Source organism: Carcharhinus amblyrhynchos, chromosome 14 (assembly GCF_965287045.1).
Source record: "Carcharhinus amblyrhynchos chromosome 14, sCarAmb.v2.hapA, whole genome shotgun sequence".
Lineage (NCBI taxonomy): Eukaryota > Metazoa > Chordata > Chondrichthyes > Carcharhiniformes > Carcharhinidae > Carcharhinus > Carcharhinus amblyrhynchos.
Window position 1 is genome coordinate 62,967,066 of NC_137337.1, and position 112,811 is coordinate 63,079,876.

At 44.2% G+C, this 112,811-nt stretch overlaps 1 protein-coding gene across 2 annotated transcripts; it reads right to left on the reverse strand.

Moving 5' to 3' along the window:
- Positions 1-1,426: 1,426 nt before the first annotated feature.
- Positions 1,427-101,292, reverse strand: ccdc135 (coiled-coil domain containing 135). Of its 2 annotated transcripts, XM_080202037.1 has the most exons (17): positions 101,196-101,292; positions 91,897-92,015; positions 83,120-83,294; positions 75,719-75,844; positions 66,870-67,064; positions 57,665-57,823; positions 55,540-55,758; positions 49,313-49,432; positions 46,181-46,253; positions 32,356-32,484; positions 28,756-28,884; positions 27,844-28,067; positions 23,320-23,535; positions 12,586-12,696; positions 8,833-9,027; positions 6,849-6,988; positions 1,427-1,876 (listed from the first exon to the last, which is right to left on the reverse strand). In XM_080202037.1, the coding sequence occupies exons 2-17, from the start codon at positions 92,007-92,009 to the stop codon at positions 1,786-1,788; spliced, it is 2,415 nt and encodes an 804-aa protein (XP_080058163.1). In that variant the 5' UTR covers positions 92,010-92,015; positions 101,196-101,292; the 3' UTR covers positions 1,427-1,785. The 2 variants fall into 2 exon arrangements, with proteins under 2 accessions (XP_080058163.1, XP_080058164.1); XM_080202038.1 differs by lacking the exon at positions 12,586-12,696.
- Positions 101,293-112,811: the final 11,519 nt, after the last annotated feature.

The following is a 112,811-nucleotide window of genomic DNA, read 5'->3' on the forward strand; positions in this document are numbered from 1 at the left end:
CCTGTCCCGGCAACTTATCTAATTTGATGCTTTTCAAAAGCTCCAACACATTCTCTTTCTTAATATCTGCATGCTCAACCTTTTTCAGTCTGCAGTCTGCACTACAACCAAGATTCTTTTCCATAGTGAATACTGAAGTAAAGTATTCATTAAGTACCTCTGTTATTTCTTCTAGTTTTTATACACCACGGTTCCTGTAACCTACTATAACTTTCCTGTCTCATTGGAACGTTGCTATGCAGAACTCCAGATAAATATTCCCTGAAAATTTGCCACATTTCTTCCGTACATTTCCCTGAGAAAACCTCTTTCCAATTTAAGCCTTCAATTTCCTGCCTGATAGCCTCATAATTCCCCTTACTCCAATTAAACACTTTTCTAACTTGTCTGATCCTATCTCTCTCCAATGCTATTGTAAATGATATAGAATTATGATCACTATCTCCAAAATGCTCTCCCACTGAGGGATCTGACACCTGACCAGGTTCATTTCCCAATATCAAATCAAGTACAGCCTCTCCTCTTGTAGGCTTATCCACATATTGTGTCAAGAAACCCTCCTGAACACACCTAACAAACTCCCTATCTAACCCTCTTACCCTAGGGAGATTCCAAACAATATTTGGGGAATTTAAATCTCCCATCACGACAACTCTGTTATTATTACACCTTTCCAGGAACTGCTTCCCAATCTGCTCCTCAACATCCCTGTTACTACTGGGTGGCCTATAGAAAACATGCAGTAAAGTTATTGACTCCTTCCTTTTCCTAACCTCCACTCATAGAGACTCCATAGACAATCCCTCCACGGCATCCATCTTTTCTGCAGCTGTGACATGATCTCTGATCAACAGTGCCACTCCTCCACCTCTTTTGCTTCCCTCCCTGTCCCTTCTCAAACATCTGAAATCGGCACTTGAAGTAACCAGTCCTGTCCCGGAGTCACCCAAGTCTCCGTAATGGCCACCGCATCACATTTTCAAGTAGTGATCCATGCTGTAAGCTCATCCACTTTATTCACAACACTCCTTGCTTTAAAATAAACACATCTCGAACCTTCGGTCTGAGCACTCCCCTTCACTATCACCTGCCTATCCTCTTTCTCACACTGTCAACAAGCTTTCTCTATTTGTGAGCTAACCTCCTCTCTCCCAGTCACTTCAATTTGATTCCCACCCTCCAACCTTTCTAGTTTAAACTCTCCCCAGTACCCTTAACAAACCTTCCCGTCTGTTGGAAGACTATTTACACAGAAAGCTGAAACCAAGTTCAACAAAACAGCAATCATTTCTGGATCCAAACAACAACAAGAAGGAAAAGAGAAATAAGTGTATTTCACAATGTCCATAACAGATGTGGGGATTTTACATGGCCATGCTGGGAACTAGGTAAAGGTGATGATGTGGCGATGCTGGTGTTGGACTGGGGTAAACACAGTAAGAAGTCTCACAACACAGGTTAAAGTCCAACAGGTTTATTGGGTAACAAAAGCCACTAGCTTTTGGAGCACTGGCTGCCCCTTCATTAGGTGAAAGGGACAGTGCTTGAAAGTGCTGCTTCTCCTCTGTGAATATTTGTAAATGACAGTTGGCATTCTTCAATTGGGCAATACGCAGACTGACAGCATTTCAAAACTTTATTACCAATTCATATAGCTAAAACATAAGCATTGTTAAATCATTCATGGGAAACCTTTTTTTGGATTTTGAACGTGGGCTTGGAGAACAGAAAAAGCATTGTTGCAAATAATTTTCCCTGGATTCTGATTTCCATTGTTCAATTTATTTAGCAGTTCTTTAATTTCTTGGCCAACCGTGGGTCCTTGCGAATCTTTTCTTCCAGGGCTAGATACTTGAGTGGTGCCGTCTCTTTGTGCCTGTAAACAAGTTGAGATGTAAATTTAGTTTAAATAATTAAACTAAATAATTTAAATAATTAAATAATTAAACTAAACTAAATAAACTGAGGGACAAAGCCAGAAAGGGGAACTGGCCAAAACAAGAACAAAACACAAATAAGACTTGATGAGTGATTAACAGGATCAATAATACAACACAGTCCCTAAGGTGCCCAATGGGCATGGAAAGCCTCGATGATGCCATGAATGTAGACATGGTAGATGGGCAGACAGTCAGTTGCACACTGTCTGGACCAGTTAATTGCAAAGTTGGCCAGGCTCAGGTCAGGTTCATGAGGAGGCCCTCTGCCTTTCCTGCTCCCTCCGCACCAGATGCCCATAGATCAGGAATGTGGGGCTGAACAACAAACAAAACTGTAACAAAAGGTTATTTAAGAAACTAAAATGGGAGTGCAGCCTAAAACACCCCATATAAACATGGTCCATGGATTCCACAAGACCACAAAAGGGGCAGATATCTTGGGAGTCTGTGAACTGGTGTAATCTACAGTTGTATGGAACTGCTCCGTGCAACACTCTCCATCCCAGGTCCCAGAAGGACCTCCAACGGGGACTTCCACCACCCGACAGCAACAAGGTGGGTCTGGGAGACATGTGAAGGTACGGAAGTGAAGGGCGTGCAGCAGCAGCAGCCCATACAGGAAACCCCTCCATGCAGTGCCAAAAGACACAGAGGGCATTTCCCTGAGGCAGCTCAGACTGTGGGGCTCCAGCCCCTGAGGGGGATGTCAGGGCTTGGGGCTAATGTGAAGTTCCATTCCAGCAGGGATACCCTCAGATGGGAGTTCACCACACAACTGCCTTGAGACCACAAGTGATGTCAGGTCTGAGCAGAACCATTTTATGTTCACAGATAGCATTGGTCACAAGCTAGATACTCGCCGCCACATGATGAGCTAACTCGTGAAATTGTCACCCAGCACCATTGCTGATCATGATCACCTCGGCAGCCACATCCCATCCCTCTGCCAGCCCCCTGAAATGGGATTGTTGGAGGAGTGGATTCCTGGGCTACAGCTCCTTGTACTACTCCAGGTGGGGGAGAGCTACGGCGGGAGGCAACAAAGTCCCAGAGTTTGAGCAGGTATGGGCAATGTCTGCAAAAAGTTATGGAGACTCCTCAAGGAGCTGCCCATCATCATTCAAGCTTTCATCTGGCAGAAGAAGTGCATCGCCAGGACACACCATTGAGGAGAGGCTCGACATAAAGGTATCGCTGCAGTGTCTGAAGACGGAAGGTTGCCAACTGGATGGGAAGGTACACCAATACCTGACAACCCTCACTAAGCGGGACACTCAGAATTTCAACAGTGACCCAATGCAGCCTATTGTCCCAGAAAAACTGAATGAGCGTTCTCTGGATGTTTGTGACAAAATATGGGAAGGGGTAAATGAGTCAAGAGCTGCAGTATTAACCTCAATACTTGAAGGTGGATGGGAACCAATTAACTTAATTCTTTAATTAATTTCATTCTTAAATCATGGGTAATTGATGAGCATAATGGCTGATCATCATGGACAGTCAGATTCAAATCCAGTCCAAACTTATTGGATAGACAACTCTAACCATTAGTGATAAGAGCCCAACATGAAATGAGTTTTGGGCAGTGTAAAGCCAATTTGCAGCAGACACAGGTCCAGTTTGTAACATGTCACAAATTAACACTAACTTGACAACCTCACATACGCATAATTGGTGTAGGAAATGCAGGTATAATGGTAACAACATGTACTTATATAATGGTTTCAATGGTTCCGCCAGGGCCACTGAGCCCCTGATCTCATTACAGCCTTAGTCTAGACATAGATAAGAAAATTAAAATCAAGAAGTGAGATGAGAGTGAGTAAGTACTCTTGATATCAAGGCAAGTTTTGACTGAGTATGGCATTAAGGAGTTCAAGCAAAACTTGAATAAATGGGTATCAGAAGGCAAACTGAAGGCCACTGGTTGGAATCATACATGACACAAAGGAAATTGGTCGTAGTTGCAGGAAGTCAATGATTCCAGTCCTAGGATGTTTCTTTTTAAATTCATTTTATGGGATGTAGGCGTCATTTATTGCCCATCCCTAGTTGCTCTTCAGAAGGTGTTAGTGATCTGTCTTCTTGAACTGTTGTGGCACTCATAAGGCTGTTAGGGATTTTGACCCAGCAACAGTGAAAGGGTATTTCCAAGTCAGGATAATGAGTCATTTGGAGGGAAACCTCCAGGTTGCAATACTCCCAGGTATCTGCTGTTCTTGTCCTTGTAGATGGTAGTGGTTTCTGGTAAGTGATTAACATCCACCCCCCCTCCAAGTTTGTGGGAGATTCAGTGCCATTGAATCTCTCTTGCTGGAGATGGTCGTTGCCTGGCACTTTAACTGGTCTGGCTAACGTGTGACTCCAGATCCACAGCATTGACTCTTAAATGCTCTCAGGATAGGCAATAAATGTTGGACCAAATGCCCATATCCCAAAATAATATGAATAGTTGAGGCCCTAACACAAATCCTTGGGGGATACTACCAGTCACATGCTGCCAATTTGTGTACCTATTATCCCTACTTTCTGTTGCCCAACTTTCAACAAATTTCCCAGCTGTCAGTAATTTGCCCTCAGTTCTGTGGATTTCAACCTTAGCTAACAGTCTGTGGGAGTTTATCAAAGGCTTTCTGGAAGTCCATATAAACAACATCTATAGACAATCCCCTGTCCACTACCTCAGTCTCACCTCACTATCTCACTATCTCACTACCTCACTACCTCACTATCTGCAGAAAATGCAGATGTATGGGACTGGGGGTGATCTAGGGAATTGGATCAGGAATTGGCTAGCGGATAGGAGACAGAGGGTGGTGGTTGATGGTAAATATTCGTCATGGAGTTCGGTTTCGAGTGGTGTGCCTCAGGGATCTGTTTTGGGGCCACTGCTGTTTGTAATTTTTATTAATGATCTGGATGAGGGTATAGTTGGGTGGATTAGTAAGTTTGCTGATGACACCAAAGTCGGAGGTGTGGTAGATAGTGATGAAGGGTGTCATAGTTTGCAGGAAGACTTAGACAGGTTGCAGAGCTGGGCCGAGAGGTGGCGGATGGAGTTTAATGCGGAGAAGTGTGAGGTAATTCACTTTGGTAGGAATAACAGATGTGTCGAGTATAGGGCTAACGGGAGGACTTTGAATAGTGTGGATGAGCAGAGGGATCTAGGTGTATGTGTACATAGATCCCTGAAAGTTGGGAGTCAAGTAGATAAGGTTGTTAAGAAGGCATACGGTGTCTTGGCGTTTATTGGTAGGGGGATTGAATTTAGGAGTCGCAGCGTCATGTTGCAACTGTACACAACTCTGGTGCGGCCGCACTTGGAGTACTGTGTGCAGTTCTGGTCCCCACATTATAGGAAGGATGTGGAGGCTTTGGAGAGGGTGCAGAGGAGGTTTACCAGGATGTTGCCTGGTATGGAGGGGAGGTCCTATGAGGAGAGGCTGAGGGATTTGGGGTTGTTTTCGCTGGAAAGAAGGCGGCTAAGAGGGGATCTTATTGAAACATATAAGATGATTAGAGGTTTAGATAGGGTGGATAGTAATAGCCTTTTTCCTCTGATGGAGAAATCTAGCACGAGGGGGCATGGCTTTAAATTAAGGGGTGGTAGTTATAGGACGGATGTCAGGGGTAGGTTCTTTACCCAGAGGGTGGTGAGGGATTGGAATGCCCTGCCTGCTGCAGTTGTAAATGCGCCTAGTTTGGGGGCGTTTAAGAGATCCGTGGATAGGTTTATGGACGAGAAGGGATTGGTTTAGGTTAGTGGGTCATTGTTTTGTAACTGGTCGGCGCAACATCGTGGGCCGAAGGGCCTGTTCTGCGCTGTAATGTTCTATGTTCTATGTTCAGTCACCTCTTCAAAAAATTCAATGAGATTTGTTAGGTATGACTTACCTATCATGAATCCATGCTGGATGTCTCTGACTAACTGAAAATTTTCGAGGCGTTCAGTTACCCTATCCTTGATTATAAACTCCAATAATTTCCCCACCACAGATGTTAGGCTAATTAATTGGTCTGTAATTCCCTGGGCATCCTCTTTAGTCTTTCTTAAAAAGCGGAAGGATGTGATCAACTTTCCAATCCAGAGGGAAGACTCCTGAATCTGGGAAACTCTGGAAGATTATAGCTCCAGCATCTACTATATGCTCTCCTACTTCCTTTAACACCCTCAGATGAAAACAGTCAGGTCCTGGGGATTTGTCGTTCTTTAATTCCATTAATTTCCTCATTATCCATGTCTCAGTTACATTAATTTTATTTAAACCCTGTCCCCAAACCACTGTTAATTTCCTTGGGACTTCCAGTAAGCTATTCTCCTTTTCTACTGAGACAAAGTAATTATTCAGCATGTCTGCCATTTTCCCATAGTCATTGACAACGTCCCCACTTAAGGTCTTTAGGGGACCGACATTGCTCCTGACCACCTGCTTTCCCTTCATGTAACTGTAATATTTCTTATTGATATTTATGTTCCTTGTAACTTTCATCTCATAATCCCTTTTGGTAGCTCTTATAAACTGCTTTGTGACCCTTTGTTGTCATTGTATCTTTCTCATTTGGCTGGATCTGTGATGTTTTTTGCATTTTTATAAGCCCCTTCTTTTAGTTTTATGCTGTCCCTTATCTCTTTTGTTGCCCAGGGCTGTTTATTCTGTGAAGTTGTGCTTTTCCTTCTCAGGGATATATCTGGTTCTATGGCTCACGGTAAAGGCTCCAGTCAAATAGATGCAAATCAGGCAGGTTTGCATGATGGCCATCTAGTGGGATGAGACTTGAATTATGTGCCAAACATGGTTAACTAGCCTCTTAACACTCACTAAGGAAATTGTGAAGAGATGTTGGTATCAGTGCAATTCTATCCCAGTAAATTAACAGCATCAGAAGAGGTGAAATGAGAATCCTTACTTGTTGAGGCGCATTTCAAAGATGTGAATGCGGAACATAGCCTCAGAGCAGTAGGCTAAGTAGGCCTGTTCATCTTCCTTGGTCATAGATATCTGGTTCTGTTGGTACCATTGCTGCTTACTCTGCAGCTCCTGGGCCTCCTGGAAAGAAAGAGCATAGCAGTTAATGGGAAGAGGAATCTAGTTAGTCTACACATTGGGTGGAATTTCCCCAAAAATAGGCAGAGTGGCCCAAGTGGGTGGGAAAGTCAGCAAAAGCAGTCACTCTGCCAGCAACTTTGGTTTTAAAAGATCAGGGCACCCTTTGATACAAGCAATTAAACAGAGAAACCACGCTGCCAAACACCCTCTTCAACATCTTTATCCTCTACACCTCTGCCCACAACAATCCCACCGCCATGGAACATCACCCCACATGGAACTCCCACAGAACCCCCACTCACGGAACACAGGCAATGAACAGCCAAAAAGTTCCTGCCAACATCTCAGGTCGTGATGACTATTTCAGCATTTCCAACGTTTCCAGTTTTTATTTCCGATCTCCTGCATCTGCAGTATTTTGCATTCGTACAGATTTTGGAGCGTTGTGGAGTACATCACAGAGATAGGAAGGAGTTGGACCATGGACGGATTTGAAAACACATATAGAACTTTAAAACTGAGCCAATTGTGAGCCAGTATAGGTCAGCGAGCACAGGGATTTGCGCAAGGGAGGGCATAGAGAGTAAAATTTTGGATGAACTCCAGCTCACAGAGGATGAAATGAGGGAGAGCAGCCAGGAGCGTCAATAGGATTGGAATAGTCAAGTCTATACTAAATGAATTTCAGCAGCAGAAGAGTTGAGGCAAGGCTGCGATTGGGCATTACAGAGGTGGGAATAGGCAGTCTGAGTGTCAGTGTGTAAATGCAATCAGAAAATCATCTCGGAGATGGATATGAGATCAAAGCTATGAAGAGACTGGATGTCAGATAAGCAGTTGGATAACATAGCAACTGTGGAGAAGTTGACAGAGATGGTGGTAAGGTAGAATTTGGCTAAATCTCTATCTTGGCCAGCTTGGGGTGAATGCCTGTGATATTAATTGGTTGGCTACACTTTTTGGCTGCAAAGTAGTGCGCTGTTTGGGAAAAAAATCAAATTAAATGAAAAAAGCCTGACACTGCTGATCTTTTGCAATAATGAGCTTTACAGTTGGTTTCAGCTCCTTTGTTGGTCATACAACATTAAAAAGTGCTAATATCAATGTAAGTCATTGTTCTAGTCACTACAAGAAGCTCTGAGGCTATTGGCATTTCTTTAACTGATTGCCAGCTTCATATGACTCTCTGTCTCCACTTACTGCCATATTTCATCAGATGCAACCTAAATGGAAGTTCAGTGGAGTTCCCTTTCACTTCCTGATCACCAGCAAAACAAAGTAAGAGAATGCCATTTGGAATCAGAGCTGCTGCAGCTTCCAAGCAGCAAGTGAAAGCCCTTGGACTATCATGATTGAAAGGGCACCACATTAGTAAGGGCGGAACGGTGGCACAGTGGTTAACACTTCTGCCTCACAGTGTCAGGAACCTGGTTCAATTCTGGCCTTGGGTCACTGTCTATGTGGAGTCTGCATGTTCTCCCTATGTCTGCATGTGTTTCCTCCAGGTGTTCCTGTTTCCTTGCACAGATTAGGTGGATCGGTCATAGTAAATTGACACTTCGTGTCCCAAGGTATGGAGATTATGGGGATTAGCTGGGTAAATATGTGGGGTTACAGGGATAGGGCCAGGGTAAGAAAGTCTGTTGGAGAGTCAATGCAGACTCGATGGGCCGAATAATCTTCTTCTGCACTATATGGATTCTATGATTCTATGAAATCAGTGCTGACTGTGTGAGAATATGCAGATGTGGGTCTGCAGACAAGCCTGACGGACCTGATGGTCTTCAAGTAAACATTATGTGGGAGAGAGTGAATAGCATTGTATGTGGAAGGATGCCCAATACCTTCTCAAAGCGACTTTGGATACGATTGGCTTGATCAATCAACCCCTTCTTCATGTCCATCAGGCAGTCATTCCTGAGTGTCATGGCTATTTTCTTTGTAATTCTTCTGGGCTGTCCAAGCCGCGCAAGGAAGGGTGCAAGGTAATCAAGCTCCTCTTCGGCACGCCGCATTCGCTGTTCCTCCTCTAACCGTTTCTGGGGAATAAAATGTTTGCATAATGTAAATGGAAGGCATAATTAGAAAAGAAGAGGTAATAGTTTCCAGCTTCACTACCTAGGCATCTCACAGTGCACAAACATGTCATTGGAGAACTCGTCCCATTTCTATTGGCACTGAAAACAATGCAATGGATTCTACCTGGGGCAGAGCATTGCCAAGGTGGTAATGTTGACAATTATCCACTGCAACTCATAACTGTGCTTAATACCAATCAATATTGTGCCCCTGGCGCCTTCTTCAATTGTGCCAGGGAAAGCGCCAAGATGTGGAGCTTGAGTGGGGATGGAGCCTGAGTGGGGGTGGGGCGATGACAAAGGGGGAAAACTAGGAGGAGCTCTGCAGGGTGGGGGTGGTAATGGGCAGGCAAGGGGGGAGCTCTGCATGGAGGATGCAAGAGAGAAAACAACACTGGGGTCTTATGTGGGGGGAGTTTTGCAGAAGGAGGTTGATAGATAGATAGGCTATACAATGGGGTTGATCAGTGGGGGTGGTGGAGATCAGTAAAGGGAGTCAGGATGTGATTGGTGGGGGAGGTTGACTTCCACAGGAAGTGATAGGCGGGGTGGGGGTGGGGGTGGGGGGGGTGGGGGGGGGGGGGGGGTGGTGGGAGACCAGCATTGCAGGGGGGCCACAGACTGGGTCGTGATGGGGGATTCATTGGGAGGGTTCCGGTGCTCTGATGCAGGTGACATGTGTTGTCATGGGGGGGTCACACTGCCACTGATGATGGGAGTGGGGATGGTGGAGATGTCTTTGCAGAAATAATTCCGCAACATTCTCTCAACAATGGGAGATTGGGGCACCTGTGCAATGGTGCTCTGAACAGTCTGCATCTGGCTTCACCAGTGAGCTTAAGCTCTGCCCCCCCTCCCCCAAAAACTGGTGAGAATAGCACTCCTGTCCAAAATAGTGACAGAGTGTCAGAAGATTGCATTTTCAAACTCGCCTAAAAAACAGATCTGGAACTTTCCCGTTTTCTTGCTCATTTGACACTTGCAATTTTTTTCATTAGATTGTGCCCACAATGTCTAGCACTGACCCATTCGGAGGGGCATAGCTAGTTGAGGCAGTGATGGCTACTGGTGCCTGTGGAACTATAGCCCACTCTTCTCACACGAGAAGAGAAAATCAAATTAGGGAGCAGCTCCTATAATACAACTCGCTCTTATAACAAACAGATGATTGGGGAAAAATTAAAATTTAAATATTTAGCAACTGTCTTCAATGGAATTGCAAATGGATAGATAAGTTAGAAGATCCATTTCATATGTAAAGCATCAGAGTGCATTGACAACATGTGAATTACAACAGAGAGTTTTAAATGTAAAACAACATGAATCAAATGGAACAAGTTTAATGTTTAATGTCCAGTACATAGAGTAAAGCAATCAGAGCACCGGTCCAAATCAACACCTGACAATTCACCCTTTCCATAAACAGTTCTGAAGGAAGTGTTAGCTGTCTATGAAGTCATGAATAAAACATGATTCCAGGATATTGGGAATGAATTGTAAATAGACTCCCAGTAGAATTCCATCACCCACTAGAAGCATCACACTCAAGGTCATGATTAAAAAGAACACTCTCCACAGAGCTACCTTCCTTCCACAGCAATTACGGTGGAGAGCTGAATCTGTAACCATAGGAACTCACTCCCCATGGAACTATGTTACATTGCATAATCACATTGCTGCCTCGCCCTGATCTTAACACTGTCGAAAAGCTCATGGAATGCTCTGTAATTTCTAGTATTCTGTTGTGCAACAATTCTCCAACTGTCACCACAACAAGGGAATATTGGACTCCATTCGAGGTATGCCATGCTTAGCTGTCAACACACCAACGGGATCATGCAACATGAATTAGGGCATCACTTTCTCAAATGTACCTGGCATCAGTGAAGTGTCACTAAGGAATCAAGACATTCCCCAGTCAGTTGTCACCAGGGCAGCCAGGTCATTGGGTCTTAATCAAGACACGCATACTCAATTGTCACCATAGTAACTGGAAATATTAGCCCATAATCAGAGCATCCCATGCTAAATTGTCACCAAAGCAACTGGAAAATTAACTATGCTAATGAGATATCCCATGCTCAGCATTTGCTAAATCATTTTTCTAATCTACGCTTATAACAGTCACCGGAGCAGTGACACTCTGATGCTTTAGTATGGATTTTAAATATTTCCTTTAGAGGACGTTGCTTATTCTAATAATTTGCACGACCCTTGTCTGCTTAAAGTCAAGGCAAAATATAGTACAGAAGTGCCCTCATTTCACACAGGACAGAATCTCTCCTTTCTGTCACACGGAGCCACATGTTGTCATAACTCACTCCTGCTTGCCTTGTTTGTAAGTATAGAGTCACTTCCACTCAACAACGTCATCCTATATTTTCTGGGCCTAAATTTCAATCCTAACTAGTTACGTAACACTTTAAAAAAGGATTCTATATGGCCCAATTTAGCTGCTTTTAAATGACCTTTTGTCACGCCAGGGAATACAGAGGATTCCCTGCATTATAAATAATACTACATTATAAATAAGAGAATATATTCCTTTCACTATAGAGATTATAGAGAAAAGATCTTAGGAAGGACAAAGATAGGAAACAAAGGCAGAATGTTAGTGGACATAAAGTCCCCCCTGCCCTGCCACTGCTCACCCCTCCCCCATTGCATTATTGACTAATAAACTGTTCAATGATCTAAAAGTCATAAAACACCCAATGAAAAGAAAATGATATATATAACAGTTACAAAGAATATCTCTTAGAGGATCTTTAATTAACTATCTTCAAACAATTTAATAGGAACAGACATTAAACTGTGCTTACATTCCCATGAATGTTTTTTTTACATGTTTACGATGTAGAGACTTGCATATAATCTTCGGATCAATGTTTTGAAACAATGAAGCTAATTGTCTCTTTAAATCTATTATTAAAAGGGAATTATTCTGGATATTTCCCTTGGCGCTTGGTCATCTGAATTGAATGTAGTATCCATGGTGAGGCCTGCCTAGGATGGCAAATCTCAGCCTGTACTGATTTGCTGTCACAGCTCAGTAATCCATTTGCTATGTTAATTTCTGCTCAGCAATGGCTACCTAAGTGGTCAATGCTGTGTCTCAAACCACTTCCAGGTTTCTTTTGGCCTTGCCCCTAGGTGGCACAATCATTCACTAATTTATGTTAACAGCTACTTGTTTAATTTGATCAAGTATGCATCCTAATTGAATCTCTTGCTCTTATAACACTGTGGCATCTGTCTTCCTCCACAATGATTTAGTTCCCTTTGACTGTCTAATTGCCTTTGCTAATTTTATTTTAGATACTGGCATTAAAAGAGAAGAATAATCTCACTTCACAGCACTACCATCCTTCAGGTCAAGAAGCATGGGATTCACTGAAACCTTTATGAGTGCTATAAATATGAGCATTTCACACTCTCAAGTTGATAGCAACACCAATATTGGGAGGTGCTTGAACTTCCTGAGCAGAAGCAGATTTGGGATAATTTGTTTACACTTACCTGCTCCTTTCTATGTTCTTTAGCCTTCTCATTTCTTTCTGTGTCGTACACGGAGATTACCAGTTCATTTGCCTTGCGTTCGTCTGCCCTGTCCTTGAGAAATGCACGTATCTTAAACATAATAATGATCACCTGTTAACTGAATGTTCTTTAACTTTAAATCCTGTCCTGTACATACACTGGGGTTGGAAAACCAAGTTCATATCCAGCATTTAATAGGTTCTCTGCAATCCTATGCCACTGTTTTTACAAATGCACTGATCTATTGCTTGCATAGAAAGATACACACTGAAGTACAGCCATAATATTTGACGCAAAATTTGTGTTTTTTGTGTCTAAATGACCCTTATTTACAGATTTTACTTTCACTGGTAAGATGTGGTTCAGTGGGAAGCATTCTCACCTCTGTGGGTTGAAGTCCTTTTTTATTGACTTCAGCACGGAATGTAGGCTGACACTCCAGTATTGTACTACTGGATGTGTTGATTTTTAGATGAGACTTTAAAGCTGAGGAGTGGGATTTTCAGGCCTCTTCTGCCAATTGGATCTTCCAGGCTCCTGTTGCAATAGGACTCTGGCCAGGACCAGAAAATCCCAACTGAGGTCTCTCAGTTTAAAGTTTATTTATTAGTGTCACAAGTAGGGTTACATTACAACTGTAATGAAGTTACTGTGAAAATCCCTTAGTTGCCACACTCCAGCGCCTGTTCAGGTACCTTGAGGGAGAATTTAGCATGGCCAATGCACGTAACCAGCATATCTTTCAGACCGTGGGAAGAAACCGGAGCACCAGAGGAAACACATGCAGACACAGGGAGAATGTGTAGACTCCACACAGACCCGGGTCCCTGGAGCTGTGAGGCAAAACTGCTAACCAGTGTGTCACCCTGCGGCCTGGTAATGCTGGTTTTTATTTGAAGGGGGCTGGAGTATAAAGAGGTGTTACTGCAACTGTACAAGGTACAAGTGAGGTCACATTTGGAATAAAGTGAACAGTTTTGGTCTCTAAAGAAAGATATATTATCATTGGAGGCAGTACAGAAGAGATTACTAGTATGATCCTGGGGATGGAGGGACTGCCATATGAGGAAAGATTGGACAGGTTGGAATTTAGAAGAATGAGAGGTGATATAAGTATAAAATTCTTAAGGGTTTGGCGGGGTAAATATTGGGAGGATGTTTCTGCTCATGGGAGAGTGTAAGACCAGAGGGCATAGTCGCAGAATAAGGGGGTGTTCACTTAAGATAAATTTGAGGAAGAATTTCTTCTCACAAAGAGTGGCGAATCTTTGGAATTCTTTACCCCAGGAAGCTATGGAGGCCGAATCCTTGAACATTTTCAAGGCTGAGATTGAAAGGTTTTTAATTAGTTGGGGAATTAGGGATGACAGAGAGAAGGCAGGAAAGCGGATTTAGCGAGTGTTAAATTAGCCATGTTCTTATTAAGTGGCACAGCAGGCTTGAAGGGCCAAATGGCCTACACCTCTTCCTATTTCTAGTGGTCTTATGATCATAAAGAATTCTATGGCACTGGTTAGGAGAACAACTGAGCTTTTCTCTGTGTCCCAGCCAATACTTATACCCCAACCAACAGCACTACAACAGACCTTGTGTTCTTCATCACACTGCTGTATGTGCACAAATTGGTTGCTATGTTTCCAGTATTGCAACAGTGATCGCACTTCAAAAAGAACTTTGGTAATCCCTGGCTAATTTGGATGAAAAATATACTATGTGAATTTCATTCACAGGCAATAATCAAACTCAATCAAGATTATGGTGGGTGATGCCATTATATCAATGATGGGTTTCATACTGGTGCAGGAAGTGTTATCAGTCTGAGATATATCATGCCTAACTTAGGTCAGAATAAGCCATTATGGCCAGAATTCTCCGGGTGTGACCCCGCCAGTAGCATACCCTCACCCACAAATTTCCCGCTGGCGCGAGGTGACATCAATGGGGATTCCCAATGACAAGGGCGGAACCAGAGAACACCGCCGCTAGCAAACAATGTGTCACTTCCTGCCAGCAGGAAACATGTGACTAGGAAGCCAGAGAATTTCACCCCATATCTTTCAAGAGATTTTCCAGCTCTCCTGCAGAAATTTCAAAAAAATTTATATAGCTCCTTTAACTTAATATACCATCCCAAGGCACTTTACTGGGCAACAATCAAACAAGATTTAATACCAGAACTTCGCAGTTGAGGGAACAGCCACCAATGGTGGAACAATGGATACGATGGAGGGTTGTCAAGTTGGGGTGGATCAGAGAAATGGGGACGGGTGAGTTAATGGAAGGATTTGAACAGAAGAATGAGAAGTTAAAATCTGAAGCAGTTTCAGACTGATAGGTCAGCAGGGGTAATGGGTGAATTAGATTTGCTGCAGTTTGGAGTATGGGAAGCAGACTTTTGAATGAGCTTAAGTTTACAAAAGGAAGAAGGCCAGACAGATGAGCATATGAACATATGAAATAGGTGCTGAAGTAAGCCATTCTGTTACTTGAGCCATTCAATAAGATCATGGCTGATTTATTTGTGTTTCAAATTTTACATTCCTTTCTACCCCAATAACCTGTTAGCCCATTGCCCAACAAGAATTTATCTACCCCTGTCTTAAGAATACACAATGAGGCAGAGAGTTCTGAGAGAAAAAAATTCTCCTAATCTCTGTTCTAAGAAGGTGGTGCTCTAATGTTAAAACAGTAAGCCCTAGTTCAGGACTCACCCATAAGAGGAAATATTCTATCCGCTGTCAATACTGTTCAGGTTTTTATATATTTCCATCAAGTCACCCACTCAATCTTCTAAACTCTAGTGGAAACAAGGCCAGTCTGTCCAACCTTTCTTCATAAGGCAGCACATTCAATCCAGGTGTCAATCCAGTAAACCACCTCTGAACTGCCTCCAATGCATTTCCTTCCTTAAATAAGAAGACCAAAACTGGACGGTATTCAAAATGTGACCTCACCAAAGCTCTGCATAGCTGAAGCGTAACATCCTTATTTTTATGTTCAATTCCTCTTGTAATAAAGGATCGTAATTCATCAGCCTTCTTCATAATTACTTGCTGTATCTGCACACTAACTTTAGCAACTCATTCACAAGAACATTTCTTGAGAATTCTGCAGTCGTTCTCTATTTAAGTAATACTCTGCCTCTATATTCTTCCTGCCAAAATGAACATCTTCACATTTTCCCACATTATGATCCGCTGTCACACACTCAACCTATTGATATTCACCCACAACTTCCTTGTCTCATCTTCACAACATGCTTTCCTACATATCTTTGTGACATCTTACCAGGGGCAAGCCACGGGGTACAGGTCTCTGGCATAGAGTCTGTCCCTGTTGCTCAGAAGGGAAGGGGGGAGAGGAGTAGAGCATTAGTCATTGGGGACTCTGTAGTTATGGAGACAGATAGGAGATTCTGTGGGAACGAGAGAGACTCGCGGTTGGTGTGTTGCGTCCCAGGTGCCAAGGTCCGTGATGTCTCAGATCGTGTTTTCAGGACCCTTAAGGGAGAGGGGGACCAGCCCCAAGTTGTGGTCCACATAGGCATCAAAGACATAAGTAGGAAAAGGGATGGGGATGTAGGGCAGAACTTCAGGGAGTTAGAGTGGAAGCTTAGAGCTAGAATAAACAGAGTTGTTATCTCTGGTTTGTTACTTGTGCACCATCTAGCGAGGCAAGGAAAAGGGAGAGAAAGCAGTTGGTCACATGGCTCCAGGGATGGTGCAGGAGGGAGGGATTCAGATACCTGGATAATTGGGGCTCATTCGGGAGTAGGTGGGACCTCTACAATCGGGATGGTCTACACCTAAACCAGAGGGGTACCAATATCCTGGGGGGAAATTTGCTAATGTCCTTCAGGAGGCTTTAAACTAATTCAGCAGAGGGATGGGAACCTGAATTATAGTTCCAGTGTACAGGAGGTTGAGAGTAGTGATTTCATGAATAAGGTTTCAAGGTTGCAGGAGTGTACCAACAGGCAGGAAGGTGGTTTGAAGTGTGTCTACTTCAACACCAGGAGCATCTGGAATAAGGTAGGTGAACTTGCTGTATGGGTTGGTATCTGGGACTTCGATGTTGTGGCCATTTTGGAGACATGGATAGAGCAGGGACAGGAATGGTTGTTGCAGGTTCCGGGGTTTAGATGTTTCAGTCAGAGCAGGGAAGGTGGTACAAGAGGGGAAGGTGTGGCATTGTTAGTCAAGGACAGTATTACAGTGGCAGAAAAGATGTTTGATGAGGACTCGTCTACTGAGGTAATATGAAGTGAGGTTAGAAATAGGAAAGGAGAGGTCACCCTGTTGGGAGTTTTCTATAGGCCTCTGAAAAGTTCCAGAGATGTAGAGAAAAGGATTGCAAAGATGATTCTGGATAGGAGTGAAAGTAACAGGGTAGTTGTTATGGGGGACTTTAACTTTACAAGTATTGACTGGAAACACTACAGTTTGAATACTTTAGATGGGTCAGTTTTTGTCCAATGTGTGCAGGAGGGTTTCCTGACACAGTATGTAGATAGGCTAACAAGATGCAAGGTTACATTGGATTTGGTACTGGGTAATGAACCAGGCCAGGTGTTAGATTTGGAGGTAGGTGGGCACTTTGGTAATAGTGACCACAATTTGGTTATGTTTATTTTAGCAATGGGAAGGGATAGGTATATATCACAGGGTAAGAATTATAGCTGGGTGGAGGAAATTATGATGCGATTAGGCGAGATTTAAGATGCATAGGATGTGGAAGGAAATTGCAGGGGATGGGCACAATTTAAATATGGAGCTTGTTCAAGGAACAGCTACTGCGTGTCCTTGATATGTATGTACCTGTCAGGCAGGGACGAAGTGGTCAAGCGAGGGAACCGTGGTTTATTAAAGAAGTCTTTGGCAGGTAGCATCAAGGAAAACCCTAAAGCTTTCTATAGGTATGTCAGGAATAAAAGAATAACTAGGATAAGATGAGGGCCAGTCAACGACAGTAATGGGAAGTTGTGCGTGGAGTCCAAAGATATAGGAGTGGCACTAAATGAATATTTTTTGTCAGTATTCACACAGGAAAAAGACAACGTTGTCGAGGACAATACTGAGATATAGGCTATTAGACTAGACGAGATTGCGGTTCATTAAGGAGGTGGTGTTAGCAATTCTGGAAAGTGTGAAAATAGATAAGTCCCCTGGGCCAGATGTGATTTATCCTAGGATTCTCTGGGAAGCCAAGGAAGAGATTGCAGAGCCTTTGGCTTTAATCTTTATGTCGTCATTGCCCACAGGAATAGTGCCAGAAGACTGGAGGATAGCAAATGTTGTCCCCTTGATCAAGAAGGGGAGTAGAGACAACCCTGGTAATTATAGACCAGTGAGCCTTACTTATGTTGTGGGCAAAGTTTTGGAAAGGATTATAAGAGGATTTATAATCATCTAGAAAGGAATAATTTGATTAGGGATAGTCAACACGGTGAAGGGTAGGTTGTGCCTCACAAACCTTATTGAGTTCTCTGAGAAGGTGACCAAAGAGGGGATGAGGGTAAAGCAGTTGATGTGGTGTATATGGATTTCAGTAAAGTGTTTGATAAGGTTCTCCACAGTAGGTTATTGCAGAGAATTACAGAGGCATGGGATTGAGGGTGATTTAACAGTTTGGATCAGAAATTGACTAGCTGTAAGAAGACAGAGGGTGGTGGTTGATGGGAAATGTTCATCCTGGAGTTCAGTTACTAGCAAAATGCCGCAAGGATCTGTTTTGAGGCCACTGTTATTTGTAATTTTTATAAATGACCTGGAGGAGGGCATAGATGAATGGATTAGTAAATTTGCGGATGACACTAAAGTCGATGGAGTTGTGAACAGTGCGGAATGATGTTGCAGGTTACAGAGGAGCATAGATAAGCTGCAGAGCTGGGCTGAAAGTTGGCAAATGGAGTTTAATGCAGAAAAGTGTGAGATGATTCACTTTGGAAGGAGTAACAGGAATACAGAGTACTGGGCAAATGGTAATATACTTAGTAGTATGGATGAACAGAGAGATCTCGGTGTCCATGTGCATAGATCCCTGAAAGTTGGCACCCAGATTGATAGGGTTGTTAAGAAGGCATATGGTGTGTTAGCTTTTATTGGTAGAGGGATTGAGTTTCGGAGTCATGAATTCATGCTGTAGCTGTACAAAACTCTGGAGCAGCTGCATTTGGAGTATTGCGTACAGTTCTGGTCACCACATTATAGGAAGGGTGTGGAAGCATTGGAAAGGGTGCAGAGGAGATTTACCAGGATGTTGCCTGGTATGGTGGGAAAGTCTTATGAGGGACTTGAGGCTGTTTTCGTTAGAGAAGAAGGTTAAGAGGTGACTTAATAGAGGCACACAAGATGATCAGAGGATTAGATAGGGTGGACAGTGAGAGCCTTTTTCCTCAGATGGTGATGGCTAGCACGAGGGGTCACAGCTTTAAATTGAGGGGCGATAGATATAGAACACATGTCAGAGGTAGGTTCTTTAGTCAGAGAGTAGTAAGGGTGTGGAATGCCCTGCCTGCAACAGTAGTGGACTCGCCAACATTAAGGGCATTTAAATGGTCATTGGATAAACACATGGATGATATTGGAATAGTGTAGGTTAGATGGGCTTTAGATTGGTTTCCCAGGTCAGTGCAACATCAAGGACCAAAGGGCCTTTACTGCACTGTAATGTTCTATGTTCTATCTGCAAATTTGGCCACCATGCCTTCACTCCCCTCTATTAAGTAATTGACATAAATCGTAAAAAGTTGAATCTCTAGCACAATTCCCTTGGGACTCCACTTGATACATCCTGCCAAACAGAAAAAGACCCATTTGTTCATCTGTTTTCTGCTAGCCAGTCAATCTTCTTTCCATGCCAATTGGCAATAACCTTTGATGTGTTTCCTTATCAAATGCCTTCTGAAAATGCAAGTACAGTGCATCTATAGGCTCCCCCTTATCCATAGCACGTTATTCCATCAAAGAACTCCAATAAATTGGTGAAATATGATTTCCCCTTCACAAAACAATGCAAATTCTTCCCAATTACTTTGAGTTTTACTAAGTGTCCAGCTATAAAGTGGTTAGCATTGTTACCTTACATGCCAGGGACCTGGGTTCAATTCTGGATTTGGGTGACTGTTTGGAGTTTGCACATTCTCCCCTCATCTGTGTCGGTTTCCTCTGAGTGTTCTGATTTCCTAAAATTGCTAAAATTGCACTTTAAAGAGGCCATTTGGCCTATCACGCCTGCACCAACAGCAATGCCACACAGGTGCTTTCCCTGTAACTCCACATATTTACCCTGCTAATCGTTCTGACACTAAGGGGCAATTTAGCATGGCAAATCCTTCTAATCCACACATCTTTGGACTGTGGGAGAGGAAACTGGAGCACCCAGAGGAAACCCACGCAGACATGGGGAGAACATGCAAACTCCACACAGATAGTCACCCAAGGCTGGAAACAAACTGGGTCCCTATATTGTATCTCATTTTGTATTACAGCTAGGCTGTTTAGAAATTATATTAGGAAGCACTTCTTCCGATTTTATTAAAGGTTTCCATTCTTGAGTTAGTTTTGAAAATAGGTGCGAAAGGAATAAAAGAAATGAGGAGAGGACCAGGGTGTAAACAATAAAGCACTCTGGCCAAAGTCAGAGTTGAAAGGGTCTAGTTAAAGAGTAAAGGATGGTGGGCACATTGAAACCTACAGCATTTAAGAGCAGTTGTGCAGGTCTAGGGAGAGCCCAGATTCATTGCACGCCTGCTAATTGATCCATCCATTTGCTTGAACGTGGAAAGAAAAGCCGAGATGGAGCTTTTGCTCCATGTTGAACATTTCCTCTCAGGTGGAGCAGTGATTCTGCAAGACGAATTCTCGTTTCCAAATTGAAACTTTGATACTACACATAATAAATGTATGTCTTAATCTTAACAAATAAAGTCAATGTTGACCAGATACAACCTCATGCTCTGAATCTCTAACGCTTTGCACCGACGCAGCCTGTGTCTTCAACAGTTTCATCATAGTATGATATAGAACCACATGTTTACAAGGCTTCGCCTCTGGGTCAACCTACAGGACAGTAAAAATAGATGAATTTCTTTAATGTCAGCACCTCTATTGTTTTTTTTCCAGGTTTAGATATCCTCCTAAGAGGATAGAAAATAACTAATGACCATATCAGCTACATAAAAGTACAAGGGAAAAAAACTACAGTGGCCACAAATGCGGTTAATTTTAAGGTGGTTTAGGGTCAGGTTAGATGTTAAAACTTCCAAATGCTGAAAATCGAACCCCAGCCCGTCCGCTTCTGGGGAAATGAGCTGACAGCTAACTCTATTGCAGCAGGTGGATTGGTGATTTAAATATCTTAATGTGGTTGGCAACCTCTGATTTAATCTGCTTTGCAGGTTTAACAGTGGCCAGCCAGACTTTCAGCAACCTTAACAGTTGAAAATAGACAAGGACAGTGTTAGGATATGGTAAGTGCCTTTAGGCACCAACAATGGTGCTGACAGAACAGGGGTAGTTGATTGAGGTAACAAGGAAAATCAATAAGGGTAGCTAATTTGATGTAGACTGCATGAATTCCAGCAAGGTGTTTGACCACATGACATGACTGGTCTAAAAGGTTAAAGCCCTGGGGTTCAAGTAACATGATAAGTTGGATCCAGGAATGTCAGAGAATAAAAGTTGATCGGTGTTTTTGTGACTGGAAACTGTTTCCAGTGGGGTTCTGCAGGGTTCAGTACTGGGCCCGTTGTTTTTTGTAGTACATATCAATGACTTAGACTTAAATTTACAGGGCACGATTGAGAAGTTTGCAGATGTTGGGCATGATCTTACCACCTTGCCACGCCCATCAATCAGCATGGCGAGCTGGACAGGTAGTGTGAGATGCATAAAGTCAGGTTTTCGCTCATGCCAAACAGGTTGTTATCTTCCCAGCCCCCATTTCATGGAGACAGCTGCTTTGCACACAAAATAGGCAATCGGAGGGGTTTGGTGTGTGTCGGTCCCTGCCATGGTGCAGGGTGGGGTGGGATTCTGCATTGGTGCAGCTGTGTGAAAGGAGTCGGTCTGTGGGCCTTGTGGTCGGGGGTCACTGCTGGCTTGGAGCTTGTTTTGTGCACATTCCCCTGGCTGCTGAGCAACCCCCAGGGGGTTGCTTACAAGGCTGACTCCCAACCCCACTGGTGTTGCTACGGTTACTCTGCCATCTGCCTGTTGGACAGGCTCTGTGGCTGACTGCTGACATTCCACTCCAGGCTCCACTAACAGTAACAAGCTGCAGGTCTGGCAGCTATTGTTCCATGATGTGGAGATGCCAGTGTTGGAGTGGGGTAAACACAGTAAGAATTCTCACAACACCAGGTTAAAGTCTAACTGGTTTATTTAGTAGCAAACACCACTAGCTTTTGGGATTTGCCTCTTCGTTAGGTGAGTGGGGAGTTCTGATCACAAACAGAGCATACAAAGGCACACACAGTTTACAGAATACTGATTAGAATGTGAGTCTTTACAGCTAATCAATTCTTAAAGGTGCAGACAATGTAAGTGGAGATAGCATTAAACATAGGTTAAAGAGATGTGTATTGTCTCCAGACAGGACAATAAGTGAGATGTTGCAAGCCCAGGCAAGTCATGGAGGTTACAGATAGTGTGACATGAACCCAAGATTCTGGTTGAGGCTGTCCTCATGTGTGCAGAACTTGGCTATTAGTTTCTGCTCAGCGACTCTGCGCTGTTGTATATCGTGAAGGCCGCCTTGGAGAACATTTACCTGAAGATCAGATGTCACGAGCATTCAGCCTTGGTTGAGGATGGCCCCAACCGGGATCTTGGGTTCATGTCACACTATCTGTAACCCCCATGACTTGCCTGGGCTTGCAACATCTCACTTACTGTCCTGTCTGGAGACAATACACATCTCTTTAATCTATGCTTAATGCTATCGCCAGTCACATTATCTGCACCTTTAAGACTTGATTAGCTGTAAAGACTCACATTCTAATCAGTATTCTGTAAACTGTGTGTGCTTTATATGCTCTGTTTGTGATCAGAACTCCCACTCCTCTGACAAAGGGGCAAACCCCAAAAGCTAGTGGTGTTTACTACCAAATAAACCTGTTGGTCTTTAACCTGGTGTTGTGAGACTTTCAGCTGTTGTTCCAACCAAGGGAGTTCACAGGTGTTAACACGGCTCCTTCACTGCACAGACTCTGCCGTGCTTCCTATGATGGGAACCCATTTCATGGTAGTCATGAGTGTGCTTCTCCAATGTCTGTTTGAACTGCAAGCCATTCCTGGAAGCCACTGCAACAAACATCCAAGTGAGTGCACCATATAACTGTGTGTTCTCCGTGCCCACTATGACAGGGATGTGACAAAGGTTGGCAGCCAATTGTAGAGTTGGGTTTCCAATGTCCCTACTCCTGGGGACACGGGTTGTTGGGAGGGAGAGAATGAGCATGGGATGGATAATCTTACTGACTGTCTGTCTCTCTCTCATTCCTCTTCACTCCGCAGTAACGGATTTCACTATACAGCCAGTAGACCTGGCTGCTGAGGAGGAGGGAGACGTCCGCCCACTACAGGGACAACTTGGGCTAAGGGATGCAGCAGAAAAACAGGGAGATGTCAGTTGGGGCCAGGACAAGGCTGCCCAAATTCTGAGAATAAAAGTAAGAACAATTTTTGCTACACAGTTACTATATTGCTGTACCTCAAAGGTGATGACAATCTGTTCCATGTTAACCTCTTGGTCATCCTTTTGCAACAAGTTTGGTGGGAGAATGAACTCTCGCTTCAGTGCTGTAATCCTGTCGTCCTCGCGATGATAGGTCAGATGGATGTGCTCTTGGGTGATCAAAAATACTTGCTCAGCCACATCCTCGTTTGCTGGCTTTGATCTGTCTCTGTCAAAACGTTCTGTTATTTTCTGAAAGGCAATGTGAGAAGCCAACAACTCTATTATACATATATATTTTATAATATATATTTTATTTCTTATTTTCAATGGTTTTACAGGAACGGTGACAACAATGGAGACAAAAAGATGTAATTATACAGTGTCTCTCACAACCTCAGGACACCCAAAAGTGGTTTACAATCACTATGGTAGTTTTTGAAGTGTAGTTAGTAGCTGTTATAATGTAGACAATTTAGTAGCCAATTTATGCATAGCAAAATTCCACAAGCAGCAATGATATAAATAGCCAGGCAATATATTTCAGTGATGTTGGTTAGGAGTAAACATTGGGCAGGGCACTGGGGATGGCTCTTTGCTCTTCTTTGAAATAATGTCATTAGATCCTTCAGGCCCACCTTAGATGGTAGACACAGCCTTTGTTTACTTTTTCTTCTGCACTGGAGTGTCTGAAATGGGACTTGAACACAGCACTTTCTAACTTGAAGACAAGACTGCAACCAAAGTATCATAGTGGTATTGTCGCTGGACTAGTATTCCAGAGTAATACAAAGAACAAAGAAAAATACAGCACAGGAACAGGCCCTTCAGCCCTCCAAGCCTGTTCCGATCATGATACCTGCCTAAGCTAAAACCACATGCACATACGGAGTCCGTATCCTTCCATTCCCATCCTATTCATGTATTCGTCTAGTTGTCCCTTAAATACTGCTATCGTACCTGTTCCCACCACCTCCGCGGGTAGTGCGTTCCAAACGTACACCACCCTCTGTGCCTCATACACCTCCTCCAAAATTTTCCTGATGCATCTTAAACCTATGTCCCCTAGTACTTGACTTTTCTATCCTAGGAAAGAACATCTGACTATCTACTCTATCCATGCCATTCATAATATTGTAAACCTCTACCAGGTCATCTCTCAACCTCTGTCATTCCAGCGAGAACAAACCGAGTTTATCCAACATCTCTTCATAGCTAATACCTTCAAGACCAGGCAACATCCTGGTAAACTTCTGCTGTATCCTCTCTAAAGCATTCACATTCTTCTGGTAGTGTGGCAGCCAGAATTGTATGCAATTGATGTGGGGACCCAGGTTTGAATCCCACTACAGTATAATTTGAATTCAATCAGTAACAATCTGGAGTTAAACATCTAATGATGACCAGGAAACCATTGTTGATTGTCGGAAGAACCCATTTGGTTCATAAATATCCTTTACAGAAGGAAATCTGCCGTCCTTACATGGTCTGACCCTTGTGATTCCCGACCAACAGTAATGTGATTGACTTTTAAATATTCTCCAAAATGGCCTAGCAAGCCACTGAATTGAATCAAAATCACTTGAAAGCCTAGAAGGAATGAAACCAGGTGGACCATCCAGCATCAACTTAGTACCTGAAATGACAATGGTAAACTCAGCCCTGTTGACCTTGCAAAGTCCTCCTTACTAACATCTGCGGTCTTGTGTCAAAACACGGAGAGCTGTCTCACAGACTAGTCATAGTCAAACTCACAGAATCATACCTTACACTCAATGTCTCAGACACCACCATCACCATCCTTGGATATGTCCTGTCCCACTGGCAGAAACAAACCAAGCAGATGTGGTGACACAGTAGTGGACAGTTGGGATGGAGTTGCCCTGGGAGTCGTCAATGTTTGACGACTATGGACTCTATGAAGTCTCATGGCATCAGGATAAACATGGTGAATAACCTTGTGAAAATACATACTTGACCTCATCCTCATCAACCTGTCTGCCGCAGATGCATCTGTCCTTGACAGTATCAGTAGGAATGACCACTGCATAGTCCTTGTGGAGACTAAGTCCTGTCTCCACCCTGAGGACATCCTCCATCGTGTTGTGTGGCACTGCTACCATGCTAAATGGGAGAGAATTGGAACAAATCTAGCACTTCAAAACTGGGCATCCATGAGGTGCTTTGGGCCTTCAGCAGCAATATAATCATACTTGACCACAATTTGTAATTCATGGATCAGCATATCCTGCATTCTACAATCACCACAAAACCAGGGATCAACCCTGGTCCAATGAGGGCATGCCAGGAGAAAAAACAGGCATACCTAAAAATGGGGTGCCAACCTGTTGAGGCTACAACTTGTGTGCCATGCAGCCTAAGCACCCTGCAATAGACAGAGCTAAGCAATCCCACAAACAGTGGATGAGATCTAAGTTCTGCAGTCCTGCCACATCCAGTCATGAATGGTGGTGGGCATATAAACAACTCGCTGGAGGAGGACGCTCAATAAGTATCTCAATCCTCGAAGATAGGGGAAGTCCAGCAAATTGTGCCAAATTTAAGGCTGAAGCATTTTTTCCATCTCAGCCTTCTCCAGAGGTCCTAGCATCACAATTGCTTCAATTAATTTGATTCACTCCACGTGATATCAAGAAACAGCGAAAGTATGGAATACTGCAAAGGCTATAATCCCAGACAATATTCCAGCAGTAGTACTGAAGATCTGAGCTCCAGAACTTGCTGCACCCCTAGCCAAGCTGTGCGTGTACAGCTACAACTCTGGCTTCTACCCGGCAACATGGAAAATTGCCTAGATATGTCCTAGACATAAAGTGCAGGAAAATCCAACTCAGCCAATTGCCATCCTATCGGTCTACTCTGAATCATCAGTAAGCTGATGGAAGGAGTCACTAACAGTGCTATCTAGTGGCATTTGCTTAGCAATAACCAGTTCACAGATGTTCAGTGTCCTGTCAGGGTCACTCATCTCATTACAGCTTGGTCCAAACATGGACAAAAGAGCTGTAACCCAAAGGGAAGTTAAGAGTGACTGACCTTGACATCAAGGCAACATTTGACCAAGTGTGGAAATGAGCAACCCTAGAAAAAATGGAGTTGATGGGAATTAGGGGAAAGCCCTCCACTGGTTGGAGTCACATGTAGTACAAAGGAAGATTATTGTTGGAGGTCAATCATCTCAGTTCCAGGACGTCATTGTAGTAGTTCCTCAGGGAAGTATCCTTGGATCAATCATTTTCAGCTGCTTCATCAATGACCTTCCCTCCATCATAAGGTCAGAAGTGGGGATGTTTTTGATGACTGCACAATGCTCAGCACCATTTGCGACTTCTCTGATACTGAAGTAGTCCATGTTCAAATGAGCAAAAACTGGACAATATCCCAAGGGCTGACAAGTGGTAAGTAACATTTGTGCCTCACAAGTGCTCGGCAATGATCATCACCAACAACAATCGAACAATGGATCATTGATATTTATTGGCATTACCATTGCTGAATCGCCCTCTATCAAAATGCAGGGGTTACAATTAACCAGAAACTGAACAAGAATAGCCATATAAATACTTTGGGAATAGGAGTGAGTCAGAAGCTGGAAATCCTGTGGCAAACATTTCACCTTCTTACTTCCCAAAGCCTGTCCATTATCTAAAACGTGCAAGTCAGGAGAGTAATGGAATACTCTCCACTTGTCTGGAACAGTGCAGCCCCAACAACACTCATGAAACTTGACACTATCCAGGACAAAGCAGCCCATTTGATAGGCACCCCATCCGCAAATATTCACTCCCCTCCATTACTGATGTACAGTGGCAACAATGTATATGTTTGTACTGCAGATATTTACCAAGGCCCCTTAGATGGCACCTTCCAAATCCATGTCTGTTACCAAAGATACGAACAATAGATAGATGGGAACACCACCATCTAGAAGTTTCCACCATGCCACACACACTGCCCTGACTTGGAAATATTTTGGAACTGGTTCCTTCACTGTCATTGGGTCAAAATCATGAAACTCCCATCCAATAGCACTGTGGGTGTACCTACACCACATGGACTGCAGCGATTCAAGAAGGCAGCTCACCATCATCTTCTGAAGGGCAATTTAGGATGGGCAATAAATGCTGGGCAAGTCAGTGATGCTCACATTCAATCAATGAATTTTTATAAATGGCTACACTCCACTCACAGTATTCATTAAACGATAGGTTATATGGTTTTTCTGCTCTGTCATTGAGAAAACATTTTGGATACCAGCAGTTGTTTGTTGCCTCATTGAATTGGTGGGGGGTTGGGGGGGGGTAGGAATTGCAACTTCTCTCAGTTTCCCTGGGCTACTTCTTGTCCCTGGTCACTAGTGACCTTTCACTAGATGTCAAACAGGATCAGTTTGAGTCCCTCCAAAACTGAATAATTCACTCTTTTAGATTTGCTCTTGAGCTATTGTCATTGACAAAGTGCCAAAAACATACCCCAAGTAATAGCTTTCACAGAAGGTTCTGTAAGAGGAGAAAATAGGGGAAGGAACAAATTACTAACCACAATGGTGCGATAGTTTAACTGAAACGCTCCTGGGAGCTTCACTTTCCTCAATCGTTTGGCAAATGTTGTTAGTCTGTAAATGAGGAAATCTGGCCTGTCTTTGAATCTCTCTGTCATCTCTGTCGCATTTTCCACTCTGCTCACTAGCCCATCCACACGTAGCTGGCTGATATACTTCAATGTCCTGTCAGTCTCTGGTTCAGATGATCGAAATATGTGCTCTGCAAGATATAAACACCAGGGAGAGGTGGTGCAGTGAATGAGACACATGGCACTGGTCCAAACATTGAAGCTCAAAGTGATCCAAAGCATTTCACAACTCCACTATTCAGAATCTATTTAAGGTCACTTTTCTTCCCTTGTCTCATGATGGCTACAATTCTTTTGTGTCTGATTTCTTAACCAAAGACAGCATTGGCCTCCACAATCTCCCCACAAATAACAATTCATTTGTTTGCTTAGGTAGTGAGTGATAGTTTCTTCACTATCCTAACCACAAGCTGCTTAAAGAGTGAGGGTCTAACTGAGTGCTTTTCTCACTCTATTTCAGCCACAACAGTTAGTTATTTTAGACCAAAAAGTACATTTTTGGAATCCTCTCAGAGGCTCCTAGTTGTGATGGGTTTCCTTTAGGTGGTGAGAATCCTGGTATTGGTTTGGGTGTTGTGGGAGCTTAAGGAAACAAGCCCAACCTAGGGGTATAGTTTGGGATCATGACAGTGTCAGGTATGTGCAAAAAACACATTCAACATATGATTAGTCACAGAGTCCATGCAATGTCTGAGTTGTTCCTACAATCCAGGTGACTCCATGATTCTATGAGTTTATGACTCTACACTGTAATCAAACTTTTCTATAAACCACTCCTGTTAGTTATGTGTTCTCTCATCGAGGTTCCGTTGACCTTACTTTTGACCGCCGTGCTTCGGCCATTTTTAAAGTACTCTATAATGGTCCGAGTTCTCATGTTACGTTCAATTTTCTCAAGCATGTCCTTTCTGTTCGAGTACCACTCTGTCACCTTCACAAAAGAAGTACCTGTGGATAATTTAAACAAAAAATGGTCTTGAATCTCATGCTAAGCCACCTCCTGCTGTATCCTTTAATATTCATTCTTAATTATATGATTATTTGTACATAGTGAGATTCGGGACCCTGATTTCTATCAAGCATTCTTCATTTTACATCCATTTGCTTCATAGAGTACCATTCGTTTACTGACTAGAGATGTGCACCCTGTTGAAGAACTAATGACATTCCTCACCTGGGATAATCTTGTGAAATTCATCAAGCTGTTGTAGGGAGAAACTTTGTTAGTTTTTGATTGGTCAGCTTCTTACAACAAAGTGTCTCAGACCAACTTATAGTCATGCGTAAAGTCAAATTTTGTTGTCAATATTATAGAGCCAGCCACAGTTCAATTGGTTCATTAGAGTCACAGAGCCACACAGCACGGAAACAGGCCCTTCAGCCCAACTGGTCCATGCCGACCGTGGTGCTCTCCCAGGTTATCTCCATTGTCCATGTTTGGCGCATATCCCTCTAATCCCTTCCCATTCATGTACTTATCCAAATACTTTTTAAATGTTGCTATTTCACCTGCGTCAACCACTTTCCCTGGCAGCTCATTCCATATACGCACCATCGTCTGCATGAAGAAGTTACCCCTCATGTTCCTTTTAAATCTTTCCCATCTCACCATAAACATATGCCCATTGTGTGATGCTCAGAGAGATAATATATACCAAGCAATCAAAGCTTGATCTCCTGATGTAATCGGTCCTGAAGATGCTTCACCTACAAGGGTGCTTGGGCCATACATCAAGAATTCCTATTCATTACAGAGAGGACCCATGGAGCCACATGGAGTTGCTTTCTTTTACTTGGGCCGCTTTTCTTGTCCCTCAATTACAGCAATTATTACCAAGATATTGGACAGTGAAGGAGCAGATTCACAGGTGTTATCCATTTGATATCAGAACCTGCCGCCTGATGCCAGAATCTGATGAACAAAGATGGATGAATGTTGCAGAAAAAGAAAATGAAAGGGCATAAGTAATGATATAGCAAATTCTTCTGTGTTTATTAGTGTGAAAGAGCAGAACATTTCTTGGACCCTAGGTGATATGACTACCTTCCTGGATGTCAATGGGGCCTGTTCTTGCCTGCTGGGTTCCTGGTTTTGATGTCCTGCTTGCGTGAAGTGGCTGAAAGGGTGATGGTCCAACATGTTCAATTGTCTGCCTTTCAGTTCTTCAAGCATTGGCATTCTCAGAAAATGGAGTACGCATCACCTTCTGCATGAAGAAGTTGCCCTTCAGGTTCCTCCCAAGGTTTCAAAGTCCAAACACTTTTGAGACACTGACACCTCTTAATGATTAGTGCCACTATGGCACTAAATGCAATATGACGGATATCATTGATTATCTGCTTGTGGAGTCCAGGGAGGCAAGAATAAGGTACACTAATACAAGCTACTGAACTATTAGGGTGGAAATATGAAAGGATATAACATAACGAACCACAGAATGATACAGCGCAGGAGGCATTCTGCCCATTGTGTCTATTTTAGCTCTTTAAAAGCGCTATTTATTTAGCCCCACTCTCCTACACTGTCCCCTTAGCTATGAAATTCTTTACACTTCAAATACATACTTAATTCTCCATTGAAAGTTATTATAAAAACTACTTTAAAAATTCTTAAAAGCAGTACATTCCAGATCATAACAATGCACAATATAAAAACAAATAACCTTAAATATACGTCCTGTGTCCCCACTGGTAACAGCTTCTCTGTATTTAATCTATAGAAAATCTTTCATAATTTTGAACATCTCCATCAAATCTCCCTTAACATTCACAGCTCTAAGAAGAACAACTTAGTTTTCCAAATCTTTGCATAGAATTGAAGTCTTTTGTCCCTGGTGTCACTCTAATAAATTCCATTTACACCATCCCTCAGTCTTTGATATCCTTCATTAAGTATAGTGCTCAGAATTGACACAATGCTCCAGCTGGAGCCTAGTGAGTCTTTTATAAATGTGTGACGTGTGCCCCAAAACGGGAAAATCCCGCCAGAGGTCAACAGACCTTTGCATGGCCCGTCCCCACCCACTACGATTTCTGTGGTGGGTGGGACGGGAAAATTCCACCCCCCGTGTTTTTCCTGTTTACAGGGCGAACTGTAGAGAGGGTCACAGGACCCAGGAAACCAATCAGGAGCCAGGGAGAGGGATCACCCAAACAAACCTGGACCTACAGCAGATTCAATCTTGGATGACGACTGGTAGTACAGCTGTACGTAAATAAACTTACTGATTTTATTTATCTAACTGATGAACTGGAGTTATTATGAAAGGTTTAGCATAAATTCCTTGCTTTTCTACTTAATGCCTCTAATTATAAAAGCAAGGATGCTGTATGCCATTTCAACAGTCATTTCAACATGTCTCATAACAAATCAATAAAATAACCCATACTCAGTCTATAGGATCTGAGCTTAAATGACAGACACCTTTAAAGTTTTATACATTATTTCCCAGGGACCTGAACTCTCTGATATTCAAATTTGATTTATGGCAATATTTTGCTACTAATTGACTGAATATTATCTGTGGAATTGTCCACAGCTCATGTGCAATTTGCTCCTGGGTTTCTTTTTGTTCTTTATGCACAAGGTTTCCTGATATGCATGGTGAGCAGATGAGGTCTTGACAGGCAGACTGTTCAAATATTCAGCATCTATTAATCAGTTCTTCTGATAGAAAGTTCCCTAACAAGCAGAGGTCTTATTGTGGAAAGTTGCTATTTGGTTGATGAATGAGTGGCAGAGTGGCATAGTGGTTAGCACTGCTGCCTCACAGTGCCAGGGACCGGGTTTGATTCCAGCCTCAGGTGACTGTCTGTGTGGAGTTTGCATGTTCTCCCCGTGTCTGCATGGGTTTCCTCCGGGTGTTCCGGTTTTCACCCCACAGTCCGAAAGGTGTGCAGGATAGGTGGATTGGCCATGCTCAATTGTCCCTTAGTGTCAGGGGGATTAACAAAGTAAATGCATGGGGTTATGGGGATAAATCCTGGGTGGGATTGTTTTTGGGCAGGCTCGAGATTCTATGATTGGGAATTAAAATATAATTTAAAACCTGCTAAACAACTTAGCTCCCAAAGTGCATTTGCCAGTTTTGGTACTGTGTTATACAGATCAGGAAACTCCGAGGTTCCACTGTCAATTTATTTCTGATGCCCTGATAGTCATACAGCAACTTTACCCCACACCTGCTTGTTGAAAAGTGCATGACTGTGGATGCTGGATGAGGAGCAAAAGGCCTCGGTTGTGATACCCCAATAACACTTGAAATAGTTTGTCATTATTCTGAAGGTTCAGACAACAAAATAATAATCAACCTGGGCTGCCAACATTCATTAAACCATCCCTGACATGACAAAATACCTTCAGGAGGGAAATAAAAGGGAAGAAAGCTGATGAAAACACTTAAAACCATTAAAACTTACATTCAATATCCTCATATTCAATCAGTCGCATCACCATCCCATCAACGTTCAAGTACGGTGCATACTTTTCTAGGTTTGCCTTCTTATACTGAATTATCTTCTCACCTTTTGGACAGCGTGTTTCAATGTCTGCAAGGAGTACAAAAATCATCTTAATGTTCCTGTCTCTATTGCCAAGGCAATTCTATGTGATCGTACTTTCTGGTTCTTTGAAATAGATATTCAATCAATCCCACTTCCCTGTTCTTTCCCACGGCCCTGCACTTTTCTTCTCTTTCAAGCATTTATCCAATTTCCTTTTGAAATTTATCACTGGATATACCTCCACCCTTTCAAAAAGTGCATTGCAGATCATGACAGATTGCTGAGTAAAAAAAATTCCCCTCAACTCCCCCTGGTCATTTTGCCAATAATATTAAATCTTTATCCTTTGGTCAGTGTCATTCCTGTCAGTAGATACAGTTTCTCCATATCTACTCTAAAATCTTTCAGATTCTATTTGATCTCTCATCACACTTAAGGGGAACAAATCCAGCATTTAAAACATTTTTTTATTCCATCCAAAAAGCCAAATTCCAATTGAATCCAATTCGTGGTCCCCATGAGAGGGACAAATAAGATCCAAATTGACAGAATGAGGCATTGCACCCCATCCTGGGTTTGATCTGATGCTTCATCTTAGCCCAAAAGCCGAGATAGCTTGAACCTCATCAGCTACCCTGAAATTGACTCTACCCCAGCCTGGGAGATCAATCTGCTTGATCACTGCCTCGCCTCTGCCAGCTGTTGGCTGGGGAAAGATTGCAACATTTTTAAAGTGAGTTGTTGAGATTCATGTTATTTTTGTTCAAACAATGGTAAAGGTAACTATAGCTCAGGGTACTGGTCCAATTCCAGTTCCTTTCCCACACTTAGTGGTGTACCGTGGCAAACTTCACCTGTTTCCATAACTGATTATTCATAAAACAGGTCTATCTCCAGAGGCTTATATAGCTTAAGGGCCCCAGTCACAACAAGCATAGCTAACCATCTCTCCCACTCTTACCACCAACCATTGCATGTTTGAAAAGATTTGCGGGTTGACACACTCAACCTGTTTGGCCGCATCATGAACGCACCTTCCTAGAATGGACTTAATCCCAGAGGCAGTGACGCTACTACCCACTGCACCACAAGATCTCCTCAGGGTGGAGTGCAGTGCAATAGTCTGATTTGATCAGTAATTAAATAACAGCATGTTCACCTACACACAAATCTCACAATGTGGGATTGGTGCTGATGGTTGGACACAAACCATGAATGTTTCAGGGTGTCGGTAGGCAGCTGCTTAAGAGAGCGTTAGTAAAAAGTCTGACAACACCAGGTTTAAGTCCAATCGATTTATTTGATAGTAAACTCACTAGCTTTCGAGGTTTCCCTCTTCTTCGGGTGAATGGAGAGTTCTGGCCTCAGACAGAGCATATAAAGCACAGACAGTTTACAGATTACTGATTAGAATGTGAATCTTTACACCTAACCTGCTGTTCAAGTCTTAAAGTGGCCGACAATGTGAGTGGAAGGAGGACTGATCACAGGTTAAAGAGATGTGTATTGTCTCCAGACAGTACAGTAAGTGAGGTTTTGCAAACCCAGGCAAGTCACAGGGGTTACAGATAGTGCGACATGAACCCAAGATCCCTGTTGAGACTGTCCTCGCGTGTGCGGAACTTGGCTATCAGTCTCTGCTCAGCGACTCTGCACTGTCGTGTGTCGTGAAGGCCGCCTTGGAGAATGCTTACCCGAAGGTCAGAGGCTGAATGCCCATGACCACTGAAGTGTTCGCCAACAAGAAGGGAACAGTCTTGCCTGGTGATTGTCGAGCGATGTTCATTCATCCATTGCCGTAGTGTCTGGTTCCAGGCAAGACTGTTCCCTTCCTGTTGGCGAACACTTCAGTGGTCATGGGCATTCAGCCTCTGACCTTCAGGTAAGCATTCTCCAAGGCAGCCTTCACAACACACGACAGCGCAGAGTCGCTGAGCAGAGACTGATAGCCAAGTTCCGCACACATGAGGATGGCCTCAACAGGGATCTTGGGTTCATGTCGCACTATCTGTAACCCCCGTGACTTGCCTGGGTTTGCAAAACCTCACTTACTGTACTGTCTGGAGACAAAACACATCTCTTTAACCTGTGATCAGTCCTCCTTCCACTCACATTGTCGGCCACTTTAAGACTTGAACAGCAGGTTAGGTGTAAAGATTCACATTCTAATCAGTAATCTCTAAACTGTCTGTGCTTTATATGCTCCGTCTGAGGCCAGAACTCTCCATTCACCTGAAGAAGAGGGAAACCTCGAAAGCTAGTGAGTTTACTATCAAATAAATCGGTTGGACTTAAACCTGGTGTTGTCAGACTTTTTACTGTGTTTACCCCTGTCCAACGCCGGCGTATCCACATTAAGAGAGCATTGGACAGAAGATTCTACCATGGGAATGACAAAATGACAGAAGTTGAGCAAATAGTTTGTGTGTGTTTTTACAGTATAAGATGTAAATGACCAGAAATAGGGGGTAACCAAGGAGGTGATAAGAGTCAGAAATTTAAAGTAATTAATATCAGTAGAGAAACGAAAGGCATCAAGTACCGAAAATTCTGCAGAACCTGACGACCAACATTCTAACAGAGGTATGTGCAGAAATAGTGAATACACTGGGTTTAACCTTTTTTTAAAATTTGATTTGATTTATTTACAGTCAGATCATAGAATCATAGAACCCTACAGTGCAGAAAGAGGCCCTTCGGCCCATCGAATCTGCACCAAACACAATCCCACCCAGGCCCTACCCCCATATCCCTACATATTTTACCCACTAATCCCTCTAACCTACACATCTCAGGACACTAAGGGGCAATTTTATGGCATGGTCAATCAACCTAACCTGCACATCTTTGGACTGTGGGAGGAAACCAGAGTACCCAGAGGAAACCCATGCAGGCACGAGGAGAATGTGCAAACTCTGCACAGACAGTGACCTGAGCCAGGAATCAAATCCAGGTCCCTGAAGCTGTGAAGCAGCAGTGCTAACCACAGTGCTACCATGCACCCCCCCCCCCCCCCCCCTCCTCCACCCCGCCCCGGCACATATATTGGGATACAGTAAAAAGCAGTGTTTCTTGCACGGTGGACAGATAAAACATACCATTCATAGAATACATAAGGGAGAAGGAAAGGGAAGGATGCAGAATGTAATGTTACAGTCATAGCTAGGGTATCAAGAATGATCAACTTAATATAAGGTAGGTCCATTCAAATGTCTGATGGCAGCAAGGAAGAAGCTGTTTTTGAGAAGGTTGGTATGTGACCTCAGACTTTTCTATCCTTTTTCCCAAAAGAAGAAGGTGGAAGAGAGTACATCTAGGGTATGTGGGGTTCTTGATTATGCTGGCTGCTTTTTCAGGACAGTGGGAAGTGTAGACAGATGGATGGGAGGCTGGTTTGTGTGATGGACTGGGCTACATTTACAACCCTTTGTAGTTTTTTGCAGTCTTGGACAGAGCAGGAGCCATACCAAGATATGATACTTCCAGAAAGGATGCTTTCTATGGTGCATCTGTAAAAATTGGTGAGAGTCGTAGCAGACATGCCAAATTTCCTTAGCCACCTAAGAAAGTAGAGGCATTGGTTGGCTTTCTTAACTATAGCTTTGGTGTGGAGAGACTCGGATAGGTTGCTGGTGATCTGGACACCTAGGAGCTTGAAGCTCACTGCCAAAATTACTAGGTTCTGGAACAATTCCAGTGGATTGGAAGTTAGCAAATGTAACACTGCCATTCAAGAAAGGATGAAGAGAGAAAACAGGAAGCTACATGCTAGTTAGCTTTAACATCAGTCATTAGGAAATGCTGCAATCTAGTGAAAGAGAAGGGAGTTAAGATACTGGATCAGCTAAATAAATGCTTTGCATCTGTCTTTACCAAAGAAGAAGACAAGGTTGTCTTGGTGTTGAAAGAGGAGGTCACTCAGACTTGAAGGGTTTAATATTGGTAAGGAGGCGATATTGGATATGCTGTCAGTACATAACGTTGATAGGAAAGATAATCATAGGCGATTTTAATTTACATATAGACTAGAAAAATCAGATGGGCAAAGGCAGCATAAATGAGGAGTTCATAGAATGTTTTCAGGATAGTTTCTTAGAACAGTAGGTTCTGGAGCCAACCAGAGAGCAGGCTACGCTCGACATGGTATTGTGCAATGAGTTAGGATTAAGGTACCCCAAGGTAGCAGTGATCATAAATCATTGTTCTTTACATTCAGTTTGAGGGTGAGAAGAGTGCACCGGAGCCTAGTGTTTCAAACTTAAATAAGGTAATTATGAGAGCTGAGCTAGCTCAAGTGAACTGGCAATTTGGGCTAAGGGATAGGTCACTAGATTTGCAGTGGTAAGCATTTAAGGGGATATTTCAGAGCACACAGACCAGATACATTTCAATGAGAAAGAAAAAAATCCAAGCAAAGAAACTGCCATCCATGGCTTACAAAAAAATTAAGATAGTATCAAACTTAAAAAAAAGCATATAATTGCTCAAAGACAGGGTGGTAGGTCAGAAGACAGCTAAGAATGATAGAAAGACGAATAAGGGGGGAAAAATTAGAATATGGCAGAAAGACAGCAAAAAATAAAACACAGGTAGTAAGAGTTTCTATAGATACTGAAATAAGAGATGAGTTAACAAAGTGAGCATTGGTCCTATAGAAAGTGATATACCATTGGGAATGGTAATGGAAAATAGGGAGATGGCAGATGAATTGAACAGGTATTTTGCATCAGTCTTCACAATAGAGTACAAGAAATATCCCAAGAATAGCTGTAAATCAGGAATTGGAAGGGAGGAACTCAGAAAAATAATAATCAACTAGAGAAGTGGCACTGAGAAAATGTTGGGCTTGTGGCTGATAAATTCTTGGGTCCAAATGGACTTCATCCTAGGACCTTGAAAGAAGTGACTAGGGAATTTGGTGTATTGGTTTTAATTTTCCAAAATTCCCTAGATTCAGAGAAGATTCCATTAGATTGGAAAATATTAAATATAATTCCATTATTCAGAAAGGGAGGGAGATAGAAAGCAGGAAACTACAGGCCAATTTGTCTAAGATCTGTCATAAGGAAAATGTTAAAAATTTTTATTAAGAAGGACATTTGGAAAACTACATGCTAATCAGCATGTTTTTTTTTGAAAGGAAAATCACATTTAATCAATTGGAGTTCTTTAATCACTTGAGAGATCAAGGCATCAAGGTACAAGGGTCTTTCTGCAGAGGGATGCCACCAGGGACTGTCTGATGCCAGTTGTAATTTTGGAGGTCTTTATGGAAATCTATTCTGAACAAGGTTACATCTGGCAACAAACCTCTCCAGTACAGTCTCAGCCCTGGATGCATATACAAGCCTCCCTGCTGCTCTGCCAGTGGCAGGCTCATCGTCCTCATCTTGGAATAGCCTGAATGTACATGGCCGTCCTCCTTTTTCTCATCTTTTTTCTCCATAGAGATTGGCCTTGGACTCACCATCATCTAGTTAGAGGCTCCTCCATTGGACAATGTTATTATGCAGCATGCAACACCCAACAACTGTTCTATGAACCCTTGCAAGAGCATTTTGGATTGTTCCACCTGAGCAATCGAGGCATCTAAATCTCATCTTCAAAATGTCAATGATCTGCTCATTGGTGCTCTTGGTGACAACATGGCTGGTATTATACTTCCATTCTGCCTCGAATCATAGGTTCCTAAAGGAGTCATTAGCCGAGTTCTTAAGGGGTAACACTTGTCCCCTAGGGGCCAGATCTGTGTAGGTGGCTGTAATAGTTGCAACTTTCTTAGTATGAAGGAATTATGGAAGCTGCCTGGGAATCTTGCACAAATTTGAAGATCTTATTGTGGTTATAAAACCACTTGGACATTGATCAAGTGAAATGATTTGTGGTTATCAAGGCAGGCTTAGGCTGAGTTAGGGCCTGTATTGCAGTATGAATGTAGTCAATGAGGGAAGCCCATGACTCTCTGAGCTCGAGATTCAAAATTCATGAGGAAACTAACATATTCACCCACATGAGCAAACAGGCCAGTTATCACTTCTTTAATGCACCCTTAGGCTGCTAACTGGGAAAACAAGTCAGGTCTCCAGCTGACCCCTGGAAAAGCCTCAGACATAGATGTTCTATGTGACAGTTATCTTCACAGCCACCGTGAAGATACACTTCACAGTATATCTGTGTATCTGTTGGCAGGACATGGGGTCAATGGACTCTGGCTCCAGTTGCTGCTGCACCATGAAACAAGTGTCTGTCAGAATATCACAGCTCAACATGAGTCTTCCCTGGCACTGGTTTGCCATAACTTGACGAATGATGTCCTCAGTCTGTACATCCTCCCTACAGTGTAGAACCTGGTTGTCCTCCTTCTCCTTCTCTTCCTCTCTGCTGCTTGTGCTGAAGCCTCTTCTTCCTGAACTTTAGCTCTCCATTTGAGCTCTGGCTGCTCAGTTGGACTGACCTCTACTGTCTCAGAGTGAGAGGGTGTCTTTTGATCAAAGAGCTATGCGTCCTTCTGAAGCACTAATTTCTTCTTTGTACCTGGGTGCAACAGTCAGTGGGGGCAACAAAACAATTACTCTGGAAGACAAGCAGCCCCCACCCTGTCACTCCTTTGGGTCACAAAAAGGCAGTGGGGATTCTTGACTCTTCTGGGTTGCTAAAAACAAACTGAAATATAACTCTACAAGGATACCTCACCTCTCCAGAGTGGCACCTGGGCAACAAGCACACAAATTACAGGTCTGCATTGACCTGGTCTGCACTGTGCAGTTTGGGTTCCACACAGCTAGGATGCAAAAATGGGACTTCAGCAGATGGAGCCAGCTGCCTCCTGGAATTGCACATGCACAAAACCTGGCCAACCTCCAAACCCACCCCCATGAATATTGAATATGCCATGTTCAGGGACAGGACTTACTCTTTCTAATGATTACCATGAACTTCGCCACAACTAAGAGCCTGGCTATTGTTGCAAAACATCTAGACCGGAGAGTAGAGATGGATAATTGAATTTTGGACTGGTGGAAGATAGACATTGGGGTTCCCCAGTGCTTGGTACCAGAATCAATGCCTTTCTTGATAAATATGTAGAGGGTACAATTTCAAAATTTGAAAATTACACAAACCTTGGAAGTATTGTGAACTGTAAGGGGCGGGGGTGGGGGGGTAGCGCAGACTTCAAAAGGACATAGACAGGCTGGTGTAATAGGTGGCTACCTGGCAGGTGACATTTATTTAGAGAAATAATGAAGTGATATACTTTGGTAGGAAGAACAAAGAAATATGAAGTAAATGGTGCAATTATAAAGAGAATGCAGGAACAGAAAGATTCAGGAGAGAATGCACACAAGATGTTGAAGGTAATAGGGCAGATTGAGGAATTTGGTTGAAAGGGATTAGGGATCTTGGGTTTTATAAAAGAGCATAGAATGAAAAAGCGAGCAGATAGAATGAACATTGATAAAACTTTGGTTCAGTCTCAACTGGAGTACTGAGTCCAATTCTGGGTCCTACACTTTAGAAGGATGGGAAAACATCTGAAAGAATGCAGAGAAGATTTGCAAGAATATTTCCAGGGATGAGGAATTTCAGTTACATGGATAAATTGGAGAATCTGAGATCATTTTCCTTAGAGATGAAGGTTAAGAGGACATTTGATAGAAATGTGAGAAACTGTTTCCATTAGAACAGGAGAATCCGAGAATGTTTGGGTTTTGAAATGTAACTGCCTGACTGACACCTCTGGCTGTCCGAAGTCATGTAACAATGCCATGAGGCTGCCTCTGGAGGCAGACACCTTACAACCAGTTCAATAAAGCCTCTAACTGAGGCAGGATACTGATGAGGACAGTTGTCATTTGACATAAAATATGGTGTCAGGAAGTGAGGAAAAATTGATTTTTGAAGACTGGTAGTAATGTAGAGAAGACACCGACTACACAGAAATATTCGAATCTGCAGAAGAACTACTGAAGAAAGGTCAAAAAAGAAAAGCTGCAAGTAAAATCCTGGCTGCGGAGAAGACACAGCTAAGATTGGCACACAGGAAAGTTCCAACCTTTGATTGGACAGTTACTGCAAAAGGATAAAGAAAAAGCAGACACTAAAGGACAGAAAGAATGTAAACAAAGGCTGCAAGTAAATTACTGAATGAGTAAAAGTACTGCAGTAAATTTTCCACTTCCATCTCCAATCAAAATGAAAAATATATCACAAAACTAGCCATTTACAATGACAAAACTATAAGAGTGCAACATACATAGGGCTTGTGATAACCCCCATGAGTTTGATGGGAATCACTAATTGATCTTCCTGTGGGACTCATTAAATATGAGTTTCCTTGGTAACAGCCAATGGTCTGCCCAGGTGGAGCTCTTTATCTGAGTCCTTTATAAAATAGACATTGGGAAGGATCTGTAGATCTCTTGTCCTGTCCGGGACTTGTGTATGTACACCACGGAACAGTGGCTTAATTTTGTGTTTAACAATAAATACCAATCCTTTCCAGTCAGGTCTCCTGATTTATTACAGGGAGGGATCTTGAGCCCACTTTCTCCGTGTGTGGGAGCTTATGATCTGGCAAAACACAGAAATTGCAAATCTTGCCGGCAAGATCATGATTTCCAATTTTCACTGTCCTCGCCAACAACATAATCAGATTCACGCCCATAATGACCATGAACCCGATTTTAATACATTAACATACATTTCCATATAATGATACAGCCCCCTCAACATATATTCCCCCCAGGAGTAATTTTCTGCCTCGCTGGCATGACATAATGTCGGCAGGTTGAACAACAGGTTCATCCAGATGTGAACCTGTCCTGGGGCATAAAGATGAATACAGCCCCCGGGAGAGAGGGACTCAGTTCAATGGGAAAATGTTCACATCAGAATGGAACTGAAAGATTTGAAGAACAAGATTCCAGCTGAGTATATATCAGTGGAAACACAAGATTAATTGAAGTCTTCAATTAATCAAGCTGCGCAAGATCGGAAGAAACAAATTTCAGAGGTGACACAAAGCTATCAGAGGAAAAAAAAGACATACAATTCCACATTTGGCAATTTAAAAATCTCAACTAGATTGTTCCTAGATCCAGTAGAGATAACTTTCTATCATCAAGCAAACGTCAGTGACAAGAAGATCCAATTTTAGAAGAAAACGATTTCTGCTGTCATTGTTTTGGCAACCTCAGGCATACATGGTGGGATTTTACGGCCTCCCTCATCTCAAAGCCATAAAATGCTGCCCAAGGTCAACAGACCTTCCCATTGTCCACCCCTTGCCCACTCCAATTCCCAGTGTGGGTGAGGTGGTAGAATCCCAATGATATGTTCAACTAGTGAGGCAGTTCCTTCACTGCAGTTGGCTGGTCAGGAAGCAGGGATCTCACTAGTTGTACTGAGTACAGAACTATCATCAATTCCAGAGATCCACATGTCCCCAGCAAATGCAATGGAACAACAAGTTACCACGGAAATAAATACCACAGGAGAGATATTCTTTGGACAAGTGACATCATGATGTGGAGATGCCAGTGTTGGACTGGGGGAAACACAGTAAGAAGTCTCACAACACCAGGTTAAAGTCCAACGTGTTTATTTGATAGCAAAAGCCACTAGCTTTTGGAGCACTGCTCCTTCAACAGGTAAGTGGGAGTTCTGTTCACAAACAAGGCATATAAAGACACAAACTCAATTTACAAAATAATGGTTGGAATGCGAGCCTTTACAGGTAATCAAGTCTTAAAGGTACAGACAATGTGAGTGGAGAGAGCATTTTAAGCACAGGTTAAAAAGATGTGTATTGGCTCCAGACAGGACAGTTAGTGAAATTTTGCAAACCCAGGCAAGTCGTGGGGGTTACAGATACTGTGACATGAACCCAAGATCTTGAGGCCCTTCTCATGTCGGCGGAACTTGGCTATCAGTCTCAGCTCAGTGACTCTGCGTTGTCGTGTGTCGTGAAGGCTGCCTTGGAGAATGCTTACCTGAAAATTAGAGGCCGAATGCCTGTGACCACCGAAATGTTCCCCAACAGGAAGAGAACATTCTTGCCTGGTGATTGTCGAGTGGGGTTCATTCATCTCTTGTCGTAGCTTCTGCATGGTCTCCCCAATGTACCATGCCTTGGGACATCCTTTCCTGCAGCATATCAGGTAGACAACGTTGGCCAACTTGCAAGAATATGTACAATGTACCTGATGGATGGTGTTCTCACATAAGATGATGACATCCATGTCAATGATCCAGCACGTCTTGCAGAAGTTGCTGTGGTAGGGTTGTGTGGTATCGTGGTCACTGTTCTCCTGAAGGCTGGGTAGTTTGCTGTGGACAATGGTCTGTTTGAGGTTGTGCAATTGTTTAAAGGCAAGAAGTGGGGGTGTGAGGATAGTGCTGGCGAGATGTTTGTCTTCATCAATGACATGTTGAAAGCCCCAGAGAAGATGTCGTAGCTTCTCTGCTCCAGGGAAGTACTGGATGACAAAGGGTACTCTGTCCACTGTGCCCTGTGTTTGTCTTTTGAGGAGGTCAGTGTGGTTTTTCGCTGTGGCACATCGGAACTGTCAATCGATGAGTTGAACGCTATATCCTGTTCTTATGAGGGCATCTTTCAGCATCTGGAGGTGTCTGTTGCGATACTCCTCATCTGAACTCCTCATTGGAGCCTTCAACATGTCATTGATGAAGACGAACATCTCGCCTTCAAATAACTGCACAACCTCAGACCATTGTCCGCAGCAATCTACCCAGCCTTCAGGAGAACAGTGACCACGATACTATACAACTCTGCCACAGCAACCTCTGCAAGATGTGCTGGATCATCAACACGGATGTCATCATCTCACGTGAGAACACCACCCACCAAGTACATGGTACATACTCTTGCAACTTGGCCAACGTTGTCTACCTGATACACTGCAGGAAAGGATGTCCCAAGGCATGGTACACTGGGGAGATCATGCAGAATTTACAACAACAGATGAATGAACACCACTCTACAATCACCATGCAAGACTGTTCTCTTCCTGTTGGGGAACACTTCAGTGGTCATGGGCATTCGGTCTCTGATCTTCGGGTAAGCGTTCTCCAAGGCGGCCTTTACGACACACGACAACGCAGAGTCGCTGAGCAGAGACTGATAGCCAAGTTCTGCACACATGAGGACAGCCTCAACTGGGATCTTGGGTTCATGTCACACTATCTGTAACCCCCACGACTTACATGGATTTGCAAAATCTCACTAACTGTCCTGGCTGGAGACAATACACATCTCTTTAACCTGTGCTTAACCCTCTCTCCACTCACTCCGTCTGTACCTTTAAGACTTGATTACCTGTAAAGAATCGCATTCCAACCTTTATTTTGTAAATTGAGTTTGTGTCTTTATATGCCCTGTTTGTGAACAGAACTCCCACTTACCTGACGAAGGAGCAGTGCTCCGAAAGCTAGTGGCTTTTGCTACAAGCGATATCATCCAAACGTATAAGTGATGTTAATGTATACGTTGACCACTCAGAGACCTATATGATTTAAAGATTATGGGGGCAATCTTTCCAAAAACTTCTAAGTGTCATAACAGTATAAAAACTGGGGAGTTCCACTCTTTTTTTTTCAGCAAGCTCCACACCAGTGGAGATGGGGGGAGTTTCACACCAGTGGACATGGGGGGAGCAGAGCCTATCCCCACCAAAGGAATTCAGCAGAAGACTGCTCAGGGCACCAGTGCACATGCATGCTGATCTTCCAGTATACCAGGAGATCCGGTTTACCTCCCCCTCCCCTCATGGACATGGCCTCCCCAACACAAAAATGGCTACCCCTACCCTCCCAGGCATCGCTGGCCTCTGGCCTTTCAGCTCCCCCCCAACAACTGCCAGCCTCTAGCCTCTCAGTCCCCCTGATCACTGGCCTCCTAATCACTGGACCCCCTCATTGTCCAGGCCCAAGTCCTGATCTGTGGCCCCCCCCAGATTGCCAAACCCCCCCTCACCTGATCACCAGCCCCCACTTGCTGGCCCCAACCCCCTAATCATCGGCTCTAATTCCCAATCGGGCCCCAATTCCTGATCACCAGTCCCCACTCCCCTGTGCAGAGTTCTCTCCTTCCCTCCCCTCTTACTGAAACCCCCTGTCTGGTTCTGCCCTCGTCAGACCCTACCCCCTGTCAGGTCCTGCCCAGTGCCAGTAAGTAGTAATAGGATGCCATACGGGCACTGGCAGTCTGTCATACTGGCAGTGCTAGACTGGCACTACCCATGGGGTGCTGCCCACCTCCTGTTTCCATCCACCCAGGGGGCTTTAACGGCCTCCGGTCTCACCAGTGAGGCCACCACATCTGGTCCCTGCTGGTGGGGACTAACAGTGATCCTCACCAGTGAGAATCCCTACCAGCGAGATCGTAAGGCTAAGTGAGCCCAGACTATTACATCCCAAGCTCACTAATAAGATTTAATTGATTTTATAAATATTTAAATCAGCCTTCCTGGGTGCGAGGTTGATTACACCAGCCTGGGAGGATTGCGAATGGCCCAACACTGAGAGCAATTCACATTTTCTACCTCCCGTGCATATTTCCCACCCTGCTACGCTACTCCACCAGCGCAGTGGGACAGAAAAATCCCACTCTATGTGGGCAATTCATATGCTGTAACTGACTAGCAGAACAAACAATTGGTAATGCATGAGAACAGTGGATGTATAATGGGTAACCCGGGTAACTCAGTCACATAGGATCATGCATGCAAATATAGCTTTTGTTTGTTCAGAAAAGGAGGATGTTTGTGTCTTTTGTTTGATATGAGAAAGGGATGTTTCAATTTTCAAATGTAACCAGTCTGATTGACACATCTGGCTCTCTGTAGTCATGTTAGTGTGCCAAGAGACTCTGGAGGCCGACATCTTAAGTTGAGTTCAATAAAGCCTCTCACTGAGGCAAGATCATCTTTACATACAAAACAGAGGGCACCAATTTAAGTGATTGGCAAAAAAAAACAATAGCAACATGAGGAATAAATCACTTCTGCAGCAAGTTGAAGCGCTGCATTGAAGTGGTGGAGGCTACCTCATTGAATATATTTAAGTCACGAGTAGATAGATTACTGATAGACAAGGGAATTAAGGGTTATGGGGAGAAAGCGGGAAAGCGGAACTGATTCACTTCAGATCAGCCATGATCTTATTGAATGGTGGGGCAGGCTTGAAGGGCTAGATGGCCTACTCCTGCTCCTACTTCTTATGTTCTTATGTAAGTTGTTAAGGTCTGGAATGCACTGCCTGGGAATGTGGTGGAGGCTAATTCAACTGCATGTTTCAAAAGGGAATTAGATAATTACTGAAAGAGTAAAGATTTGCCTGCTGCGGGGAAGGCTTAGGAGAGTGTGACTGGAGTTCCTCTTGCAGAGAGCTGGCATGAAAATGATGGACCACGTGGCCTCCTTCTGTACTGTAACCACAGTATGATGCTATGAAAGATCACTCGATCATGTTCTTTCTTACACACAGATGCAATGTAAACACACACGTACCGCTTTCATTTTAGTCCCTAGAAAGTAAAGAGCTATACATCTCAGGTAAACAATAAGTAAATAATGATTATAAAACTGGTTTCAGTAATTAGATTGGGCTGCTTTATTTTTTAATTAATGCAGTAATCTTTCCTCATCCCTAATCTTTACTTTGGTCAACATCATACATCATACAAGTCCATCAGACTAGATACTGAGGGAGGCCATTTTACCTTTAGCAGGAATATTAATTTCTTGTATCCATGATGGAGGCATGTCAAAAATCTTTTCCATTTCCTTCTCATCCTGAGACAGAAAGTTGTATTATGAAAGCACAATCATTTTAAACCATTTACCTGAATTTTTGAATTCTCTGTTCAGCTAATATCATTAAAAGATCAGATAATGAATTTAAGCAGGTGTTCCTTTTATATACAGTGATGAGAATGTGGCACTTACTTACATAGAAATATAGAAGCAGGAGGAGGTCATTCAGCCCTTTGAGCCTGCTCCACCATTCATTACGATCATGGCCAACTCAATAGCCTAATTCTACTTTCTCCCCATTGATCCCATTCGCCCCATGTGCTATACCCAGCTCCCTCGTGAATATATTCAATGTTTTGGCATCAACTGTTTCCTATGATAATGAATTCCCACAGGCTCACCACTCTTTGGGTGAAGAAATGTCTCCTCATCTCTGTCCTAAATGGTCTACCCCATATCCTCAGACTGTGACCCCAGGTTCTGGACATCTCCACCATCGGGAATATCCTTTCTACATCTACCCTGTCTAGTCCTGTTAGAATTTTATAAATCTCTATGAAATCCCCCCTCATTCGTCTGAATTCCAGCAAAAACAATCCTAACCGAGTCAATCTCTCCTCATACATCAGTCCCGCCATTCCCAGAATCAGCTTGTAAACATTCGCTGCACTCCCTCGAGAGCCGGAGCATCCTTCCTCAGAAAAGGACAACAAAAACCTGCGCACAATATTCTACGTGTGGCCTCACCAAAGCCCTGTGTAATTGCAACAATGGATCCCTGCTCCTGTACTCGAAACCTCTCGCAATGAAGGCCAACATACCATTTGCCTTCTTTACCACCTGCTGCATCTGCACACTTATTTTCAGCGACTTGTACGTGAAGTCATCGAAGTATTTGAAGTTGAAGCATTAAGCATTTTTGAAAAGGACTAATGCTTTCATGAGGAAGAATGGAATGGTGGGATATGGGGTGTAGTGTGAAGCAGTAATGAGAATAAGTGGTCTGTGAGGTGTTAAGCACTCATATGGATAAGTTGCACTAAATGCCCTATATCCGTACAATATATCCAATGTAATTCTCAAGGAGAGCTAATGTCGTGTCTGACGAATTTATTGGAGTTCTATGAGGATGTGTCTAGGGCAGTGGATAGAGGAGAGCCGGTGAATATGGTCTCTCTTGATTTTCAGAAGGCGTTTGACAAGGTACCTCACAAGAGGTTATTGTAGAAGATAAGGGGGCATGGAGTTGGGGGTACGGTGTTAGCGTGGATAGAGGATTGGTTGTCAAATAGGAGGCAGAGAGTGGGGGTTAATGGGTGCTATTCGGATTGGCAGTTGGTGACTAGTGGAGTGCCCCAGGGGTCGGTGCTGGGGCCTCAGCTATTTACCATTTATATAGATGATCTGGAGGAGGGAACCGAGTGTATGGTGTCGAAATTTGCTGATGACACCAAGATTGGTGGAACGGCAAATTGCGCGGAGGGTGTGGAGAGTCTGCAGAAGGATCTAGATAGGCCAGGAACTGGCAAATGGAATTTAATGTTGGCAAGTGCGAGGTGGTCCACTTTGGTAGGAATAATGGTAGGAAGGACTATTACTTACGTGGCGAAAAACTGCAACAGGCGACGGTGCAGAGGGACCTCGGGGTCCTTGTGCATGAGTTGCAAAAACCCAGCCTGCAGGTGCAGCAGGTGGTCAGGAAGGCGAATGGGATGCTGGCCTTCATAGCGAGGGGGATTGAATATAAAAGTAGGGAGGTCTTGCTGCAGCTGTATAGGGCATTGGTGAGGCCGCAGCTGGAGTACTGTGTGCAGTTTTGGTCGCCGCACTTACGCAAGGATATTTTGGTCTTGGAGGGAGTGCAGAGGAGGTTTACTAGGCTGATACCAGAGTTGAGGGGGTTGAGCTATGAGGAGAGGCTGAATAAACTAGGCTTGTACTCGTTAGAGTTTAGAAGAATGGGGGGAGATCTCATTGAGACATATAAGATGATGAATGGGATGGATAGGATAGAGGTGGAGAGACTCTTCCTGCTCAGAAAGGACAGTAGGACTAGGGGGCACAGCCTGAAGATAAAGGAGGGGCAGTTTAGAACGGAGTTGAGGAGGAACTTCTTCACTCAAAGGGTGGTGAATCTCTGGAATTCTCTGCCCCGTTGAAGTGGTGGAGGCTGCCTCGCTAAATATTTTTAAGACGCGGGTTGATGGGTTTTTGACAAGCGAGGGGATTAAGGGTTATGGGGAGAGGGCGGGAATGTGGAACTGAGCCATGACAGATCAGCCATGATCTTATTGAATGGCGGGGCAGGCTCGAAGGGCTAGATGGCCTACTCCTGCTCCTATTTCTTATGTTCTTATGTTCTTATGTAATTACTGCTCCCTTGATCCTCATTCCACCCAACCTCCGATCGCTCGATCACTTCTTCTGACCTCAAAGCTAACTGACCCTGTGAATGGATCCCTTTTCTTTTACATGTCATCCCTCTCCCTTTCAAAATTGCTGCCATTAGCCTCTCCTCATAGACCCGCCATTGACGCCTCTATTCTCTCCAACCATGCCTATATCTGACCTCCTTCCCCTAAGTTCTTTAAATGTGTCATCAGCGCCCAACTCCAAATCCAGCTCTCTTAAAATGTATGTCCCTGTACTGGTCCCTTTGGTTAGCCTTGCTACTCTGTTTATGAACAATAACCGATTCAAACAAGATTGCAAATGAAGTCCTCTGTGACTGTGACCTATTCTCCATCCTTGCTATCCCTCAACATCTGCATGATTGACTATCTTCCTCCGGTGGCCTTCCTGTGCTGTCCAGCTCAATGGAAGGACTGCCTTTGCTTGAGCGGAACTAATCTGCAGATGTCCAGCAAGAAGAGTAAGTAACTTCAGAGTCATCCAACTTGCTGACTCCTGGTCTGGGTTCAGATGGAAGAATGATTATTTGGGTGAAGCACTGGTGTGCAGTTGCCACATGCCAATTATGTGAGTCACTAGCTTCAGGAGACCAGGAAAGGGAAGATCTTACTCTTGCTCAAGATTAAAGAAATTTTAAAATCTAATTAACTAAATCTGTTTGTAAGCAATTATCAATCAGGTCTCACATCATCGAAGCCCTCATCAATAAGATAATCATACGATTCAGGGAAGGCAAGCAGTGAATTGTCAGTGTCAGGCAGCATATATTCCCATCTCACAGGGTCTCCAAGGTCAAAGGCAACATCCTAGGAAAAGAGGAAAAACACCATCACTAGTTGATTACATTAAAAAGTAACATTTATCAGAACTTTTCTCAGGGCCTCTCCAGCTTCACTGCTGTGACTAAGGTACAGACTCAGCAGAAACCCTGTCTACGCATTGGGTTTCTGCCAAAACGCTGGAAGTAGCAAGGCGCTGAGGAATTTCACAGGCAGAAGAGTTCACCCAACATTGGCATTCATGGTTTCTCATTTCTTATACCTGTAAACGGTGTCTGCCTGTCTCAAACAAATCAGGAGTTTTAGAGGTTAAGCATTGTAAAGTTGACAGGAAACTGGTAGAATCCTGAAATGTCAAGCTTGGGTGAGTTGGGAGAGAAGACAGGAGCACTGACATCCAAATCCAGAATTTCCACTCCTGAGATACACTGAAGACCAAGTATGAGTCTGGCAGCCAAAACATGGGGGGCAATTTTCCCATCCCACTACACTAATGATTTCTGGCACCACCAGTTCCGTGCCTATTTCTATTAGGTAAAGGGGCGGATTTTAATGTTATTTAAATATGATTAGCCGGTCTGGGACTGAAGTCTCCGGCCCACTAGCATCTCCTCCCCACCTGCCAGAGTGGATCACGCCAGCGGGGTTTAAAGTAGCTGCCCACTTTTGGGGAGCTGGCAGCCTGACCCCACTGGAGTGAAGGGGGGGATGCAATTGGGGCCAAGGGGGCGAGGTTTGATGGAGGTGGGGCAATTGGTGGGGATCCCATTGCCACTCTGCAGACAGGATCGATGGGGGAAGAAGGGAGGCCAGCGGGCGGGGGGGGGGTGTTGTGGGGGGGAGGGTGCGGGGGTAAGGATCTGGCCCAGGAATGGTCAGGAGGCCACCAATTGGACCATGGAGGGGCAGGGGGCCAGCAACACAGGGGTCGCAGGCCTGGCTAGCGATCAAGTTGGCTAGCAATTGGTAGGCCGCAGTGCGGGTCCACTGCGCATGTGCCGATCTTGGTGCTGACAGATTGGTGTACACGCTATGGCTCGCTCAGCACTATGCTGCTGGCCTCTCCAGCAGGAATACTGATTTAAAATGAGATACGCACTAGTGACCTCTGCAGTACATAAAGTGTTAGGGATTCTTCTCTGAACTCCCACTGAAAATAAACCAGCGTGAATTCTCATGCAAGTTCGACGCTTGGAATTTTTTTGGGAGAATTCCGGCCGTGGAGAGGGAGAAGGATGAAGCATACTGACCTCCACTGGGGCACATGTGGGTCCCATAGCGACCTTGTCCACAATTCGATTCTGGATTGGCAGCTTTGCTTACAGGTGAGTCGGAACATAACTAGAGTCGGGTGGGGAGATAAGAGGAAGGAAGCAATCGCTCAGCCAGAATAGGTCCACTGGCACGGAGCAGCTAGCTGAGGTTGGTGCACCTTCTGCACGATATAAATGAGCTGACCCCAAGCTTCAGTTAGGGTCAATGTTGGAGAGCACTGGTCGGCACAACTGCCTTATCTTCAATCTGGGATATTTTAGGGTGAGTCCTCTGCCAAGGTGCAGCTTATAACCAGCCAATATGTCCACTGACAATCCCTCTTTCATTAGGAGTGAAACACTTAACTTTCTCTGTTCACTGTCTTTCCTCCACAAATTGAAGTGACAACTTCTATTTTCAAAAGCTATAGTTTGAGTACTTTAGAGGGGTCAGTTTTTGTCCAATGTGTACAGGAGGGTTTCCTAACACAGTATGTAGATAGGCCAACAAGAGGCAAGGCCACATTGGATTTGGTACTGGGTACTGAACCAGGCCAGGTGTTAGATTTGGAGGTCGGTGAACATTTTGGTGAGCGTGACCACAGTTCGGTTATGTTTATAGGTATATACCGCAGGGCAAGAGTTGTAGCTAGGGGAAAGGAAATTATGATGCGATTAGGTGAGATTTAGGATGCTTATGGTGTCAAAGGAAACTGCAGGAGAAGGGCACAATTGAAATATGGAGCTTGTTCAAGGAACAGCTACCGTGTGTCCTGGATAAGTATGTACCTGTCAGGCAGGGAGGAAGGGGTCAAGTGAGGAAACCATGGTTTACTAAAGAAGTTGAATCTCTTGTGAAGAGGAAAAAGGAGACTTATGTCAAGATGAGACATGAAAGCTCAGTTAGGGCACTTGAGAGCTACAAGTTAGCCAGGAAGGACAAAGAGAGGGCTAAGAAGAGCCAGAAGGGGACATGAGAAGTCTTTGGCAGGTAGGATCAAGGAAAATGCTAAAAGCTTTCTATAGGTATGTCAGGAATAAAAGAATAACTAGGGTAAAATTAGGGCCAGTCGAGGACAGTAGTGGGAAGTTGTGCATGGAGTCTGAGGAGATAGGACAGGCGCTGAATGAGTATTTTTTTGGTCAGAATTCACACAGGAAAAAGACAATATTGCCGAGGAGAATACTGAGATACAGGCTATTAGACCAGACGGCATTGAGGTGTTAGCAATTCTGGAAAATATGAAAATAGTTAAGTCCCCTGGGTCGGATGGGATTTATCCTAGGATTCTCTGGGAAGCTAAGGAGGAGATTGCAGAACCTTTGGCTTTGATCTTTAGGTCATCATTGTCCATAGGAATACTGCCAGAAGACTGGAGGATAGCAAATGTTGTCCCCTTTTTCAAGAAGGGGTGTAGAGACAACACTGGTAATTATAGACCAGTGAGCCTTACTTCTGTTGTGGGCAAAGTTTTGGAAAGGATTATAAGAGACAGGATTTATAATCATCTAGAAAGGAATAATTTGATTAGGGATAGTCAACACGGTTTTGTGAAGGGGAGGTCATGCCTCACAAACCTCACTGAATTTTTTGAGACTGTAACCAAAGAGGTGGATGAGGGTAAAGCAATTGGTGTGGTGTATATGGATTTCAGTAAAGCATTCGATAAGGTTCCCCACGGTAAGCTATTGCAGAAGATTCGGAGGCATAGGATTGAGGGTGATTTAGCGGTTTGGATCAGAAATTGACTAGCTGTAAGAAGACAGAGGATGGTGGTTGATGGGAAGTGCTCATTCTGGAGTTCAGTTACTAGTGGTGTACCACAAGGATCTGTTTTGGGGCCACCGCTGTTTGTCATTCTTATAAATGACCTGGATGAGGGCGTAGAGAATGGATTAGTAAATTTGCATATGACACTAAAGTCGATGGAATTGTGGACAGTGCAGAAGGAGGTTACAGCAGGTGATAGAGGGACATAGATAAGCTGCAGAGCTGGGCTGAGAGGTGGCAAATGGAGTTTAATGTGGAAAAGTGTGAAGTGATTCAATTTGGAAGGAGTATCAGGAATACAGAATACTGGGCTAATGGTAAGATACTTGGTAGTGTGGATAAGCAGAGAGATCTCGGTGTCCATGTGCATAGATCCCTGAAAATTGGCACCAAGGTTGATAGGGTTATTAAGAAGGCGTACGGTATGTTAGCTTTTATTGGTAGAGGGATTGAGTTTAGGAGCAATAAGGTCATGTTGCAGCTGTACAAAACTCTGGTGCGGCCGCATTTGGAGTATTGTGTACAGTTCTGGTCGCCGCATTATAGGAAGGATGTGGAAGCATTGGAAAGGATGCAGAGGAGATTTATCAGGATGTTGCCTGGTATGGTGGGAAGATCTTATGAGGAAAGGCTGAGGGACTTGAGGCTGTTTTTGTTAGAGGGAAAACAGTTAAGAGGTGACTTAATAGAGCATATAAGATGATCAGAGGATTAGATAGGGTGGACAGTGAGAGCCTTTTTCCTCGGATGGAGATGACTAGCATGAGGGGACATAGCTTTAAATTGAGGGATGATAGATATAGGACACATGTCAGAGGTGGGTTCTTTACTCAGAGAGTAGTAAGGGTGTGGAATGCCCTGCCTGCAGCAGAAGTGGACTTGCCAACATTAAGGGCATTTAAATGGTCATTGGATAAACATATGGATGACATTGGAATAGTGTAGGTTAGATGGGTTTTAAATTTGTTTCACAGGTCGGCGCAACATCAAGGGCCAAAGGGCCTGTACTGCGCTTTAATGTTCTATGTTCTCCTTCTCATAACATCTGACTCCTCCGGTGTCAATGAGAGATTCTATCCAAGTGTGGGGGCAAGATTGGATGGGAACCTGAATCACCTGCAAACATTGGTGGAGCTGGGGCCAAGAGCAGCTCTCAAGAGTGCAAAAGGATTTGACCATGAGCCAAACCATGTGCATCTGGGCTGTTGATTAAGCTGGTGAAATTTCCAAGTATACTATCTTTAAGCAATTCTAACCTATTTAAACCAAACTGCATTAAATTTAACATGGGTTTAACACAGATAATTGACCAAAACTAAAAGCAACATTCGGAGGAAATGAACCCCACTCCAACCATGTGCCCAGTATCAAAACAGTTCCTCACCCTCACACCCCAAGCCAAGCATAAGGTCCTGGAGGGAATAGTATTATATCAAGCCTCAGTTCAAACAGGAAAAATTCAAATAAAGTCAGGTGGTCTGACTTCAGATTAGTCCAAGCAATCCCCCATGTCCCAAATGAACATAAGAGTACCCAAGTGCAATACTGATTGAATATTCTTGGCTGCAATGATAATGCCCAAGGTTACGGATTCTGGAGAAGGTGAAAATGCCACAGTGTTGTGGAGGGTGGCACTCTTTTAGAGTTTGGAGGTCAGGGGCGAAGGGTGGCACACAATAGAGGTGGCTGTGCATAATAGTTTATGTTTCATGGGACTACTTGATGCTGCCAATGCTCAAAGAGAAGCAGGCAGCTATTACCATTATGATGTGCAGGGGAAGGGGTTGTGAGTGAGGTGATGAGAGAAAGCCTACACACATTAGCAGTAAGAACATAACTAGGAGCAGGAGTAGGCCATCTGGCCCTTCGAGCCTGCCCCACCATTAAATAAGATGATGGCTGATCTTTTCGTGGACTCAGCTCCACTTACCCGCCCGCTCACCATAACCCTTAATTCAAAAATGTATTTATCCTTGTCTTTAAAACATTCAATGAGATAACCTCAACTGTTTCACTGGGCAGGGAATTCCACTGATTCACAACCCTTTAGTTAAAGAAGTTCCTCCTCAACTCAGTCCTAAATCCGCTCCTTCTTATTTTGAGGTCATGCTCCCTAGTTCTAGTTTCACCTACCAACAGAAACAAGCTCCCTGCTTCTATCTTACCTATTCCTTTCATAATCTTGTATGTTTCTATAACAATCACTCTCATTCTTCTAAATTCCAATAAGTATAGTCCCAGTCTACTCAACCTCTCCTCATAAGCCAACCCTCTCAACTCCAGAATCAACCTAGTGAATCTCCTCTGCACCCCCTTAAATGCCATTATAACTTTTCTCAAGTAAGGAGACCAAAGCTGTGCACAGTACTCCAGCTGCAACCTTATACAGCTGCAACATAACCTCTCTGTTTTTAAACTCCATCCCTCCAGCAGTGAAGGACAAAATTCCATTTGACCTCTTAATAACCTGCTGCACTTGCAAACCAACTCCTTGTGATTCTTGCTCAAGGACACCCAGGTCCCTCTGCACAGCTGCATGCTGTAATTTTTTACCATTTAAATAATAGTCCATTTTGCTGTTATTCCTACCAAAATGGATGACCTCACATTTACTAACATTGTACTCCACCTGCCAGACCCTTGCCCAGTCAATTAAACTATCTATATCCCTCTGCAGACTTTCACTATCTTCTGCACACTTTGCTCTGCCACTCCCCAACTCCAAATCATCTATGTAAATTGTAAACAATTGCAGTTCCAACACTGATCCCTGAGGCACATCACTAGCCAACCAGAAAAACATCCATTTATCCCTGCTCTTTGCTTTCTGTTAGTTAACCAATCCTCTATCCATGCAAATACATTACCCAGAACGCCGTGCACCTTTATCTCATGCAGCGGCCTTTTGTTCAGCACCTTGTCAAATGCCTTCTGGAAATCCAGATAAACCACATCCACAGGTTCCCTTTGTCTACGCCGCTCATAATGCCCTCAAAGGATTCCAGTAAATGAGTTAATCATGACCTGCCTTTCATGAACCCATGCTGCATTTGCCCAATGGGGCAATTTCTATCCATACAATTCTAGATTCAAGGCTAAGAAACGAATACCTTGCAACCAAATTTGCAATCCTGCATGTTCACCCAGTAGTTACGTTGGTTCCAGATGCTCTCGATTCCCAAGAATTTTTCATTCGTAGTTTTGTAGCTGTTTCCCGTGAAAGGGTCGATGAAGAAGTTCTCTGGGACTTCCCTTTTGCCTGCAAGCACCAGAACCCAACAGTGCACCCGCAGACCGTGCATGACATCATGTGTTCCTTTTATCTTGAGCTAGAACAGGAAGATATGGTGAATTTGGGTCAATAATTCTTACCTCCTACTGATTTTTTTCTTTTTCAGGCTTCAAAATTACCAACGTCAAAAGATCAGAACCAAACTGCTCAACGTTTCAGCTCATCAACAAGTATAGCAATAGTGAAGTGAAGTGGTTTACCTGACTCCATGTCACCAAGGTGCAACTTAGGACCCTAGTTTATCATTTTCATTCTGAGTGCTGGGCGGACTTGAAACTGGGAGTGTTTCAGATCCGACGTTTAGACCTGTTCTGAGGTGGCCTATACGCACTCTGCCTGAGAAAATAGCAGTGATTCTGATTTGAGTCAGCCTGTGAGCGGGGCTTAACATGCCCGAAACCTGCAGCTCCGACTGGCACCTCCAACTGCACATGTGCAGAAAATAAAATAGAAAAACGCTCCCCTGCCACATTGCTCCCAGGCTACATAATGCCTCCCCCTTGACCCCCACAAACATTGACCCACCCCCACAATATTATTGATTCCCCTAATACCCCTCTCCATGCCACCCAGACCGATCGCAGGCCCCACCCCCTGCCCCCTCCCTTCCGCAGAGTGGCAGCAGATCCCCCCCCCCCCGCCCCCCACCCCCCCGTCCATCCCCGCACTGATCACATGCAGAGTGGTAGTGGACCCCCCCGCGCCCCCCATCCCCCACCGATCACATGCAGAGTGGCAACGGACTCCCCCTGCCGCTGTTTCCCCGATCTGAGTCAGAGAGCCATCTGACTCACCTCCATCACCACCCACTACCCCCTCCCGCCATACCCCACTCACCCAATCGGACCTTTATGGACCATGTCTGTTTCACACCGAATCTGGATGGGTGAACACGGTGGTAATGGGGGAAGTGCCGGTAAGTTTGGGTGTGCAGCCCATTAAGTCAATTTAAATGCATACAAATGCATTTAAATTGACGCCAATCCTGTTTTGGGTGCAGTCCTGATGGCGGCCATTTTCGGCCCTTGGTAAAGGGGGAACCGGCATGGAGGTGGACGCAGATTGTGCTACTCACCTCACGCCCGACTTTATCAAGTTTTCGTGCCTGAAAACAAGCGCAACTTGATGGTGAAATTGGGCCCTTAGTCTTCCACTTGGCCTTCCCTATTAGGGGGTGGGGAGTGCAAGCAAATTCCAGCTAGGGTTCCCTTGGCAGATCATAATAGATTTCTTGCTAGCTGCCAAAACATGCACATCTCCCGAGGGTAATCAATTTGACCTGGCAAAGATTTGCTGAGCATTTCCAGATGTTGAGTATTTCCAGCAACCACAGTATTTTGCTTTTGTAAGCCAAGTGGCATGCTGGCCTTTACTGGATTGCAGTGCAGGATTGCTGCAATTGTATCAGGCTTTGGAGAGACCACACCTTGAGTACTATGCAATATCGGAGAAAGGATATGCTTGCTTTGGAGACTGTGCAGCAAATGTTCACAGGATTGGTTCCTGGGGTGAGAGAGCTGTCCTATGATGAGATGCATAATAAATTGGGCCTATCTCTCTGGAATTTGGAAAAATGGGAGGCGATCTCATTGAGATAAGATAATTTTATTTTCATTTTAAAGTTCTTGAACCTTTGGATTCTCTATTCCAGAGGGTGCTCCACCGTCAAATAAATTTAAGGCTAAGATAGACAGGTTTTTGGACTCTGAGGGAATGAACAGATACGGGGAGAGGGCAGGAAAGTGGAATCAAAGCGAAAGATTTGGCCATAATTGTACTGAATGGGGGAGCAGGCTTGGCAGACCACCTAGTCCACAGCAGCTCCTATTTTTTTTGTTCTGACAGTGATATCTCTGGCCTAGGTTGTCTTTATGAAGAGCCATCCATTTTCTATTTTGATACGCACACACACACAAGAAGGATAATTAGTTGCTGGGACTCACATCTGCCAAACGCTCCAGTTCTTTCTGTCTCCTTTCTTCTTCTGCTTCCTTCTCTGCCAGCCTCTGAGCTTCCTGGTTCATTTCAAATTTGCTCCTTAACTCTCGAACTGGTTTCACAGCGTACTTCTTCACAGCTTGTTTATCTTGGTCTTTTTTAACCTTAAAAAAAATTAAAAGCGTGTTTAAACAAAATTGCTAATTATGACGCACTGACTATAAAATGTATTTAATGATTTTATTAGCGATTACGCCTCCTCTTCCCCTGCTTCATGTCGGCTTATGGCTCATAGATGTACACAGTGCTCCTGTCTTCCATTCAAGGACCCCATGAATCTGGGGCATTCTCTCTTCCACCTTCTTCCATCAGAAAAAAGATACAAAAATTTGAGGTCACATACCAACCGACTCAAGAACAGCTTCTTCCCTGCCATCATCAGCCTTTGATGAACCTACCTCATATTAAGTTGATCTTTACACCCAGCTATGATTGTAACACTACATTCTACACCATCTCCTTTCCTCCTCCCCTGTTTACTCTATGAATGGTATGCTTTGTCTGTATAGTGTGCAAGAAATAATATTTTTCACTGTACATCAATACATATTGCTCTATGACTCTATGGCATATGACGATAAAAAAATCAAATCAAATCAACTGTAAGCCCATAGAGTTGGCAAGATATATAACCACGTGAGGATCACAGGTGAACCCAGTCCTCATAGAATCATAGAAGCCCTACAGTGCAGAAGGAGACCATTCGGCCCATTGAGTCTGCACTGACCACAATCCACAGAGGCACTGTAACCCCACATATTTACCCTACTAGCCTCCCAGATGCTAGGGTTAATTTCACATGGCCAATCAATCTAACCTGCACATCTTTGGACTGTGGGAGGAAACCAGAGCACTCGAAAGAAACCCACACAGACATGGGGAGAATGTGCAAACTCCACACAGACAGTGACCCAAGGTCGAAATTGAACCCGGGTCCCTGGCGCTGTGAGGCTGTGCCATCATGCCGCCCCCACCTTGTTCTTACCCATGTCTCGACATGCACAATTTCCAGCAAAGACTTTTCGATAGGGAATGGAGCTTCTGCTTGTTTTGGCTCCTCTTATTTTGAAGCAAGTTGTAGCACACCAACCTTTCCTGAAGCTGACATTAGCATATCTAGGAAATGAGTTTAGCATCCCCTGATCTATAAATTTCATGCTGGTGCGCGCATTTATCCACATAAATAATTGGTCTTCTCTTCTTAGTCAGTCACAGAATCAAAGTGTTGCTGACAATCTTGGCATTTAATTCACATCCCTAATTGCCCTTAGGAAGCTGGTGGTTGGTTCTCTTCTTGTACCATAATGATCCATCTGGTAAACGTGCTCCCACAGCACTGTTAGTGAGGAAGTTTCAGGATTTTGACAAAGCTACAACGTAGGTTTGCCAATATAGTCCCAAAGCATTTGATAAGGTTCCCCATGGTCGGCTATTGCAGAAAATGCAGATGCATGGGATTGATGGTGATTTAGCAGTTTGGATCAGGAATTGGCTAGCTGATAGAAGACAGAGGGTGGTGGTTGATGGGAAATATTTAACCTGGTGTCCAGTTACAAGTGGTGTACCTCAAGGATCTGTTTTGGGGCCACTGCTGTTTGTCATTTTTATAAATGACCTAGATGAGGGTGTAGAAGGATGGATTAGTAAATTTGCTGACGACACTAAAGTTGGAGGAGTGTAGACAGTGAGGATGGATGTTACAGTTTGCAGAGGGACATAGATAAGCTGCAGAGCTGGGCCGAGAGGTGGCAGATGGAGTTTAATACAGAAAAGTGTGAGGTGATTCACTTTGGTAAGAATAACAGGAGTACAGAATATAGGACTAATGGAAGGACTCTTAGTAGTGTTGACGAGCAGAGAGATCTCAGGGTACATGTGCATAGCTCCCTGAAAGTTGGCACCCAGGTTGATAAGGTTGTTAGGAAGGCGTACGGTGTGTTAGCTTTTATTGGTAGAGGGATTGAATTTCGGAGCCGTGAGGTCATGTTACAACTGTACAAAACTCTGGTGCGGCCGCACTTGGAGTATTGCGTACAGTTCTGGTCGCCGCATTATAAGAAAGATGTGGCGGCATTGGAAAGGGTGCAGAGGAGGTTTACCAGGATGTTGCCTGGTATGGTGGGAAGGTCTTACGAGGAAAGGCTGAGGGACTTGAGGTTATTTTCATTGGAGGGAAGAAAGTTACGAGGTGACCTGATTGAGGCATACAAGATGATCAAAGGATTGGATAGGGTGGACAGTGAGAGCCTTTTACCTCGGATGGTGATGGCTAACACAAGGGGACATAGCTTTAAATTAAGGGGTGGTAATTACAGGACGGATGTCAGAGGTAGGTTCTTTAGTCAGAGGGTAGTAAGGTCGTGGAATGCCCTGCCTGCAGCAGTTGTGGACTCGCCAACTGTAAGGGCATTCAAATGGTCAGTGGATAGGCATATGGATAACACTGGAATAGTTTAGGTTAGAGGGTCATTAGATTGGTTCCACTGGTCGGCGCAACATCGAGGGCCGAAGGGCCTGTACTGTGCTGTAATGTTCTATGTTCTATGTTCTAAGTCAGGATATTGAGTGACTTGAAGAGGAAGTTGGAGGAGATGCTGTTTCCATTCACCTTCTCCGGTTTCAGGTGCCCCGTCAAAGAGCCTTGGTGGGTTGCTGTAGGGCATCCAGTGGATAATACAAACTGGAGCCACATTGTGTTGGTGGAGGAAGTGAATGTTCGGGTCAACACAAAAAACAGAAACATAACCCCGCAAATCACAAGTTATCTTATCTAACAAACTAAACATTCAGATAAAAACAAAATACTGCAGATGCTGGAACCTGAAACAAAAACAGAAAATGCTGGAAAATCTCAGCATCTATGGGAGAGAGTAGAGAAAACCACAAAAACAAAAAACAAAAACAGACCCTTTGAAGGATCATTTGGACTCGAAACATCAGCTGTTTTCTCTCCTCACAGATGCTGTCAAACCTGCTGAGATTTTCCAGCATTTTCTGTCTTTGTTTCGGATTCCAGCTTCCACAGCATTTTATCTGAATGCTCAGGTTGTTAGATACAACTCAGTTGTTTTTCAGGACCGTATAAGCAGGCAGTTAAAAGGCAACCACATTGCTGTGGATCTGAAATCACATGTAGTCCACACCAAGTAAGGTTCGCAAGTTTCCTTTCTTGAACGTCATTAGTGACCCAGTAGGGTTTCAATGATAATCTGAGAGCTTCATGATCACTTCAACTGATACCAGCATGTTATTCCCAGTGCAGTTAAGGAGTAAGGTCAGTGATGATGTTCCCAATGAAGAGACTAGACTGCTAACATGCACTGAGGGCAGAAAGGCTTGGAGCTTTTGGAAAAGTACTAGCCAAGGAGTCAAAACTGTCAGGAAGACTGGGTGAAGGAAGAGAGAAAAGTGGTTTGTCCTATGGTTCAGAGTTGAAAGCCATATGGACCGGCTCAGAGTTGAAAGGTTCCATCCCTGAGCCATTCCGACCAGTAATGTCTCAAGTCATAGAGGTTTACAGCATGGAAGCAGGCCCTTCGGCCCAACTTGTCCATGCTGCCCTTTCTTACCACTAAGCTAGTCCCAATTGCCCGCCTTTAACCCTCTGCAGCTATCTTACCCAAAGCCTGATCAAACCAGAGCAGCTGTTAAATGCTACAGTAGTTGCAAGATATGGCAGACACTGAAAATTTGAAATTGAAATAGAAATTGATGAAAACCACTCAGCAAGTCAGGCAGCACAGAGGAGAAAGAAACAGCTAACATTTCAGATTGGTGATCTATTGCCAACATTAAGGGCATTTAAATGGTCGTTGGAGAAACATATGGATGATATTGGAATAGTGTAGGTTAGATGGGTTTTAGAGCGGTTTCACAGGTCGGCGCAACATCGAGGGCCGATGGGCCTGTACTGTACTGTAATGTTCTATGTTCTATCATTAAAGTTGGAAAAAGTTAGAGATGTTAACCAATTTTAAGCAAGTTTAGATGCAGGGAAAGAGGAAGGGGAAAGAAAGAAAAATGTCTGTGATAGGGTGGAAGGCAAGAGAGGTAAATGATCAAATGGATGATGGTGTAAGGTAAAAGTGGGTTGTAATGGCACAACTAACAAAACAAAACTTGGATCAAGAGATGATGCAAATGGCAACAGTAAAACCATTCTCCGTAACTGCTGTCTGAAAAATTGGTTATGATCTGCAATTGTTGAATAGAATGTTTGAGTCCAGAAGATTGTGAAATGCTGAAACAGTGGGCTGAATTTAGTCAGTGCTGAACTAATTGACTTTCAATGAGGCTGCCCGAGAGCCAAAATGGCAGCCTTAAAAAAAAGTGAAGGTCAGATTACTGCTCCTCAGTGACAGGAAGTCCTCCACTCGGGAACTGCCAGCCAATCTGGTAGTTCTAGCAGTCCCAGAAACGCCGGAACTCAGTATTGGGCACTGCTGGCACAGCAAACATTTCCACAATGGCAACTGGAGTTGGTAAGTCTCAGGTTGTTAGGGCAGGCAGAGATTGGATACCCTGGGAAAGGGCACCGGGCCAGAGGGAGAGGCACAAAGGCAGGTAACATCTTGGAGAGGAGTGCTCCCAATTACTCAAACCTGCTAAAAGACGTATGGCCCTTTTTTTTCCACCTATTAACCAGTAATGTTACAGTTGTGACTGTGGCAGTTGAATTACCGAATTCAGTTTGGCTAATGAGTCAAGAGATTTGAAAAGATATAAGGAAAATTTAAATGAAGAGAGATTAGCCTTCAGAAGCAAGGAAAATGAAACTTGAATAAAAGAAAGAAAAAGGACAGGGGTTTTTGAAATAAAAGGAAGACATAGCCAGCTACAAAACATAGAAATCAAACAACTCGTAGAAACTCTACAGTGCAGAAGGAGGCCATTCAGCCTATCGACAACTATCCCATCCCAGGCCCTATCCCCCCAACCCCACACATTTATCCCACTAATCCCTCTAATCTACACATCCCAGGACACTATGGGCAATTTAGCATGGCCAACCCACATAACCTGTACTTGAGCACCTGAAGGAAACTCACGCAGATTCGGGGAGAATGTGCAAACTCCACACTGACAGTGACTCAAGCCAGGAATCAAACCACCATGCCACTGTGCCACCCCCCCCAGAAGAACTGTGATTCACATTTAAAAAGGAGAAATTGGGAAAGAAGGCAGATATTGATTGCAGTTAACAAGTTCAGAAGGAAACAGAGAAAAAGTCTCAGGGAACTTGTCTGACTAGCACGGGAAAGTTTAAAGCTGAACAGAGTCTCCAGGGAACCATCCCTGCACTAAGAGTTCACGGGCAGTCAAAAGTGACAGTTTTGGAACAAAAGAAGTCCTTTAGCTGATTGAAATAAAGAAAATGGGCAGAATTTTACAAGAATGATTTCAAGTGTCCAGCTAGTGTGAAAATGGGAGAGTTGCAAATCTGTTTCTTCAGTGAATTTTTACACACAATCTTGTGACATAATGCATGAAAAAAATCAGCTAGACCATTTCTAGCTGCTACAGGCAGTGGGAGGAGCTTGATTCGCCAGTCAGCAGCAAAGGGAATTGCTGCCTCTGTCTGCATGTGCGTGATAGCAACTGGTAAGGTCTGACAAAGAGAGACTTGTCAGGCCTCTGCTGTTGTAGCCAGCCTCATCCAACTATCTCCCCCCCAACCCCAGCCTGCCGTCGCAGGTGCCCATGGCCTATCACGAGCCCCACACCACCTGGAAATATAGCCCCAGCAACCTCACCCTGCCACCTACCACCCAGACCAATTACACCCCCCTCCCCCTCCCACCGATCGTAGGCAGAGTGGCAGCAGGCCCCGCCTTCCTCTCCCACCAATCACATCTGCAGAGTGGCAGCGAGACTCCCCCCAATCCCCCCTGTACCGATTGCAATGCAGAGTGGCAGCTGACCCCCTCCTCTCCTTCAGACCCGACATCCATACCCGCCTCTTCAGGCCCCTGGAACTACCCTGCCCAATAGGCATTGCCAAGGTGCCAGGCTGGCACTGCTCAGGGGGAACAGGTGTTTTCCTTGCCAGACAGAACCTCTGCCGGTGAGGCCATAAAGGCAAGCGGGCCCGGACGGTTCAGTGCCGGGCTTACTAATGCCATTTAAATTAGATTAATACTAGTTTAAATAAATTATTCTGCCTCTCACCGGAGACTGACCTCGCCAGAAACTCAGCTCCTGTAAGATTGCGAGAAACAAGTCATCGGGCATGATCCTGATTTCTCGGTTTTCGTGCTACTTTACTGGCTCACTCCACCCATTGATGGGTGGGCGAACCAATAAAATTCCATCCAATAAGGTAAAAAGTTGAAAGAAAATAATGGTCTTGAAGTACTTTCTCAGTCCACTGCCTCCTCAAGTGTAAACCCATCCAGTGGGGTGGCTTTAAATGCAGCCCATGATCTCTGTTTCTCTCTCTCTACAAATGCTGCCGGACCTGCTGAGTGTTTTCCAGCATTTTCTTTCGTTATGGTACAATTGCCTGTGGAACAGAAATGCAGCCCAGGTTCCCACTCCTGATCGCTACACAGGTGCATGGACAATATTGAGAACAGCGATAATGCCTGGCTGGCAGTCTCCATGGTTGGGATGTCAGATGGCACTTCCCAGCTAAGCTCAAATGGCTAATTGGGTGGAGTGCTGGAGGGACACTGTGCCTTATGGCCCAGGCCCCAGGAAGAGAGTCAATGTGATTACAAAAGGGTAGGGAAGACCATAAGAACATTTCCTTTCAGTGAAATCAAGTGAAAATGTCCAAGTGGATCTTCTATAGAATGTTTGATACTTAAAGTAAAATAAATATTTCAAAAGTTAAACTATGCTGTGTCCTTATATTTTTAAACTGTATGCAGAATGGTAGAAGATAGAAATACTTGCCTCCAAAGAATATTTCTACTTAAGATTGCTGTGTGAAATTTGAGTCTCATTAAGTATTCATAATTAATTACTAATTAAAATTATTCAAACGCACACAAGAACAAAGAAAAACAACTTTTTTAAAAAAAACTATTGCTCTTGATGCAGATCTTTTCTAAGCTACCTGGAGGTTTGTGAAGACAGCTATCTGGATATATGTTTTAAGCCACTCTGTTCTGATGCAGGTTAACAGGGGTATTGGAGTGACAGCTGATTTGAGAGTCTAGATGCAGTTGGCCTGGCTGGTAGAAGCAGGGTTCCATGCTCAAGACTGAGTGATGGTCAACAGTGGATCCAATGGATCCTGTGGCACTGAAGGCAGAGGAGCTGTGGCCTTGGAAAACAAAAGCTGGCTGGTTCCAGGCTGAGGATTCTCTGGGAAAGAAGTTAGTGTTCCCTTCAATCGTATGTGAGGAAGGCAACTGGAAATCACCGCATGTTGTCCTTTTCACCAGTCAAATGTAGTCACTAGAAACAATTCTTTTCAAGAATAAGGCTGACACCACTCCTGTCAACAGCTTGCTCCATGTCCATGAACTGCAGGTGGGGCCAGAACTCAAACAGTGATATACATCTTACCTGCAGTTTCTCAGCCAGCCTTCAGTAATGTTGTGAGCTTGTTTCAAGTAAATAATTTGAACATGCTTCCTGCTCTGTGTTCCCAGGTATGGTGAATGTACCAAATCACCAGGCAGAGTTAGAAAAAAGAGCATTTTGGAATAATTAAAGGGCTGCAGAACTCGTGAGGTCCCATGGTATCTACCGGTCCTCACATACAAAACTATTATGCAACATTAAAAGGATATTTGTGCACTAAGGTGGGCAAGTAGCAACGATGGCAAGTGATAACCAGCAAGAACCCTGCTTCATAAAGAAACATCAAGGTGGAGGCATTAGAAAGTATCCCAAGTGTATGTACCACACAGGTTAGATAGAATAAAGTCCCCTCCAAACCACACCATAAAACATCACAGAGCAGGATTATATACTAAATAAAGAATCTGTTCAATCTCCGCCGGATACTGCACCTATTGTGTAGAGTTATAGAGGTTTACAGCATGGAAACAAGCCCTTCGGCCCAACTTGTCCATGCCACCCTTAAGCTAGTCCCAGTTGCCTGCATTTGGTCCATTTCCCTCCATACCCATCTTACCTATGTAATTATCTAAATGCTTTTTAAAAAGACAAAATTGTATCCACCTCTACTATCTCTGACAGCTTGTTCCAGACACTCAGCACCCTCTGTGTGAAAAAATTTGCCCCTCTGGACCCTTTTGTATCTCTTCACTCTCGCTTTAAACCTATGCTGTCTAGTTTTAGACTCCCCTACCTTTGGGAAAAGATCTTGACTACCTAGCTGACCTAAGCCCCTCATTATTTTATAGAGCTCTATAAGATCACCCCTCAGCCTCCTATGCTCCAGAGAAAAAAGTCCCAGTCTATCCAGCCTCTCCTTATAACTCAAACCATCAAGTCCCGATAGCATCCTAGTAAATCTCTTCTGCACTCTTTCTAGTTTAATAATATCCTTTCTATAATGGGGTGACCAGAACTGTTCACAGTATTCCAAGTCAGGCCTTACCAATGTCTTGAACAACTTCAACACGTAGAAAAGATCTGTAGAATAAAGTTCCCTCTACCCTGTCCTATCAAATACATCCAGGCAGTTACAGCTCAGATTACATAGAATAAAGTTCCATCTACAATGTACCATCCAACACTCTCAATGCAGTTCCAGCACAGATTAGGCAGCATTAAACACATTGTGGACAGTGTGCTTTAGTAATAAAGTTCTCTGTACACTGTCCAATTAAACACTCTAAAGGTAGCTATAACACAGGTTAGCACAGTTGTGAGACATTTTGCATCAACTCCACTCCCACCTGCCTCCCCGCAACCACACACACACACACACACACACACACACACACACACACACACACACACACACACACACACACACACACACACACACACCCCTCCCCCCCCCTACTTGAGTTTGGCTATTACATTAGTTGGAAACAGATAAGATTCTACACTGTCCTATTAAACGCTCCCTGGGTTCGATACAGAGGAAAATTATGTCCACGCTTTTATAAAAATATGCTCCAACCTTAGAAGAGCACAGTGCCACCTGCTTTCTAGCCCACTGTAGCATGTTTCCATTCTCACAGTTGCAACTTGGCCAATAGTTGTGCAAAATTTGCTCCTTACTAGCTCACTTTCTTTCAGCAGAGGACAGATCTCCCTTGTTTCATCCACCAGACACATTTCCTTGACGGCATATCCACTGACACAATATGCATCGTACCCTGTTCCGAGCAGTAATGAGCAGAGCAGGTTGCTGAAGTCAAAGCAGTTTCCTTTCTGACGTTTCAGGACAGTGGTCGGAGAAAACAAGTAATCTGGCTGTTAGAAGAGACAAGAAAATAAACATTCAGCATGCACCTAAAAAGTCAAAATTAAAAACATGCAAGCTCTAAGTCAAGCCATATACAATACACAAGAATTGACATAAAGCCATTCAACAAAATAAATAACAAACTCAGAATAAGCGTGGCACAATGTGTATTTTTCCTTTGTGATTCTAAGTGAGCATTACCAAATAATTTAGCATAACCGTTAGCCACATTGGCTACGCTTGTGACATTTCTGAGTTAGGAAGAAATAATTTATATAGCACCTTTCACAACTTCAGGATGTCCCAACATTAAAAAGACATATTATTGCTGAAACATTGACTGTCTTGTGCTCTGTACTTATGGCTATGAGGAATGGGGCAATGATTGTCCCAAATCAACTACATACAGACAAAGCGGACATTCAGTCCATCAGACTGATCTGAGAACTGGCCCCAGAGGTTAAAGGGCATAGGTTTGACCCATTTATTATCTCATCATCATATTTAAATAACTTCTCATGTATCTGGAAATCATAGGACATAGAACATTACAGCACAGTAGAGGCACTTTGGCCCTCAATATTGCGCCAACCTGTGAAACCAATCTAAAGCCCATCTAACCTACACTATTCCAATATCACCCATATGTTTATCCAATGACCAATTAAATGCCCTTAATGTTGGTGAATCCACTATTGTTGCAGACAGGGCATTCCATGCTCTTACTACGCTCTGAGTAAAGGACCTACCTCTGATATGTGTTCCATATCTATCACCCCTCAATTTAAGACTATGCCCCCTTGAGCTAGCCATCTCCATCTGAGGAAAAAAGCTCACACCGTCCACCCTATCTAATCCTCTGATCATCTTATATGCCTCTATTAAGTCACCTCTTAACCTCCTTCTCTCTAATGAAAACAGCCTGAAGTTCCTCAACCTTTCCTCATAAGACCTTCCCACCATACCAGGCAACATCCTGGTAAATCTCCTCTGCACCCTTTCCAATGCTTCTACATCCTTCCTATAATGCGGCAACCAAAACTGTACACAATACTCCAAGTGCGGCCGCACCAGAGTTTAGTACAGCTGCAACATGACCTCATTGCTCCTAAACTCAATCCCTCTACCAATAAAAGCTAACACACTGTACACCTTCTTAACAACCCTATCAACCTTGCTGCCAACTTTCAGGGATCTATGCACATGGACACCGAGATCTCTCTGCTCAATCACACTAATATATAAATAAAGCATATAGAGAGAGAGAGAGAGAGTATAACATATCTATACAATCGTAATGGAATTCTGGATTGTTGGCAGAAAATGCCTTTTTGAATTTACGTTTCTAAAAATGACTGGATCGATTTCCCCAGGGAACTGAATGGTATATTTGCCACTCGATGTAAAACTGAGCCAGGTCCAATCTTCAGTCAATCCTTGAGTTACTTGATCTGGAAGCAAGGGTCCTGCAATTGGCTTCAGCACTCAAGAAAGGGAAATCAGCCCTCTGATTGCTATCCAGTGATTTTGGCTCGAAGAGATGGAAGTCAGCTGAAGTCAGTGCCCGACTGCATTGCCCTGCTCAATCAAATAACTTGCCACTACTAAGTCACTACTAAGGATTGCTCTGAATAGTTGTCACTTGGCCTTAATATTGGAGAGTAATTTGTCACTTTAAATCCATTTCCTGTGCAATGAAAGAGAATGGAAGGAATTGGAAAATGTCAGGCTATTCCTGACCTTGTTTAGATATTGTAGGTATGATGATTTTTTAAAATTTGATTTATTATTGTCACGTGTATCAGTATACAGTGAAAAGTATTGTTTCTTGTGCGCTATACAGACAAAGCATACCATTCATAGAAAAGGAAACAAGAGAGTGCAGAATGTAGTGTTACAGACAGAGCTAAGGAAAAAGGTCAACTTGACGCAAGGTAAATCTATTCAAAAGTCTGACAGCAACAAGGAAGAAGCAGTTCTTGAGTCGGTTTGTATGTGACCTCAGACTTTTGTATCTTTTTCCTGACAGAAGAAGGTGGAAGAGAGAATGTCCGGGATGTGTGGGGCCCTTAATTATGCTGGCTGCTTTGCCCAGGCAGCGAAAAGTACAGACAGAATCAATAGAAGGGAGGTTGGTTTGCGTGATGAATTGGGCTACATTCACGACATTTTGTATTTTCTTGCGGTCTTGGGCAGAGCAGGAGCCATACCAAGCTGTGATACAACCAGAAATAATGCTTTCTACGATGCATATGTAAAAATTGGTGAGAGTCTTAGCAGACATGCCAAATTTCTTTAGTCTTCTGAGAAAGTTGGTGGGCTTTCTTAACTATAGTGCCGAACTGTGTCAGCTTGACTCAGTGAGTAGCACACATGTCTTAGTCAGAAGGTAGTGAGATCAAGCCCTACTCCGTATATATCTAAATAGAAGTTATGATTATATGTCAGGAGAGTTCATCGCCAAGGCCAGCACACCCAGTTCATAGTGCTCCTAAGTTTCGCACGTTATGTTTCCTTTCAATATACCCTGAATGCACTTGAGAGAGATCCATAATTCCTATGGAGAACAACATACTAATATACAGCTCCTTCAAAATACAGACGATTACGGAATTCAGTCGGATTCTCCTAGTCTTTCAACTTCACCTCCATGGTTGGACTGGCAGAACTCCCAGGGAATTGGCCAAGACCCAGCATAGATTATGAGAAACAATCATGTAAATTGGACATGTTTTCACTCGAGAAGAAGGTTAAGTGGTAATTTAATTGCTGGTTTTACAATTCTAAAGGATCTAGATAACGTAGATCATTATCCACTATTTCACCTTGTCCAGAGCAGTAGTGTCAGAGGACAGGGATTGTTTTTGGAGTGAAGTCAGATCCAGCGTGCATGTAAAGAGAGTATGCTTTTACCAAAATCAGGGTGAACCTGATTTTGTGTACTTGTTGAAAAAGTGACCAAAGTAATGTATAAGAATGTCAATGTGTGTAATTTATACAGAATAGAATCATAGAATTCTTATAGTGTGGAAGGAGGCCATTTGGCCCATCAAACATGCACAGTCAACAATCCCATCCAAGCCCTATCCCTGTAACCCCCATATTTACCCCACTAGTCCCCCTGACATTAAGAAGCAATTTAGCCAATCCACCTAACCTGTACATCTTTGGAGCGTGGAGTTGGGGGGGGAACCAGAGCACCCGGAGGAAACTCACAGAGACACAGGGAGAATGTGCAAACTCCACACAAACAGTAACCAGAGGTCAGAATTGAACCCCAGGTCCCTGGTGCTGTCAGCCGTGCTAACCATGGTGCCACTGTGCCCCAATATGGATTGAGGTTTAAAAATCAGCCAATATCTCATTGAGTAGCAGATTGGCAGGGAAGGCTTGAAGGATTAAAGACCCTACTCCCCTCCATCACTGGGGTTTTCCTCACATAGTGTCTGGATCTGTTGTAGACTCAGTAACAGAAATTGATTGTTATAATTAGCCAACAACTCCATTGTATCTTGTGGCTAGCAGAATGGTAGAAATAGATGAATGGTCACCTTTTCCAGATCGTTGAACGGTGGCACAGTGATTAGCACTGCTGCTCACAGTTCCAGGGATCTGGGTTTGATTCCCTGCTTGGATGACTGTCTGCATGTTCTTGCTGTGTCTGGGTGGGTTTCCTCCAGGTGCTCCAGTTTCCTTCCACAGTCTGAAACACATGCTGGTTAGGTGCATTGGCCATACTAAATTCTCCCTCAGTGTACCTGAACAGGCGCTGGAGTGTGGTGACTGGAGGATTTTCACAGTAACTTCATTGCAGTATGAATGTAATTCTATTTGTGACGCTGATAAATAAATAAAAATGGTGAGAAGGGCCTTGAAGCTGGGCAGCCATCAGAGCAAGTCCAGCTTTAAAGAGGCAGCAGCCTGGAATGGAGGGTAAGGTGAGGGCCCTTCAAAATGGAGGCACCCTCTCTCCTACATCTTTTTTATTCATTCATGGGACATGGGCATCGCTGGCTGGCCAACATTTATTGCCCATTCCTTGTTGCCCTTGGAGGGCAGTTGAGAGTTAACCATGTTGCTGTGGTTCTGAAGTCACACGTAGGCCGGACCATGTAAGGACAGCAGATTTCCTTCTCTAAAGGACATTAGTGAACCAGATAGGGTTTTTCCAACAATCGACAATGATTTCATGGTCATCAGTAGAGTCTTAATTCCAGATTTTTTTTTATTGAATTCAAATTGCACCATCTGCCATGGTGGGATTTGAACCCGAGTCCCCAGAACATTCGCTAAATTTCTGGATTAATAGTCTAGCGATAGTACTCCCAAGTCATCGTCTCCCCATTGTTTTAAATCTTAACTTAAAAATGGATCTTGCAAATGATGATAGTGTCCCTTTAAGAAATGCATTTATATTATGTTTCTTGTGATGGGTATGTTTGAAATTCAGCTTTCATTTACACGGTGCCAATTTGTCTGCTATACAGGCGGCTCCATGCTGAGAATGCAGGAGAATAATTGGATTTAGATAATGGTATATGCGTTTTAATCTGAGTTAATGCCTTTTTGTTTAAGTTCTTTCCCCCTGGGGTGTCAGAGTGGGATTTGATTAGGTTGATTGACAGTGCAGAGTCATGTGAGTGGGTGGAGATAAGCTTGCAGGAAAATACAGTTCTCTTTGATTTTTAAACAGCGAGTTTCTGCCTAGTCCTGAAAGAAGCAAGAAAACAAAGAACAAAGAACAAAGAAAATTACAGAATAGGAACAGGTCCTTCGGCCCTCCAAGCCTGCACCGACCATGCTGCCCGACTTAACTAAAACCCCCTACCCTTCTGGGGACCATCTCCCTCTATTCCATCCTATTCATGTATTTGTCAAGACGCCCCTTAAAAGTCACAACCATATCTGCTTCCATTACCTCCCCCAGCAATGAGTTCCAGGCACCCACTACTCTGTGTAAAAAATCTACCTCGTACATCTCCTTTAAACTTTGTCCCTCGCACCTTAAACCTACGCCCCCTGGTAATTGACTCTTCCACCCTGGGAAAAAGCTTCTGACTATCCATTCTGTCCATGCCTCTCATAATCTTGTAGACTTCTAGCAGGTATCTCCTCAACCTCCGTTGCTCCAGAGAGGACAAACCAAGTTTCTCCATCTCTCCTCATAGCAAATGCCCACATACCAGGCAATATCCTGGTAAATCTTTTCCTGTACCCTCTCCAAAACCTCCACATCCTTCTGGTAGTGTGGTGACCAGATTTGAACACTATATTCCAAGTGCAGCCTAATTAAGGTTCTATAAAGCTGCAAACATGACTTGCCAATTTTTAAACTCAATACTCCATACGATGAAGGCAAGTATGCCGTATGCCTTCTTGACTACCTTCTCCATCGGCATTGCCACTTTCAGTAACCTGTGTACCTGTACACCCAGATCCCTTTGCCTATCAATACTCTTAAGGGTTCTGCCATTTACTGTATATTTCCTATCAGTATTAGACATTCCAAAATGCATTACCTCACATTTATCCAGATTAAACACCATCTGCCATCTCTCTGCCCAAGTCTCCAAATGATCTATATCCTGCTGTATCCTCTGATGGTCCTCATCACTATCCACAAATCCACCAACCTTTATCTCATCGCAAACTTACTAATCAGCCCAGTTACATTTTCCTCCAAATCATTTTCTCTCTCTCTCTGGAGGCTGCTGTTTGGGCTAACTGAAGACAGATCTCTTTCTGTCTCTCTTTCTCTATAGATGTTAGACAAGATCGACAAGAAGGCAAATGGAATATTGGCCTTTATCGCAAGGGGGATGGAGTATAAAAGCAGGGAGGTCTTGCTTCAATTGTACAAGGTACTGGTGAGGCCGCAACTAGAATACTGTGTGTAATTTTGGTCCCCGTATTTGCAAAAGGATATATTGGCTTTGGAGGGAGTGCAGAGAAGGTTCACCAGGTTGATTCCAGAGATGAGGGGGTTAGCTTATGAGGAGAGGTTGATTAGACTGGGCCTGTACTTGTTGGAGTTTAGAAGGCTGAGGGGAGATCTTATAGAGACATATAAAATAATGAAGGCCTAGACAGGGTAGGAGCAGAGAAATTATTTCCACTTAGAAAGGAAACAGGAACTAGAGAGCACAGCCGCAAAATAAGGAGGAGTCAATTTAGAGCAGGGTTGAGGAGGAACTTCTTCTCCCAGCCGGTAGTGATTCTTTGGAATTCTCTGCCCATTGAAGCAGTGGAAGCTACCTTCTTAAATGTGTTTAAGACACAGATAGATAGATTTTTGACCAATAACGGAATTAAGGGTTATGGGGACAGGCAGGTAAGTGGAACTAAACCACTATCAGATAAGCCATGATCTTATTGAATGGCAGGACAGGCTTGAGGGGCTAGATTGCCTACTCCTGCTCCTATTTCTTATGTTCTTATGTTTAAAGGCTCTAGGGCTGTTAACAAATAAAAACAAGTAAGCCTGAGTTGCTTGCTAGCTGATTTTGAACAGGAGTTTAAGTCTATAAGAGGAATATTGCTTAAATTGAAACTAATAGAGATAGGATAGCAGTTAAAAATTGCATCTTGTCATGTTTAAGTACTTGAACTGGTAAAAGTTAAGCCAATTCATTTGTTATAGTTAAACTGCATTGTTAAAATAAAGCTTGTTTTGATAAAAGCTGTCTGGTGTGTCAGTAAAATCACACTTAGAGTGAAACACCTTATCCTCACACTAATGGTAAATTAGAAAAACAGTTGGGTCTAGTCGGATTTCATAACATACTTTAAGGTTTCTGTTCTGGTATCCTAACACAGGCCACAATTGTGAATGGGGGGAAGGGTAGGGAGGCTATCTACTAGGCTGCCTGTGGCCACTCCTGCATTCAGGCAGGAAGATCCCAGTCAGCCTTTTTTAATTGGCTTTAATATTTTGCTAATGAGTCATGTAGGTTGTCAGTTCTACTGCACCATCGCATTTCTGAAAAATGACCTGGAGACAGGATAGAATTAAGGAACTGCTGTGCCTGCCACTGGAGCCACTTGTAACTCCCACCTATCTCCATTTCCAGCCCAGACAGGAGTTCAAAATTCAGCCCATAGAGTCATTACGTGTGCTTTTCCTAAGTGAACAGAACGTGAACCAAATCTCTTTTGTTAGCCTGTGGATAGGTTACAACAGTGGACTGGGAGAATCCCTGGAGCATTTTAGAGCCTAAGTTTCAAAATGCTGCAGTGATTGGTCCAACTGGCTGACACATTAACAATCTTCAGGACAGCTAACATTGAGAACAAAGGAACATGTATAGGTGGATGAGGATTACATTTAAATGTTCTAAAAACTATAAATGAATAATTAAATAAACATTCAACTGAAATAGACAACAACAACCTGCATTTATAAAGTATTTTAACGAACTAAAATGTTCTGAAGCACTAAATAGGAGTGTTACCCAACAAAAGTTTACACCTTGCCAACTGAAGTGGTGTTAAAACAAAGGATCGAAAGCTTTAACAATGAAGGAGCATTCTAAAAGGGAAAATTGGTTGCAGAGATTTAGGGAAGAATAGAAGAGCTCAGGGTCATGAAAATTGAGGATGCATCAGAGATCTTGGAGAGTTGAGGTGTAGGGCTGGAGGAGATTATAGATCGGGAGAGACCATGGAAGGAATCGAAAACAAGGATTAAATTAAAAATCAAAGTACACCTAGCTCGGATAATGGGTGAATGGGACTTGGTGAGAGTTAGAATACAAGCAGATGAGACGTGAGTAAGTTCACGTTTGCAGGCATTGCAAAGTTGGAGACCTGCCAGGACAACACTGATATAATTGTGTCCACAGGTAACAAAGGCATGGATGAAATCTTCAGAAGTAGATAATTTGATGCAAGGGTGGAGACAGGCACTGCCAGAAAGGTGAAAGTAGACAGTCTTATTGATGGAGCGGGTACTGGATACGCAGTCTATCTTACAGTCAAACAATTTGGTTCAGCTTTAACAGTTGCAGGGAAGTAGGTGGAGTTGGTGACTAATGAATTGTGTTTGTTGAGAGGAGTGAGTCAATGGCTTCAGTCTACCCAATATTTCATTGGATGTTACGAACTAAGAAGGAGGATAACTTACCATGGTCACATTTACATAGGATGTCTTTTGTGACTATAAGAGCCATTCCAAAGCTGCAGGAAGGGTAGAAATCTGATTTAAGAGTTTAAATTGGGATGTTGGGAATACATTTTAGAGGCAATAACACAGTCAAGGTCTTTGAGAGAGGGAAGGGAGCAAACATTCTGTATGCATCCTATGCTCCTCTAACTCCATGTTCCTTGTTGCCACAGCTCTCTCACCAGTGACTGCTCTTTTAATTATTGTACCCTGATCCTCTTGAGGTTTCCGCAACACATCTGCCTTGTCATCTGCCTTGATGCCATCAAAATTTTCCTTTATAGCACTTGTATTTAACCATTTTATTTGTGTCCTTACTTTTTCATGTTTGGCAGGTGCTCTTTGTGCAAAATGCTCAGAAATGTCTGTCTCAATATTTGAAGTACTACAGGAAAGGTAAGTTCTTCATGTTATCAGAAATTATGGCTCTCTGAGGAATCTGCTGTTTTACACTAGTGATTCTTTCAACTGAAAAAGGAGTTGCAATGTGAGATTTCTTACCACGTCAAAGACAGGATCTAAAGAATCCACTATTAAAAAGTCGGACACAAACTGGGCACATCCTTCCCAGTTGTAGAGTTCCTCATGCTTCAGCAATGTTGGGCGGAGAGTGGTACTTACAAATTTCTGTTGATAGAAAGGAAAATTAACTGTTTGGCTTATTCACATCATATTTTATTGCTAATAAAATAGACTTGTATACATTCATTATCTCATTCACTAGCTGGTTTAAGATTTATGAACCTCTCAGTCTACATTCATGCACAGCACTTAGTGAAGAACTGCATGTTGAAGATTGATTGGACCAGCAAAGTCCTTTACCACCCAACCTGCCCTGTGTTTCATGGTGGCAGGAAGCATCTCGCCATTGGCCAGTGGCGGGATCTCCTGGTCCCACCGTTGTCAATGTGGTTTCAAGTTGAATGCACCCCTCACCGCCATGAAACCCATGGCGGGGTGCACCGCCAGCAGGACTGGAAGATCCTGGCAGCGTGAATGGCTGGAAAGTTCAGGCACATGAGTTTGTCCTCTCACAGCCAGAGAATTGAGCTCACCTTAGACAGAGAATAAGGCCTACTTGTGCTCAGAGATTTCAGTTCGCAAATGGCCATCCAGGTAGACAATTCAACCCACATAATCTGTCATTGGTCAGTGAGTTCTGTCTGCCTGTGGACGCGGAGCACAGTCTTTTTTAGTTATTCATGGCATGTGATCCTTGAGGTTACAGATTGTGATGGAGTACAAGTCTACTGCTGCTGATGGCCCATAGCATTTCTAGGATGCCCAATTCTTGAGCTATTAGATCTGTTTTGAACCTATCCCACTGAACATGGTGATAGTGCCACAGAACATGATTGAGGGTGTTCTCAGTGTGAAGATCGGTGCTCCACAAGGACAGTCACACCACCAATACCAAGAGATGGATGCATCTGAGACAGGTAGATTCATGAGGACAAGGTCAAGTTGGTATTTTCACCACCTGCTGCATGCACAATCTGGCAATTATGTCATTTGGAACTCAACTATCTGAGACAGTGATGGTGGTACCAAGTCAGTTTTGGCTCCAGACATTGAAATCCCCACCCAGAAGACATTCTGTGTCCTTGCTACCCTCTGTGCCTCTTCTAAATAGAGTTCAGTACCAGCTGGGGAGGGCATTGGGTACTAATCAGCAGAAGGTTATGTTGCTCATTTCTGACCTGTGACTTCAAGGCGGTCCATAGTCAATGTTAAAGACTCTGACGACTGCTATCACCTCTTGTGGGTCAGTCCTGCTGTTTGTAAGTTAATAAGATATAGGAGTAGAATTAAGTTATTCGGCCCATCGAGTTCACTCCACCATTCAATTGTGGCTGATATCTTCTGCACCCCTATTTTCCTGCCTTCTGCCCATAACCTTTCAGCACATTACCAATTAAAAATCCATCTAACTCCTCCTTAGCTTTACTCACTGTCCCAGCATTTGGGGTAGGGAATTCACAGATTCACAACACTTTGGGAGAAGTAGTTCCTCCTCAACCCTGTTTTAAATTTGCTACCGCTTATCCTAAGACAATGACCTCTCATCCTAGAATGCCTCACCAGCAGAAGCATCTGCTCCACGTCTACTTTATGCATACCTTTTATCATCTTGAATACCTCAATTTGATCTCCCCTTATTCTTCTAAATTCCATAGAGTATAGGTCTAAACTGTTCAATCTCTATTCATATGACAAACCCTTCATCTCTGGAAGCAATCTAGTGAACCTCCTCCAAACTTTCTCCAATGCCACTACATCGTTCTTCAAATAAGAGGACCAAAACTGAGCACAATACTCCAGGTGCAGCCTCACCAATGCCTTGTATTGTTGCAACAATACTTCCTTACCATTATATTCTATTCCTTTAGTTATATGTACCAATATTCCATTTGTTTTCTGTATTATAGAAACCCTACAGTGCAGAAAGAGGCCATTTGGCCCACTGAGTCTGCACTGCCACCACAATCCCACCCAGGCCCTACCCCCATATTCCTACATATTTACCCTCTTATCCCTCTAACCTATGCATCTCAGGACACTAAGGAGCATTTTTAACATGGCCAATTAACCTAATCCGCACATCTTTGGACTATCTGCTGTACCTGCATGCTAGTTTTCTGCGACTCATGAACAAGGACGCCCGAAGTTTCTCCCCATTTAGATAATAATTTGGCTTCCAATTTTAGCGACCAAAATGTATGACCACACATTTATCCATGTTAAACTCCATCTGCCACATTTTGGCCCACTCTCCTAACCTATCTATATTCATTTGTAAGGTTCTTATTTCCTCATTGCAATTTACTGACCCACCTATTTTCATGTCATCTGCAAATTTGGCTATCGAGCCCTCTATCCCTGTATCCAAGTCATTAATATCGATTGTAAATAGCTGGGGCCCAAGGACCAAACTCTGTGGCACCCCACTAGTTACTTCTTGCCATCCAGAAAAAATTATCCCAATTGTCTTCTGTCCATCAATCAGTCACCTATCCAAGCTAATAAACTACCCCTAATCCCATGTGATCTAACCTTGTGAATTAACCTTTAGTATGGCAAACTTATCAAATGCTTTCTAGAATTCAGATATACTATATCTACAGGATCCCCATTATCCACTTTGATTGTTGCATCCTCAAACAACTCTAGCAAATTAGACAAACATGATTTACATTTCATAAAACCATGCTAATTCGGATGAATAGTGTTTTGACTTTCCCAACGTCCTGATATTGCTTCCTTGATAATTGATTCTAACACTTTCCCAATGATGTGAAGTTGTTGCCAATGGACTGGGATAGGCACAGTAAGTAGTCTCACAACACCAGACTCATCTGATGAAGGAGCGGTGCTCCAAAAGCTTGTAGTAGCAAATAAACCTGTTGGACTTTAAGCTGGTGTTGTGAGGCTACTTACTGTACTTTCCCAACAACAGATGTTAAACTGACTGGTCTGTAATTTCCCAGGTTGTCCCTGTTGGGATGGGACATACCCAGGAATGGTGTTGGACAGATCTGGATCATTGGCTGTAAGGTATGATTATTAACTAACTAATCTGTGGGCTCTCTCTCCCAATTTTGGCACAAGTTTCCAGATGTTCTTGAGGAAGACTTTGCAGGGTTGACTGAGTAGGGTGTATCCTTGTCATGTCCAGTGCCTAGGTCAATGCCAGGTTGTCTGCCCAGTTTTATTCTTTTTTTTCCACAGAGATTCCACAGAATCACAGAATTGTTCCATCACAAAATGGGGCCATTCAGCCCATTGTGTCTGCACTGGCTCTCCACAGGAGCTATTTATCTATTGCCACTCCCCTGACATCTCCCCATAACCTTGTACATTCTTCCTTTGCAGATCACCTCTAAAGCAATGAAAGTGCACACACAGAATAAATCCTGTGGGCAAAGGCCTTTCAATTAGCAAGCAGGCAATTGTTCTCAATCAGTATTTAAAGGCTTTCCAATCTGTCAACTTCACAGCTTCATCAAGCCCCACTACTTTGTTACTTTGTTGACACTGGAGAGTTTCAGATTGCTCAAGAAACCCATCCATTTGCTGTGAAATTCAGAATTCCGTGTTACATGTCCATTTAATTTCCTTATATATTAAAATATCTAACCCACCATCTCCATGCAAGTTTCCCACCCAGTCCCAAACGTGAACTATTTGAATGTGAAGGTTATGAGTTCATGTTAGATTTCCGATACATTGGCATTTTTGATGTTTGGAGGAGAGGACAAAACTTCTAAAAGGTCAACCAACAAAAGCAACATTTTAACATTCAGTTTAATTATATGAGTCACTTGGAGAGACAGATCTAGGAGAAGGGGATATGTCAGCAGTTGTTGCGTGACTGACTGGTAGCTCTAATGATAAATATACATTCCTTGCTGTCTTTCATGGTTAGATAACCATATTGTGACATTCGTGGTAGATAAGTATGAAGGATAGGCAAGAGTACTGAAAATTATAATAGAAAAGACATGATGAATGTTTATCTAAAGTGTGCAACACATGAAAGACTTTTAAGAAGTTCACCTACAGACTGGCAGAAATTATTAATGTTTCACTAACTTTTCATCAGCAGTCTAACAATTATCTCATCCTCTCTCCTTCCCTGTTCTTTCCCAGGGTGGTCCACCTCCTTCCCCTACAATGGGTGGAATACAAAAGATTGCACCACTGGGAAGGATTTCATTTTGGGGATGAAATCCAGGTTGTGCAAGATGTGGAATTCCGCAATGTATAATTTTCACATAGTAATTTAAAACTATCAAGCTTTTGTTAAAATAGATATTAAAGGGTTTTGCTACATACATGTTAATGAGTTCATATACTAATATCACACAGCAAGATGTCACCCACTTGTCTCTCAAATACAAAAAAAATTCAGTCACGTCCACGTGCGTAACTTGCCGGCCAAAAGAAAATGCACTGTTTCAAAACACCACATATTTCTCACATTGTAAATTGACATCACAGAATACTGGAATGTACAAAGATATTTATCACTGTAATCTTTATTTCCTGTTTCTTTTATCAACACTTGGCTGTAGGTGTTAAAGTTTAATTTTAATTTGCACTTAATTTCAGCACAAATTGTTAAAATTCCACATTTCGCTCATGTGATTGGAAAAGCTTCTTGAAGTGAGGTTTTGCAATATGATTTCCAGGTGCCATCGTTTTAAATACCAGGAAAGTTGAAATGCAAATCCCACGAGGCCAATGCATATGGGGAATGGGCAATAGCACTGCCGCTTTTCTCACATGTGTATCACAGATGTGATTGCTGTAGCATGTCACTGAAGAAACTGATGCTCCATATTTGCTGCCATAATTTTGTTTAACGCCCTGAAGTCAATTCTTCTGTGCTGCTTGCGTGAAAGTGTGAAATTAGGAAACATTTGTTCACACAGAAAGTGGTGCAAATCTGGAACTCTCTACTCCAAAAGCCTGTGCATTCTGGGCCAATAATTTTCAGAACTAAGGTTGATTTTTTTTATTGAGCAAAGGTATTAGAGAATATGGATCAAAGACATGTGAATGGAATTGAGATATCGACCATCCATGATCTAGTTGAATGGTAGAACAGGTTCTTAGAGCTGTTCTTATCTTCTGTTGTTATCGTCCTAAGTTTCCTTTCTCCTGGATGCGTCCACCATGCAACTTCTCAGCCTGACCTTGCTGACATTTGTGCTTCCATCAGCAAGCCTTCAGTGAATTGAGGAATGTCTCGTTCTGGGAAACCCAGAGAAGCCAACAGTAAGCTGGCTGGCCCAGTGTAGCAGCCTGTGACTGCTTGAGTAAGATAGAATCATTGAAAGGAAACCAACTGCAGATAAACATCAGGCCAGAAATACAAACACAGCAAGATGACATAAAAACTGACATAGAAATGGGCCTAAAAACAAGGTATACCAGATAACCTCAGTCCAAAAAAGTCTGCCTGGGGACAGGCCCTTTGCAAGAGTCGAGCTTAGACAATTGAAAACCAAAGATGCACCAGGACATATCACGTGTAAAAGGATAGCTATACATTTACTGGAAACAAATCACCAATAAATACATGGGACAGACATGCATCAGTGAAACAAAAGATTTGATGCATATTAGAAGCTGAAACTAGACATCTAGGTATGTAGCACAAAAACACAAAGGGTCCACCTTTGAAATCCATCAACAATGATGTGAAACTAATCAGGCCTGAGCATTGATAGGCCAAATCCTCAGAAGGTTCTGAAAGTAGCCAGAAACCTATGCCAGCAGTGATTGAGGGAAAATCACCTCTCCAGCTTCCCCAGAAATGCGTTAGGACACGACAGCAACAAGAGCAACTTGCCTCCAGACCAGAGAGAGAGAGGTACAGACTTGAGAGTTCAATGTACTGACAGAATCAAGAAGATCCAGGACAGTATCCGAATTTCTAAATGTCACAAGTCACAAGTAGGCTTACATTCACATTGCAATGAAGTTACCGTGAAAATCCCCTAGTCACCACACTTCGGCGCTGAGGGAGAATCTAGCATGGCCAATTCACCTAACCAGCACGCCTTTGGACTATGGGAGGGAACCAGAGCACCCAGAGGAAACACACACATACACAGGGAGGACATGCAAACTCCACACAGACAGTGACCCAAGCCCGGAATCGAACCTGGGTCCCTGACACTGCGAGGCAGCACTGCTAACCACTATGCCACCATGCCACCCTATCATGATCAATTACTTAGAGAGAGAGAGAATTGTTAAAGTTGTAAAACTTAAGTCTTTTACTATTTGGAATAAAGTTATGAATTGGTTGTTTACTATTGGTTCGTGTGCATGATCTTTTTGCCTGATAATATGCAGAGGTGTTTTGAGTAAAATCCATCATACACAATCCTGGTTGAGTGAGTCTGCAAGATATTAGAAACCCCCGGATAATACCAAATTCCCAATCAGCAAAGCCTGGTAACCCCCTTACAACTGCCTCCATCAGTTTCAAGGTTTCTCACTTTTGAGTGTCTAGACTATGATGGAAACATCAACCCCTCCCACACATGATGCTCTATGAGAAATCAATGGCCAGTGTATTGGTGAAATGCTGCATCATTTGTTAACCATTATTTTAACTACTGGTTCTTATGGATGCATTATTCAGCAATGTAGATGTTCCAAGGCTCAATCCAAAGTTTGTGCTAAGTTACTTGATCTCAGCCTGATTTCTGAAGCTGCACTACAATCCTCAGTGTCTCCTGCCTGGGAAAGAAACAAAGTTCAACTAGAGTTTCCATCTTTGAATTCTCTTGGGGGACACCTGATGAATAATGGGCGTGGGAGAACTATGACTCAAGACACAGCTCTGTGGTAATGCTCCCTGCAGCCAAATGTTCCCATAACATTCGCTGTATTGACTCACTGGTGAAGCATAGACACTTGGGTGAAGACCGAGGGAATGGTGTGCAATGAGAACACAGTAAAAAGTCTGACAACACCAGGTTTTAGTCCAACCGATTTATTTGATAATAGACTCACAAGCTTTCGAGGTTTCCCTCTTCGTCAGGTGAATGGAGAGTTCTGGCCTCAGACAGAGCATATAAAGCCAGAACTCTCCATTCACCTGACAAAGAGGGAAACCTCGAAAGCTTGTGAGTCTATTATCAAATAAATCGGTTGGACTAAAACCTGGTGTTGTCAGGCTTTTTACTGTGTTTACGCCAGTCCAACGCCGGCATACCCACATCGTGCAATGAGAAGTCAGGAGATGAGAGAACAAAATTGAACGTTTGGCAGTTCTCTAGTTCTGGAGAAAGTAAAAACTTAATTTATTTTTTAAATTATCTATCACAGTGCCCCCCCCCCCATCCTTTATTTTTTGCTATCAGAACTCAGGAAAATAAATACCTGAACTCGACATTCGTTGAGCGGATTAAGGAACAGGGGCTTTCTGTCCGGGTACATATAAACGTACTGTCGTCTGAAATTTTCAGCATATTGTAGCATGAGATCTTCTTTGACAGTGTTTTGTTGATAAGATGTTGGGTAGTTCAAGGTGCCTAGTTCTGACTTGAGTACTTCCCTATATCAGGACAACATAAGAAGGAAACAGCTTACATTTATTGAATGCCTTTCCAACCTTAGAATAAGTTTTCGAGACAATGAACGCAGCTGCAAGTTGTCACAAACAGCAGCGAGATGGTGAGCAGTTTACAGAATCAGAAAACATTGAATAGTTATAGCACAAGGCCATTCCCATTCAACCCGTTGTGTCTATGCTAGCTGTCTGCAAGAGCATCTTAGCTAGTCTGGGTCTCACACCCTTTCCCAATAGCCCTGCAAATGTTTGCCATCCAGATAAGTCTGCAACAGTCTGTAAAACAACCATTTGCCATCGCTCTCAGTTTCTTGTCATTCAGTCAAACTTGCAACCATGTTAACCTATTTTGGTGTTGTTGGTTGAGAGTTGAATATTGATCTGGACAGCACACAAAACACTGTTCTTTGAATAGCGCTTAGGAATATTTCACATCTATCCAAGAGTGCATATGGAGTGTTGTTAAAGGCTGCACCACCAACACTGCAGCAATCTTTCATTGCTAGCAGTGTCAACCTGGAATATGCGTTCAAGCCTTGGTAGTGAAGCTTAAATGTCTTCTAAGAGACTACAGTCTCTCTCTCTCTCTGACACACACACGCACCCTTTCTCTTTCACAAACAGACACATACACACACACACATATTTCTCTCTCACACACACCCACCACACACACACACACACACACCCCTCTCTCTTTCTCTATCTCACACACACCACCCCTTCTCTCTCCATCTCACACACACACAACAAAACCCCCACTCTCTCTCTCACATACATACACACACATCACCCTCTCTCACACACATTCAACCCTCACACACAAACATACACGTCCATCTCTCTCACACATGCAATCACATTCCCCACTAGACATCTGCTCTCTCACACATACTCAGCCATCTCTCTCAAGCTTCAAAGCCCACTCCTATGCCCTCTCCCCCTACCTCGCAAGGCACACTCTGTCCCCTACTACTGAGCTTTGCTCTGCCCACTGTACTGAAGCCTGCCCCTCCACCTCCCCCAGCCCTCCTGTCCTCCTCCTCCCACCTCCTCCCTTCCCCGTTCTCCATCCCCCTTCCCCCCTCCCTTCCCGTCCTCCCTCCCCATCCCCTCCCCCTCCTCTTCCCTCCCTGTCCTCTCTCCCCATTCCCTCCCTTTCCCTCCCCCTCATTCCTTCTCCCCTACCCTCCCCCCAACCCTCTTCCCCCTCCCTGCTCCCCTCCAGTCTCCCTTATCCTCCTTTTCCACCTTCCCATCCCCTTCTCTTCTTCCCATCCATTCCTCCGTTCCCATTCTCCCTCCCCGTCTCCTTCCTCTCTTCCCATCCCCCTTCCCTCCCCCTCTCTTTTCCGACTCCAACCTCCCCCTCCCCATCCCCCTCCCTTCTTCCCATCCCCCCTCCCTTGCCCCTCCACTCCCTTCCCTCTGCCCTCCTCCTCCTCTCCCCTCTTCTCTCCCTCTTCCCCTCCCTCCCCCTGCCCTGCCCCTCCCTCCCCCTCCCCCCTTTTGCTGCCCCTCTCTCCCCTCCCCCTCCTCATACCCTCTCACCCCTCCACTCCCCATCCCACCTCTCTCCCTCTCCCCCCCCGTCTCCCTCTGTCCTCTTCCACTCACTCCCTCTTCTCCTTCCTCCTCCTCCCTCCCCCTCCCTACCCCACTCCCTCTCCCCACCCTCCCTCTCTCTCCCCACTCCCCTCTCCTTCTCCTCCTTCCCCTCCCTCCTCCCTCCAACCCCCTTCCCCTCCCTCCCTCCTCCCTACATCCCCCTTCCCCTCCCTCCCTTTCCCTCTCTCTCCCCTCCCTCCCTCTCTCTCCCCACTCCCCCCTCCTCCTCCCTCCCCTCCTTCCCCCTCCCTTCCCTTGCCCCTCCCTTCCCCCTCCCTTCCCTTTCCTCTCCCCTTCCCTCCCCTTCCCTCTCGCCCTCCCTCTCTCTCCCCTCCATCCTTCACTCTCCCCACTCCCCCCTCATCCTCCCTCCTCCCTCTCTCCCCCTTCCCACTCTCTTTCCTTTCCCCCTCCCTCCCACTTCCTCCCCCTTCCCCTTCCCCCTCCCTCCACCACCCCCTCCCCCTTCCCCACTCCCCATTCTCTCCTCCCCCTTCTCCCCTCCCTCTTCCTCGCTCCCCCTTCCCTCCTCCCCCTTCTCCCCTCCATCTCCTTCCCCCTCCCTCCCCCTTCCCCTTCACCTACCCTTTCCTTCCATCTCTCCCTTCCCTTTCTCTCTCCTTCCATCTCCCCCTTCCCCTTCCCCCCTCCCTCCCCTTTTCCCCCTCCTCTCCCCTCTTCCGTCCCCCTCGCCCTCCTCCCTCCCCCTCCCACTTCCTCCTTCGCCTCTTCTCTCCCCCTTCCCCTCTTCTCTATCCCTTTCCTCCCTCCCCCTCCCCTCTGCCTCCCCCTCCTCTCTTTCCAATCTTCCCTTTCCCTCCTCTCTCCCCCTTCTCTCTCCCCTTCCTCTCTCTCCCCCTCCCCCTCTTCCCTCCCCTTCCCCTCTTCACAAAATCCAAGCTGTTCTAGGACAGCTACAACACCAGCATTTACTCGGCAATGTCCTGCACACAAAAAGTAACTCAAACTGAATCCAGTCAATTACCTGACCCATCAGGGTGGCACGGTGGCACCGCTGCCCTACAACGCCAGGGACCCAGGTTCAATTCAAGCCTCAGGTCACAGTGTGGAGTTTGCACATTCTCCCTGTGTCTGTGTGGGTTTCCTCCTGGTGCTCCAGTTTCCTCCCGCAATCCAAAGATGTGCGGGTTAGGGGGATTGGCCATGCTAAATTGACCCTAGTGTCAGGGGAATAGGGCCTGGGTAGGATTGTAGTCAGTGTAGACTTGATGGGCCGAATGCATTGTAGGGATTTGTAGGGATTCTAGGATTCTCTTCTATGATCAGCCTACTCTTGATCATCAGTAAGGTGGCGGAAGAGGTCATCAACAGTGCAATCAAGCGGTACTTGCTTAGCAATAATCTGCTCACTGACACTCCGTTTGGATTCAGCCAGGATTACTCAGCTCCTGACCCCATTATAGCCTTGGTTCAAACATAGACAAAATAACTGAAGTTCAGAGGTGAGGTGACTTTGACATCAAGGTAACATTTGACTGAGTGTGCCATCAAGGAGAATTAGCAAAACAGGAGTCAATGGGAATCAAGGGAAAAACTCTCTGCTGGTTGGACTTGTACCTGGTTGTGGCTGTTGTAAGTCAATCATTTCAGTTCCAGATCATCACCGCAATAGTTCCTCAGTAGTGTCTAAGGTCCAACTATTTTCAGCTGCTTCAGCAATCAACTTCCTTCTATGATAAGGACAGAAGTGGGAATGTGTACTGATGACTACACAATTTAGCACCTTTGTAGTGTCCATGTCCAAATGCAGCAAGACCAGTACAATATTCAGGCCTGAGTTGACAAGTGGCAAGTAACATTCATGTCACTCATGTACTGGGTAATGATCATCTCCAACTAAAGAGAATCTAACCATTGCCTCTTGAATTCAATGACATTACCTTCATTGAATTCCCCCATTATCAACATCTTGGCGGTTACCATTGACCAGAAATTGAACTTGACTAGCCATACAAATACTCTGGCTACAAGAACAGGCCAGAGACTAGGAATCCTGCAGTGAATAACTCATCTCCTGACTTTCCAAAGTCTGTCCATCATTTCCAAGGCACAAATCAATGGTGTGATGAAATATTTTCCACTTGCCTGGATGAATGCAGCTCCAACAACATTCAAGAAGTTAAATACTGTATGGGACAAGTAATCCATTTCATTGCCACTTTACCCACTTTTTCAAAAAAACCTCCACTCCCTCCACTGCTGATGCACAGTGGCAGCTATGTTTACCACATGCAGGATGCACAACAGAAACTCACCAGGGCTCCTGAGAAAGTACATTCCAAACCCACAATCACTACTATCTAGAAAGAAAAGGGCAGCAGAATCATGGAGTTACCACCACTTGGAAGTTCCCCTTCAAGGCACTCACTATTCTGAATTGGAGATGTACCATCATTGCTTCACTGTCGCTAGGTCAAAACCTTGGAAATCTAGCAGCACTGTGAGTGTACCTATACCATCTGGACAGCAGCGGTTCAAGAAAGCAGCTCATCACTAACTTTTCAAGGGCAATTAGGGAGGAGCAATAAATGATGGCCTGGGCAGCAACACTCACATCCCATGAATGAATTTTTAAAAATGCCAGAGATGAGCTGAGCCAAGTTAGCTGATCTCAGCTGAGGTAGCAGGAGGGATGCTTCAATTTGTTTCAGCATCATTGTCTAAAGAGGAGAAGATTTGAACACTCCCTGACTGTTATGCACTGACCCATTGTGAATAGGATTAGAGCTGTGTTTTGCTGCTTGAATCTCAAGCATAAATCGTGGTCTCTGGACAATGAAAATCCTTCAACAGCATGAATGCTGGCTGATTTTTCTGCCCCAGTGCTATTTAAGGCACCCCTGCCAGCACTCTCGCAGAGATTAGCTGACTGAATGCAGATCAGGGAAAAAATCTTGGATTGTTCAGGGGAATATCAAAGTGCTTTACAACCAAAGAAGCATTTTTATTGTGTTTTCAGCCAGTGTTTTTTGTGCACAGATTCCACAAACAGCAATATGATAATGACCAGATTATGTGTTTCAATGATGTTGGCTGAGACATAAATATTGGCCAAGTCGCTGGGGACAACTGCGCTGTTCTTCTTCAGACTAGTTCCTTGGGATCTTTTATGTCAACCTGATCATAGGTAGGGCCTCAGTTTCAGAAATCATCATTACTCTCCGAGTACTGCCAGCCTGGGTTACACGCTCAGGTCTCTGAAGCGAGACTCAAACCCACAACACTCCACCTCCCAGGCACAAGAGTATATCCACTAAGCTACAGCTAAGTGACTGCATAGCTGTTCTACACAATGCCTGTTGGAACAGAGCCCTTGGCGAGCACACGCAATGTGCCATTAATGAGGGAATTCGCATCAGTGGCATTTTGCCAACAAATTGACACTTCTGCAAAATAAAAGCAAGCAGACTAGACAGTCACCAGGCAAAAGGAAATGGAATAAAGCAGAAAGCAGGAAATATGCTGCAAGACTCAGAAACAGGAAACACAGGCTAGGACAAAAAGAAAGCGAAATGCAGCAAGAAATTTGAAATGAGAATAGAAAATATTGGTCAGGAAGAATCTGTGGAGAGGGACACAGAGTGGGTGGGTGGAATCTTCCTCCCATCCTGGAGTAGAGGTTTGTTGGTGAGAACAGAAGTGAGTGACACTCCCAGTCAGGGGTAGGATAGCTTTTCTCATGTGATTACGTGGCGGTCAGCTCGGGGTGAATTTTGCAGTAGGGGTGGGCAGGATGTTGACGCCTCTGCCATTTCCCTCACAGCTGGACCATAGCAAGATGATGCACAGTGTTTTCCTGGAGCCAGCATCATGTATGACTGAGGTGGTTTGTAAACAAATTGCAGTGCTCCATCTGATTAGTGTCCATCTGGTCCTTACTGGTCCTGAGCATTTCAGCCAATGGGAAGCCCTGTAGCTAGTATCGGTCTACACATGGCTTTCCCACTCCCCCATCGGGCACGCACCCTTCCATCATTGCACATCTCAGTTAGCAGGTACAGGCGTGGATCAGAGCATGCCCACCGACAATTATGCAACCTCTTAAGGGGGTTATATCCCAAACTGACTGGTGTATCATACTGTCCGTGGGATTTTAGGCTCATCACATGGGCAACACTGGCGGGCAGACCAACTTATATCAGTCAAGGGCAAAGTAAAAGGGGGCTGGAGTAAAGGTTGGCTGAAGAGTTAGGAATTTCTGGGAGTGAGGTGAAGTGGTGTTTTTTCAGTACCGAGGGCACATTTTCTGTGTTGATTCCATCATGGTGTGAAGCATACCAGTCATTGCTGTTCTCTGTCACTGGAGATTTGGGTCCCTCTGTTACTTTCTGAGCACAGGTCAGCTCCATGTGCAAAACTGCAGATGGATACAATATACCCAGCAGGGAGCATTTCCTCTGAGGAGGCCTGGTGGTCGCAGGCACCACCCTCGGGCAGGAGCGCAGGTACAGATTCATCAGGGCCAGCAGGGAGGGCATGGAGGACATCCCTGCAGAAGATGCCACTACTCAACTGCCAGGAGGTACAGGCAGTGATCAAACTATCTGGGCATGACAGAGATCTAGCGCCACAGAAGGCTACGGCAGATGATTGGCCCAAATATAGTTTTCAATAGTGCGCGTGGACACAAAAGTGCTGTGCTCTGCAAGCACTGTGCCATTAAACTGTTATGCCTCTGGATCATTCCAGGATTCTGTAGGTGACCTTTGTGGAGTCTCCCAGTCAGCTACAGACAGCAGTGTGAAGTTAGTGACCGGCACTCTGTTCAAGTGGGTGAGAACATTCTTTCATTTCAGGGAGGACCAAGTAAGCAAGGCTGAGCAGACCAGAGGCGCCACTGCAATTGCAGGGTTCCCCAGCATCCAGTGTGTTATCAATTGCACCCATGTAGACATTAAGGTGCCAGGTGGCCAGCCAGATGCTTTTGTGAATATGAGAGGTCACTCCATGGACATTCGGATAGTCTGTAACCACAAGACATAGATTCTGCAGGTCTGTGCAAGGTACCTGGACAGCTCCCATGGTGCCTACATACTTCACCACTCACAAGTGCGAAGGCTCTTCACTGCTGCACCTCACCTCGATGGGTGGTTGAGTGGTGACAAGGGTATCCATTGAAAAGGGCTAATGTTCCCCCTCAGGTACCTGAGGACAGGGGGAAAAACGATAGAACTGCTGCCATGTAGCCACAAGAGTGGTGGTGCAGAGGACCATTCGTTCCTCAATGCAGATGTTCCAATACCTGGACTGATCGAATATTGCTTATCGTCATAATTTCGCTCTTCATAATTTCACTCTTTCCAGGGGTGAACCTCTGGACCAGGAAGACACTGATGCTGCTGCACCTGCCTCAGATGAGGAAACCAAAGCCAGCTCGGGTGCAGATCCTGGGTAGCCAGAAGGAGGCTGAAATCAGGAACTTTCGGGTGATAGGGACACCAAAAAGGGCCTAATTCAGTGCTTTTTTGGCTAGGCTGTCATGCCTTACCCTTCCACAGAATCTAATGAGCACCACCTCAGTCTCAAACAACTCACACTAACCACACCATGAGCCCTATCGCCTTAGTAATAAAAGTTGACACCCTAGATGTCTCTTCACAGCCAATACCAATGAGCACACATGACACTGATGGCTTATGAGCAATAAGTCATTTGGAAAAGGAAAGCAAAACAAGGAAATCTAAAACCACCATGTGCGTACCCCTGGTTGAGCTCACTGTGTCTTCAGCTTACATTTGCAAGTGCTATGACTAGGTGCCCCCCTCCTTCCCAGTAGCATGAGAGAGAGGTTGCTGACTTTGATGCCCTGTTGGAGCAAGTGACCTTGGCAGTCATATAGTTAAGAAAGCCCACCAATGCCTCTACTTTCTCAGGAGACTAAGGAAATTTGGCATATCCACAGCAACTCTCATCAACTTCAACAGATGCACCATAGAAAGCATTCTTTCTGGTTGTATCACAGCTTGGTGTGGCTCCTGCTCTGTCCAAGACTGCAAGAAACTACAAAAGGTCAGGAATGAAGCCCAGTCCTTCATTCAAACCAGTGTCCCATCCGTTGACACTATCTACAGTTCCTGCTGCCTCAAAAAAAAGCCAGCATAATCAACGACGCCACACATCCTGGACATACTCTCTTCCACCATGTTCTGTTGGAAAAAAGTTACAAAAGTCTGAGGTCACGAACCAACTGACTCAAAAAAACCTTCTTCCCTGCTCCCATCAGGCTTTTGAATGGACCTACCTCGCACGAAGTTGATCTTTCTCTATACCCTAGCTAGGACCGCAACACTACATTCTGCACTATCTCCTTTCCTTCCCTTTGTACAGCATGCTTTGTTTGTATAGTGTGCAAGAAACCATACTTTTCACTAATGCATGTGACAAAAATAAATCAAATCTAATCAAATCATCCTCTGGCCAGCAGGGTCGAAGCAGGCACCATCCGGGGAGCGGATATTTGATTGAGAGATACAAAATTGTGACGGGCCTGGACATTGTGGATGGGACATGCCTATTTCCTTTAGCAGAGAGGTCAATGACTAGTGGGCATAGATTTAAAGTGACTGGTAGAAAGATTAGAGGGGAGATGAGAATAATCTTTTCACCCAGAGGGTTGTGGGGATTTGGAACTGACTGTCTGAAAGGGTAATGGAGACAGAAATTCTCAACTCATTTCAAAGATGTTTGAATATGCAAACATATACCCAAGGGCTGTAACCTGCAGGGCTATGGGCCAAGTGTTGGAAAATGGCATTAAATTGGGTGACTCATGTTTTGGCCAGTGCCAATACAATGGGCCAAGTGGCCTCTTTCTGTGCTGTAAATGTTCTGTAATTCTCTATTATATATTTGTTTTCTATTATCAATTTCCTGTGTTTCCTTTAGATGTATATTCTGCGTATAAAGTATTCCAAAACGTGCAAGGCAAGTTATGAAAACAGAAATTAAACTTACTTACAGTTGGTCTACTTTTGGAGCCAATACCATGAATTTCGTCTTCTTGGGTCGGACTTCATCTTCCAAATTATCTTTGTATTCATCATCTTCATTTGATTCCTCCAGCACTTCCATTATTCCCTACATAGGGAGACAGCAAAAGTCCTTTTACAGGAGTGAGGTCCAATTTTATACTTCATACTGTATTTTATATTTTATATAATTTTATAATTTTTATTATTTTATGATTGCAACTAAAGATTGTCTCAGTGTGCCAGTTTAGTAAATCATTATTTATAAATGTGGCAATGAACTCATTACACCAAATGCACAGAGGGAATCCATCCTTGCTTTCAGGATTTTGTTCAGCCCTTCATATCATCCTCCAGCTCTACTGCAGTAACATTAGCACCACACAAGCACTAAGCAATGACCACTTCCAACAAGAGAGAATTCAACCATCGCCCCCTGACATTCAATGACATTCCCATTGCTAAATCCCCCACTGTCTGGGACAAAGCAGCCTGCTTGATTGGCGCCCCTTCCACAAACATTCATTCCCTCCATCACCAGCAAGTAGTGGCAGCAGTGTGTACCAACTACAAAATGCACTCATGAACTCATTGCTTAGGCAGCATCTTCCAAACTCATGAACACTACCACTTAGAAGGACAAGGGCAGCAGGTACCAGGGAACACTACCAACTAGTGATTCCCTCATTCACTATCCTGATTGAGAAATATATTACCATTCCTTCACTGGGTTGAAATCCTGGAACTTCCTTCCTAACAGCTATGTGGTATACCTACACATGATGTGGAGGTGCTGGCATTGGACTGGGATAAGCATAGTAAGAAGTCTCACAACACCAGATTAAAGTTTAACAGAGTTTAATGGCTAATGTTATGCCGTTGTTTAAGAAGGGTGGCAGGCAAAAGGCAGGGAATTATAGGCCAGTTAGTTTAACGTCTGTTGTAGGTAAAATGTTAGAATCCGTGATCAAGGAGAAAATAGCGAGGCATCTTGAGGAGAATAGTTTGGTAGAGCAAACGCAGCACAGTTTCGTTAAGGGGAAGTTGTGTCTGACGAATTTATTGGAGTTCTATGAGGATGTGTCTAGGGCGGTGGATAGAGGAGAGCCGGTGGATGTGGTCTTTCTGGATTTTCAGAAGGCGTTTGACAAGGTGCCTCACAAGAGGTTATTACAGAAGGTCAGGGGGCATGGAGTTGGGGGTAGGTTGTTAGCGTGGATAAAGGATTGACTGTCAAATAGGAGGCAGAGAGTGGGGGTCAATGGGTGCTATTCGGATTGGCGGTTGGTGACTAGTGGAGTGCCCCAGGGGTCGGTGCTGGGGCCTCAGTTATTTACCATTTATATAGATGATCTGGAGGAGGGAACCGAGTGCATCGTGTCGAAATTTGCTGATGACACCAAGATTGGTGGAACGGCAAATTGTGTGGAGGGTGTGGAGAGTCTACAGAAGGATCTAGATAGGCTGGGCGAATGGGCCAGGAACTGGCAAATGGAATTTAATGTTGGTAAATGTGAGGTTGTCCACTTTGGTAGGAATAATGGTAGGAAGGACTATTACTTACGTGGCGAAAAACTGCAGCAGGCGACGGTGCAGAGGGACCTCGGGGTCCTTGTGCATGAGTCCCAAAAACCCAGCCTGCAGATGCAGCAGGTGGTCAGGAAGGCAAATGGGATGCTGGCGTTCATAGCAGGGGGGATTGAATATAAAAGTAGGGAGGTCTTGCGGCAGCTGTATAGGGCACTGGTGAGGCTGCAGCTGGAGTACTGTGTGCAGTTTTGGTCACCACACTTACGCAAAGATATTTTGGCCTTGGAGGGAGTGCAGAGGAGGTTTACTAGGCTGATTCTGGAGTTGAGGGGGTTGAACTATGAGGAGAGGCTGAATAAACTAGGCTTGTACTCGTTAGAGTTTAGAAGAATGAGGGGAGATCTCATTGAGACATATAAGATGATGAATGGGATGGATAGGATAGAGGTGGAGAGGCTCTTCCCGCTCAGAAAGGACAGTAGGACTAGAGGGCACAGCCTCAAGATAAAGGGGGGGGTGGTTTAGAATGGAGTTGAGGAGGAACTTCTTCACTCAAAGGGTGGTGAATCTCTGGAATTCTCTGCCCGTTGAAGTGGTGGAGGCTGCCTCGCTAAATATTTTTAAGACACGGGTTGATAGGTTTTTGATAGGCAAGGGGATTAAGGGTTATGGGGAGAGGGCGGGAATGTGGAACTGAGCCACGACAGATCAGCCATGATCTTATTGAATGGCGGGGCAGGCTCGAGGGGCTAGATGGCCTACTCCTGCTCCTATTTCTTATGTTCTTATTTGGTAGCACAAGCCCACAAGCTTTCAGAGCGCTGCTCCTTCATCAGGTGTGTGGGAGTTCTGTTACGAAACATCTCACTAACTGTCCTGCTGGAGACAATACACATCTCTTTAACCTGTACTTAACCCTCTCTCCACTCACATTGTCTGTACCTTTAAGACTTGATTACCTGTAAAGACTTGCATTCCAACCACTATTTTGTAAATTAAATTTGTCTTTATATGCCCCGTTTGTGAACAGAACTCTCATTCACCTGATGAAGGAGCAGTGTTCTGAATGCTTGTGGCTTGTGCTACCAAATAAATCTGTTGGACTTTAACCTGGTGTTATGAGACTTCTTACTGAGTATACCTACACCACAGGGACTGTAGTGGATCAAGAAGGGAGCTCACCACCACTTTTTCAAGGGCAACTAGGAATAGGCTATAATAAATGCTGGCCCAGCCAGTGACACCCACATCCCATAAATTGATTTTTAAAAATCTCTCCTAATGCTCATTGCTTCCTCAATTCTGACCTCTTGTATGCTGCTGATTTTCATCACTCCACCATTAGTAGCTATGTCTTCAGTTACTTTGACCAAACTCACAAGAATATTAGAAATAGAAGCAGCAGTATGCCATTTGGCCCAAGGAGCCTGCTCTGCCATTCAATATGATCATGGCTAATCTGTTTTGTGGCTTTAACTTCAATTTCACTAGGGGCTAAAGATACTAGGGTGTGTTCTGAAGAAATTTCTACTCTCCAGACTCTTGAAGGGTTTAAATTTGGTATCAGAGGAGTTACTGGATAGGCTCTCTGTACACCGATGTGTTTTTAGGAGGAGGGCTGCATGAAATTGCACAAATGGGATTCCCTCAGAGTTCCCGCCCATTCCACCCTCTCAGCGATTTCACACTGGGTGGGCGAGACCTCAGACAGGTTGCCCACCTGTTCCTTAATTGATACCCTTAAGTGGCCAATTATTGACCACTTTATGGCTGTTTCCAACCCAGTTTCAATTTTTAGGCTGGTAGATTTCCCCCAGCTGTGGGGGAAACCCAGAATAGGGTTTGGGCCTTGGGCAGTAAAGAGGGAGAAGGGTGGTCACCTCTATTAGAAGCCGCCTTCTAAATTTGGGCACTCAATTTCACTTCCAGTTGCCACTGGATCTCTGTCTCCCAAAGGTTCATCCTAACACACCAATCCCCAACAATCCACACCCTCCAAGGACTTCCCTCCCTTCCCCGTCCTGAAAACTCACCTTACCATGTACTCCCAGGACTTAGGCTCCATGGACTTTGTGAATTTTCATCTGTCTACTACACATTCTGTTGCTGCAGGGACAAGAGAGCTACCAGTCAATCAGATTGGCTAGCAGCTTTCTAAGATGCGAGTTCCTCATGAGTGGGATGGAAGTCCCGCCTGTAGTCAATTAGTTCTTATCGGGACGTGAAATGGGTATGGGAAAGGCAGTGTTAGTGGGAATGAGCGTGTGGCAGACAGCGTCAGAGGGAATGAGTGTGGGACAGGCCGTGTCAGCAGGAATGAGTGTGGGACAGGTAGTGTCAGCAGGAATGAGTGTGGGACAGGCTGTGTCAGCAAGAATGAGTGTGGGACAGGCTGTGTCAGCAGGAATGAGTGTGGGACAGGCTGTGTCAGCAGGAATGAGTGTGGGACAGGCAGTGTCAGCAGGAATGACTGTGGGACAGGCCGTGTCAGCAGGAATGACTGTGGGACTGGCCGTGTCAGCAGGAATGACTGTGGGACTGGCTGTGTCAGCAGGAATGAGTGTGGAACAGGCAGTGTCAGCAGGAATGACTGTGGGACAGGCCGTGTCAGCAGGAATGAGTGTGGAATAGGCAGTGTCAGTGGGGATGTCTTTCCTGCTAATTTTTCAGACAGCGGGTGGAGAAAACCCACACTCTGAAATACCTTGGCCAAAGTTTATAAGGCACCAGGACTGGATGAGATGCATCCAGGGATACTGAGGGAACTAAGAGTGAAAATTGCGAAATCACGTAATTTTCCAATCTTCCTTAGATTCAGGGTGGTGCAAGAGGATTGGAGAATTGGAAATGTTGCACCTTTGTTTCATAAAGTGTGTAAAAGTAAACCCAGCAATTACCGGCCAATCAGTTTAACTTCAGTGGTGATGAAGCTTGGGTCAAAATTAATAGTGACATGGGCAAATGCGGGTTCTGTCAGCATCGATTTGTTAAGAGTAAAACCAGTTCAGTTAATTAGCTGGATTTTTTTGATGAATTAACAGAAGGGGTTAAAGAGGACAATGCCATTGATATGATCTACATAAAGTTTAAAGTTTATTTATTAGTCACAAGTAGGCTTACATTCACACTGTAATGAAGTTACTGTGAAAATCCCCTAGTTGCCACACTCCAGTGCCTGTTCAGGTACACTAAGGGAGAATTTAGCATGGCCAATGCACCTAACTAGCACATCTTCAGACTGTGGGAGGAATCTGAAGCACCCAGACGAAACCCATACAGACATGTGGAGAAAGTGCAGATTCCGCACAGACAGTGACCTGTGTGAATGGAGTTTTATCTTATAATCTGCTGAAAGATCTTCAATCAAGCAAACCTGATTTTTAGTTAAAGTTGTTTTTTCACTATACTGGGATTTCTTGTGGCCAGTGGCCAGGAATTTGTCAAAGGACAGAAGGCGTCAGATTTTAACAGCTTGTCCTTGGCAAGGATGAGTTCTGTGTAGACTCTTGGAGCCAATGTTCCTTATCTGGGCATTGGAATGCAAACAATATGCACTTAAGGGGCCCAGAGACATGAGGTCTGAAGTGACCTATGGCATTATTCTGGCTATGTTTGATTGGCCTAATCAAACGATGCAATGGGGTTCTGATCAATTCATGGGCTAGATGACAGTGAATCTTCCAGAAGTGAGTGGAGAATTGTAGATAAAAAGACATCCGAGTCCTTTGTTTGGCAGTGATAACTTGAAGAGACCAACAATATTCCAGACCAAGAAGGCCAGTGCCTGAAAGATGCTTCTGAGAATAAGAAGATAGATTCTATATCGAGGATAATTCTTGGCCAAGGTTTTCCTAAACTCAGTAGTATCTATTTCCAGTTAAATAGTTAAAGTTGATGTTTAAAGTTAAAGTGCAGTTTAAGAGTTAAAGTTCAGTTCAAACTTGATGTTCAGTTAAAGTTCAGTAAAGAGTTAAAAAGTTGTAACTGTTTATCTTTGAGTTGGTACCAGAGGTGTTAAATAAAGAAATAATTGAATTACTGTCTTTGTTTGTCTCATTAACTTGGAATGCTTGGAAGATGTTTAAATTAAAGCTGTATAACAGACCCAAGCCGGGAATCGATCCTGGCCCCAATGCTGTGAAGCAGCAGTGCTAACCACTATGTCGCAATGCTGCCCCATGGATTTCCAAAAGGAATCTGATGAAGTGCTATAAGGCAGACATGTGAGCAATGTTAGAGCTGATGGAATATAAGGAACATAGCAACATGGATATGAAATTGCCAGAATGATTGGAGACAGAGAGTTGTTTTTTTGGACTGGAAGAAGGTTAGGAATGGTCAATACAGTGGAATACACCAAACAAACAAGCTCTGATGTAGAGACGGTAGTACCAAAATTTGCAGGTGATATGATACCTGGATATGTTGTGAACTGTGTGGAGGATAGTTTAAAACTTCAAAAAAATAACTTGGCAGAATGGGTGGACAAGTGACAGATGAAATTTAAGGCAGGGAAGTGTAATGTGATTCATTTTGGTCGGAAGAACACAGAGAGTCAAACCAAAATTAAGGTTACAAATCTAACGTGGGTGCAGGAGCAGAGGAACCTCAGTGTAGATGTGTATAACTCAATTCATTGAAGGTGGAAGGTTGAGATAGCTTCTTGAACATTATAAGTGGGGGCAGAGAGTACAAACACAAGGAGGTTATATTAAATCTGCATTAAACACTGATTTGGCCTCAACTGGAATATTGTGCTCAGTTCTGGGCCCCACGCTTTAGGAACAATGTGCAAGCTTAGACCAGGTACAGATAAGCCTGATGAGAGTGATTCCAGGGATGAGGAACTACAGCTAAGTAGTTAAATTGGAGAAGATGGGACCATTCTCTTTGGAGAAGAGGAGGTTCAGGTTAGATTTGCTTAGAGGTATTCAAATTCATGAAGGGGACTGAGTAGATAGGGAGAAACTGTTCCCATTGTAAGACTTGAGGAACAGAGGACACAAATTTGAGGTAATTGGCAAAATAAGTAATAAGAAAAACTGGGCAAAGTGGTTATGATCTAGAATGCATTGCTTGATCACTTTGGTGTCCACCACGACCCACCTGCTACAGTTACAACACATTACCTGCTCCCTGTCATCTTGGTTGTATTTTATTCAATTAATTAGGCATTCAAGTTTCAAACCATCATTCAATGATTATTTGTGGTTATATCAATCAAGTAGTATAACTAGTTAAGCTATAAATTTAATACAGTACATATTTCTCCTTGGCACTCATTTACATACTGGCCCAGTTTTAAATAAAGAAGAAACCTTAAAAAAATCACCAAGCAATCATCTACCTGCTTACCTAGTAAAGGACTCTGAATCTCAGGTCTCACTGTTGCTCACTTCCACTTTATGATAACTCCTCATTCCGTGAAAGACCAGAACAGCACCTCATCCCTCACAGGATTGAATTTCTTCACTTATTGAATTCCCTCTGTAAGGTAAGTATTCTGTCTAGCAGTACTCTGTGAAGCTGGAGTTTGTGCTACTTTGTGCATGCAGTTCCTTCCCTGTGACCCCATCATGCAAAACCTTCACAACAAGGACTGTAAGCAGCTCACCACCACCTTCTCAGGCAGATTAGGAATGGTCAATACATGCTATCCAAATCCAAAGTCCTTGCTGACATTTCCCCATGTACGTGTATGAACATGAGGAAAGAACAAGCGAGGACTCTACTATGATTCCCTCTGTAGCTGAACAGCAAGTGAACACTCGATGTTTAGACTCATACTGAAAGAGTTTCAGAAAGCATTTGACAAAGTCCCACATAAGGGATTAGTGTGCAAGGTTAAGGGTGCATGGGAATGGAGGAAGTGTATTCAGATGAACAGAAAACTGGTTGGCAGAGAGGAAACAAAGAGAAGGAATTAACGGCTCCTTTTCAAATTGGCAGTAACTAGTGGGGTGCCACATGGATCGGTGCTGGGACCCCCAGCTATTCACAATGTATATTTGGATGACGGAACAGAATGTAACATCTCAAAGTTTACAGATGATACCAAATTGGGTGAGAGGGTGAATTGTGATGAGGATGCAGAAATCCTTCAGCATGATCTGGACAGGTTGTGTGAGTGGACAAATCAATGGCAGGTGCAGTATAATTCGGACAAATGTGAGGTCATTCACTTTGGAAGCAAAAACAAGAAGGCAGATTATTACTTGAATGGCTGTAAATTCTGAGAGGGGACTGTGCAGTGGGGCCTGGGTGTCCTTGTGCACCAGTCGCTGAAGATAAGCATGCAGGTGCAGCAACCAGTAAAGAAGGTAAATGATATGTTGGCCTTCATTGCGAGAGGTTTCGAGCACAGGAGCAGGAATGTGTTGTTGCAATTATACAGGGCTTTGGTGAGGCCATATATAGAATATTGTGTGCAGTTTTGGTCTCCTTTTCCGGGGAAGAATGTTCTTGCTCTCAAGGGAGTGCAGCAAAGGTTTACCAGGCTGACTCCGGGGATGGTGGGACTGATGTATGAAGAAACGTTGACTAGGTTAGGATTGTTTTCACAGGAATTCAGCTAAATAAGGGGGGATCTCATGAAGACTTATAAAATTCTAACAGGACTTGACAAGGTAAGTGCAGGGAGGACATTCCCAATGGTGGGGAATGTCCAGAACCAGGGGTCACAGTCTGAGGATACGGAGTGGACAATTTAGGATGGAGATGAGGAGACATTTCTTCACCCAAAGAGTAGTGAGCCTGTGGAATTCATTACCACAGCAAGTAGTTGATGCCAAAACATTGAACGTATTCAAGAAGCAGCTAGATATAGTACTTGGGGGCAAATAGGATCAAAGGTTATGGGAAGAAAGCAGGATTAGGCTATTGAATTGGACAATCAGCCATGATCGTGATGGCTCAGAGGGCCAAATAGCTTCCTCCTGCTCCTACCTTCTATGTTTCTACGAATAGCCTCGAGGATGATGAAGCAGGAGGCAGCTGGAGGCCATGCAACCAGATTCAACTAAATCAGTGGAAAATGTCAACTGCAGGCTGTGGGTTCAGTGACTTGAACACAATTTCAACTCAATCTCCAGTACAGTGCTAAGGCAGCAGTGCTGACTTTCAGATGAGATCTCAATACAAGGCCTTGTATGTTTAAATCCACTCATTAGTGTCACAAGTGGCTTACATTAACACTGTGACAAAGTTACTGAGAAAATCCTCTGGCTGCCACACTCCAGCACCTGTTCAGGTACACTGAGGGCCAATCCACCTTACCTGCATGTCTTTCGGACTGCGGGGGGAAACCGGAGTACCTTGAGGAAACCCACACAGACACGGGGAGACTGTGCAGACTCCACACAAACAGTGACCCTAGCTGGGAATCAAATCTGGGTCCCTGCAGCTGTGAGGCAGCAGTGCTAACCATTATGCCATCATACAACCTCTCAAATGAATGTAAAAGATTTTCTGGCATTATTTGAAGACAAGCAGACTGTTCTTCTAGAGTCCTGGTCAATATTCATTCCTTAGTCAACAGCGAAAAAAAAACTGATCGTTCCTTCCTTCTGTTTGTGAAACCTTGTCCTTGTTTTTTTTCAAATAGAATAATATAGTCCAGTATCAAATTCTGTGCAGCCTATAGACTCTCAGCATCTTTGGACTGAGCTATCTTCCCATGTTAGATCATTTAAATAGATGGTTCACACACCACATAAAATAACTGCGATATACTTATATAGTTTTAATAATGATCCTTTACCTTTGTGTTTTCTTAGACAGTATAAATTGTTGGTTTCTGAAATCTTCCCTGGAAGGTGCAAGTTCTTTCTTCACTGCTCCAGGTCTGTGAAGTTGACTGGAAACCTCTGTTTAACTGGCAACCAGAGCCTAGCAACCAGAGCCTAGCAACAACCCTAGAAACAGGCAAGGCACTCTGGGTATTGTAGTCATTTCCCCCTCTGATAATTCAGAAGAATGATGTGGAGATGCCGGCGTTGGACTAGGGTAAACACAGTAAGTAGTCTCACAACACCAGGGATCTCACTTACTGTCCTGTCTGGAGACAATACACACCTCTTTAATCTATGCTTAATGCTATCCCCACTCACATTGTCTGCACCTTTAAGACTTGAATAGCAGATTAGCTGTAAAGATTCGCATTCTAATCAGGTTTATTTGGTAGTGAACGCCACTAGCTTTCGGAACGCTGTTCCTTCTTCAAGTGAGTGGAGAGTTCTGATCACAAACAGGGCATATAAAGGCACATACAGTTTACAGAATACTGACTAGAATGCAAATCTTTACAGCCAGTCTGCTATTCAAGTCTTAAAGGTGTAGACAATGTAAGTGGAGATAGCATTAAGCATAGGTTAAAGAGATGTGTTTGTCTCCAGACAGGACAGTCAGTGAGATGTTGCAAGTTCAGGCAAGACATGCGGTTACAGATAGTGTGACATGAACTGAGATCCCAGATGAGGCCCTCCTCATGTGTGCGGAAATTGGCTATCAGTTTCTGCTCAGCAACTCTGCGCTGTCGTATGTTGTGAAGGCCACCTTGGAGAACATTTACCCGAAGATCAGAGGCCGAATGCCCGTGCTCATTGAAGTGCTCGCCAACAGGAAAGTCTTGCCTGGTGATTATCGAGTGATGTTCATTCATCCATTGTCGTAGCGTCTGCATGGTCTCCCCAATGTACCATGCCTTGGGACATCCTTTCCTGCAGCGCATCAGGTAGACAATGTTGGCCGAGTTGCAAGGATATGTGCCATGTACCTGGTGGATGGTGTTCTCATGTGAGATGATGGCATCCATGTCGATGATCCGGCATGTCTTGCAGAGGTTGCTGTGGCAGGGTTGTATGGTGTTTTGGTCACTGTTCTCCTGAAGGCTGGGTAGTTTGCTGCGGACAATGGTCTGTTTGAGGTTGTGCGGTTGTTTGAAGGTAAGAAGTAGGGATGTGGGGATGGCCCTGAAGAGATGCTCGTCTTCATCAATGACATGTTGATGACTCCGGAGAAGATGTCGTAGCTTCTCCGCTCCGGGGAAGTACTGGATGACAAAGGGTGGTAGCTGGAGAAGTGGAACCTCGTGAGGTTACCTGTGGGCTTGCAGTACAGTGAGGTGCTGAGGTGACCATCCTTAATGGAGATGCGTGTGTCCAAGAATGTAACCGATTCTGGAGAACGGTCCATGGTGAGTCTGATAACGGGATCTCACTTACTGTCCTGTCTGGAGACAATACACATCTCTTTAATCTATGCTTAATGCTATCCCCACTCACATTGTCTGCACCTTTGAGACTTGAATAGCAGGTTAGCTGTAAAGATTCGCATTCTAATCAGTATTCTGTAAACTGTGTGTGCCTTTATATGCCCTGTTTGTGACCAGAACTCTCCACTCACCTGACGAAGGAACACCATTCCAAAAGCTAGTGGCATTTACTACCAAATAAACCTGTTGGACTTTAACCTGGTGTTGTGAGACTTCTTTATGTGTCTAACTCAGAAGAATCACAGAATCTGTACAGTGCAGAAGGAAGCTATTCAGCCCATCGAGTCTGCACTAACAACAATCCACCCAGGCCCTATCCTCATAACCCCATGTATTTACCCTGCTAATCCCCCGCACACTAAGTGGCAATTTAGCATGGTCAACCCACCTAACTTGCACACCTTAGGAGCCAGTTCTAAGGAAAGTCATCTAACATTTACAACAATACCAACAACTTTATATGGTACTTTTAATGTAATAATATGTCCCAAGGCACTTCACAGGAACTTTACAAAACAAAATATGACACCGATACACATTAAGAGATATTAAGCCAGGTGGTATGGTCAGAGGAGAGTATTAAAAATTCAGTAGAAAAACATAGGGAGGGTATTCCAGATTTTGGGACCATAGACATAAGAACATAAGAACATAAGAAATAGGAGCAGGAGTAGGCCATCTAGCCCTTCGAGCCTGCCCCGCCATTCAATAAGATCATGGCTGATCTGTCGTGGCTCAGTTCCACTTTCCCGCCCTCTCCCCATAACCCTTAATCCCCTCTCTTATCAAAAACCCATCAACCCGCGTCTTAAAAATATTTAGCGAGGCAGCCTCCACCACTTCAACGGGCAGAGAATTCCAGAGATTCACCACCCTTTGAGTGAAGAAGTTCCTCCTCAACTCCGTTCTAAACCGCCCCCCCCCCTTTATCTTGAGGCTGTGCCCCCTAGTCCTACTGTCTTTTTTGAGCGGGAAGAGTCTCTCCACCTCTATCCTATCCATCCCATTCATCATCTTATATGTCTCAATGAGATCTCCCCTCATTCTTCTAAACTCTAACGAGTACAAGCCTAGTTTATTCAGCCTCTCCTCATAGCTCAACCCCCTCAACTCCGGTATCAGCCTAGTAAACCTCCTCTGCACTCCCTCCAAGGCCAAAATATCTTTGCGCAGGGGCGGCACCCAAAACTGCACACAGTACTCCAGCTGCGGCCTCACCAATGCCCTATACAGCTGCAGCAAGACCTCCCTACTTTTATATTCAATCTCCCTCGCTATGAAGGCCAGCATCCCATTCACCTTCCTGACCACCTGCTGCACCTGCAAGCTGGGTTTTTGGGACTCAGGCACAAGGACCCCGAGGTCCCTCTGCACCGTCGCCTGCTGCAGTTTTTCGCCACGTAAGTAATAGTCCTTCCTACCATTATTCCTACCAAAGTGGACCACCTCACACTTGCCAACATTAAATTCCATTTGCCATTTCCTGGCCCATTCGCCCAGCCTATCTAGATCCTTCTGTAGACTCTCCACACCCTCCACACAATTTGCCGTTCCCCCAATCTTGGTGTCATCAGCAAATTTCGACACCCTACACTCGGTTCCCTCCTCCAGATCATCTATATAAATGGTAAAAAGCTGAGGCCCCAGCACCGACCCCTGGGGCACTCCACTAGTCACCATCCGCCAATCCGAATAGCACCCGTTGACCCCCACTCTCTGCCTCCTATTTGACAACCAATCCTCTATCCACGCTAACACCCTACCCCCAACTCCATGTCCCTCGACCTTCTGCAATAACCTCTTGTGAGGTACTTTGTCAAACGCCTTCTGAAAATCCAGAAAGACCACATCCACCGGCTCTCCTCTATCCACCGCCCTAGACACATCCTCATAGAACTCCAGTAAATTTGTCAGACATGACTTCCCTTTAATGAAACCGTGCTGCGTCTGCTCTATCAAGCAATTCCCTTCAAGATGCCTCGCAATTTCCTCCTTAATGACGGATTCTAACATTTTACCTACCACAGACGTTAAACTAACCGGCCTATAATTCCCCGCCTTTTGCCTGGCACCCTTCTTAAACAACGGCGTAACATTAGCCATTTTCCAATCCTCCGGCACTTCCCCGGAATCCAGCGACGTCTGGAAAATAACCACCAAGGCATCCACTATCACCTCCGCCATTTCTTTCAGAACCCTCGGATGCATTCCATCCGGTCCTGGGGACTTGTCCACAATCAGCCCCTCCAGTCTGTCGAGCACCGCCTCTCTAGTAACAGTAATGTCATTAAGACCCTCCAGTCCTACCACCTTTCCATCACTAACACCCGGCAAATTATTCACGTCCTCCTCCGTGAAGACAGAAACAAAAAAGTTATTCAATACCTTAGCCATATCCCCATCCCCTACCACTAGGTCCCCTTTCTCATTCTCTAAAGGACCAACGTTCACCCTAGCCAGCCTCTTCCTTTTTATATATTTATAAAAACTCTTGCTATCCTTTTTTATATTAAGCGCTAGCCCAGCTTCATAGTTTCTCCTACCCTTCTTTATCAACTGCATATCCAGCAATGTATTATGAATGCCCCTATGGACTAAGGCTGCAGAAAGAATCACAAGGTAAGCTTGGTAACTTGAACAATGGGAGCTTTTTATGTGAGCTGTGCACTGATTCACAGTCAGGTCTAAGACTGCCCAGCAGGGTCCCACACTGGGAGAAGCTAATTACCCAGGGGTCATCTGACCCACACTCTTGCACCCCAAACCCCAACATCCAACATTATATGTACATACATCACACAATGGTGGAGTGATTATGATAGGGGATACACAAGAGTCCAGAATTAGATAAGCACAGGTGTGGCTGCTGGAGATTCCAAAGAAAAAGGGACAAAGCTACGCATGGATTTGAAAACAAGGATGGAAATTTCAAAAATCAAGACTAGGAGCCTATGTAAGTCAGCGAGCAGAGTGGTGATAGAGGAAGGGGATTTGATATGAGTTTAGTCATGGGCAGTAAAATTTAGCATGGCTTCAGCTTTACATTTGGGAGAAGAACCAAGAAAAGTGAAATTTGTGGCAACATTTTAACTAATATATTTTAAATTGTCTATGAAAGCTTTTTGGGTGAGAGACTTATTAGTGATTGCTTGCTCTGGGCTACAGTGACTTCACATCCTGTTAACTTTGAGAGGCGCCCATTTCCTGGTTTTCAGCTGATTGGCAAAGTAAGATGACCAAGGTGTCACTCCTAAGCTCCATCAACTGAAACAAGTAATTATCAGTTCAAAACTTATTCAAAATTAACCCTTTTAAAATATATGTACACGTAGGAAGCGATTCTCTCAAAAGTGCTGAATTGGTGAGAAAACTGATGTAAATCACAACTGTTTTTTTCAGATCAACTTCAGGCCTGAATCTCCCATATTCTGTGCAATGCAGAGGTCACAACTGTGAAGCTCATCAAAAACTCGGGGGGTGTGGGACCAATTCACGCTGGAGTTTGACAGTTCTGGATCACTACACATGCACAGTGGCCCTGATTTGTCAGTCTCCCCTTGATTGCTGGTCAGCCCGGGACTTCCTCGCTGCTGCCCCCCCCCCCCACGCTCCATGATCCAATTGCAGCCTCCACAGGCATTCCTGGGCCAGCTCTGACCACCCCCCCCCCCCCCCCCGGACCCTTCTTGGAGCATCCTGATCTCCAGCAATGACGATCCCCCCACGTCCACACCCCAGCAGATCCCCCTCACCCTGCCGTTGTTCCAGCCCCCTTCCCAGAAGGCAGAACCCCCTCGGCAGACCACCTCTTGGGAGGCAGACCCCCCCTTTGACCCCCACAGTCAGCTCCGATCACTGGCCTCCCTCTAGCCCCGACTGATCACAATGCAGAGTGTCAGCGGGACCACTCATCCCCACGAACACCTCTTTTGGCTCTTCCCAAAATAAGCTCTGCCCCGTGGCACTGCCTGAAGGCTGATGCGCAGTGCCAAGGTGCCCCTGGGCTTAGGCACTTTGCCCTGTAGCCAATGCCAAGGGGCACAGGCTGGCACTGCAATGGTGTCCATGTCCAGGAGCATCACCCCCGCACCGCCTGAACCCCTGGGGGGGCCCCGATTGCCCTTCCCTGAACTCCAGCGGGGTCTCCCAGTAGTGCCACACAAGTGGGGAGTACTCTGAACCCTGCTGGTGAGGTGGGACATGCTTTCGGGCCTGGAGAATTCCGTGCTGAGCCCAATAATTACATGAAAAATACATTTTAAAAAGATTTAAATTACTTACCTCTCTTCCCACTGGTTTCCAGTGTGGTCCTAACTGTGTCTGTTCTCCGGCTGTGGGACACACACATGCATCAGGAACGCATGCACGAATCCCGTGAAATGGCCAACACGTGATTCTCCTGTTCTGACATGCTAAAAAACATTCACGTCCGGGTGGGAGAATTGGGTCTGTAATTTCCCCTCTCCCTTTCACTGCAGGGACAGGGACATTGACAATATTTAAAAGACATTTGGACAGTTACATGGATAGGAAAGGTTTCGGGAGATATGGGCCAAATGCGCAAATGGCGTTAGCTTAGATAGGTATTTTGGTTGGCATGGACCAGTTTGGGCCAAAGGGTCTGTCTCTGTGCCATAGATTCTATGATTCTACTCTGATTTTCTATCCCCTAATCCATCTGAATTAATTGGCCTTCACCCCAATTAAAACATTTATTGTTGGTTTTTCTTTAACCTTTTCCACAACTGCTTTAAATTTACCTGAACTAACTGCCAGTACAAAAATGCTTTTCCACTTTCCCACTGATGAAAGTATTAACTGTGTTTCTCACACCATCTGTGTTTATATCAGATTTCCAGAACCCAAAATATTCTGCTTTTCAAAAGGTGGGAGGAACTTGGATTGTTGTATGATGGTTTGGTATATACATAGTTAATGTGGGACTGAGTAAAATACTACCCATACACTGGTGTAACGCACATGTGTTGACTAGAGATATGTTAAGACCAAGAGATGGAGATAGTTCTATGCCTGTACACTTTACTGTACATAGGTATATAGTTACTAGTAGTTAATAAACAATTGTTAACATACAGAGGACTGTACAAAGACTTCCTTCTCTGCTAAGATCTCCTTATATGGCTTAGTTTTCCTTTGATTACGTTCATGTGAAGTGCCATTGGGATGTTTTTATTATAATGTAGGTGCTATATAAATACATGCTGTGGTTGTATCATTTCCCCAAGATTGAATCATAAAGTAATAAGATGGAATTCTCTCATCTTGGACCAAGTCCCATGGTGGAAGTGGAGAATGTTTCTTGTTGCAGAGTCTGATGGGAAACCACACCATTTCTTCCGGCCCCAGATTAATTAAGCATCCACAGCTTCAGGTTCGACTGACGTTCTGACGTCATATATCTGTAAGAAGTCTCACAACACCAGGTTAAAGTCCAACCGATTTTATTTGATAGTAAACCCACAGGCTTTCGACGTTTGCCCCCTCGTCAGGTGAGTGGAGAGTTCTGGACTCAGACAGAGCATATAACACCACACACAGTTTACAGAATACTGATTAGAATGCTAGTCTTTACAACTAACCTGCTATTCAAGTCTTAAAGATGTAGACAATATGAGTGGAAAGAAATGTTATGCATAGGTTAAAGAGATGTGTATTGTCTCCTGACAGTACAGTAAGTGAGGTTTTGCAAACCCAGGCAAGTCATGGGGGTTACGGGTAGTGCGACATGAGCCCCAGATCCTGGTTGAGACTGTCCTCACGTGTGCAGAACTTGGCTATCAGTCTCTGCTCAGTGACTCTGCGCTGTCATGTATCGTGAAGCCACCTTGGAGAACGCTTACACAAAGGTCAGAGGCTGAATACCCGTGACCATTGAAATGTTCGCCAACAGGAAGGTAACAGTCTTACCTGGTGATTGTCGAACGATGTTCATTCATCCGTTGTCGTAGCATCTGCATGGTCTCCCCAATGTACCACGCTTCAGGACATCCTTTCCTGCAGCGTATTAGGTAGACAACGTTGGCTGAGTTGCAAGAGTATGTGCTGTATACCTGGTGGATGGTGTTCTCATGTGTGATGATGTCATCCATGTCGATGATTCGGCATGTCTTGCAGAGGTTGCTGTGGCAGGGTTGTGTGGTGTTGTGGTCACTGTTCTCCTGAAGCTTGCTGCGAACAATGGTCTGTTTGAGGTTGCGTGGTTGTCTGAAGGCAAGAAATGGGGATATGGGGATGGCCCTGGCGAGATGTTCGTCTTCATCAATGATATGTTGAAGACTCCGGAGAAGATGTCATAGCTTCTCTGCTCCGGGCAAGTACTGGACGACGAAGGGTACTCTGTCCACCGTATCCCGTGTTTGTCTTCTGAGGAGGTCGGTGCGGTTTTTTGCTGTGGCGCGCCGGAACTGTCGATGGATGAGTCGAGCACTATATCCTGTTCTTAAGAGGGCATCCTTCAGCGTCTGGAGGTGTCTGTCATGATTCTCCTCATCTGAGCAGATCCTGTGTATACGGAGGGCTTGTCCATAGGGGTTGGCTTCTTTAACATGTTTAGGGCGGAATCTGGAGAAATGGAGCATTGTGAGGTTTGTCTGTGGGCTTGCGGTGCAGTGAGGTGCTGAGGTGACCGTCCTTGATGGAGATGCGTGTCCAAGAATGCAGCCGATTCCGGAGAATAGTCCATGGTGAGTCTGATGGTGGGATGGAACTTGTTGATGTCATCATATAGTTGTTTCAGTGATTGTTCACCATGAGTCTAAAGGAAGAAAATCTCATCGATATATCTAGCGTATAGCATTGGTTGACAGTCCTCTGCGGTGAAGAAGTCTTGTTTGAGCCTGTGCACGAAGATGTTGGCCTACTGAGGTGCAATTTGGTCTCCCTGGCTGTTCCGTGTGTCTGGATGAAGAACTGGTTGTTGAAGGTGAAGACATTGTGGTCCAGGATAGAGTGGATGAGTTGTAAAATTGCATCTGGAAACTGGCAGTTGTTGGCATTGAGTACTGAGGCAGTTGCAGCAATGCCATCATCGTGGGGGATGTTAGTATGGAGTGCCGAGGCATCCATTGTGACGAGGAGTGTCCCTGGTTCAACTGCTCCATGTGTGCTGAGTTTCCGTAGGAAGTCCGTAGTGTCGCAACAAAAGCTGGGGGTTCTTTGTACAATGGGTTTCAGGATGCCCTCGACATAGCCGGAGAGGTTCTCGCACAGGGTCCCATTGCCCGATACAATGGGACGGCCGGGTGTGTTTGCCTTGTGTATCTTTGGGAGGCAGTAGAGATCTCCAATGCGGGGACTACATGGAGTGAGAGCATGGAGGGTGCTCTGAAGGTCCGGATCAAAGGCCTTGATCAGAGTGTTGAGTTGACGGGTGTGTTCTTTGGTTGGATCTGTGGGTAACTGTCTGTAGTGTTCCTCATTGTTTAGTTGTTGGTGCACTTCTTTGCAGTAATCCGTTCTGTTCAGTATAACGATGGCCCCTCCTTTGTCTGCTGGTTTGATGACAATGTTGCAGTTGGTCTTGACAGCGTGGATGGCATTGCCTAATGCTCTTTCCACTCACATTGTGTGCATCTTTAAGACTTGAATAGCAGGGTAGTTGTAAAGACTCGCATTCTAATCAGTATTCTGTAAACTGTTATATGCTCTGTGTGAGGCCAGAACTCTCCACTCACCTGACAAAGGGGCAAACCCCGAAAGCTTGTAGGTTTACTATCAAATAAGTTGGTTGGACTTTAACCTGTTATGAGACTCCTTACTGTCCAACGCCGGCATCTCCACATCATGAATCTGTGCCATATTTAAAAGGCACCCAACATCATTGTTGAAGAAAGAAGAAGAATCTCCAGGAACGCCCTTAAGGCTGGAAAATAATCTCCTCAGTGACACTGAAACTGGAAAATCCACCTGATAAATGCAACAACAACCCCCTCCACCCTTCAGTGGTGTTCCAGGGTGGCTGACAGTCTCCATCCCAAACTCTAGAAGCAGGGTAGGCATTCTTCAGATAAGTCCCAACTTCTGCACGCCATGTTGATACAGACTTCCAGTGTTCAGTTGGCGTCTCAGAGAATCAGAGGGGGTGGGGAGGGGGGCAGTGGAAATTCCGGTCAGGCCTTTATCTGCCTTCCATTAGCAGAAGGGAATTTTTTTTTTTATTGTTCACCAGTGGGTTTTCCTGATTCTGCAGGAAATTCATGTAGGCATAAAACCGAATTTTGGATCTCCCACTGAAATCTGACCCCACCTATCCCGCCAGCAGAGGTATGGAAGAATTCCACCCATTGAGTCACATCAGCACAGAAAGAGGTCTTGAAGGAGAATTGACTTCTGTTGTGGAGCTCCCCTTGACCACAGAATTGCTGCTTCAGTTGCTCTTCTCCAACTTTGATTTTATTTGGCAGATTTTTATTTGAAAATTGACGGCCATATTTCACAAAAAAGGCACAAACTAGCCATAAATCACCTCAAAAGCTGACTGTCATTTTTGATCATCACTGCCTGGAAACCTATCAGAGAACCTGCTCTGGAATAAATGTGATGGCCTGATGGTCAGTGAGGCATTTCTTTGGGGAACTTCAATGAGAGCTGTGAATAAGCAGTGTTGTTTTGTTTAAGCGTTAATCATTCATTTAAATTTTAAGTGGTTTCTTTTGGTTTTTCATTTGATGGGTGTGACTTTAATTTCATAAGTTCATAAGATATAGGAACAGAATCAGCGCAGTGGGTCTGCACCGCCATTCGGTCATGGCTGATATGCTCCTCATCCCCATTTTCCTGCCTCCTCCCAATCACCCTTCAACCCATTACCAATAAAAATCTGTCTGACTCCTCCTTAAATTTACTCACTGTCCCAACATCCACCACACTTTCGGGTAGCAAATTCCACAGATTCACAATCCTTTGGCAATAGTACTTTCTCCTCAACTCTGTTTTAAATTTGCTACCCCTTATCCTAAGATTATGAGCTCTCGTTTTAGAATGCCCATCCGCTCCACATCTACTTTATCTATACCTTTCATCATCTTGTATATCTCAATTTGATCGCCCCACATTCATCTAAATTCTAAAGAGTACAGGCTTGAACTCTTCAAACTCTCTTCATACGAGAAACCCCTCATCTCTGGAATCAATCTCGTAAACCTCCTCTGAACTGCCTCCAATGCCACTCCATCTTTCCTCAAATAAGGGACCAAAATTGTGCACAGTACTCCAGGTGCAGCCTCACCAACACCTTGTATAGTTACAATACTACTTCCTTGCCTTTATATTCTATTCCTTTAGCTATAAATGTCCTCATTCCATTTACTGTCTTTATGATCTGCTGTACTGCGTGCTAGTTTTCTGTGATCCCTTCCCATTTTTCCTATCAAAATGTATGACCTCACATTTATCTACGTTAAACTACATTTGCTACATTTTCGCCCACTCTCCTAACCTATCTATACCATTTGTAAGGTTCTTATTTCCTCATTGCAACTTACTGACCCGCCTATTTTTGTGTCATCTGCAAATTTGGCTATAGAGCCCTCTATCCCTGTATCCAAGTCATTAATATCGATTGTAAATAGCTGGGGCCCAATGACCAAACTCTTGTGGCACCCCACTAGTTACTTCTTGCCATCCAGCAAAAGAACATAAGAACATAAGAAATAGGAGCAGGAGTAGGCCATCTAGCCCTTCGAGCCTGCCCCGCCATTCAATAAGATCATGGCTGATGTGTCGCTGCTCAGTTCCACTTTCCCACCCTCTCCCCATAACCCTTAATCCCCTCTCCTATCAAAAACCCATCAACCCGCGTCTTAAAAATATTTAGCGAGGCAGCCTCCACCACTTCAACGGGCAGAGAATTCCAGAGATTCACCACCCTTTGAGTGAAGAAGTTCCTCCTCAACTCCGTTCTAAACCGCCCCCCTTTTATTTTGAGGCTGTGCCCCCTAGTCCTATTGTCTTTTTTGAGCGGGAAGAGTCTTTCCACCTCTATCCTATCCATCCCATTCATCATCTTATACGTCTCAATGAGATCTCCTCTCATTCTTCTAAACTCTAACGAGTACAAGCCCAGTTTATTCAGCCTCTCCTCAT

What these genes read in the sequence shown, in the direction of transcription:
- ccdc135 (XM_080202037.1), bottom strand. Translation starts at nt 92,009, where the DNA reads ATGGAAGTGCTGGAGGAATCAAATGAAGATGATGAATACAAAGATAAT. An exon ending in TAAACTATCGCACCATTGTG is followed by an intron (nt 23,536 to 27,843) that starts GTTAGTAATTTG and finishes ATTGCCTTTCAG; the next exon opens with AAAATAACAGAACGTTTTGA. An exon ending in TTTGAAATGCGCCTCAACAA is followed by an intron (nt 1,877 to 6,848) that starts GTAAGGATTCTC and finishes ACTTGTTTACAG; the next exon opens with GCACAAAGAGACGGCACCAC.